The 112,365-nt window shown below is 54.6% G+C and overlaps 5 protein-coding genes, 1 long non-coding RNA gene and 2 pseudogenes across 17 annotated transcripts; 2 read left to right on the forward strand and 6 right to left on the reverse strand.

The window, feature by feature from the left end:
* Positions 1–4,137: 4,137 nt before the first annotated feature.
* On the forward strand, positions 4,138–8,756 carry PTGIR (prostaglandin I2 receptor). Its single transcript, XM_060651546.3, has 2 exons — positions 4,138–5,268; positions 6,352–8,756. Exons 1-2 carry the CDS (start codon positions 4,501–4,503, stop codon positions 6,736–6,738), a joined length of 1,155 nt encoding a protein of 384 aa, XP_060507529.3. The 5' UTR covers positions 4,138–4,500; the 3' UTR covers positions 6,739–8,756.
* A 4,448-nt stretch (positions 8,757–13,204) lies between these two features.
* Positions 13,205–22,743, reverse strand: CALM3 (calmodulin 3). The gene is made up of 6 exons (XM_060651553.3): positions 22,568–22,743; positions 18,099–18,129; positions 15,688–15,831; positions 15,432–15,538; positions 15,056–15,191; positions 13,205–14,914 (listed from the first exon to the last, which is right to left on the reverse strand). Exons 1-6 carry the CDS (start codon positions 22,568–22,570, stop codon positions 14,886–14,888), a joined length of 450 nt encoding a protein of 149 aa, XP_060507536.1. The 5' UTR covers positions 22,571–22,743; the 3' UTR covers positions 13,205–14,885.
* Positions 22,744–40,586: 17,843 nt separating this feature from the next.
* On the reverse strand, positions 40,587–48,569 carry LOC132677333 (uncharacterized). 8 transcript variants are annotated; one of them, XR_013552747.2, is made up of 5 exons: positions 48,184–48,567; positions 45,490–45,721; positions 44,651–44,909; positions 43,304–43,365; positions 40,587–40,756 (listed from the first exon to the last, which is right to left on the reverse strand). It is a non-coding gene; the product is annotated as an uncharacterized LOC132677333 (long non-coding RNA). The 8 variants fall into 8 exon arrangements; XR_013552748.2 differs by having other exon boundaries at positions 40,588–40,742; XR_013552751.2 differs by lacking the exon at positions 40,587–40,756 and adding an exon at positions 42,046–42,177 and having other exon boundaries at positions 44,644–44,909; positions 48,184–48,569.
* A 656-nt stretch (positions 48,570–49,225) lies between these two features.
* Positions 49,226–50,318, reverse strand: LOC144614683 (paraneoplastic antigen-like protein 8B; annotated as a pseudogene).
* A 3,457-nt stretch (positions 50,319–53,775) lies between these two features.
* On the reverse strand, positions 53,776–84,019 carry PNMA8C (PNMA family member 8C). Of its 4 annotated transcripts, XR_009615476.3 has the most exons (3): positions 82,859–84,019; positions 81,553–81,868; positions 80,239–80,457 (listed from the first exon to the last, which is right to left on the reverse strand). XR_009615476.3 is itself a non-coding variant. In XM_078439646.2 (2 exons), the coding sequence occupies exon 1, from the start codon at positions 83,475–83,477 to the stop codon at positions 82,860–82,862; it is 618 nt and encodes a 205-aa protein (XP_078295772.1). In that variant the 5' UTR covers positions 83,478–84,019; the 3' UTR covers positions 53,776–54,837; position 82,859. The 4 variants fall into 4 exon arrangements, 3 of the variants coding, with proteins under 3 accessions (XP_078295772.1, XP_060507533.2, XP_060507532.2); XM_078439646.2 differs by lacking the exons at positions 80,239–80,457; positions 81,553–81,868 and adding an exon at positions 53,776–54,837; XM_060651550.3 differs by lacking the exons at positions 80,239–80,457; positions 81,553–81,868 and adding an exon at positions 69,766–69,891.
* Positions 58,547–61,627, forward strand: LOC144614684 (paraneoplastic antigen-like protein 8B; annotated as a pseudogene).
* CCDC8 (coiled-coil domain containing 8 subunit of 3M complex) lies at positions 66,465–69,682 on the reverse strand. 2 transcript variants are annotated; one of them, XM_078439645.2, is made up of 2 exons: positions 67,719–69,682; positions 66,465–67,670 (listed from the first exon to the last, which is right to left on the reverse strand). In XM_078439645.2, the coding sequence occupies exons 1-2, from the start codon at positions 68,586–68,588 to the stop codon at positions 67,170–67,172; spliced, it is 1,371 nt and encodes a 456-aa protein (XP_078295771.1). In that variant the 5' UTR covers positions 68,589–69,682; the 3' UTR covers positions 66,465–67,169. The 2 variants fall into 2 exon arrangements, with proteins under 2 accessions (XP_078295771.1, XP_060507527.1); XM_060651544.3 differs by having other exon boundaries at positions 66,465–69,680.
* A 21,410-nt stretch (positions 84,020–105,429) lies between the features above and the next one.
* Positions 105,430–109,669, reverse strand: PNMA8A (PNMA family member 8A). Its single transcript, XM_060651543.3, has 2 exons — positions 109,393–109,669; positions 105,430–109,245 (listed from the first exon to the last, which is right to left on the reverse strand). The coding sequence occupies exon 2, from the start codon at positions 109,155–109,157 to the stop codon at positions 107,703–107,705; it is 1,455 nt and encodes a 484-aa protein (XP_060507526.1). The 5' UTR covers positions 109,158–109,245; positions 109,393–109,669; the 3' UTR covers positions 105,430–107,702.
* Between the last annotated feature and the right edge of the window lie 2,696 nt (positions 109,670–112,365).

The raw sequence follows: 112,365 nt of genomic DNA on the forward strand, positions 1-112,365 counted from the left end.
AGGAGGGATGCCGGGAGGGAAGTTGCCAGAGGATTCTGGAATTTCTCAGACCCGGCCTCCTTGCCTCTTAGAACCTGAAAGGCGAAGGAATCTCCAATTGCAGGACCTCAGAGGGCCGGCATGCTGGAGTCTTTCAACCCCGGGGGGCCAGAATCCTCTTCCCCTGTCCGGCTAGGATCCAGAGCTCTGCACCTCACGGATCTCTTGAGCCTAGACTGTTGGGATTTTTAGACCCTTTCAGCTTCGAAATCTTGGGGCTGTATAGCGGAGATCCCTTCTCCTGACTTCCTGACCCCGTGTGGGGAAGGGAGGGCGGGCAGGAAGGGAGGTCTACCTGGAGGAGGCGGGGGAGGCCGGATGAGCCGGACAGAGCAGGTCCCGGGCGACCAGCATCCATGCGTGCAAATCTGGATAATCTTGTTAGCGGGTATGACTCGGGAGCACCGGCTTCTGGTGACCCGCTGCTCTATCCGGCCAGCCCCAGCTGTGAGGTCAGCTCTGCGGTCAGAGCCAGGCCAGGAGGCAGAGAGGTGACCGCCTGGGGAAGTGATTGCTGTCAGCAGTCCCCTCCCTCTTCACCCCCAACCCCGAGGGCTGCCCCTGCCAGGCTGTCTTCCCTCTGTACCCCACAGGCCCTGAGCAGTGCTTGGTTCTGCTGAAGGGGTCTGGGGGCGGGGTGGCCCCGAGCCACAACTGTGACCATCACTTCCTTGGAGTCCTGTTTCTGAAGCCCCAACCTCACTTAATTGTTGGATAACCCCTTCCCCTCCCCCCCCCCCCACAGACCCGGTTTATCCCCATGTTTCAGACGTGGCATCAGGCACAGGGCGGTGACATCACCTGGCCAGTGGGGGCTGGAGGTGGGAGTGGGGGCCGACGGATGAGCTCTTCCAGAAGCGACTGGAGGTGTCGGGAGGGGGCTTGCAGGACGGAAGTGAGGGGCGCACCCCCCACCCCCCGCAAAGGCAGGGCAGGGACGACAGGGGAGAGCCCCCTGGAGCAGGGGTGAGAGGCAGAGTCTGGCGGGTAGGCAAGGGCCCATTTGCGGTGCAGGAAAGGGCGGTGGGCAGAGGAAAAGGGCCTCTGACTGAAGGTGTTGGGACCTGCCGATGAGGGACAGGTCAGGATGGGCACACAGCGGCTCCTTGCAGCAGCCCGAGGGCACAGGAGGACAGGTAGGCTTGGCAGGTGTCAGAGCTGACGCGGCTGTGCTCACTCCTGTCTGTGCGTGGGGCGGGGAGGGGTACAGGGTGGGTCCATCCTTCTCCCTTCTCCCGGGGCAAGGTCAGGAGGCTGGGAGCCAAGAGAGGGTTGGGCCCAGGGCAAGGGGGGGACGTGAGTTCAGCCGCAAGGCCAGATGCGGCCCAGGCAGGCAGCCGGAGGCCTTGGCCAACAAGCAGGGGTGGGGGAGACCTGGGGGGCGCAGATGACTCAGGGGAGGGCCTGCCGGTCCAGGCTCCAGCTCTGACCTTCCTCTCCCTCCCCCCTCCCCTTGCCGCACACTGAGGGGGGCCGTGCCTCGGAGCCCCTCTGGGGCCCTGCCCCTGGGCACACAGTTAAGCGGGCAGGAGTCTGTGGAAGGAATAACGACCGCCAGCAGCTACCTGAGGGCTGCCTGGAGGCGGGTGGGGTGGCTTCTGCCCCCACTGTCCACACCACGCCCCCAGCAAGCGCGAGGCAGCCACTCGAGGAAGGAGGACATCAGGGCTGAGCTAGACCAAGTCGTTGTCCGGAGTCACACAGCAAGTGGCCGGCGGGTGGCGGAGGGGGGGGTGCTTCCAGAACCCGTGTCTTCCCAAGACGCCGGGCAGCAAACCTTCCCTTGCAAACCGACGCGGGAGACACAGCCACGAAGAGGCCCATGGGCCCGCGGTACCCAGGCGCCGACACCCGCAGCAAGATGCGTCAGCGGACACCGATGGGCGAGTGGACCTTCGAGGAAAGGGACACCAGAGTGCACACACACACACACACACTCACAGCGCTCTTCCAAGGCTCACCCAGGTGACACTAATCCCACACAGACCCGCACGTGAGGGTCACACGTCCACCACGGTCCCTGGCACACCCCGCCCCCGGGTGCCCACCCTGCCCCCCGGTGCCCACCCCACCCCCCCCGGCCCCACCCTGCCCGGGTTCTGTGCCGGCCGGCGCCAGCTGTCCCTGGGCTGTCCTCTCCTCTGCCCCTCTGTCCGCGGTCCTTCTGGGGACGCCTGAGTCGCGTTCGACCAGTGCAAGAGGGAGGAGGCTGACTCACCCCCCCGGGGCGGCTCCTTCCCACGGTTCCCCCGCCCGTGGAAGCCGCCTGCCCCCTCATAGCACAGCTGGGGTGACCTTTCACCCCAAGGCACCTGCAGGAAGAGGAACCCTTTGTGGCCCTTGCTGCAGGCGTGGCCCCAGCTGGGCAGGATGTCAGGGTTCCCGGAAAGTAAGTGGAAGTGTGTCCAGCACTGACATTGGCCCCGGGACAACCGGCCCCCAGTGGCACAGGTGGATAAACTGAGGCCTGGAGGGGGGGCAGGGTGTGTGAGGCCTCACTGGGCATGGGAGCAGAGTGGACTTCCTGAACGCTTCACGTCCCCAGTGGGGACAGGAAGCCAGTGGGAGGGAGGCTCCAGGAACCGGAGCTACCCCCGCCCCCCCCCCCCCAACTCCCCTGATGCTTCGACAGGACAGAAGCCTGCCAGGCGTCATCTTTCATTAATATGATACAACTTCCTGAGTTCCCTCTGGTCTGTCTGGGGACCGCAGAGCATGGGGCGGTGGCAGGTTGGTGCGGGGGGGGGGGACCACATAGCTAGGAGGCCTGAGGCCCATACACACGGGAGCCCCCCCTCTCAGAGCCTCTGCTATGGCTGGAGCTGAGGCCGGAAGCTGGGATGCCAGCTGGGCACGGGCGATAAGGAGAGGGGGAGAAGGGGTGCGGGGGTTGTGGTCACTGAGGGGCCTGGGTACAGAGAGGGGAAGTCTGCAGCTAATCCCTCCTGGCCTTGGACATGAGGCAACACGGACACAGCCTCTCTCCTTGTGACAAAGGGGGGCTCTGGGATGGGCCACTGGCCGCGGTTGGCCGCCAGGCCCGTGAAGCTGGTGTTAGTGGTGGGATGGGGACAGGACAGTTAGTTAGTGGTGGGATGGGGACAGGAGCTCAGGGCAAATGGAGTTTGTCATCCCTCTAACTCAAACGGGCCTCCCCTAAGGGGTATCCGACAGGGTCTCGGGCCCTTGGGGGCGGGGAGGCTGAATGGGGAGCCGTTGACTCAGTGGGAACCAGGACCCGTTACCGGCTGTGCTGGCAGCTGGGACACGCAGGCCGACCACACTGGCCCGAGGGTGGCGGTGGCTGGGGGTGTGTTTGGGGTGTCATGTGACAGTGATGTTGGAGTCTTGGACTGCCGTCTGTGGCCAGAATTATTCCTGGAAGTCAAGGTCACCAGAGCTTGGCCTAAGGGCCTGGGATTGCTGGAGCAAGAAGCCGGAAGGTGGGAGGGCGCTCCCCTTTGGTGCTCTTGGAAGCCCTGGGTCCCCCCCAACCCCCCCACTCCCCCCCACACCCGACGGTGGGGACACCAAGTCCCAAGTCCCTCGAATCCCTCTTCCCAGACTCAGCTGGCTGGGCGAGCTTGAAAGTTGGGATGGGCTCCAGGGACTGGCATTTTTTCCTTTGGCTCGGCCACCTCCTTCTCCAGCCTTCTGGAAGGAGCGAATTGTGTCCGGGGAACAGAGATCGCAGTAATGCCTGTAAAACACTACATCGGGGAGGAATTTCCTGGTCATTTCTCAATCCCTGGGCAGTGTCCTAACCCCGGGGCCCGGAGCCCAGAATGGATCCCAGAGGCCACCCCCAGACGGCCTCTCGGACCGGTCAGCTGTGCCCCTTAGGTCTCGTCCCGGTGTGCCCCCGAGTGTGACATTCAGTGGTCCCCACGCAGGGCCACCGGGGAAGGGAGAAGAGCAGAGAGAGACCCTCCTGCGAGGAAGTGGCAGGTGGCTCAGTGAGGGCACCTGGACCGGGCAGGGGAGATGGACAGAGCCCGAGGTTGGGGAGGGGTGCCTCTAGAGCAAGCAGGGGAGGGGAAGGCGGGGCAGAGGGAGGAAATGAAAAAGCCGGGGCCAGGCGGGGAGGGAGGGAGGAGGAGGGAAGCAGGGAGAAGCTGACACACACAGACCAACACAGACAGACACAGACCTCGGCTGACAGGAGAGCGGGGGACAGAGGAGGCACTGAGAGAGAAGGCAGACAGAGGTGCGGTGAGGAGGGGAGGGAGAGGGAGAGGCAGAGGCAGAGAAGGGGTGGGCAAGGGAGAGGACAGAACCGGGAGAGGGAAGGGGGAAAGACAGGGAGAGAGAAGAGAGAGGCAGACAGACCGACCGGTGGACCTTGGGGTTGACCATGGGGAGGGCGGTGGGCATCTGAGTGGGGCTCGGGGGGGCAGACCCGGCTCCCCCTCACCCCCCCCTTGTCTCCTGGGGACCCCTCTAGTCCAGGAGGCAGGGGGGATGGCGGATTCGTGCAGGAACCTCACCTACGTGCGGGACTCGGTGGGGCCAGCCACCAGCACCCTGATGTTCGTGGCGGGCGTGGTGGGCAACGGGCTGGCACTAGGCATCTTGGGGGCGCGGCGACGGTCACGCCCCTCGGCCTTCACCGTGCTGGTCACCGGACTGGCCGTCACCGACCTGCTGGGCACTTGCTTCCTGAGCCCCGCGGTGTTCGTGACCTACGCCCGCAACAGCTCGCTGCTGGGCCTGGCCCGGGGCCGCCCCACGCTCTGCGACACCTTCGCCTTCGCCATGACCTTCTTCGGCCTGGCCTCCACGCTCATCCTCTTCGCCATGGCCGTGGAGCGCTGCCTGGCGCTCAGCCACCCCTACGTCTACGCCCAGCTGGACGGGCCGCGCTGCGCCCGCCTGGCCCTGCCTGCCGTCTACGCCTTCTGCACCTTCTTCTGTTCGCTGCCCCTGCTGGGCCTGGGCCAACATCAGCAGTACTGCCCGGGGAGCTGGTGCTTCATCCGGATGCGCGCCACGGAGCCGGGCGGCTGCGCCTTCTCGCTGGCCTACGCCAGCCTCGTGGCCCTGCTGGTGGCCGCCATCGTCCTCTGCAACAGCTCCGTCACCCTGAGCCTCTGCCGCATGTATCGCCGGCAGAGGCGCCACCAGGGCTCGCTGGTGCCCGGGCCCCGGGCGGGAGAGGACGAGGTTGACCACCTGATTCTGCTGGCTCTCATGACGGGCATCATGGCCGTGTGCTCCCTGCCTCTCACGGTGAGTCCTCTCCGCAGCTGGAGGGGGAGGGGGAGGGGGAGGGGGAGGGCGGCACCCGGCTCTGTCCTCCGGCGGTTGTGCCCGTTTCACGGATGGGGACGCTGAGACCCCCCCCCACCCCCATCCCCGACGAGGCCGGAGGCTTTGTCCGTGGCCAAGCAACTCCCAGCTTTCCGGAGAAGTCTCCCCCCCCTCCCCTCCCGTGCTTCTGCCCTCTTGGACCCCTGCTGACCCCTGGTCTCCCAGCCTTGCACATCTCCGGCACCCCTCCAAACACGCCCCAACCTTCCCCTACCCCCGCGGTGATGACAAGGTCCACGGTTCATTGTGCGCTTGCTCTGGGTCCACCCTGTGCTCTGCGGTTTACAAATTCTCTCCGGAATAATCTTCAAATGACCCGTTGCACCCATTCCACAAGCACTTAGCAAGGAACGGAACAAAGTTCCTGTCCCGTCGCTATTTTTACCGGTGGAGGGTCATGTGTCTTGCCCACATTCGCACAGAGCCAGGTCTGGACCCCAGATTCCAGGATCTGCTTCCCCACCCCCCCCCCGGCCCTTCCCACCCCAGCCCCACTCTCCCAGCCTTGCCCCTTCCCTGCAGAGCCCCTTGCCTGCTTCTCCAGGGAACTGGAACGTGGCAAGGCCACCTGGTCATCCGGCCCTGTATTCTGGGCCTCGGCTTCTCTTTCTGTAAAATGCGAGGGCTGGGCTAGATTTGGGGGCCATCCAACCTTAGGGGGCGGGGGTTACGGACAACTCAGAGGCTGGAAGGTGTGGAGACACACACACACACACACACACACACACACACACACACGCAGGGGCCACGGCCCCGGGACACACCCACACAACCCCAGCTCTGTCCCTCTAGGCTGGTACTTTCCTGGGACTTTCTCTCCCTCCGCGCCCCGGATGCATTTCTCACTTAGGTTACATCTTATCTTATTTCCTTCCTTTTCTAAAGGGCGCCCCTCCCTCATTCCTGCCAGCGACCCAAGTGGAAGGAGGGGCGTGAGGGCGGGGGTGTGGGGGAGGGTGGGGGGTTCACCGGTGCTTCTTAATGCCCTCGCCCTGTCCCCAGGTCCGAGGCTTCACCCAGGCCATCGCCCCGGACAGCAGCGAGGTGGGGGACCTCCTGGCCTTCCGGTTCAACGCCTTCAACCCCATCCTCGACCCCTGGGTCTTCATCCTCTTCCGCAAGGCTGTCTTCCAGAGGCTCAGGACCTGGTTGTGCTGCCTCTGCCCCAGGCCTGCCCACGGCGACTCGCAGACACCCCTCTCCCGGCCCGCCTCGGGGAGGAAGGACTCAAGGGCCCCCACTGCTCTTGGGGGGAAGGAGGAGAGATGGGTGCCCCTGTCAGCCTGGGGCGAGGGGCGGGGGGGACGCTTACCCCAGGCACAGCGATCCGCCAGCACCACGGGAACGTCATCCAAAGAGGGGTCGGCGGCCGCCTGCTCCCTCTGCTGACCCGGCTGCCGCGATCTCCTGCCCTATGTCCTGGAAGCAGGAACCGGACACACAGGGGCGGCACGGCCGCTGGTGGACAAGCGGGGATGGGTCTCGGGGTCCTTGTCTGCTGGAATCTCGACCCCCTGAATGCGGGGGGTGATCAGCTGCTATTCCCCTATGTCTCCTTCTTCAGGGTGGCCACGGCAGGCTCTGGGAGAAGAGGGAGGGACAGAAGGGACATTTGTCCTGGAACACAAAAAGAACAGGTCTCTCAAAATAACTGGGGGCCTGGCCGGCCCGCTCTGGTCCTCGCTTGCCCATCTATCTCACTGTCTAAATATTTAGAGGGCGGGAAAGTTCCCAGAAGCTTCTGTGCAGTCAGGTCTGCTCTGGTTCAGGTTCTGGCTCTGATCCTCATCCCTTCGGGGTGCTTGGCTGGCCCGCCCCCAAACCCCAGGGGACATCCCTGCCCTCTCCCAGGCCACTCCAAAAGCCACCCTCTCTGCTGCCTCATGAGAACCAGAGATTCTTGGACAAGCTCCCTGCCTCCCCTCACTCCTGATTTCCCATCAGACGTGGAAGAGATGGGGCGGGAGGGTGGGGGGGAACCGGAGGAAGGAGAGATTGTCATATGCTAGGTGACACTCTGGACACGTGCCTGGGAAGCTGCATGGCTTGGTGGCCTGCGAGATGTGGACTGCGGGGGCGGGAGCCCGGGTGCCGGCGGAGATGAGGGCGGCCCGAGGACAAAGGCACGGGAGTTACGGATCCCAGGGACCACCCGGGCACAGGGACGCAGACCCAAGTCCCTGTGCCTGTCCCTGAGTAAACAGCCGCCCGCTTACTTACAAAGCCTGACCTCAGCTCATGTGTCCTCGGAGCCCTCACAAAAATGTCATTGATTCATTCCACAAATAGCGGGCACTGACTCTGCAGGTATTGGAGACCCTAGACCAGTCTCTGCCCCGCCCCGGGACTCCGCTGGGGTGATCGCCAGCCTTCTGGCTTCTGGCTTCAAGGCCGTCGCCTGCCCACCGAGAGGCCCGAGATCAAGGGTGCTTGAGAGGGAGCTGACTGACAGGAAAGGAAGTGGTGTTTGGGGTGGTAGGCGGTGAACAGAGGGACAGCCGGGACAGCCTTTTCCCCCCAGCCCCTCCCAGTTCCCCTTTGTAGTTGCTCTAGGGTTAAACCATAAACATGTACCTGGGGAGGGACCGGAGAGGGAGGCATGGGCCTCCCATAGAGATAACAGCAGCTGACATCATTGAGTCCTCTGCTCTGCCGGGGGGGGGGGGGGGGGGGGATGGTGTACCCTCTCTCCAGCCTGCTCTTATTGGAGCCTTTCCACAGAAGCTGGAGTCAAGGCCCAGAGAGGACAATCGCCAGCCTTGGGTCACACAGCGAGGAGGAAGCACAGTCTAAGGGTGCAGTTGATCTTTCTATCTCCGGAACCCAGCTCGCTTGGCTAGTGGCGGTGCCTCCCTGGGCCCTGGCTTCCTTTTGTGCAGAAGGGCGATGATAACGTAGCATTCAGTTCACAGGGCTGTGCTCAGGATTGCCCCGTTCCCCCTGGAAAGCAGCGTAGCACAGTGCTTTCCTGGAATAAATACCCCAAGACGCGTTACTGTTACTGCCGTCCTTGCCGCTGCTATTGTTGTCTGTGGCTTGAAACGTGGGTTGAGGAAAAGCAACACTTTGCTTCCGTTGTTTCCCCATTTCTTTTCTTTTTTCTTCTTTTCCCCAGCCACTATGATTTGAATCACATTACCAGAGAAAGAGGGGTGTCTGGGAGAGTTAAAAAATAGGTCCAGACGATTGTCTCTAATGGCCATGGGCTTCCTTTCGGGGTGATCAAAACGTTCTGGAACTAGGTAGCATCGATGGTTGTACAACACTGAAAATATACTAAACGTCTCTGAATTGTACGCGTTAAAATGGTACATTTTATGTTATGGGCATTTACCACGATAAAAAAAAATGCTAAACAAAATGCTAACGTGATGCTAAAAAAATGCTAAAAAAAAATCGAGCGTGTGTAGAAACTTTTATGACGGTCTTGCCAGAGTGACCTCTTGGTTGAATTTAATAATCAAAAACTTGACTTGTACAAAAACCAAACGGGGGGCCAAGAGACATCAGGTGGTCTGGCCTTTGTCGCCAAACCTGGCCCAGCCTCAGTGAGAACCCACCCAAAGGGCCCTTGGAGGGCGGTGGAGAAAGGATGGGGTGGGGGGTGGAGGGATTGCAGAGGCGCATTTTGGGTTGGAGGCAAGGGAAAGGGGGCCTGCCTGTCCAGGCAAGACCCCCAGGGGGCGCCCGTCTCCTCTCTCTGTGCTGTCTAGGAAAGTGGGTCAGTTCTATCTGGCCTCTTAGGGCTCCCTCAATGGCAGCACAGGGCTGGGCAGTTGAACCCACAGCTTTCAAGCCTGAGGTGGGTGTTATTGTCATCCCCATTTTTCAGATGGCCTTTTTTTTTTTTTAATGTTCATTTTGAGGTGGGGGAGGGGCAGAGAGTGACGGAGAGAGAATCCCAAGCAGGCTCCGAGCTGGCGGTCATCGCAGAGCCCAAGGTGGGGCTCGATCCCACCAACCGTGAGATCATGATCTGAGCCGAAATCAAGAGTCGGACGGCGCCCCTTGGGGCTGGTTTTCTGCTGGTTTTTAACCACCAGGCCTGACTTCTCAAGAGTCTGTCCCCCCCTCTGCATCCCACTGTTTAATCGCCGACCCCATCACCTCATCTTCCAGGCCAGGGGTTTTCAAGCATTCCTCGCCCCAGCTCCCAGCAGCCCCTCCGGGATGATTTGGAAACTCCTCTCCTGAAGCTGGTGTCCTGACCCCTGACTGCCTGTGTATTCTCTTCCACAGTCCCCGGCCCAGCGGTCATTCCCCTGCTTGCCAAGCTCCGAGGGCTCCCTCTGGTGGCGGCCAAGGGACAGCTCCCTCCCTGTCTTCTCAGCCACAGCAGACAACCAAGTTTTCCCCGAGAGCCTGCGCAAGACCTATGTGGCCTCCACCCCTTTGTTTATTGAGCTCACCCTTCCTGGAACAGTGTTTCCCCTTTTCCAACCCTCAAAAGCACCCTGGCCCTTCAGGTCCTGCTTAAACTATTCCTTCTCCTTTTTTCTTCTTAAAAATTTTGTTTTTAAGTAATCCCTACACCCAAAGTGGGGTTTGAACTCACAACCCTGAGATCAAGAGTTGCACGTTCCACCAACCGAGCCAGCCAGGCGCCCCACTCCTCTTCGCAGAAGACTCACTCACTCCTATCTCAGCACTCTCGGCACTTTTTGGGCAGGTCGAGACTGTGGTGCTGGGGACACGGCAGTGACAGAGACGGCCCTGGCCCTGTTCTCCTGGGGCCCATAGTCCAGAGTGGGCGGGGCTGAGAGATGGGGGGTGGGGTGCAGTCTACGGGGACACCAGGGAGGGCTTCTTGGAGGAGGGGGTGGCTGAGTGGGACCTGAGGATTGCCAGAAAGTGAGCCCGGGAAAGAGGAATGTTTCTGTCGTGCTCAAGGTGCTGTCTCTGGCCTCAGCCTCCTGCTCATCATTAACTCAACAGATTCCCTGGAGCCCCCTGGGTGGGGGGAGGGGGCCCAAGGCTGCTCTGTGCCTGCTGGGGATATGGCAGTGACGGGACGCCACCTTGGCCCCATCTCACTCACTGCCCAGTTGGACGACATCACAGAACTAAGCCTCACGATAAGCAGAAAAGATACAAACTTGCAAGCTGGGATGTGCTGAGAGCACAGCACAGGCATCTGGGAGAGCAGAGCCGGGGGGCCTGCCTAGCATGGAGTGGGTGTCAGGAAGCGAAGGAGACTTTGTTCATTTATAACTTCATTTTAGTCATTTTGGACTTCCTCTGGGAAGGCACTCGGCCTAGCCCACAGATGGGACTGGTGCCCGCGTACAAACACACACACACACACACACACACACACACACACACACACACACTGGTCTCCACCAGGGGCAACTCTCGGGGGCTTTCTACAGCCATTGCCCCACCTGCTGGTCACACTGGGGATGACACTTAGTGGTCCCAGTGGCCACTACGGGGGGGGGGGGGGGGGGGGGGGGGAAGGGGGGAAGTGAGGGGGCCCTGGGTGGGCGGCGCCCCCCCCCCCCCCCCCCCCCCCCCGCTGGGTCACCTCGACTAGTCACCTTCGAAGGACAGGTTTGAGCTGGCCTGGCAGACCTGCGAGTCTGAACTGGAAATGATTCCCATTCCAAACATCTCTCTACTCGGGGCTGGAGTCAGCTCCCTCAGTGCCTGCCTTGTGTCCATTAGAAGCTCTGAGTGCCGTCTACGTGTCTTTGATTAATAAAGAATGGGAAAGCGAAGTCATGATTATTTAATAGCGCAGCCTGTCTGGGAGTAAAAGTCTTTCAAAACATAGGGCCCAAGGGGGAAAAACGATGACAGGCAGTAGAGCAGGGCAGGCAGTGCGAGGCGAGGCGGTGGTTAAAAGCATTGGGTGTTTGGGAATCCGAATGATCTGGGGTTTGGGGACCCGGTTCGGCCACGTCCAAGAGGTGTGGTGCGGGAGGCTTTACCCGCCCGGGGCCCTCCAGATTTTGATCATTATTTTAGGGCCAGGTGCCCCGGCGCAGAGCATGTGCACCCCAACTGGGTGCGGAGTCTCGTTCGGACTCAATCTCGTCCGTGCGCCAATTAAATGAGACGTGTCTAGAAAGTGGTTGGCACAGCCCTCTGAGGTCGGTGGGTTTTTTTTCTTTAAATATATTTGTTTAATGTTTACTTTTGAGAGAGAGCATGAGCAGGGGAGGGGCAGAGGGAGAAGGAGAGAGAAGTGGACTCACTCGAAGCGGGGCTCGAACTCCTGAACCGTGAGATCATGACCTGAGCTGAAGGTGGACGCTCAACTGACTGAGCCACCCGCACCCCTATTTTTTTTTAAATACCAGTTTTATTTATTTTTTTGAGAGAGAGAGGGCACAACCGAGCGGGAGGCAGAGAGAGAGAGAGAGCAAGAGGGAGAAGTGGGATTCACTCGAAGCGGGTCTCGAACTCGTGAACCATGAGATCATGACCTGAGCCGAAGTCAGATGCTTAACCGACTGAGCCACCCAGGCGCTCTGAAGTGGATGTTTTTATGATCTCCCTTTTATGGGATCATTACTATTTTCCATTTTGCAGAACGGTAAACTGAGGCCCACAGGTTATCAGGTAGGAAGTGGCACAGACGGACCGACCTTGAGGTTTGGCGAGCCCGCGGACTCTCTGTAGCGAGGGCTCACACGGCTTGGAGCCCAGTTCCGTGGGTCACCAAAACTTGTCTTCCTCTCAACTGGGAGACCAGAATTTTCCACAGGTGTCCTGGCAGCTAAGAGGGCAGCTGCCCTCTCGGGGGTAGGGGTGGGGGGGGGGGGCAGGCTCTCATCCATCACACTCCACCTTCTCCGCTGCGCCGGAAGGCAAACCACAGCCAGAGGGTAGAAAAAGGGGGCCCAGAAGCTGGGGCTCTGGAAGAACGGCCTGCTGCTTCCGACTTGCGCACCCGCGGCGCTGGGCTCCGGTGACTGGCCCACGGCGGGAAGGCCCAGCCCTGGCCTGATGTCTCTGCCACCAGGAAGGCCCCCGAGGTTGGGCCCCGCTGCTGGCCTTCTCTAACCTCCAAGGCCAGGGATGGGGCAGCGAAAAGTAGTTGTTTTAAAATTCCACTCGGTTCAGTCCCTGTTTCCCCCCTGCCAGGTGGAGGAGGTGGAGTGTGGGCGGGTCAGAAGTTAGACCCTGTCCGTTAACGGTTCATCCCCTGCACCCCCTCCCCTGCACCCCCGGGGAACGGGGAGCAGGTGGGATTTGCAGTCGGGGGCGGGGCTCATGTTTGGCGGAGAGGATGGTTCCGCGCCTCCCCTACGGAACCACCGGACCCCAGCCCTTGTTTCTTCGTACCCCTGTGTCGTTTGGGGCTCGTTTCAAATCTCGTCCCGCGCCCTCGTGCCCTCTCGCCCTCTCCCAGTGAATGTCACCTCTTCCCCAGAGCACCCTGAGAATCCCCCAGCTGGGCCTCAGCCGGCTTGCTGTTGCCAGCTTGGGTCTGCCTCCTTGCTGTTCCCTGGGACAGCCTCCCTCCCAGTGTGAGCGCTCATCCTTCGGGTCTGGGTCTCGGCTCGACGGGACGGGATGCTCTCATGGTCCGAACTGGCCTCAGGCCTTCCCTGGCCTCATCTTGGGCTCCCTCGCCGGCCGGAGACAGGGGTCGGTGCACCCCCATCACTATGGTGAGCGCGCAAAGTTGATGGGCCACGCTGCGGGATCAGTATCCCGCCCTCAACGACCCGCACCCGTGAAATCTGGCTGGGATCAGAACTCCAGCTCAGAGGTCCCCTCTCGGCAGCCAGTGACAAGGACGAGGCTCTTGAGTGAGCGTGGAGGAAAGGCTCTTCCAGGGCAGGGCTGCAGGGCCCACGCAGGGAGCAGGCCCAGAAACAGAGGCGAGAGGGGAAGACCCAAGTCAGGTAGTCACTGTATTTTATTGGAAAACATTGATATATATTTTTCTTCACAGCTTGAACTGAACACAATATTGCCCGGTTTTAAAAAAAAAAAAACAACAAAAAACAAAACAAACAAACCAAAACCTAAACCAAAACACTCCGAAAATGTCCACAGCCTCACGCCTACCTGCCCTTAACCCTCAGCTCTTGGCTGGGTCTCCCACTATGCCCCGTCCCTCCCCTCCCCTCCCCAGAGGCTGGGAGCCAGAGGGTGGGTGAGGAGATTCTCAAAGCTGGGCAGGTCCCAAGAAAAGCCACTTGAACGACCTGGGGGCGGGGTGTGTGTGGGGGGGGGGGGGGGGGGGCAAGATGAACTGAACAGAAAAAGGAAAAGAAGAATCCAGACGACCGAACTGCCCACATTGACTTACTTGTCCCAGAGGCGAAAATCAGAAGCAAGGTCACGGATCATGCTCTCCGCTGGGGGAGTGTGGGGGCAGGCAGGCGGGCGAAGGGAGAGAGGGCACAGAGACAGCACAGATGTTAAGGAGCCAACCAAGTCACCACGGAGAAGCGGGAGGGGCCGGCTGGCCAGTCCTCCGGGCAGCTAGCCGCCAACACCGTTTTATTGCAGGTATGTTCTCTCGAGAGCGTGGTGGGGCTCGCCTTCCCTCTCCCCACCTTTCGGCTAGCCCGGCAGGGTCTTTGACAGAATTAGTTTTAAGGGGCATAAAGAAAAAAAGAAAGAAAAAAGAAAACCAAACCCAAAGGATAACCTGTACATTACAAAGCAACATCCCCACATCCGTTCCAGCGAGGGGACCTCGGTGCGGGCGGGCGGGCGCCTCACGGCGGAGCGGCATGGGACGTTAGCACCAGGTATTTACAGAACAGCCGGAGATCGCTTTCGAAACACGGGTGTGGACAACCTGCAGAGCGGCCCGGCCGAGCGGCCCCCACCCAGCCCGACCTCAGGAAGTCGATCGGACGGTTTCAGAACAGCGGCCGGTGGGATCTGAGCGTGGTCCGCTCTGTCCGTCCCCTTGGGCGAGTCGGCCCCCTCGACTGGTAAAAGAACGCCGGCTTCCGGGACTCCCTTGCCCCTCGACCCCCTCCTGGGCCACAGCCAGTCAATACCACAACTCCTCAACTCCCCCCAAGTCCTTCTGGAACGCCTCTCTCGGCACCCCTGCCCCAAAAGGCTGCCGGGATGTGCACACGGAGTCACGGGGCTGGTTGCATGCAACAGTAAAAGGCATGCTCTTCTGTCCGGGTGAGGCCTCGTCCCCTCCCTAGCAGGTCCCGGGACGGGGCTGGCAGCCACCCGGCACCCAAAAGAAGATGACGCACGAAAGGAAACAAACCAAAACGGAGGAGAGCCACCCGGGCTGGAGGAGGAGGGCAGAGGCTCCCCTCAGGGGAACGGGGCTTCGTCTTACGAACGCATCAGGCCTCGGAAGATGTGAATGGAAGAGGGGAGGGAGAAAGGAAGGGACGGTGGGCACGGGAGGGAGGAGGCTCAAGGAGGGAGAAAGAGCAATCATGCAGCTTGGGACAAATCTTTTGTTGCTTTATCAGATTCTCAGTCAATCGACTGGTGTTTGCTAGAACCGGGGAACGCGGGGGAGTGTTGAAGAGAGCGCGCGCGCGAGAAGAGAGAGATCACGAGAGTGGGCATCACCAGCTGCCCGGGGGCCTTCACTTGGCCGTCATCATCTGTACAAACTCTGTGGAGTGAAACGGAGAGCGGGGGGTCAGCGGGTGAGCGCGGCCGGGCCGGTGGCCCTCCCGGGCGCCAGGGGCCTGGGGCTTGTTCCCGAAGCCGCGCCTCGCGGCCGCTCCGGAGCGAGCGCCTGGCGTCAGCTCACCTTCATAGTTGACCTGACCGTCCCCGTCGATGTCGGCCTCTCTGATCATCTCGTCCACCTCCTCGTCGGTCAGCTTCTCGCCCAGGTTCGTCATTACGTGACGGAGCTCGGCAGCGCTGATGTAGCCGTTGCCGTCCTGGGTGTGGGGACGGGGAAGGGCTCCGAACCTGAGGCTCCGATGGGGGGGTGGGCCCAGGGGGAGAGGCAGCACGGCGGGGACCGGCAGGCACCCACGCTCAGCAGGGGAAGGGGGGCCTCCCAAGGCCACGCGGCAAGCCGGCACCGGGACCCGTGCCTCGTGGAAGCGGTGACCCGGGGCCCCAGCCACCCGTCTCTCCGCCGGATCCCAGAGCCACTCCGGCAAAGGACCGCTTACCTTGTCGAAGACGCGGAAAGCCTCTCGGATCTCCTCCTCGCTGTCTGTGTCCTTCATCTTTCTGGCCATCATGGTCAGGAACTCCGGGAAGTCAATGGTCCCATTCCCTGGAAGCGGGGAGAAGGGAGTCGGGAGTGCTCTTGGCCCGGACCCTGGGAGGCCACACCAGAGCCCCGGCAGAGGCGGCACCCGCTCATCCGTCACCCCTAGGAAGGTGCCCCAGAGTGGGGCCGTCCGCCCGCGCCACGGGGCTCACCATCCGCGTCCACCTCGTTGATCATGTCCTGCAGCTCGGCTTCGGTGGGGTTCTGTCCCAGGGACCTCATCACCGTCCCCAACTCCTTGGTGGTGATAGTGCCGTCTCCATCCTTGTCGAAGAGGGAGAAGGCCTCCTTGAACTCTGGGGTACGAGAGGGAACGGAGCAGAGGTCAAGGACCACAGGGAAAACTGTCCGTGGACGAAGGCCGAGGGAGTCCGTCCTACCTGAAGAAGTCAGAGCAAGACTTCTAGTCCGAGCCCCTTGCTTCGGGGCTCAGGGCAGACCCCTTCCTTCAGTCAACATTTATTGAGCACCTACTCTGTAACCGGTGAAGCTACCCATTCCGCCAACCTGGCTCAGCGAGGACAGAGGGGGAAACACAGGCTGACGGCTGTTCTTAGAGAATTCTACAGTTCTTGTTGGTCCCTGGCTTCAGCCTCTCTCTCAGATGATGAAACGGACTAAAGTCACAGAGTGGACAAGAGCCAAGAAAACTCTCTATCTGAAGTAGGCCGGCCAAGGCCAACTGGCTGGGAAGGGAAGGGGAGGCTGCAAAATGCCTTTGCCCGGCCCCGCGTACCTCTCGACTGGTACCGCGGGCCCGGTTCCCCGGGCCGGTGCCACCGGCTCCCCGAGGAGGAGTGGCCGAGTGTGACGCGGTGAGGGGGTGGCCGGCAGCGGGGCGCGGCCGACGGACGGACGGCGTGTGGGGTGGGCGGAGGATGGAAGGAGAGGGGCCGGCTGCCAAGCGGGATGGAGAGCTAGTGGCGCTGAGTGGGAAGGCCACAGCTGGGGACGCATCAGGAGTGGGGACAGAAGCACGCGGCTGCCGCCCTCCCACCGGGCCCATTTTGGCACCTGGGGCTCCCTGGGGAACAGATGCCTGGCAGCCTATTCCCAGAGGGTGTGGGCCAGGGTGACGTGGGGGACAGTTTGCTAATGGGGACGGGGCGGAGAGCGTGCTGTCTGTGTCACACAAGGGCAGAGCCGGGGTGTGGGTGGCAGGTGCCGCGAGAGCCACACGCACAGCCGAGAGAGAAGCTGTGTCCCCCAACCTCCGGGCCACCGGGAGACGAGTCTCCCCAGGGACACCGGGGAGGCCGGTCCCAGCGCCAAGGCCTTGCCGTTGCTGTGGAGGGCAGGGGGCGGGTCGTGGGGGCTCCCTGAGCTCACGATCACCCAACAGGGCGGTTCCCCAGCTCTCCTTGCGGGTCTCCACAGCCACTGGGGGCCATTTCCAAACTGAAAGCGTGACCGACTGTGGGCTGGCTGGCGGGGGGAGGGAGGAGACGAAGGCAGGTCGACTCTGGCCTCCTCCCGCTTCCGACGTGGGGCATTCAGTACTCATCACGCGGCCCGCCGGACCTGACAGCACAGCTGGGGTCTGGGGAGCTGCAGGGGCCCGTTCCGTGAGCCCCTCCCCTGTGTCTACTTCGTGCTGGCCCGCGGTCGTGGACATGAACCAAGAGGCGCTTTCTGTCCTCGGCAGTGCAGTCTTGGGAGAGGGAGACTGAGCGACCCACTCAATCGCACAAAAGTTCCTGCAGTGGTGACCTTTCTGGGCCTTAGGGGTCAGGCAGGTGGCCACAAAAATGAAGGAGATGGGATCCCAGGATTTCTTTTGGCTTCCCGGGAGATGTACGACCATTTGCTTACTCATTTATTTGGCCAACAAAACGTACGGAGCACTGACTATGTGCTGGGCGCTGAAGATACAGAACGGACCCCCCCCAACCAAAAAAAGCCCCCCATTCAAGTTGCTCACACCTAGTGACAAGAGACACAGCAGGTGAAGATATAAAATAGTTTCAGACAGTGAGAAGAGCTACGAGGGGAGCGCCTGGAGTGACGTGCTGGGAAGCAAAGGAAGGTGATCTGAGACCGGGAGTTAGGGGAGGCCTCTCCAAGATGACATCTGAGCAGAGGCCCAAAGGATGAGGAGGGGCGAGGGGAAGCCGTTTCTGGCAGAGGAGAGTGGCTGCAAGCACGTGCAGAGGGGAGTGCGGAGCGCAGGCGAGCGCAGAGGTGGGAGTGACGAGCCATCTCCTGGGTGGCTCCTAAAGTGGGACGGGAGCTCTGCAGCCCCCGAGGGAGGCTCGCCTTCGGAGCCCAACTGGCAGGAGCTGGGACAGACGGAGGGGTTCGCCCTGCAGCCACGGGTCAACAAAGGCCCCCTGGATGACTCCAGCTCAGGAGAGGAACACAGACGTGGCATCTCAGGACCACGGGGGCCAGTGTAATCGGGGTGCGGTGTGCAAATATCCACAGTTCCCCACGCTCGAAGCACAAGGCACGGCATTAAGCGACGTAGGGAACACACGAGCACATCTGTCGGGTGCTACTCCTGGCCGGGCGCTCGAAGGCCCTCCCGGGGCAGGACGAGGGGGAGGAGGGGAGGGGAGCTCACCTGCGATCTGTTCCTCGGTCAGCTGGTCAGCCTGGAAAGGCAAGGAGGAGAAAGTCAGTCACTGGGCCAGCCCCCCTCTGGTGAGGCCAGTTCCCCACGCCAGCCCACGCACCCAGGGACCTCGGCAAAGGAGGCACGTGCCTGACGGGGCCCGAAGGAGAGCCGGGGTCTGGGAGAAAGTCTGGTGATTCAGGAAGCTGGGGCCTGAAGTGGCCTGGAAACCCAGGCTGCCCGACAAGGGCCCTGAGTAGGCTGCCCAGACCCAAGGGCTTCCGGTCTCGACCTAGCGTGCCTCGGGGCCACAGCGGCTGGGGGGCCCCAGACCAGCCGCGCTGGCACAGCACGGCCGCCGGGAGCCCCAGAGGCTGAGTGAAGGGAGCAGTTGCCCTGGAAGCCCGACCGTGCAGCTCTAGAAGGCTCCACACTGAAACAGGCCAGCCCTTGGGTAGGACAGAGGGAAGATGTCTGGGCTCTTCGTTAGTTTCTGTGTCACCTATTTGGAGGTGCCAGGTCCGAGCACAGTGGACCCAACTGGCAAAAATTCTCCTAACTGGTGGTGCTGAACGGCTCTGAGTACTTGACAGAACCCCAGGCGGGCCAGAGGCGGCAGCTGTGCGTCCCTGGCCTGTCCTGTGCTCTGTTCCGTTTCTTCTGGAGGGGCAGGAGGGGCAGGAGGGGCAAATGTTGGGGAGGGGACTGCGGCGGCTGCGGCACAGCACCACCGGCAAAGGCTGGAGGACTGAAGTCAGCTTCCCCGGCTTCAGCTTCGCTGCAGTTTTTAACCCTTTCCAGTCCCGGCCACTCTGGGAACCGGCCAGTCGGTGGCAGGCAGCCCTTGCTGCATGCGGGGTTTGGGGGTGGGGCAGAGGAGAGGCCGGGACCAGCCTCTGCACTGGTGTGCTGGGAATCAGCCAGGCCGGGGGACCTTCTGGATGAGGAGCTGGGGGCGGGGAGGCGGGGGAGCCAGAGTCCCAACATTTAGCTCCAGGCGGCCAGTACCCGAATTCTCCCTGGTTTTGGTGAATGCTGCCGACAAGGTGCCACCGGGCCTGGTGCCCAGGCGGCTGCCCCCTCCTTTGCTTCCACCATCGGGGGAAGGGGCTCCGCATCCACAGCACGGCTCTCGCCGTGAGGCTGGACGCCCTCAAAACTGATGCGAACTATCTGCATGGTGCCTCCAGAGCCTCCACCGGAAGCTAGCCACGACCCTCCCACCCCCACCCCGTCCCAAACACTAAGAACTGGTCACGTTAGAATTGGTCTAAGATGTCCCCTTTCCTTTTTTTTTTCTTTTAGATCTAAGGGAAGAGGAACTTGAGGCCAAGCCCCAAACAGGCGGAATGGGAGGGGGAAGCACAGTGATGATGAAAGAGAAAGAGATGGCTGAGGGAGGAGGGAGGAAAGAAGGTGGAGAAGGAAAAACACCACACGTGCACATTCTAGAAAAGTCCGAAGTCTAGAGGGAAGGTGAGGACGACGACCGGAGGGACGCTTCTGTACCGCCTTCCAAAAAGACTTGGGGCTGCTGGGCTCCTAAAATGCCGGCCCGGCAGCCCCAGCCCCCGAGCCCCCTGCTCGGCCCGCTTCCCTTGGCTCCCATGGGCAGAGAAGCCCGGTCCTGACACCCGAGGAAGCTGCCGGGGGGGGGAAAGTGAGAAGAGAGGATGGGCTTCTGGTTACCGAGGGCCAGGCAATGCCAGGGGAGAGGGAAGAGAGAGAGGAGGGCCGAGTAACAGTCCGGGGAGGAGGGCTGCCGTCCTACTGGCACCTGGTTCTCTCTCCCCCCTGGCCCCGGATGGGGAGAGCCGGCCCAATCCGGGGCCTTCCCACCCCTACTGCACCACTCTGCCTTCGGGCAGCACCGTCGGGGGGCTGGGACAGGTTGACCGGAATGCCCGGAAGGGGCTCCGCAGGCCTGTGTCTGCCACTCCACCCCCCCCACCCAGGCCAGCTGGACGGTCCAGATGAGGTATGCCACGCGGGGTTCTGGGGCCGCTGCAAATAGGCGCGGCTTTGCCTGTAGAGCCTGTCAGACGCTCTCCCTCCCCGCACTAGGAGATCCTCTCCCCTGCCTGGTGAAGGAAAGGTCCCAGCTCCCGAGGTCTCGATCTGAAAGCATGGTTACTGCCCAGAAGACAATCACCCAAGAAATTATCATTGCCGGGCGGGCGGAGGTGGGGGGTGGGGGGCCTCCTCGGGGTTTCTTCCCTTTCCAAAATCTGAAGATTTTAAGCTTTCACAAAAAGTGTCTCCAAGATCACCCAGCCGCTCTACTGCTTCCTTAGCCCTCATCCTAGGCTCCGGCCAGGGGCTAGACAAGAAAAACAAACAAACAAACAAAAACAACCCTTGGGGTGGGGGAGGGAAGAGGGTATTATTTCTCTGCCCTGACCCAGCCCCCAGCCAACGCCAGGGAGCAGTGTTAGATGAGATCAGAAACCAAGGCCAGGGCCCCTCACCCGGGCCAAGGTGGAGCCACGGCGCTCAGGCCGAAGTCCAAGGCCGGTTCACAGGGACTCGTCCCACCCATACCTTGCGGATTACAAACGGGAAGAGAAACTAGCCGGGGCCAAAGCTCAGGTCCCATCCGGGAGGTGGGGGGCCTCCTGGCACCTGCCGGCGCTTCTCCGGGGCCCCTCTAGCAGGTCCCGCCGGGGGAAATCGGGGTAATGGCAAGAGGAGCCACCGGGTCTGTGTCAGCAAGTATGAGATCTGATACAAGCAGCGGCTGCTTGCTGTCCCCAGCCCTGCCAGGGAGGAGGGCTGTGCACGGTTCCGCCGCTGAGCCTGGGGGGGCTGTGGGTGCTGTGGGTGGCAGGGCGCAGGAAAGAGCTCGTCTGCTGGTTTTCTCTCAGAGCCCTCGCCGTGCGAATTCACAGAAGCGCTCGGGGAGGCCCCTGGGCAGAACAAGCGGCCTTCAGGCCGACGAAGGGGTCCCTCCGGAGGTCCGCTCGGTTCCAGCTCTGCAGCCCCCACCCCGAGGCCCCAGGACCAGGCGTCCGATTGTCACCGACGCCACACTGTACTGCACTGTCATTTGGCACAAGTGAGGAGAGCAGCACAGGGAGCCGGAGACCGTAAGAAAACCAGGGCTCCGGTTTGGAAAAAGCCGCCCTTTTGGTCCGAAAAGGGCAGCGAGGGGGTGAGAATTCTCCGCTTACAAGGCTGGCTCATTTGGTGCATCCCAAACTTTGATCCCCCCACCCCCATTTCATGCGGCTTCAGTGCGCAATAAGGGGCCTGAACAACTCCGCCCACCTGCTCCCACTGCTGGGGCGCCTCCTGCCCAGCCCCATTCTTCCTGGGGAAGGGGGACCGTATGGCCACTCCCTTTGGCCTCTGCAGCCCCCTCCCCATCTACACGGAGCAGTCTTTGTCCTGGTCTTTCCCTGGAGACTTCCAGGGAGCTAGCCACATCCACCTCCAAATCTAGGCCCACCTTGGCTGTCGTTCATCTTCTCTAACAACCCCCACCCCCACCCCCAGGCCTCCTTTCACCTCACCTCCCACCACCGCAGCCAGCGTCCTCTCCCACCCCCACCTTCTGCTGGACCCAACACAACACTCAGCCCCAGCCCCCTCCCAAGAACACCAACCTCCCCAGTTCAACAGCCCCAACCCACTAGTGACCTCAGAGCCCTTTCTGGCCGCCCCCCAAAGCAACCACGAGGCCTCCTGCTCCCCCACCACTGGCAGGCACCGGCCTCGCCATTCCCTCTTAACCACCTCGCCGACCCCAATCCTTTTCAGTCCCCGCAGGCTTCCAGAGCATCTTCTAACCTCCACTGCCACCCACCGCAGGCTCTTCCTCCCCTAAGCTTGCACCTCGCCCTCCTCCCCCTTCCTCTGCAATGCCGGTCTTTGGAGAACCATCCCCGCCCCCCCCCCCCCCAGGGTCTGATCTGCAGAAGTCACCCCCATCCCTGCCCCTCTCCCCCACCCAGGTCCAGCTACACACGGCCCCCTCTCGGGAGCTCCCCGGCAGCCTGGCCTTCCTCTGATCTCCCTTCCCTGCATCCTTTTAGGACCCAAAGTCTTCATTAGGGCCCCGACACCCCCTCCTTCCCCAGCCAGTGTTTCTTACCTCGCCCCCTGTGGGGTCCCAACACCCCACCTCAGAGACCAAACGCCTCACTCTGGCTCCAAACGCCCTTTCTGGGTCCAAACGCCCCCTCTGAGGGTCCAGATGTCCCATCCCGGGTTCAAACGTCCCCTTTGAGAGCTCGGGTGCCCATTTTGGGGTCTAAACACCCCAGCTGGTATTAAAAGTCGCTTTTCAAGCCCCAACCCCCCTTCTGGGATCCAAATGTCCCGCTCTGGGTTTGAACGTCCCCCGGGCCGAAGGGGGTCCAGAGGCGCTCGCCGGGGCCCCAACACTCCCCGTTCTGGGTCCCTTCGCCCCTTCGGGAGTCCTGCCCGCCGTGCCCGCCTCAGAGCCCCAGCCTGGGCGGTCTCCCAGCCTCACTCACCATGGCGAGGCCGGGGTGTCCGGAGCGCGGGGATCAAGGTTCCTCCGGCGGCGGCAGCAGCTGCAGCAGCTCGAGCTCCGCCGCGCGTCCGCGCCTCCACACTCACTGCCCGCAGCGCGCGCCGCCGCCGCCACCTCCCGCCCCAACGGTCCTTCAACGGCCGCCGCGCGCGCGCGCCCCGCCTCGCCCGGCCCCGCCCCGCCCTGCCCGCGCGCCGCCGCACTGCGGCTCCCACGGATCCCTCCGCGCCCCGCTCCGCACCGACGGGCCCGCGGATCCCTCGCGCCCACCCCGCGCAGGGCCGGGCTTTGCCTCCAGTCGCGCGCGCGCGCGCGGGCACGCGCCTCCGCCGCGGGACTACTTTCCGTGGCCGCGCGCCCCGCCCCCTGGGTCCCTTCCACTCGCCTCCCCGGCGGAGGGGCACCGCTCGGCGGCGCGTGATGCGTCCCTGTGTGAGCCGCGCCGCTATTGGGTCCGGTCCATGGCGGAAATGAGAGCGCGGCGCCGATTGGTCCGGCCTGCCCTGCAATGCGTCAAACTGGGGCGAGCCACTGCGCGGTCGTGGTGGGGAAGCCTGAAATGTGTGGCTGCGGGCAGCCGTGAGGTGTGATGAGGCGAAGGGGGAGACTGTGTGGCTATTAGAGACGCAAGTATATTGTCCTGGTGGTCAGGGAATGGTAAAAGGGCTGGCGAAAGATGCAGAAGGCCTATCTCGGCCCTCCCCTCTAACAGGGGAAAGATGGTGCAATCCAAAATGCTGGGGTCTGGAAGCCCCGCCCCCAACTGGGCCCTGCTGGCTGGCGGGGTCTTCAAGGTTGTGCTCGCGAGGGTTCCGCCTGTCGCTGCTGGTGTCTGCGCCCTGAGACACAGCCCGCACGTGTGCGGGACCCCTGTCCCCGCGTCACGCCTGATCAGCTCAGAGCCTAGGAAACTGGGGCCGTCAGAGGACAGCCTCTGGGAACAGGACATTCATTCATTGACTTAACGAGCACGAATGGGGCGCGTGCTGTATGCAGCGACCTGTGTTGGGCTGGGCTGGGGAGACCATAGGTCCCAACCATTCTCCTTCTATCTCCTAGACCCACCCGAGTCTTGCACTTCTCCAAGGTTCCAACCATAGGAGGAAAGAGGATGCAAATATTAGCTGAGAACTGTTTACTGGAACTCCAAAACAACCTTGTTTAGGAGCTGCCAGTTTTTAATGTGTCCCGCCCCCTCATACTCCCACGATTGGCTGAGGAATGGACAAGGAAGTCAGGCTGGGCCAATCATTATGTCCCGCCTGGAACCGAGTGTAGGCGAAATCAATGAGAGTCTTTCCCTGGGTTTTTGGGTGCAGACTGGGGGGGGGGGGGGGGGGGGGGGGGGGGCAAGAAGCCTTTTCCTTATGGGGACGCCTGGCTGATTCAATTGGTAGAGCATGTGACTCATGATCTTGGGGTTGAAGTTGGATCTCCACATTGGGCATAGAGATTACTTACAAATAAAATCTAAAAAAAAAAAAAAACAACAAAAAACAAACAAAAAACCCACAACAAAAAAACCCACCTTTTCCTTATGGGTGGTGAGGCTTTGAAGGAATAGGTCCAGTGCTGGCTGTGGCCATTTTCCCACTGCTGGAGGAGAGAATACAGTTGACACCAGGGAGAAGCAAACAAGAGATGGGGTGAGAGTACTGTTGGTTTTTACTTCCCTGGTTCCAGTACTCTCGAAACCAACTGCATACCGTCATGTCGGAATTTTGATCACATGAGCTATTAAAATTTCCCTTTGTCCCAAACCAGTTAGAATTTTTGTCACTTGTAACCAAAGAATTCCTGATGGATATAATGTAGGCTAAACTCGGTCTTGGTCGTCAGCCCTGGCCCTGAAGTAGAAAGCCAAGGACCCCAGGCAACATTTACTGAGCAAATAAACAAAATGAAGACAAGTTCATGCTCTCTCCTTCCCTCTCTCTTTTTCTTAGCTCTGAGTTTCTACCAGGCAGATCTTAACTTCTGAATTACTTAGGGTTATGGAATGGCAAAATATACTACTACACTGTTCCAAGCACTCTGTGTGCTTTAGCCCATTTAGTTCTCACAGCCTCTCTAGGGGTTTGTGCCTTCCATTTCTGCATTTGATGAACCTGTTCTGTTGCCACTGGAATTAGATGAGACCAGAGAGGTCTGAAGGCTTGACCAAGAACAGAATTGAAGTACTTTGTCCCTGATCACACAGGAGAAGGTAGAGTCAGGATGCGAACCCAAGCAATTTGACTGAAAAGCTCACACTCCTTTAAAAAAAAAAAAAAAACAAAACTTATTTATTTATTTATTCATTCATTCATTCATTCGTTCATTTTGAGAGATACTTTTTTTCTCGTCATTAAAATTCCTTTTATTTTTCCTCCAGTGAAATTTGAGTATTCCCAGAGTCCTGAATCAATTATTTCTTCTCCGCTTTCCAACAGCTGTGAGTTATCTTCTCTTGGTCTGTTCAGTGGAAAGTGAACTATCTGAAGTAGGACCCTCAGTGTAGAGCCCGATGTGGGGCTCGAACCCACAAACTGTGAGATCATGACCCGAGCCGAAGTTGGACGCTCCACCGACTGTGCCACCGAAAGCCCACCCTCTGAAACACCATCTCGCCACCAGTGGGAGGGATTGTATTTGTCTTCGACTCCCCTTTCTCCCTAACTTCCTGGAGCACAGCTCATCCTTCCATCCCCGGTGCCAGACTTCTCCTGAAGATGGAAATAATCGGGACGCCTGGGTGGCTCAGTTGGTTGAGTGTCCACCTCTTGATTTGGGCTCAGGTGATGATCCCAGGGTTGTGGCTTGGTGACTGTCCTTGCTTTGGTGGAAGCTGACTCTTAAGATGCCCACAGTGTGGTTCAGACCTAAGCCAATCAGCAGGTCCGACTTCCTTGCCTTTGATTGGTTCAGAGCCCCTTGTGTGTGTGTGTGTGCGTGTGCGTGTGTGTGTGTGTGTGTGTGTGTGTGTGGTATAATTTACATTCAATGATGTGGCACAGATCTTAAGTAGTCAGTTCAGTGAGTTTTGACAATTGCATATGCCCGAGTAACCGCTACTCAAGACAAACTATAGAACATTTCCATCACCCCAGAAATTAGCTCCCCTGTGGCCCTTTCCTGTCAATTCCTGTCCCCTCCGGGCAACTACCGTTCTGGCTTCTGTCATTAGAGGTTATTTTTGCCTGTTTTAGAGTTTTATAGAAATGGACTCGTGTAGGGCGCCTGAGTGGCTCGGTGGGTTAAGCATCTGACTTTGGATCAGGTCATGATCTCATGGTTGGTGAGTTTGAGCCCCACTTTGGGTGAGCATGAGCCCCACATGGGGTGATGCGGGGTGAAGCTCTGCTTCTCTCTCTTTCTGCCCCTCATGGGATTCTCTCTCTCTCTCTCTCTCTCTCTCTACCTTGCTCACTTGTGTCCTCTGTCTCTCTCTCGAAAAACAAACAAACAAAACAAATGAACAGCGGCACCTGGGTGGCTCAGTTGGTCGGGCGTCCAACTTTGGCTCAGGTAACGATCCCCTGGTTTGTGGGTTCGAGCCCCGCGTTGAGCTCTGTGCTGACAGCTCAGAGCCTGGAGCCTGCTTCGGATTCTGTGTCTTCCTCTCTCTCTGCCCCTTCCCCGCTGATGTTCTGTCTCTGTCACTGTCTCTGTCTCTGTCTCTGTCTCTCTCAAAAATAAATAAACATTAAAAAAATAAAATGAGGTTTTCTTTTATTGACTTTTACACCAGGTCCAGTGGACCCATGCCACAATCTGGTGACCCAGTTATTTGAGGGAGACACAGAATCTGAAACAGGCTCCAGGCTGTCAGCACAGAGCCCGAAGCGGGGCTTGAACCCACTTCAAACTGTGAGATCATGACCTGAGCCGAAGCTCCGACTGAGCCACCAGGCGCCCCAGCTTCAAGTCTTTGTTCAAATGACACATTCTTGGGTCACTTGGCTGGCTCAGTTCGTAGAGCCTGAGACTACACTCTTCGTGGGAGTTTGTGTTGATAGAATCATTGTAGTGAGTGTATTAGTCAGTTTATTTATTTTTTTAATGTTTATTTATTTTTGGGAGAGGGAAAGAGAGAGAGAGAGAGAGGAGAAAGTAGGAGCAAGGGAGGGACAGAGAGAGAGGGACACTCAGAATCGGAAGCAGGCTCCAGGCTCTGAGCTGTTAACACAGAGCCCTATGTGGGGCTTGAACTCATATACTGTGAGATCATGACCTAAGCTAAAGCCAGATGTTAAAAAAATTTTTTTAAGTTTATTTATTTACTGTGAGAGAGACAATGACAGCATGAGTGGGGAGGGGAAGAGAGAGAGAGAGAGAGAGAGAGAGAGAGAGAGAAAGAGAGTAAACCCAAGCAGGTTCCACACTGTCAGTGCAGAGCTCAATGTGGGGCTCGAACCCATGAACTGTGAGATCGTGACCTGAGCCTAAACGAAACTGAGACTTGGACGCTTAACCAAATGAGCCACCCAGGTGCCGCTGGTGGATTGCATTTTAATTTTATCGAGTTCAAGGTATTTTTAAATTTCGCTTGTAATCTCTTCTTTGATCGCTAGATTGCATATTATTGTGTGTCATTTCCAAATATCTGGGGTTTCCCCATGCTTCTTGTTATTGATTTCTAAGTTAATTCCTTTGTGATCGGAGAACATACTCTTCAATCCTTTGAACTTTCTTGAGGCTTGTTTTTATGGGCCGCCAATAGGTGGCATACATTGGGCAATTGGAAAGAATGTGGTTGTTATGCGGAGTATTCTATAAATGTCTATTAGGCAAAATTGGGTAATAGTGTTGCTCAGGTCTTCTATGTCTTTACTGCTTCCCCTCCCCCCCCTCCACTTGTTCTAGCATTTACTGAGGAGGCAGTGTTAACACTTCTAACTGTGATTGCGGATTTGTCTATACCCCCCTCCCCCCAGACCTGTCAAATTTTGCTTCATGTATTTTGAAACTTTGTTATTTGGTACATCTACGTTTCTGATTGTTCCCGACAAATGGTGTCATAATTATGAAGTGACTCTCTTTATTTTTTTTTTTGGTAATGTTTCTTGTTCTGAGGTCTACTTGGTCTGATCTCAATATAAACACTCCACGTTCTTATGTTGTCTTTATATTTTTTGTTTGCATGATATATCTTTCTCTACCTTTTTGCTTAAACAATTTTTTAAAGTTTGTTTATTTTGAGGGAGAGAGAGAGAGAGAGAAAGAGAGAGAACGAGTGTGGTAGGGGCAAAGAGAGGGAGAGAGAACTCCAAGCAGGCTCTGTGCCGACAGTGCAGAGGCCGACGTGGGGCTCGAACTCATGAACTGTGAGATCATGACCTGAGCTGAGATCCAGAGTTGGATGCTTAATCAACTGAGTCACTCAGGTGTCCCTCTATTCTTTTACTTTATTTTTTATTTTTTAAATGTTTATTCATTTTTGAGACATAAGAGAGAGACATAGTGCAAGCGCGGGGGGGGGGGGGGCAGGACAGAAGGAGAGGGAGACACAGGTCCCAAAGCAGGCTCCAGGCTTTGAGCTGCCAGCACAGAGCCCAACGCGGGGCTCGAACCCACGAACTGCGAGATCATGACCTGAGTGGAAGTGGGACGCTTAACCAACTGAACCACCCAGGCGTCCCTCTACCCTTTTGTTTTTGATGTGACTCTATCTTTATATTTACAGTGTGTTTCTTGTGGACAGCATAGAGTTGGGTCTTGGGGTTTTTGTTTTGTTGTGTTGTGTTTTTTTGTTTTTTGTTTTTTTATCCAGTCTGGCAATCTCTGTATTTTAATCAGAGTGTTTGGCTCATTTATATTTAATGTGATTAATCATATGGTTTGAAGTTTGCCATTTGCTGTGCACTTTCTATTTGAAATCTGCTATTTGTTCCTATTTTCTTATCTTCTTTTAGGTTAATTGTGTATGTTTATTATTCCATTCTTTCCTCTGTACTTATAAAAACTGTATTTTAGGATAGTTTTAGATTATAGAAAAGTTGTAAAGAGTACAGAGAGTTCCATATACCCCACACCCAATTTCCCTTCTTATTGATTTTACATTTGTCACAAGTAGTGAACCAATACTGATACGTTATCATTAACCCAAATCCAGTTTTTGGTGTTTATCTAAGGTCCTTTTCCTGTTCCAGGATCACACCACTTTTACTCATCATATCATTAGCCTCCTCCAGACTATGGCAATGTCTCAGACTTTCTTTGTTTTGATTACCTTGACAGTTTTGAGGAGTACCGGTCAGGTCTTCTGCAGAATCTCCCTCTACTGTTATTTATCTGGTGTTTTTCTCATTATGGGATTGGGATTATGGTCATTCTCATCACATCATAGGAAGGGTAGATGACTTACCACTATTGACGTTAACCTTGATGAGCACCTGGCTGACATAGCTGTTCATCAGATGTTTCCACTGTAGACTTACTGTTGTTTCCCCTCCCTCCCCAGATGAGCTCTTCAGAAGGAAGTCACTGCACGGTCTACACCTAAGAAGTAGAGAGTTCTGTTCCATCTCCTTGAGACGGTAATATCTACATACATTTTTTTGAATATACAGTCCACACGAGAAATCTGTATATTCTCCCCTATTTGTTTACTTATTCAAGCACTTTATATATACCGCTATGGAGTTGTGGATATTTATTTTATGTTATAGCTTATAATACAACACTACATCGTTTATTTTGTTGCTCAAATTTTTCCAGCTTTGACTAGTGGGAGCTCTTTCAGTTGCCTCCTGTGTCTCTTTGGCTTCCCCTCACTGTGTGTGTGTGTGGGTGGGGGGGAGGGTACTTCTTTACTCTCTGGCACTATAAGATATCCCAAGCTCATTTTGTACATTTCTTGCTGCAGTCCTAGAATTAGCCATTTCTCCAAGGAACCTCCTTTTATTGGAGAATGTTAGAAACCAAGATTTTGGCTCTGAGTGTGCTCATTGCTATTGATGATTGTTTTTCTAATTCTACCTCTCTGCATTATGTTTTCGTGATTTGCTCCACGTTTCTCTCAGTGATCACAATTGGTCACTTGTCTTCCATTTTTGTATCATATTAAGTTTTCATTAAAAAAGTATCTCACTGGGAATGCAAACTGGTGCAGCCACTCTGGAAAACAGTATGGAGGTTCCTCAAAAAACTAAAAATAGAACGACCCTACAACCCAGCCATTGCACTACTAGGCATTTATCCACGGGATACAGGGGTGCTGTTTCGAAGGGACACGTGCACCCCCATGTTTATAGCAGAACTATCGACAGTAGCCAAAGTATGGAAAGAGCCCAAATGTCCATCGATGGATGAACGGATAAAGAAGATGTGGCATATATATATATATATATATATATATATATATATACACACACACACACACACACACACATTGGTATATATGTGGTATATATATATATATATATATATGTACAATGTGTATATATATATATATATATATATATGTACAATGTATATATATATACACAATGGAGTATTACTTGGTAGTCAAAAAGAATGAAATCTTGCCATTTGCAACTACATGGATGGAACTGGAGGGTATTATGCTAAGCGAAATTAGTCAGAGAAAGACACATATCCTAGGACTTCACTCATATGAGGACTTTAAGAGACAAAACAGATGAACATAAGGGAGGGGAAACAAAAATAATATAAAAACAGGGAGGGGGGACCAGACATAACAGACTCATAAATATGGAGAACAGAGGGTTATTGGAGGGGGTGTGGGAGGGGGGATGGGCTAAATGGGGAAGGGGCACTAAGGAATCTACTCCTGAAATCATTGTTGCACTATATGCTAATTTGGATGTAAATTTAAAAAAATAAAATTTAAAAAAATTAAAAAAAAAAAAAACAGGGAGTGGGACAAAACATAAGAGACTCTTAAATATGGAGAACAAACAGAGGGTTCCTGGAGGGGTTGTGGGAGAATGGGCTAAATGGGTAAGGGGCATTTAGGAATCTACTCCTGAAATCCTTGTTGCACTGTATATTAACTAACTTGGATGTAAATTAAAAAAAACAAATAAAGGGAAAAACGGAAAAAAATGTAACATCCAAATATCTTCTAAGCCATTACCAAGCTACTGTATTCACATAATTTTCTTCCTGAATGATACACACTGGCTTCATTTTATTGTATTCTTTTTTAAATACTGTTTTATTAAGCTTAATATATTTATCCAACAAGGGGAGGAAGAATGAAACTAGGAGGTTTCCGGAAACATCTGAAATACTGTCTCCTATATATTGAGAGATAATTCACATTTTCTCATCAAGACCAATGGATTTTTATAGTATTCCGACTTGAGGAAATAGAGATTTCTGATGAATAATAGCAAATAAAACAACAACATTGAACAACAACAACAACAACAACAACAAAAAATAATCCACAAATAATCCAGACATGACTTCCCAAGGCAGCAATCCAAGTCACGATGAAAAGGAGTAGGGCTCTTCTGGTTTTTTTTATCAGAGACATTAAACCTCGCCCCAAATCCCTTCAAGTTTCACTGGCCTCTAACGGGTCACATGATCACCCCTCAACCAATCACTAGCAAACAGGAACAAGGCTCAGGCCAATCACGGTTCGCCTTTTGGGGCAAGGCTCACCTCCCTGGAGCACATTGTTACTTAGCACCTGGACAAAACCGAGGTTGGCTTAGCAAGAGAGAGGGGTGTGGTGGGGGAAAGTCCTGCCACGTGGAAACGTCTAGATCTTTTCTTTGAACATCCTGGGGGCAAAAGAGGAGAGTTAAGTTGTCCGTCACGTGGAAACACATTCTTAATCCCCTTCTTTGCACATTTCTATTCTTTCTCCCAAAGCAGTGTCCTCAGTCAAACCTCAGCTTTCTTGTGTAATGCCTTCTAGTCATTTCCAGAAGCTCGCCCATCTCTAGCATTGCTACTGACGTCATCCGGGGCTGGTGGCTTGGCCCTGCCATCCCCCCCCATGTGGCTTCCCTGTCTGCATCCAAATGGCTGCTATGGCTCTTATGGCTTCCCCGCTGGCAGAAAGGAGAAAATGAGGAAGAAGGGCGCTTACTGTTGTCACTAAGATGCACCTGTTACAGTAAGCGATGTGAGCTATTCTAAGAAATAAGTCCCCCAAATCTCAGTGGCTTTAACACCGTGAAAGTGTGTAAACCTTACTAATGTGGCACTGTCTAATGGGGCAGTTCCTTTTTAAAAACAAAAACATTTTTAATGTTTTTATTTATTTTTGAGACAGAGAGAGACAGAGCATGAGCAGGGGAGGGGCAGAGAGAGAGGGAGACACAGAATCTGAAACAGGCTCCAGGCTCTGAGCTGTCAGCACAGAGCTCAACACAGGGCTCGAACTCACGGACTGTGAGATCATGACCTGAGCCGAAGTCGGACGATTAACTGAGCCACCCGGCTGCCCCACGTGGAACGTTTTCTGAATCAGTTGAGAATAAGTGGCAGACCTCATGCCGCTTTACCTCTAGATGCTTAAATGTGAATTTCCTAAGAACAAGGACACTCACCCACAAAACCACAGTACAATAATCAAAATCAGAAAATCTTACACTGATAACAATTATCAGGCCTATTCAAAGTTTACCGATTGTCTCAATCCGTCCTTATAGCAAAAACAAAAACAAACCAAGAAACCCACAAAAAACACAAAAACAAAAAACCTTTCCCCTCCCTCCCTCCCTCCCTCCCTCCCTTCCTCCCCCCTTCCTTCCTTCCTTTCTCTCTTTCTCTCTCTCTTTCTTTCTTCCTTCCTTCCCTCCTCTCTTCCTTTCTTTCTTTCTTTCTTTCTTTCTTTCTTTCTTTCTCTCTCCCTTCCTTCCTTCCTTTCTTTCTCTCTTCCTTCCTTCCTTTCTTTCTTCCTTCCTTCCTTCCTTCCTCTCTTTCTTTCTTTCTTTCTTTCTTTCTTTCTTTCTTTCTCTTCCTTCCTTCCTTCCTTCCTTCCTTCCTTCCTTCCTTCCTCTCTTCCTTCCTTCCTTCCTTCCTTCCTTCCTTCCTTTTCTTTCTTTCTTTCTCTCTCTCTCTTCCTTCCTTCCTTCCTTCCTTCCTTCCTTCCTTCCTCTCTTTTTCTTTCTTTCTTTCTTTCTTTCTTTCTTTCTTTCTTTCTTTCTCTTCCTTTCTCCAGCCAGGATCACATATTCCAGTTAACTGTCATATTGCTTTAGTTTGGAACAGTTCCTCGATCTTTCTTTGTGTTTTTTTTTAAAGAAATTGACATTTTTGAAAATTTTATGTCAGTTACTTTATAGAATGTCCATCAGTTTGGGTTTGTCTGACATTTTCTCATGACTAGATTCAGGTTATACATTTTAAAAAATGATTATCATAGAAATAACTCTGTGTCCTTCGTGTGTCTTATCAGGAGGCAGATGATGTCCAGTTTGTCCTATTACTGGCGATGGTGAGGTTTGTCACTGTAAAGTTACTCTTTTCTCCTTTTGTAATTAATGAGCAATTTGTGGGGAGATACTCCAACACCGTCTAAATATCAGTTCTCACCAAACCTCTAACGACTAACTTAAAATTAAAAAAAATATTTTTTAACGTTTATTTATTTCTGAGACAGAGAGAGACGGAGCATGAGTGGGGGAGGGGCAGAGAGAGAGGGAGACACAGAATCAGAAGCAGGCTCCAGGCTCTGAGCCATCAGCCCAGAGCCCGACACAGGGCTCGAACTCACGGACCACAAGATCGTGACCCGAGCTGAAGTCGGACGCTTAAACCGACTAAGCCACCCAGGCGCCCCTAAAATTTTTTTAAAATATTTATTTCTTTTTGGGAGACAGAGAGACAGAGTGCAAGCAGGGGAGGGGCAGAGAGAGAGGGAGACAGAATCCGAAGAGGGCTCCAGGCTCTGAGCTGTCAGCACAGAGCCCGACGCGGGACTTGAACTCACAAACGGTGAGATCGTGACCTGAGCCAAAGTCGAACACTTAACGGACTGAACCACCCAGGCGCCCCATCCAGCTACTGACTTCAGATGACTTCGTTTTTCGCACAGATTGCTACCCCAGAACCATCCAGTGTGAGCCCCAGGGCGCTCAGATGTAGAGAGCTCTTCAAAGTCAAGGCCGTCATTAGCGCCTTTCTATCTTTAAGTAAATTGTAACCCTCACCATATACTTCTCACCCAGAAACGTAGGACAACCTAATCTCAATCCCGTCATGACGCCAGTGGCAGAGGCTACGTTCACCAAAGATGTCTCCAGGGTCCCCCGTGCACGTCTGCAACCATCAGACTGCAGCGCATGAGACCATTTGCCTAGATTTCTGCTCCCTGCCATTCCTTTCTAGAAAGGCTGTCCCAGACACCAGCTCTCTGCAGCGCCTGGCTTTGGACTCCGCGAGCTCATCGCGGGTTCCACCTTGGGGCGTGTGCTGTTCTGGGTCGCAGGTCGTTTCATCCGTTCGCACTGCGCCAGCTCCAGCTTGTGGGCAGTTCTGACGGGGACAGGGACCGTGAGCCTGGGTGACCCAGTTGTGGCAGCCCGTGTGCCCACAGGGGCGGGGAGCGACTCTGGCGCTGATGGAAATAGACGCCAGCCACAGCGGGGCCCCAGGCCGGCTTCGGCAATGCCAATCCTGCTCTGGTCCACGTCTGGCCCAGCTGGCTTCACCTGACCCCAAAGGCTGGGATCCAAAGGCTTTGGCCCCAAAGGCTGGGATCTCGGGCTGATGTTATTTGGTCTCCAGAACTACCCACTGCGTGATCCAGAGGTGTGTGGTAAGCCACCCAATAAAAAGGGGGTGCAGCCCGGGGACCCTCCCCGGAGAGATAAGCTCTCACCAAACGACACTTCCTGTCCTCAAAACAATTCTTAGATCCTTGTATTCTTAGAGCTCCAAGGCCAAGGCAACGCGGGATATTCAGCCTCCCATCTTTCCTCCCAGAAAGCGGGTAAGGAGAGACTGAGTGAGAGGTTTCACTCTACCCAACACTGCCTTTATTTACTTTTATTTTGTTGAGATTTTATTTATTTAAAAAGTTTTTCGTGTTCATTGATTTATTTTTAATGCTTATTTATTTTTGAGAGACAGCGAGAGAGAGCACGAGCAGGGGAGGGCCAGAGAGAGGGGGAGACACGGAATCCGAAGCAGGCCCCAAGGCTCCGAGCTGTCAGCACAGAGCCCGACGCGGGGCTCGAACTCGCAAACTGCGAGATCGTCACCTGAGCAGAGGTCTGATGCTTAACCGACTGAGCCACGCAGGTGCCCCGTATATCGTATTATTTAAAAAGAATTTTTTTAAACACGTATTTATTTTTTTGAGAGACAGAGACAGAGCATGAGCAGGGGAGGGGCAGAGAGAGAGAGGGAGACACAGAATCCAAAGCAGGCTCCGGGCTCTGAGCTGTCAGCACGGAACCTGACGTGGGGCTCGAACCCATGAACCATGAGATCATGACCTGAGCCGAAATCAAGAGTCAGATGCTTAACCGACTGACCCACCCAGGCAACTCTAACATTTTATTGTTCCGTAACCTCTACACCGAACGTGGGGCTCGAACCTACAACCCTGAGATCAAGAGTCACACGCTCCACTCCTGACTGTGTCCATCAGGAGCCCCTAACCAAGGCTATCTTTAAAAGTGTGGTAGATTTTATTTTCCAAAGATGCTCACAACAATGTCCACATCCCACATCGTCTTCTAGAGCCCTGTCTCTCTGGCATTTAGAGGTGGATTCTGGGGCATGCCTGGGTGGCTCAGTCAGTTGAGCGCCCAACTTTGGCTCAGGTCATGATCTCGCGGTTCAGGGATTCGAGCCCCGTGTCGGGCTCTGTGCTGACAGCCCAGAGCCTGGGGCCTGCTCCGGATTCTGTGTCTCCCTCTCTCTCTCTCTCTCTGCCTCTCCCCTGCTTGTCTCTGTCTCTCAAAAATAAATGCACGTTTAAAAAATTAAAATATATTTCTCCTTAAGTTTGTTCCGAGGATTTGGTGAGATTATACACCTAAAGTGCCTGGCCAAGAACATGGGCCAGAGTAAGAGCTCATTCACTATTGGTCATGATTTACCGTGACTGGTGGACAGCTGGATGTTGACAGCCTCTTGCTGACAAGCCCAGTTGGTACTGGGTAGTCTCTCTTGAGCGATTAGGAACCTTCTTCTTGTTCTCTCATCGCCCACCAGTGGGCGCTCTGGTGACGTTAAGCTCACAGCCCCTTGTGTGCAGATCCGACTGTTCTGGGGACTGAGGGCTTGCGTGTCTTTATTTGAAGGGCACAGGACTCTCCACGCCTTTGTCAAAAACAAGAAATCGAGCAGAACCACAGGCTTTTATTCCCCTTGTGTTGGTGGGAGAAACGTGCAACGATCTTCTTCCGATTGAGAGAGGGAGGAGGCAAACCCTGGGCGCAGTTACTCCTTTTAATAATAGAAAGATGATGTTATCACCATGGCAACAAATGATCAAAGAAGACGACCAATCGGAATCACAGTCTTCTCCGGGAGGTTATTTTTCTCAAGAGAGAGCGACAATTTCTAGGCGACTCTCACAAGACCGTCTTGTTCACACGATCCTTCCAAGGACAGTCTTAAACGAACAGACCAGGTCGGTTCCAGGAACGCAAGCCTGGGGACGGCACCAGAAGAGATGGGTGTTCCTGGGAATGGTCACAGTCCGTCACCTTAGGGGGCAGGTTTTTTTCGATGGGCTTGATTATGCAAAAGAGTATCTGTGTGTGCACCTGCAGGGACGAGAGAACCTCCTCACCTCTTTGTTTACATTAAAAAAAAATGATTTTTTTATTAAAAAGACCTTTTAATCCGGGCCCCTGGGTGGCCCGGTCGGTTAAGCGCCACACGTCAGCTCCGGTCATGATCTCCAGGTTCTGCGGGTTCCAGCCCCGCATGGGACTCTGTGCTGACGGCTCAGAGCCCGGAGCCTGCTTCGGATTCCTTGTCCCCCCCCCCCCCCCCCCGCCCCTCCCCCACCCACACTCTGTCTCTCTCAAAAATAAAGAAACATGAAAAATGTCTTTCCAATTTTATTAATTTATATTTAAGACGAAGAGAGAGTGCAGGGGAGGGGGAGAGAGAGAGAACCCCAAGCAGGAGTTCACACTGAGAGCACAGAGCCCCACACGGGCCCTGAACTCATGAACCTCGAGATCATGACCTGAACCAAAGTCACGAGTTGGTTGCTTAACCGACTGAGCCACCCAGGTGCCCCTTGCTGCTGCCATTTTGAAGCACTTAGTCTTGGGAGGGTTTGTCACACAGCAAGGGATACGTGACACACGTTTTGGGATCACGATCGGTGAGATCATATATATTAACCGTCTGATACGCTGAAAAATAGGAATTACCTTTATTATCACTTTCTACCTGCTGTGTCCCACCTCCACAGCCAACCCCTCCCAGATTCATATGTTGAAACCCTAACTCCCAACATCATGGTATTTGGAGGTGGGGCCTTTGGGAGGTAATTCGGTTTCAATGAGGTCATGCGGGCAGGGACCCCAGGATGGGATTGGTGTCCTTATAAGAAGAGAAAGAGATCCCAGGGCTTTCTCTGTTCCTCTCTCTCTCTCTCTCTCTCTCTGCCATACAAGCACACGATAAGAAGGCAGCCGTCTGCAAGCCAAGAAGCGGGGCTTCACCAGGAATCAAATCTGCTAGCATTTTGATCTTGGACTTCCCGGCCTCCAGAAAATAAATGCCTGTTGTTTAAGCTCCCCCCAGCCTGTGGTATTTTATTAATGAAGCCTGAACAGACTAATACACCGAGTCCCCTTTTCTGCCCAGAGGCTCAGCAGCCCTTGGGGTAACACGCCTCTCTCGTCCACCGCCATCCTTTACATGCCCCGGAACAAGGCCGTGCCCCAGATCAGCCTGAGTGGGCAGGGTCGAGAAAACGTTCTGTTTTCCTAGAATCCTTCCTTGGTTGTGGCAGGTGTAACAACCGCCCTTCCTCTCGCTCCTTTTCCAGCCGGGCTCGGCCCAGAACAGAGATCCTCACATAGAAGCTGAGGGCGATGTAACAGAAGCCACTCTAGGTATTTCCAACCGAGGGAATTGAATGCCGGGGATTTATGACAACAGCATTGGAGAGGCCAGCAGAGCAAGAGCGAGACAAGGACGGTGGGGAGACCGAAAAGGAGGCGTGAATTCCAGAGGCCAGGAGCCGCGGAAACAATTTTGCTTTAACGGTGACACCGTGTCCCCTTTATGGATACTCCAGTTCAGTCCTTGCACCTGTGAGGTTGCAGGTCTTCCTGTTTTAGGGGCATCTCCCAATTTTGAAATTAAAAAAAAAAAATTAGAGGGACGCCTGGGTGGCTCAGTCGGTTAAGCGCCCGATTTTGGCTCAGGTCACGATCTCACGGCTCATGAGTTCGAGCCCTGCATCGGGCTCTGTGCTGATGGCTCAGAGCCTGGCGCCTGCTTCGGATTCTGGGTCTCTCTCTCTCTGTCTGCCCCTCCCCTGCGCGGACTCTGTCTCTCTCTTTCTCTCTCTCAAAAATAAGTAAACATTAAAAAAAGAAGACCATGCTGATGAAAATGTTCTAAAATTGATTGTGATGGTTGCACAAGTTGGTAAATATACCCCAAACCATTGAGTAAGTAGATGTTCAAAGGGTGGGTTTTATGGTATGTGAGTCATATCTCAATAAAGCTCGACAAAGCTCAACAATGAAACTGCAATTGCTTTAACTTAAGTTTGCGTTTCCTTACATAAACTGACGAGAGGGGACATAGCATGCGGGTGCTTTCTGTAACTCCAGAAGCTTCTCTGTCATTTGTGCTCAAGGCGAATTAATTATTATTTTTTTAAGTTTATTTATTTTGAGAGAGAGAGAGAGAGAGAGCACGCATGAGCAGGGGAGGGGCAGAGAGAGTGGGAGAGAGAGAACCCCAAGCAGGTTCCACTATCATCACAGAGCCTGACTTGGGACTCGATCCCACCAACCATGAGATCATGATTTGAGCCAAAATCAAGAGTCAGACGCCTAACCTGATTGAGCCCCCCAGGCACCCCTGTTATTCCACTGTGTGTGGAGCCCAACGTGGGGCTTGAACTCTCAACGCAGAGATCGGGACCCCAGCCAAGATCAAGAGTTGGACATTTATTAAAAAAAAAAAAAATTTTTTATGTTTATTTATTTTTGAGACAGAGAGAGACAGAGCATGAATGGGGGAGGGTCAGAGAGAGGGAGACACAGAATCGGAAACAGGCTCCAGGCTCTGAGCGGTCAGCACAGAGCCTGACGCGGGGCTCGAACTCACAGACCGCGAGATCATGACCTGAGCCGAAGTCGGACGCTCAACCGACAGAGCCACCCAGGCGCCCCAAGAGTTGGACATTTAATCTACTGAGCCACCCAGGCGCCCCAAGACGAGTCAATTATAACTGGATTAGTGATGATATCATCGGGGTTAAATTTTACAAGCTTGAGGAATAAGTTCTAGCTCCTGTCAAAACCACTGAGTAATTAAACACACCTCCCTGTAGCAAACATGTCAGCCAAGTTTTGTGGTCTCCTCGGCCTCAAGGTCAAAGATGAAATGCCAGCTGGGATGAACAGAGATGCTTATAGGTAAAGACACCTCTTATTGGCTGGCCGTTGGCTAAGAAGCCAGCCGGGAGACACTATTTAGTCACGAAAATGAAATCATCTGTACAGATCCAGCTTTCAATCATTCATGCCTTTAAGAATGTTTAAAATTCTTCCTAATGTTTATTTATTTATGAGAGACAGAGTGCAAGTTGGGGAGGGGCAGAGAGAGAGGGAGACACAGAATCCGAAGCAGGCGCCAGGCTCTGAGCCATCAGCACAGAGCCCGACGCAGGGCTCGAACTCACGAGCCGTGAGACCATGACCTGAGCTGAAGTCGGACACTTAACCGACAGAGCCACCCAGGCGCCCCTGTTACGGTGTTAAAGATCAGAAGTGCAAGATGGACCTTTCACAAGCTAAGATCAAGACGTCGGCAGGGCTTTAGCGGAGAATCTGTTCTCTCTCTCCTTGTCTTTTCCAGTTTCTAGAAGCCACATGCTTTCCTTGGCCCGTGGCCCCTTTCTGCAATCCTCAAAGCTGCAGGACAGGCTTTTCCCATGCGGCCACTCGTCAGGTTCTCCCTGTCTCACCTCCACTGTTAAGGGTCCTTACACTGGCCACACTTGGGTAACCCAGGATAACTTTCGTATTTTTAGGGAACTTGAGTTCACAGCTTGCATTCATAGGTTCCGAGGAATAGGACTCGGACATCTGCGGGGTCTCTTGTTCTGCCCTGCATGGGGCAGGGTTATTCTTTGGCGTGCGTGTGGACCCTAAGCATCATCCCTGGCCTCTACCCCCTAGATGACGGTAACCCTGCCCTTGAACCCAGCTGTGACATCCAGGAAATTCTCATTGCCAAATGTCTCTCAGTGTCAGCGCCCAGTTGAGACTCGCGGTTCCAGGCCCCGGGGACCCAGAGGTGAGCGACACAGGCCAGTTCTTGCTCTCATGGGTTTTATGTTTCCCCAGTCGACCCAGCACATGTATCACACGTCACTGGGAGACGCTGTGTCCCCAGTCGCTCCATGCCAGTCTCCCGTTTATACCTTTGGAACGTGCAACCTATGGGTTGCACGTAATTACAGCCAAGGCCGGATGGAACCTGGGCTCTGGTGACGGGGCTGGGCAGGAGAGCCACACAGGAAGCCATCAGCACAGAGGGGGACATCGGGACCTTCCCTGAGCCATGGAACTCCATGCTGCCTCATGAGTGACAGGTGTCAGCCTCTGACTTTTGTCCTTAGTGCCTCTGCTCTCTCTCTGATGGCTTCCTGTCTGCCTCCCTGGGGTCTCCTCGTCCATGGTCTGCGCCCCTCTCGCGGCTGCCCTGCCGAGGCCAGACCCTGACGCTGCTAATCCCATGCTTTTCTCTCTCCTCCCTCCCCTCCCCACCTGCACCTTTGTCCTTAGCCCGCTGCGTTCATTTCCTGGGGCTGCTGTGACGATCACCCCACACCGAGCAGCTTAAAACAACATGTATGAATTCTCTTACCGTTCTGGGGCACAGAAGTCTGACGCGGGTCACAGGGGGTTTATTTTAGCTGTTGGCCTGGCCGTGTTCCTTCTGGAGGCCCCAGGGGAGAACGCACCTCCAGACCTCTTCCAGCCTCCAGAGGCTCGCCTGCCTTCCTGGGCCGGCGGTCCCTCCACCTGCAGGGAAGCATCTTCCTCTCCTGTCCCACCTCTGCTTCCCTCCTTCCCCCCACCTTGCACCCCTCTTCCCTTGTATTAGTCTTCTAGGACCGCTGTAACCGAGCGTCCCAAACAGGGTGGCTTGAGACAGCAGAAGGGTATTGTCTCATGGTTCTGGAGGCTAGAGGTTCAAAACTGAGCCCTTCCTTGCCTCTTCCAGCTTCTGGGGGTGGCCTTGGCGGTCCCTGGCTCGTGGCTCCCGTTGTGTTGCAAGTGGAACCACCCACCCAGATAACCCAGAAGATTCTCCCCGTCTCCACAACTTTTACCGATCTTACCTTTTTATTTAAAAATGTTTAATGTTAATTTTTGTGAGAGAGATAGAGAGACAGAGTGCGGGCAGGGGAGGGGCAGAGAGAGAGGGAGACACAGAATCTAAAGCAGGCTGTCCAGACTCTGAGCTGTCAGCACAGAGTCTGACGTGGAGCTCGAACTCACAAACAGTGAGAGCATGACCTGAGCCAAAGTCGGATGCTTAACCCACTGAGCCACCCAGGCGCTTCTTTTCTTATCTTATCTTATCTTATCTTATCTTATCTTATCTTATCTTATCTCAACTCATCTTATCTTATCTCATCTCATCTCATCTCATCCTGAGATCAAGACCTGAGCTGAGATCAAGAGTTGGACGCTTAAGCCACTGAGCCACCCAGGCGCCCCCACAACCTTAATTTAAACATAGCCACACATTCCTTTTTGCCATGGAGGGTAACATTCATGGGTCCCAGGGATTAGGATGTAGGTATTTTTCGGGGGTCAGGATTCTGCGTACCACACAGCCGTCTCTCCGAGCTCTAGGCTTGGGTGGCCGAAGGCCTCCTGGATGCCCCCTCCCTGGATGCTCAATGCGTTATTTTTAGTATAAGTATATCCCAAGGGTTGCATGGGATATACTTATACTTTATACCAAAAGAAATTTTTGTTTTTCAAAATTCAAATTTAGCTAGTCATCCTGTGTTTTTTCTGGCAACGCAACTACGAAGTTAAAATTGTTATGGGGCGCCTGGGTGGCTCAGTCGGTCAAGCGCCCAGCTCCCGATTTCGGCTCGGGTCACGATCTCACGGCGGTGAGATCGAGCCCCCGGTCGGGTTCCGCGCTGAGCGTGGCGCCTGCTTGGGATTCTCTCTCCCTCCCTCCCTGCCACTGCTCCTGTGTGCATGCTCTCTCTCTCTCTCTCTCTCAAAAAAAAAAATTTGTTAGAAATAAAACTTCCCGTCTTGTCACGTCCCCTGCCGTTCGCCATCCCTTCCCACCAGATGGAGCCCTGGTCACATTGATTATCACCTTAGCCTGTCTCCTTAGGAGAGGCGACCTCTAGCATGGCCTCCTGGTATTCGCACGATCCTGGGGTCTATGCCCCTGTGAGTGTAGGCTGGTCCTGGTGACAGGCTTCTAACAAATAAATGGCGAAAGGGACGGGATGTCCCTTCAGGGATTAGGTTACAAAAAGACTGACTTCTGTCCTGGCCACACTCCCTGTCTTGCGGGGCCTGGCTGTCATATTGGAAGCTGCCGGATGGACAGGCCCTCGGGCGGGGACTCATGTCTGTCCCCAACAGCCTGGGAGCCCCTGAGGCCTGCCCACGGCCAGGTGAGTGAGTTTGGAAGCAGTCTTCCCCCTCGAGATGACAGCAGCCTTTAAAAAAAATTTTTTTTTAAATGTTTATTTATTTTTAGAAGGGGGGCGGGTAGGGGCACAGAGAGAGGGAGACACAGAATCGGAAGCAGGCTTCAGCACAGAGCCCGACGCGGGCCTCGAACCCACGGACCGCGAGATCACGACCCGAGCCGAAGTCGGACGCTTCACCAGCCCAGCCACCGGGCACCCCAGCCAAGTCCTCAGCTCCGTCCCTCCTACATGAACGCCCTTGACATTGGACACATCAGGATGAGTGGGAGAAACACTGTTCCGTAGAAACTTCGCTTCTGACGGAAGGAACGATCAGAGGAAGGGTGGCTATTTTGGGGTCCAGAAACAACAAATCTAGACGAGCCTTGGGCTCTTATTTCAACGTGCTCGTGGAAGGGAAGTGATCCTTTCCTGATGTGATGGAGAAGACCCACGACGATTTATTCTCACCTTCTTGAAGCCGATTCTTCCCCCCACCCCCCCCCCCCCGGAAGCTGAGTCTGTAGATGGATTTTATGATGCAAAATAGTATCTCTCCCACTGCCACTGCGGGAGAGAAAGAATATCTCCATCTCTCTCTCTCTTTCTCTCTCAATGTTTAAAAATTATTTTTGCAGTGGGCATGAGGTCACGTCAGTCACCGATAGTGTTGATTGGCTGATCTAACAGCCACTAATAACTCCTCTCCCATTTACCACCTCATACTAAAGTGGTGAAAAAAGCCAGCTCTCCTTTTTCCTAGACTCCTTTGTAGGGGCAGGTAGGCAGTGACCCAGTTCTGGCCAATGAGTGCGCTGGCCGCTTTTGGGAAATAGGTTTGTGACTGGATAAAAGAGGAGATGCAGGATAGGAGAGGGCTGTCACCACCCCACCTATCCATTTTTTTACCTGTTGTGGGAGAAGGTGATGTCCGGAGCTCAGCAGCCATGTTGTGACCGTGAGGCAATAAACTGGAAAGCAAAGAGCAACAATTGGAAGAATAGAACAATTCTGGGTTCTCAATAGCATACTTGACCTGCTAATTAAACCCAGAAGCCTCTTTCCTCCAAAGCTGTAATTGAGAAACTAAGAAATATCTTTATATCTTTGTGCCTGCTATCAGTTTGGTTTTCTCTGATTTGTAACCAAAACATCCCTAGCTGACCCGTGCTCACACTCGAGCAGGGCTCCCAAACTCAGATATCCATAGAGAGACCAGGCAGCTGATGTGAGGGAGAGAAGTGGGCCGAACAGGGACTCTAGGCGCCTCTAGATTTTGTTCAAGTAGAAGACAGAACTTTGGGGGTGCCTGGGTGGCTCAGTCGGTTAAGCGTCTGACTTTAGCTCAGGTCACGATCTCCCTGTTTGTGAGTTTGAGCCCTACTTTGGCCTGTGCACTGTCAGCACAGAGCCCACTTTGGATCCTTGGTCTTCCTCTCTCTCTGTTCCTCCCCACTTGTGCGCATTCTCTCTCTCTCTCTAAAAAATAAACATTGAAAGAAAGAAGGAAAGAAAGAAAGAAGGGAAGAAGGAAAGAAAGAAGGAAAGGAGAGAAAGAAAGAAAGAAGGAAAGAAGGAGAGGAAGAAAGAAAGAAAGAAAGAAAGAAAGAAAGAAGAAAGAAAGAAAGAAAGAAAAAAGGAAAGGAAAGGAAAGAAAGAAAGAAAGAAAGAAAGAAAGAAAGAAAGCAAGCAAGCAAGCTTTTTTGACCTTAATCAGCCTCACCCTGGTCAGGGGGTAGTCAAGCGACTCAGTACTGGCCAAAGGTATATAAAAGGAGGTCTGCTGAGGAATTCTGGGAGAAGGTGTTCCCACCCTTAACAAAGAGAAATTTCCTGCTTTCTGCGGTCCCCTGCGTCCTGTCTTTGAACATGGTGTGTGATGTGATGTCTGGAGCTGCGGCAGCTATCTTGTGACTCTCCTCTTGTGAGGAGAGGCCAGGAGAATCACAGACTCTGAAACTGACATTGTTGGGCTGCTAATTCAAACCCCAGCAACTTCCACTGCTTGACTTTCTTGCCTGTGTGTGAGCCACTATATGCTGAAGATTCTGTGGCTTGTCCCAGAAAATCTCTTTAATGGTGCACTGGGCTCCCTTTTTTGCCCTGTAATGATTCTCTGCTGTAATTTCACTGCCTGTCTCACTGTTCCCTAGATCTAGACAGGGCAGAAACTGCAGATTCCTGCACAGGCAGAAGGTGCTTTCCAGAAAAGAAGGAATTTGCCCGTGAGGCCATTACAGACCTTTTACCTCTTACCCCCAAGCCAAATCCTAATGCAGGAGCCCGCGCTGGGATGGAGAATTGGAGAAAATCAGCTAGCCCGTTGCTTTCGCAGGAACTTCTGAGGGAGCCACGTGTCCCCCGCTGCATGTGTGGTTTTCATTTTCATGAGTTAGGCAGAAGATGAACCAGGAATGGTCAGGATCTCCGTGCTGCTTTTATACTCTGCCCGGACACTCTCGGATGCTCTTCCCTTCCAGAGGTGGAGCTTACGTCTACTCCCGGTGAGTGAGGTCTGGACACAGAGGCTCACTTTCAACAAACGGAAAATGGCAGGAGTGGCTGCGTGTGGCTTCTGAGGCATTGTATGAGAAGGCATCGAGGCCTCCGTATGCTCTCCCTCTGCCAACGCTCGTTCTGGGGGAAGCCGACTGCCGCGTCAGTCCCACGGGGAGGCCTACGTGAGGAGAGGCACTGGCTGTCCAGCCAACAGCCACGGGAGTGAGCCACCTGGGAAGCACGCCCTCCGGCCCCGTACGAGCCTTCGGATGACAGCGGCCCCAAGCCGACATCCTGATTGCACATTCAGGACAGACCTCGAGCCAGAAGCACCCAGAGGCAGCTCCCAGATTCCTGACCCTCAGAAAATGTGAGATAGGAACCCACATTGTTGTTTTACGGTGCTAGGCTTGGGGACAATTTCCAACCCAGCAATAGGTGACCCGTACAGACTCTTCGTGGTTCCCCGTCCTGGTTCCGGGGAATATGCTGTTAATTTCTTCGGAGCAGTATCACTTAGGGGGATAGAGAATCTGTCATCCTCCTTGTTTTATGATTTTTCCCTTCATCCCTAATCATGTCCAAAGATTCCATACCTGTGGTTCATGAATGCTGCAGCAACAGAACTCGGAATCGGAGTCAGTAGTGGCTGAAGAAGCCATAAAGCCCACCGAGGAACCTTGGCATTGATAGGACGGATCCGAGACACGTGACTCCCTGCGTGGCCTTCACCCACAGTGAATACAGTGGGGGCCCAGACCCCAGAAGAGGGGGCCGGGGAGGAGATGAGGAGGTGCCCCGCCCCCACTGCAAGTCCTGGGACCACAGCTGGAGAAAGAGAGAGAAGGAGGATGGAGTTTGAAACAGAATTGGATGGGGGCGCCTGGGAGGCTCAGTCAGTCGAGCGGCCGACTTCGGCTCAGGTCACGATCTCGCGGTTCGGGAGTTCGAGCCCCGCCTGGGGCTCTGTGCCGACGGCTCGGAGCCTGGAGCCTGCTTCGGATTCTGTGTCTCCCTCTCTCTCTACCCCTCCCCCGCTTACACACACACACACACACACACACACACACACACACTCTCTCTCTCTCTCTCTCCCTCTCTTGAAAATTAAATGAATGTCAAAAAAAATTTTTTTTCATTTTAAAAAATAAACAGGATTGGAGGGACTTTTCTCCCACCAAATGTGATTGGGCTGGGCCCAAGAAGCCATTGAGGGATGGGAAAGGAAGACTGCAGGTGGTCCATACAAGTGCGGACACAAAATGAAAAGGTTTCATGTCTCCCCACTCTGCACCCACTCGATTTCAGAGCTCTCAGTGACATCAGTGTGTACATCCTGGAGCTGGGGAAGCCCATTTCCAACCCGCTTCCTCGGCCGGTCCCTGTTGGGGAGGGGACCAGGTCTTTCTGCTCTCTCTCCTTCGTCCAGAGAAGACGGCTGCAGGCAGAAATGACACAAAAATACTTAAAACCCATATGGCCAGCACCCAGAGGGTCGCTGGCTAGAATCCCTGCTAGAGCACAGACCAAGGACCAGGGGGCCAAGTGGGTTATCAGCCTTGAACGTGGGGCCCTCTTATCTCCAAATTACAAACGCGTCCCTGCTCTGGGCCTGAGAAGCCTGGGTGTGGACAAGGCTTGTACTGGGTGAGGCGACCCGGGGCGGGGAGTGGTGGGTGTGTGTGGGGGAAACAGGCTGCAGATCGGTGACGGGGCAGTCCCAGGGTGGTGGCCCAACCTCAGACACTCCCCTCCCCCTTCATCCAGAGCACATTGAGGCCAGACCAGAAGGCTCCATTCCCTTTCCTGAGGGGCCCCAGGGGACAGGGGCTCCAGGAGAGGAGCCCAGAGATGCTCCGCCCTCCTGCCCCGCCCCCAGGCGGCTGCAGAGGCCACTCAGACCAGGGCCATCGCCCCCAGGGAGGACGGGCTTCCTCCCCAGCCCCCAGGGCATCCTGACTGCTGCCAGGTGATCTCAGTCACTGTCCCTTGGAGGTCCCTGCAGCCCTGAGGGAGACTCCTTCCCGTGCAACTGAAGCATTCTGGTGTCCCGAGGTGGGGGTAGGACAGTGCAGTCCGGCCGTGGGGACACCCCCAGGCCCCTGTGCCTTCCTGGAGACGTGGAGGGAGGGCCTTCCTGGCACGATGGGCCCGTCACCGCCTGGGGACGGGAACTCTGGCCCAGGCACACACGCAGCCCCAGGACGAGGGGACGAGAAACAGCGGCCAGCCCAGAACCAGGGTCCACTTCCCCACCCAGACACCGCCGGGCACCGAAGCAGCTACGCGGGGACAGCAGGTGCTGACTGGACAGCACGGAGCCAAGAGCCTGGGGGATCAGGGCTGGGCTGCAGCTCCCTCCTGGGGACATTCCGTCCTCCCAACACAAGACCCTGGGCGGCTCCTGCGCTGGCTGGACTGGCCCTGCCCCCTCAGGTGCCCCCTCAGGGTCCTTCCCCGTGTTTAATTCACTCAGAGAGAAACGGGGACCCTTCATCTTCTTAAGCCGGGGCTGCAAAGCCAGCGCCTAGGGGTCGGTCAGCCCACGGGACCCGAGGAAGGGGACAGCTGTAGGGACAATGGGGATGGGGTGTGAGGGGACCCCAGGCCTGTTGGAAGTGCGCTGCCCTCACTGCCACGGACACAAGCCAGAAATCTGGATTTTATGTGATCTACCCAGAGGTGCAAATTTTGGCCAATAATTGAGATGTCTGGGGATCCCTGGGCGGCCTGAGTGGCAGATTCAGCCCGGGACGGTGGCAGGTGGCCGGCCTTGGCCTTGAGGAGCTGGGTCCCTTGCCTCAGCTGTGGCTGAGGGGGGCAGGGCTGGTGCTCTTTCCCTTTCTTCCTCCTCCTCCTCCTCCTCCCCTGCCCCCACCCTTCCCACCTCTCCTCTCTTCTCTTCTCCCATGGGACCTCTCCCCTCCCCTAGGGGCTGCCCCCTGTGTGCCTCACATTCCTCTCTCTGGAATCATCTCCTCCCCCAAGCAGGGAGGATCAGCCTTCAGGCCTCGGCTACACGTGGGGAGAGTGGGTGTCAACCCACTGCCCAGCTGGGTGGGGGGGGCTCCATCCCAGATCCCAGGCCCCGTGACACTGGCTGGAGTCGGGGGACAGTGGCCCACAGACGCTGGCCAGAAGCAGGTCTCCGGAACCATGAGGGCCTCACGGAGAGCCAGAAGGAACTCTCTGGCATGGCTGGCCTCCCCACTGCCCCATGTCCCCCCACTGTCAACCCCCCCCATGCTAGCCGGGTGCCACCTGGGTGGCCCGAGACACCGGCCCATCACCTGGGGCTGCTGCCTTCCGGAGGGGCCGAATCTCTCCCCTTCTTCCCTGGGGATCCGGCCACCTGCAAAGGAGGGACAGAGAAGGACCCGGGAGGCCGGCGGCGGGTGGCTCAGCAGAGCGCGGGTCCCAGGGTGAAGCCAGGAGGCCGCCTCTGTCGCAGGGCGTCGGGGGAGGGGGTTGCCGGGATGGGGGGGTGAGGCCGCGCGTCTCCGGGTTCCCCTAGCGGCACTGGGGGGCAACCTCTGGCCGCCACGACCCTTCTCACTACCGGCCGACTTGGAGGCGGGGGTGGGGGAGGGTGAGCAGCTGACCCCTGGCCTCGCCGGCCTCCGCAAGGCCCCCGGCGCCCCTTCTTTTCCCGGTTCACCGCCTTCCCCCCGCGAGCGACGCCAGCCCCACCCCACCCCCACCCTGCCGCGGCCTCCGCCTCCGCCTCCCCTGCCCCCACCCCGGCTCCTGCCCGAGCCCGACGGGGCGGCGCCCGCTTGGCCCGCGGCCTCCTGGACGCCCCGGCCTCGGGCCCCGACTCCCCGCTCCCCGCGGCCTCCGGCGCCGCCTCCGAGCCCGCGCCCCGCTCGCCTCCCGCGCGCCCGCACCTCCCGCCTTCCCAGGCGCCTTCCTTGGCGTCGCTCGTCAGCCCCGCCGGGTCCCCGCGCCCGTGGAGGGGGGCTCGGGCTCGGCCAGGCTGGAAATGCGCTCCCGGCGGCTCCCGCGGCCCGCGGCCTTCCGCAGGACCACGGCGTCCACCCGGCGGCCCGCCTCGTCCACCTTCTCGCGGGCTCCGCGAGTGTCCCGGCGCGGGACGGGCAAGACCGCGGGGAGGGCCTCTGTCTGGCCTCGCTTGTCGCTCCAGCCCAGTGACTCCATCACCCAAGCGACTTTCAGCATCTCCCCTCCCCGCCACGGGCCCACGGGGCCCACGGGTCCGCACAGACCGCGATGGCCACAAACTCGGGACTGTCCACCCTCTCGTCTCCTGGCTCCCCACGTCGCTGTCCCTGGGCCCCTGCTGCCACGTGTCTCTCACCGCCAGCAGGGCCACTAAAGCCGGGCCGCGCCCCCCTGGGCGCCGGGCTTCTCTCCTGTGGAGGCTGAGGGCCTCGCCCCCCGGGGCTCTGCCTCCGCCCGCTCCTGCTTGGCTTTGTCCGTCCCGTCACCAGGACCAAGAACTCGCGGGGACCCGCTCCTCCGCCCGCGTCGCTCTGCAGGGTCCACTCCTTCTTCCCGAGCTCCTTGGCGGCCTCCTGGAGCGGGCGTGGAGTCCTGGATCACCAGCCCCAGAGAGTCGTCGGACTCCCGCCTGGCTCTCTCTCCTGGCCCTGCTGGGCCCACCTGTTGCCTCTGGCTGTGTTTCTGCGAGGCCGGCGGCCCTTCCCTGGGGGGGAGCTGGCCTTCCCGGGGGCGGGCCCTGAGCCCTGGGCCTGGGTCTCCGAAGCGAAGCGGGAGAGGGGGGCGTGCCCCCGGGGCCTCCAGCGCCTGCGGCCCGCCTCCGAGGGCCCCTCCTCCAGCAGCAGGCCTTTCATCTGCCTCAGGACCCTTGTGTCCTCGGCGCGGTCGTGACACAGAACCCTCCGGACGCCGCCCTTGCCCGGGATCTGTCTGGGCACGGAGATGTGATTTATGGCCTCGGCAAACTCCACCGGGCGGCCTCGGCCTTCTGGTCCCTCGCGGCCCTAGTGTTACACAGCCTGCACGTGCCGGGGCGGGGGTGGGGGGGGGCAGGAAGGCCGGCTGCAAGACGGCTTCGACGGCCGCCTCCTCCAGGCCCTCCGGGATGCCGGTGACCAGTAGGGCCCCGTGCATGTCCGCGCGCAGCCTCCTGCCCCAGTGGCGCAAAGCCTGGTGGCCATGGTGCCTCCTGCCCACGGGCACAGATCGCGGGCGGGGGGAAGCCCGCAGCGGACTCGGGCTGGGGCGCCCTGTGCAAATCCGGCCCTGGAAGAGCGCTGCAGGCCTTGGGGTTCAAGTTCCAGCGAATGTGGCAAGGGTGAGAGCTGGGGGTCTCGGGGCTCCCTCTGCCTCTAGCCGGCTGATGCGGCGGCCTTTCTGACGCCCCCTCTCCTGGGCTCTTGGAGGATCCCGGGGTGGGGGGGGAAGCTTACATGTCTTTGCTGGTTTGACCAGGCTCCCTGCAGGCTTGGCCTTGAGACTAGCCTGGGTGAGGTGTCTGGGAGCAGCCCCATCCCCCCCACCCCCTCCCCCCAACTGCTGGCCCCTCCTGGGTTGGATCCCTGGTCTCCCGCTCCAGCCAAGTGTGAAACAGGCACCGCCTTCTTCTTCTTCATTCTGGCAGTTTCTCTCTGCCAAGCCTGGTGCTGGCATCCGTCTCTCTCCGAGGTGGCTGTTGCCATCTCCATGGCAACCACTTTTAGGCTGTTGCCAGGGGCTGAGCATTTGTGTTAAAGAGCTCACTGGGCCCTTTCATGATTCAGGACCGTGCATCTCACCCAGAGAACTGGGTCTCACTGACCCCGGGCCAATCTCCTGGAACCGGGCTTTTAATTGTGTGGGGGGGGTTACTCTGCATCTGGGGTGAGTTTAATGTTCAGGGCCGGAGGGCAGGGTCTGAATTGAAGCTAAACCTGGGTGTGACAGGGCAAGAGAAGCCTTGCTCAGGCAGGGCTGCATGCCCAGAGGTGGCCGGATGAGACCCAGGCTGAGCGGGCGGGGCTTTGGGCTTCCGGGGAGAGCCCCTGGGACACCACTAATAATCATATCATAGGGACCCCTAGGAGCTCACTTTAATAATATCTCAATAACTGTCCCCATGGACACTCAAAGCGCTGCCCCAGTGTGTTTCAGGGCTGCCGCACCCCACGATGCTTCCAGAACGGTCTCCTCAAGCCCCGGGCCTTGCCCCTCCTCTCCCCGGCCCACCCCTCCTCTCTGGGCACACTGTGGTGGTGAGCCAGTCCCAGACCACAGGAGGAACGCCCCTCCTTCTATCTGGGCAAGATATGAGATGTGAAACCAGTGATTTTCTGTTTCTTTTTTAGGTTTATGTATTTTTGAAAGAGACAATGTTTGAGTGGGGGAGGGGCAGAGAGAGAGAGAGAGAGGGGATACAGAATCTGAAGCAGGCTCTGTGCTGTGCTGTCATCACAGACCCGACGTGGGGCTCGAACTCACGAACCATGAGATCATGACCTGAGCTGAAGTTGGACACTTATCTGACTAAGCCACCTGGGCGTCCCTCTTTTTTTTTTGGGGGGGGGGGAAGGAGCACGTGAGTGAAGGGCAGAGAGAGAGAGAGAATCCCATGAGGATCAGAGAGAGAGAAAGAGAGAGAGAGAGAGAGAGAGAAGCGGGTCTTGCCCGAAGCAGGGCTCGAACTCCCGAACCGTGAGATCATGACCTGAGCCCAAGTCAGATGCTTACCTGACTGAGCCACCCGGGCGCCCTCAGTGATGTCTTTCTCCTCAGCCTACCTGTGGCCGAGATGCCAGTCTGCCCAAGCATGGGTCTGTCTTGCAAACACCGTGTCTGACAAATTGCTCGCTGATGGTCTGCTCCAGCGGGGGCAGTGAGTGAGACTGCCTTCACTGGTCCCCTGTTGGTATGAGACCTGGGGTCCCTGGAGGGAAGCGAGAAGCCCCAAGAACGTATGGCAAGTGGTGGTGCTGGGTCTGAGAAACCGGGAAGACCCTTTTCTTTATCCCTCCAAGCCCTGTCCCAGCCCTTGGAGCCAGAGGTGTTATCTGCCAGGCACGGAGAGCCCCACTGCGCACCTTCTCTTGGGGCAGGGCTTGCAGAATGTTTTAGGGGGCACATTACACAGCACTCGTTGGGTCCCAAGTGCAGAAACCCAAATTATCCTGGATTAAGCAGAAAAGGGAATTCATCGGCTCGTGTTACTATAAATGTTCGGGTTGATTGGCTTCAGGCATGGCTGGTTCCAGGGCCCTTTCATTCATTTTTATTCAGCCAGAGACTGAGGACCGACTCCCATTGGACCAGTTGGGTCACGTGCCTGCAATCACAGGGATGGGGAAGGGGAATGAGTTCTCTGATTGGCCAGGCTTGGGGGTGTGAGGGTTAGTGGTCCCCACAGGAACCACCTGGTCCGTGGTGGGGGAGGGGGTTCCCACAATCACATAGAGACGTGAGCATTAGCAGGGAAAGGCCTGGATTCTCGGGGGGGGGGGGGGGGGGGGAAATGGGCCGGAAGAGCTGAAGCCGGTTCTGGGTCAGGGAACAGCGGCTCCCTCCCCAGAACGGCTGCGCATCTCCTGGGTGAGGGTCACTGCTCTCCCTCCCGCGGGAGGTGACACTGAGCTGAGCCTGGAGGGAGGAGGTGGCCCTCTAAGGGAAGAAGTGCCTTCCAGGTGGCTGGTTTACAAGGGCCCCAGTGGCCAGATCGAACGGTTGGTGGGGGGGCGGAGTGTGGCTAAGGGGGGGAGTGCCAGGGCCAGGCCCGTGGGGACTGGTGGATGTGACCAAGGAGCACAACTTTGTTGGGTCGCCAAGGTCAGAGCTGGAAGCTTCTTTTCAGTTTAGCTGCTGGGTGACCCTGGGACAGTTAAACAACGCCTCTGAGCCTCGCTTTCCTCCTTCGTAAGTTACTCTGAGCTGCCGCGTGGGGTTAGGCGCCTGGCGGCTGCAGCGCACTCCTAGGACGCAGTAGGGCTTTGGGTAGAAGGGCTCCGCGGCAATCCTCTCCGTTACGATCCATTTTTGTCTGTCGGGGAGCCTGAGGCCCCTGCAGGAGGGATGTGCTGGCTCAGCGCGCCCTCTGGTGGGCGCTGGGGGACACGGCTCAGAAAAGAAAGAAGCCAGAGCGTTACAGATCCTTCCTCCCTCTCTTCTTCCTCCTCTCCCCTCCTTCCTCCTGGCTTTCTTTGCTTATCTTCCTTCCCCACACGCTCTCACAGAGCCTGCTCCCGCCCAGCGGGAGACCCAGCCACGACTGAGACAGCCCAGGCCCTGCCCTCCTGGGGTTCACAGTCCCTTGGGCGGTGGGGTGGGGGGACACAGGGATCCCTCCCGAGGGGAGCTTCACGCGCGACCCCTGTGCTCCAGGCTGGACAGACCCCCGGGGAGGAGGGCAGGACTGCAGTGTGCAGGGGCCTCAAGGGTCGCCGCGAGGAGGGCACTGGAGCCATAGAAAGGGGTCAAGTTTGTGACGCCTCGTGGAGGACGGGTGCGAGCTCCCTGCCCCCCCCCCCCCCCCGGGGCGAGATAGATCCGATCCTTGAACCTGAGACCGCGGTGTCCTGCCTGGGACCCCCTCCCCCAACTCTGTCCCCCGTCTTGGGCAAATGGCAGGTCCTACAACGGCGGGAAGGGAACAAGGAAGGAGCCATCACCTTGCACTCATTAGACAGACAAATCTTCGAAGGCTGGATAACGTCCCGCGTTGGGAGAGGGGGTCGGGGCCCGGGAATCCTCAAGCGCTAACGGTGGGGGCGTGAACGGGGACAGTCCTTGCACTGGGTGGCTTGGGGGACTTGGGAGAGGGAGCAGTCCACAGACCCTACCTCCCGGCAATCTGCATCTGGGACGCGTGCCAGGGACTGTCCCACTCGGCCCAAGAGGATGGGGCGAGGGTGTGGATCGTCACGTCTTTAGCAGCGTGCCATAAAACCACTTCGTGCCATAAAACCACAACTTTTGCCTACGCTCACGGATTCTGCGGTCAACAGCGCTGAAAGGGCGCCGTTGGGAACAGCTTCTCTCAGCCCTACGAGGTCTGGGGCCTTGGTCGAGGTGACACCAACGTCAAAGGCCTGGGAGCCCTTGGAAGCTTCGCCTCTCCTGTGTCCAGGGCCTGGTGTGGGGTGGCCTGACCGGAGGACTGGCGTGCCTCCAAGTGGTCTATCCGTGTGAATCAGGCGTCCTCGCAGCCCGGCAGCTGAGTTGCACACAAAAGCCTTCCGTTGCTGGCCTTGGAAGCCCCAGGACATCCTTCCCGCCACACGTTATCACTAGGGGCAGCCGCAAAGCTCGCCCAGGTTCAGGTTCAAGGAAGGGGGATGCGGACGCCCACCTCTGGGGATGACCCGGAACGCGCAGCCGTGTCTTAAAACCGTGATTGGTGTCTCGCCTGGGAGGAGGGGACGATAAAGAGGTAAAATGGGCTGAGTTCTCGTTGTGCAATTCCACCCGGCGGGCAGAATTACAGACGAGACGTATTAACGACGGTCCCTCTGAGACACGTTACCCACAAGGGCTCTAAGCAAAGGACGCTTTGAGTAACCAAAGCGGGGAACAGCTCTCAGACAAGTTATCCAGGGGCGCCTGGCTGGCTCAGCCGGTGAAGCGTCCGACTTCGGCTCAGGTCACGATCTCGCGGTCCGTGGGTTCGAGCCCCGCGTCGGGCTCTGTGCTGATGGCTCAGAGCCCGGAGCCTGCTTCCGATTCTGTGTCTCCCTCTCTCTCTGCCCCTCCCCTGCTCGCGCTCGGTCTCTCTCTTTCTCTCAAAGATGCATGAAAACATCAAAAAAACTAAATACATTAATTAATTAAATAGCTATTATTTTCCCAAATCAACCAATTCAAGAGGAGAATGGCGTTGTGTTACGTTCTCGCAACTCTCCTTCGCGTCTGATTCAACAGAGGTTACTGGATCGTCCTACCCGCTTCTGCGTTCAGCCAGTTGCAACATCGCCACGCCGCGTAGCCTCTGGAGAATCCCACCGAACACTGGTGAGAGACTGAGAGTGAAAAAGGCAAATAACGCGTTAGTCCTCTCGTGACCACAGGTTTGATCCCACGGACCCCCTGAAATGCCTCTGGGAACCCCTAAGGGTTCCTGGAGCACACTATGAGAACCCCTGTCCCTATGGTTGCTTTTACCACTTCACAAGCAGGCTCGGGTTTTTTGTTTTGTCCTGTTTTCCTTCCCCTCAGACACAGGGAGGTGGGAGAAGAATTGTGCCAAGCGTTTGATATGCCCTTCTCTTCCAGCTGTTTCTATGGGAACCGTGGAGGCAATAGCCAGGGCTGGGCAGGACCCTCGGGCTTCCTACCGCCCTGCCTGGCTGGTGCCCGTGTGATCGTTCGCTCACAGGGCTCAGGGTTCAAGGCCTACTCCGATCCTGTGCCCTGGCGCTTCTGCAATGTTTCCGTTTCTTGGGTGCCGCAGTCTTCTTCCGGAAGTTTCTGAGACTCTCTAATTCTCTACTTGGCTTCTGGGACCATGTCCCCACCCACTCTGCCCCACTTCCCGCGCCCCCCCCCCCCCCGCCTCCCGGGAGAGAAATGAATGGGGCCAGCTTCTGGGGGGACACAGCAGCCAGAAAGTGGGGTGAAGAGGACAGATGATCGCACCTGCCGTTCATGACCAAGTGTGGATGTAGAGGTAAGGGGAGGGGAGGCCAGATGGAATTACTTGGAACTGGGGCACAGACACTAGAATAAAAGCGGGCATGGTCAGTGGCAATGAAAACCGTGTTTGGAAAGACGTGTCGTGGGGGCGCCTGGGTGGTTCAGTCGGTTAAGCGTCCAACTTCAGCTCATGTTGTTGGACAAGTGAATAAAATACGCCAAAGGTGGCCCATGGGGCTAAAACAAACTCTGGTCTCTAGCTCAGAGACCCCTCGTCTGGATTCTTCTTCCTTTGTTTGTTGCGTGCACAAACCCTCCCCCCCCCCCGAAATATGGAGGCTTACAACTGTAAATTACCCTTCCCGCTCGCACTCGGGGCTCAGATCTTTGGAGAAACGGTCTCCTCTGAGCCCGCCGGTGTTAAATGAATCTCCGATCCACCAAGATCTCTGAGTGCCGCTTGGTTTTTCCGCCAGCGTTCCAGCCTGGTTCCGTAACAAGTTCAGGATCTCACGGTTTGTGGGTTCGAGCCCCGCGTCGGGCTCTGTGCTGACAGCTCGAAGCCTGGAGCCTGCTTCGGATTCTGTGTCTCCCTCTCTCTCTGCCCCTCCCCTGCTTGCGCTCTGTCTCTCTCTCTCTCTGTGTCTCAAAAATGAAAAAAAAACTTTTTAAAAAATTAAAAAAAAAAATGCATCGTGTTTATGTATAAAGCAGAGTTGGATTCTGGGCTCAGATCCTTGTAAATCGATTCTGCACAGACGTGAATGCCTGGTGGTACATCTGAGGGGCATGGAAGATATGAAACAAGTCAGGGCTGTTCATGGGCGTCCCAGCAAGGAACCTGCTTGGGATTCCTTCTCTCCCCCTCTCTCTCTCCCTCAAGAATAATAAATTAAAAAAAATAATTGTTTCAAATTGATGATACGTAAATGGTCGTATTGTGTACATTTCAGGATACATGAAATCCATTCTTTTTAAAAAAAAATGATTTTATTTTATTGTTAAGATAGGGCTGGCAGGGGAGGGGCAGAGAGAGAGAGAGAGGAGGACAGAGGATCCAAAGCAGGCTCAGCGCTCACGCGGGTCTCGAACTCAGGAACTGAGCCGTGAGGTCGTGACCTGAGCTGAAGTCGGTTGCTTACCCGACTGAGCCGCCCAGGCACCCCATGAAGTCTGTTCTTAGAACGAAATGAAACCCCCCTGCTTCCTTGTATTTACTGAAGGCGGCCAGAACAAATTCAACATTACACATGTGGCTTGCATTTGGGGCTCCAATTAGATTTCTGTTGGACCACTTTGCTCTGGAGACCAGGGTCCCATCCACTGGGGGATCAGGAAGGTAAGAGAAGGGAAAAGCAGGGAAAATAGGAAGGGCTTCAGGGGGGTTGGTAGGGAAGTGAGTAAGCAGTTTGGTCCCCCCCCCCCGTTGCCATGGTAACATTGCTATAAACTCTCTTCCTACATCAAAGAGAAAGAAAAAAGAACAAAAAAAGCCCAAGGTGTTTGGATGCCTCGTTTTATTTAACAGATGCTTATATAATGCTAAGTTCTCAATAAATGATTTCCACGGCGGTGACCTTCTAGGGAACAGCCACTCTGGGTCAGCATCTGTTCCAAAGGGTTTTCATGGATCGTCCACTTTAACCCCCATCAGAGTCCTAGGAGGTAGGGTTCATGGTTATTGCCGTATAACAGAGGAGCGGAACCCAGGCCTGGGGGCAGTTCAGAAACCTTCCCGGGATTGGGGGAGGCGGGGGGACTGGAGAAGGAGAACCAGGATAGACATGGGACGGCTGGACCACAGAGCCTGATTTACATAGAGTGGGCAGATAAACGACGTGAAAGAAACGTGTTTAGAGTACTGTGATATTCACACCCGTGAATGGCCCCCGGCCAGGGGCAAATGCTTTCTCTGGGAACCGGAATTCAGGTCTGATCTCACTGAAGATCATACACATACAAAATTATATATATATATATACACATACAAAATTATATATATATATATATGTATATATATATATACATATATATATATATATATATACATATACACACACACACACACACACACACACACACACACGACTGATTGTAGGTGCCATTTCCGACCCAGGAATACGAGCAAGAATGAAGCGTGGTCTCCGGGAATGAGGTCTGTATACCCTCAGTGATATATACACCTCACATGTGAAGCCCGCGGACCCTTACTGATGCCTGGGTGACACCCGTCACGCTGAACAAGGCTCCTTCCCCGAGCATGAGTCCTGGTACCACTGTGTGAGGCCAAGTCCTCCTAGACTTCGGCGTCACATCCTGACTTCCACCTGTACACAGGGGACGGGATTACATCCGGCTGAAACCTGGACTGTCCCGAAGGGGACCGTGGAGGTCCGGTCCTGACGTCTCGCTGTCCCCTGTGGATTTGGCCTTTTTGGGCTCATCAGTGCAGGTGGGACCGCCCGTCTCCACGTCCTTTCCTCCTGTCCTTTGGAGCAGCACTTGGGACCCCAGCCACGCTGACTCCCGCTCCAGCCCGCAGCGTTACCACGGAGACCCGGCCCAGCTGGGGGAGGGGCGCGCCCATCCGCGCAGGCGTAGGACCTAGAAGTCGGGTCACCTCGCCACTGCTTGGATTGGATTGGAGAGCAGGTGAGCGCCCAGACTCGGCCGGGCCCCGCTCCCCTCCCCTCGCCGCTAAGGTGGCCACGGCGCCGCCCTCCGGGACACCTGAGCAGGAGCCGCGTCACTCAGGCCGCTGTCAGGGAAAAAGGGCATCGCAGCGGGCTGGCGGCATCCCTGAACGTGACACGTAGCCCCCCCCCCCCTTCCCCCGCGGATCCTCCAACAGCCCAGGAGAGGGGGCATCAGAAAGGCCGCCGCATCAGCCGGCTAGAGGCAGAGGGAGCCCCGAGACCCCCAGCTCTCAGCCTTGCCACATTCGCTGGAACCTGCACCCCAAGGCCTGCGGCGCTGTTCCAGGGCTGGATTTGCACAGGGCGCCCCAGCCCGAGTCCGCTGCGATCTGTGGCCGTGGGCAGGAGGCACCATGGCCACCAGGCTTTGCGCCACTGGGGCAGGAGGCTGCGCGCGGACATGCACGGGGCCCTACTGGTCACCGGCATCCCGGAGGGCCTGGAGGAGGCGGCCGTCGAAGCCGTCTTGCAGCCGGCCTTCCTGCCCCCCCCCCCACCCCCGCCCCGGCACGTGCAGGCTGTGTAACACTAGGGCCGCGAGGGACCAGAAGGCCGAGGCCGCCCGGTGGAGTTTGCCGAGGCCATAAATCACATCTCCGTGCCCAGACAGATCCCGGGCAAGGGCGGCGTCCGGAGGGTTCTGTGTCACGACCGCGCCGAGGACACAAGGGTCCTGAGGCAGATGAAAGGCCTGCTGCTGGAGGAGGGGCCCTCGGAGGCGGGCCGCAGGCGCTGGAGGCCCCGGGGGCACGCCCCCCTCTCCCGCTTCGCTTCGGAGACCCAGGCCCAGGGCTCAGGGCCCGCCCCCAGGCAGGCCGGCTCCCCCCCAGGGAAGGGCCGCCGGCCTCGCAGAAACACAGCCAGAGGCAACAGGTGGGCCCAGCAGGGCCAGGAGAGAGAGCCAGGCGGGAGTCCGACGACTCTCTGGGGCTGGTGATCCAGGACTCCACGCCCGCTCCAGGAGGCCGCCAAGGAGCTCGGGAAGAAGGAGTGGACCCTGCAGAGCGACGCGGGCGGAGGAGCGGGTCCCCGCGAGTTCTTGGCCCTGGTGACGGGACGGACAAAGCCAAGCAGGAGCGGGCGGAGGCAGAGCCCCGGGGGGGGGGGGGGGGGGGCGCGAGGCCCTCAGCCTCCACAGGGGAGAAGCCCGGCGCCCAGGGGGGCGCGGCCCGGCTTTAGTGGCCCTGCTGGCGGTGAGAGACACGTGGCAGCAGGAGCCCAGGGACAGCGACGTGGGGAGCCAGGAGACGAGAGGGTGGACAGTCCCGAGTTTGTGGCCATCGCGGCCTGTGCGGACCCGTGGGCCCCGTGGGCCCGTGGCGGGGAGGGGAGATGCTGAAAGTCGCTTGGGTGATGGAGTCACTGGGCTGGAGCGACAAGCGAGGCCAGACAGAGGCCCTCCCCGCGGTCTTGCCCGTCCCGCGCCGGGACACTCGCGGAGCCCGCGAGAAGGTGGACGAGGCGGGCCGCCGGGTGGACGCCGTGGTCCTGCGGAAGGCCGCGGGCCGCGGGAGCCGCCGGGAGCGCATTTCCAGCCTGGCCGAGCCCGAGCCCCCCTCCACGGGCGCGGGGACCCGGCGGGGCTGACGAGCGACGCCAAGGAAGGCGCCTGGGAAGGCGGGAGGTGCGGGCGCGCGGGAGGCGAGCGGGGCGCGGGCTCGGAGGCGGCGCCGGAGGCCGCGGGGAGCGGGGAGTCGGGGCCCGAGGCCGGGGCGTCCAGGAGGCCGCGGGCCAAGCGGGCGCCGCCCCGTCGGGCTCGGGCAGGAGCCGGGGTGGGGGCAGGGGAGGCGGAGGCGGAGGCCGCGGCAGGGTGGGGGTGGGGTGGGGCTGGCGTCGCTCGCGGGGGGAAGGCGGTGAACCGGGAAAAGAAGGGGCGCCGGGGGCCTTGCGGAGGCCGGCGAGGCCAGGGGTCAGCTGCTCACCCTCCCCCACCCCCGCCTCCAAGTCGGCCGGTAGTGAGAAGGGTCGTGGCGGCCAGAGGTTGCCCCCCAGTGCCGCTAGGGGAACCCGGAGACGCGCGGCCTCACCCCCCCATCCCGGCAACCCCCTCCCCCGACGCCCTGCCACAGAGGTGGCCTCCCGGCTTCACCCTGGGACCCGCGCTCTGCTGAGCCACCCGCCACCGGCCTCCCGGGTCCCTCTCTGTCCCTCCTTTGCAGGTGGCCGGATCCCCAGGGAAGAAGGGGAGAGATTCGGCCCCTCCGGAAGGCAGCAGCCCCAGGTGATGGGCCGGTGTCTCGGGCCACCCAGGTGGCACCCGGCTAGCATGGGGGGGGTTGACAGTGGGGGGACATGGGGCAGTGGGGAGGCCAGCCATGCCAGAGAGTTCCTTCTGGCTCTCCGTGAGGCCCCCATGGTTCCGGAGACCTGCTTCTGGCCAGCGTCTGTGGGCCACTGTCCCCCCACTCCAGCCAGTGTCACGGGGCCTGGGATCTGGGATGGAGCCCCCCCCACCCAGCTGGGCAGTGGGTTGACACCCACTCTCCCCACGTGTAGCCGAGGCCTGAAGGCTGATCCTCCCTGCTTGGGGGAGGAGATGATTCCAGAGAGAGGAATGTGAGGCACACAGGGGGCAGCCCCTAGGGGAGGGGAGAGGTCCCATGGGAGAAGAGAAGAGAGGAGAGGTGGGAAGGGTGGGGGCAGGGGAGGAGGAGGAGGAGGAGGAAGAAAGGGAAAGAGCACCAGCCCTGCCCCCCTCAGCCACAGCTGAGGCAAGGGACCCAGCTCCTCAAGGCCAAGGCCGGCCACCTGCCACCGTCCCAGGCTGAATCTGCCACTCAGGCCGCCCAGGGATCCCCAGACATCTCAATTATTGGCCAAAATTTGCACCTCTGGGTAGATCACATAAAATCCAGATTTCTGGCTTGTGTCCGTGGCAGTGAGGGCAGCGCACTTCCAACAGGCCTGGGGTCCCCTCACCCCCATCCCCGTTGTCCCTACAGCTGTCCCCCTCCTCGGGTCCCGTGGGCTGACCGACCCCTAGGCGCTGGCTTTGCAGCCCCGGCTTAAGAAGATGAAGGGTCCCCTTTTCTCTCTCTGAGTGAATTAAACACGGGAAGGACCCTGAGGGGGCGCCTGAGGGGGCAGGGCCAGTCCAGCCAGTGCAGGAGCCGCCCAGGGTCTTGTGTTGAGAGGACGGAATGTCCCCAGGAGGGAGCTGCAGCCCAGCCCTGATCCCCCAGGCTCTTGGCTCTGCGCTGTCCGGTCAGCACCTGCTGTCCCCGCGTAGCTGCTTCGGTGCCCGGCGGTGTCTGGGTGGGGAAGTGGACCCTGGTTCTGGGCTGGCTGCTGTTTCTCGTCCTCTCGTCCTGGGGCTGCGTGTGTGCCTGGGCCAGAGTTCCCGTCCCCAGGCGGTGACGGGCCCATCGTGCCAGGAGGGCCCTCCCTCCATGTCTCCAGGAAGGCACAGGGGCCTGGGGGTGTCCCCACGGCCGGACTGCACTGTCCTACCCCCACCTCGGGACACCAGAATGCTTCAGTTGTGCCAGGAGTCTCCCTCAGGGCTGCAGGGACCTCCAAGGGACGGTGACTGAGATCACCTGGCAGCAGTCAGGATGCCCTGGGGCTGGGGAGGAAGCCCGTCCTCCCTGGGGGCGATGGCCCTGGTCTGAGTGGCCTCTGCAGCCACCTGGGGGCGGGGCAGGAGGGCGGAGCATCTCTGGGCTCCTCTCCTGGAGCCCCTGTCCCCTGGGGCCCCTCAGGAAAGCGAATGGAGCCTTCTGGTCTGGCCTCAATGTTCTCTGGATGAAGGGGGAGGGGAGTGTCTGAGGTTGGGCCACCACCCTGGGACTGCCCTGTCACTGCTTTGCCCCCAGTGTCCTTCCGTGGCCGTACCCCCACCCAGGCCCCTGGCCTAACTGCAGCCGTATAAATCCTGCCATGCTTCGACTTTTCTCTGCCCCCACTCCTGGCCTCCTTCTCCACCTCCCACCTCAGGGTGGATGCTTCACCCTGCTCTGTGGACTGTTGCTGTCTATGCCCAGCACCCAACTCCCACGCTTCAGCTCAAGGCCTGTCCCCTGGCCCTTGTGCCATAGATCTGCCATGGACCCAGACTGAGGGGAACTATCTCCACTCCTCCCTGGGGGTCCTGCCTCCCTTCGGAGTCCTCATCCATACATGGCTACGGGCCACAGAGGGGCCCTTTTAGATCAGTCTGATGTGTGATTCGGTGTCTCCCTTCCCCAAACCCTTTAGAGTTTTTCTTTGTCCCCACAGATTAACATTTGGGGTCTATTCCTGCCTCAGGGCCTTTGCACCTGCTGCCCACCCCCACCCCCCACCCCTTCTGCGGCCTGGAATGCTTCTCCCCAGGATGTTTGCACGGCTCTATCCTTCACTTCATTCCAGCCTTTGTCCAACTGTCCCAGTCCCAGGGAGGGCTTCCCCGACCACCCCGCGAAAAATGTAACCCTCCCCTCACATGCCCCCTTTTTCAGAGCTCTGACAGCCACCTGCCACACCCACGTGTTTCCAGATGACCCACTGACTGTATCTGTCGGGGAGGGGGGGGGGTCGTGGAGGGAATGGGTGACGCGGCCATCGCAGGCCAAAGTGCAGAAGGACAGGGCAGGTGGCCCAGGAGCCCCCGGGGGAGGTACCGCCGCAGCCCGGAGCCCAGGTCGCCGCGCTGAAGGGTTCCACCAAGCAGCAGACTTCCCCGAGGAGGGACCCGGGAGCCCCGGGCCCGCGTCCCTGCCGCCCACGCCGCAGCGCGAGCGGCTCCCGGACACCGTCCCCCGCCCCCCGCCTTCCCGCTGTCCCCCGCGCCCGAGGGCCCGCGGCCCCGAGGACACCTCTCGGTGGCGGCCGGGAGGAGGCGGGAGGGACGGCGCGGGCCGCGCGGGACCCGGAGCCAGGCCCGGGGCTCGGCGCTGGCGCGGCGGCAGGACGCACGCCAAGTGCAGACCCTTGCGGAGCGTCGTGGGCCCGGGGACGGACAAGAGACGCTGCCGGAGAAGTGCACGCGGATGCACGACACCGGGAGGCCGCGGGGCGAGCATGCGCGGCGCAGGGTTTGCGATCGGCGCCTAGTTCGGGGGCCGGGGGGCCAGGCAGCCCTCGCTGACAAGGCGACCTTTGAGACAAGACCCGAAGAGGTGAGGGCTGGGGCGGGCGGGCGCCCGAGGGAGGCTCCTTCGGGAGGCGCGAGCCCAGGGGCCGCTCACGTGGGATCACGGACCCCACCGGGGCCGGCCTCCCGCGCTGTTTGTGTCCCCGCGGGGTCAGTCGGTGGGGGACAGATTCGGGCCGTCGTGTGCGTCCTTATTGGATTCTGCGCACAGACTAGGCGCGGGGGAATTGGAGGAAGGCAGGTTTTCACTGCCATTTCCCAGACGAGGAAAGTGAGGCTCCGGGGCGGGGCAAGGGAACTCGAACCCGGATTCGTCCTCCTCCGGGGCTCCCTCGCGGAACGACGGAACCGTTCCAGCCCACGTGGCCGCGGTGTCCCTTTACCCCGTCCCCGACCCCACCTCGGCCCGCACGCTCGGGCCGGACCCGTCCGCCCCGTCGGCCAGCTCGGGTCCCGGCACTGCTGGGAACGGGGTGGGCTCCCACATCTTCCGGAGGGGAGGTCGAGGGCTCCAGGGCCGGCCGGCGCCGCCCCCTGCCCACGTCCCACCGCTCGCGAGAGGGGACAGCGCCCGCACGACCTGCGGCTCCCGCGCCTCCCGCCAGGGGGCGCCCCAGGACCGCTGGTGAAAGGCGCGCGGCGCGGGCTCCCTCGGAGAGCGCCGGAGGCTGCGGCCACTGGCCCAGGACCTTAAAGGGCCAAAGCTCCACGTGGCCTTTGAACGTCGGGCAGCGGCCCGTCAAGGGAGGTCCCGAGATCAGCAGCATCAGCCTCCGCTGGAGCTGGAGATGCATATCCTTGAGCCCACCCCAGACGGAAGGAATGACTTGGGGTTGGGATCCTGCAGTCTGTGTCTTAGAAGGCCTTCCAGATGATTCTGATGCACGCCCAGCTTGAGACGGGTCTGCTGTGGGGTCTGATTATCTCCCGGAGCCCTGGGGGGATCCGTTCGCAGTCCCGGGTGCACAGTGGAATCATCTGGAAGCCTTAGGGCTCTGGATGCCCCAGCCACACCTGCGCCAGTTCGGTGAGCGTCTCTGAGCGTGCGGGCCGGGCGGGGGGTGTTTGAAAGCTCCCGGGTCATTCCACACCAGCCAGGATGGGGAAAGCACCGTCCCCGGGGCCCCAATCAGGGCTGAGATGTCTCGTGAGGAACTGACCGCCTCTGATGTATAACGGGAATAGGACAGATGATGTCCGTTGGGGGCGGATTTGAATTCCAACACATTATATCTCCTTCAGTCCTTCACCAGCCCTGGGAGGAAAGCTTCGTATCTATAAAGATCCCCCTTTCAGATGAGTAAGTAGGGGCACAAAGAGGTTAAGTAACCAGCCAAGTTTGCACAGCTTGTAAAGGTTGGTGCTAGGGGTGACCCAGGCTCCAAATCCCTCCTTACTCTGTCCCCCCATGACAGGTTTCTCCTGTCATATCACACCACCGTGTTGCAGGGTGGAGGTGTTCCATTATTTTTCCCTTTGGGGACGTCTAGGGGTGGCTGGGCACATCCAGACAAAGCCTGGTCTGGAGACGACAGTCTAGTTTTCTGGGGCTTCTCTCCAGGAAAATCCTGGTATGTGTGAAACCACAGCCCTGGAGGCATCAGGTGGGTTGCATTTGGGGACTGGGCCCTTCAAGCCGTAAATGAAATCCCCTTGGATTATAAATAGTATTGGGGCACCTGGGTGGCTCTGACGGTCAAGCGTGGGAATCTTGATTCCGGCTCAGGTCGTGATCTCACGGTTTGTGAGTCTGAGCCTCTTGTTGGGCTCAGCCCTGACGTCGTGGAGCCTGCTTGGGATTCTCTGCCTCCCTCCCTCTGCCCCTCCCCTTTGTGCGTGCTCTCTCTCTCAAAATACATAAGCTTAAAAAAAAATAGTATAAAAACTCTGGTAGAATTTCAGGTAACCCCAGGGACCTCTGCTTTCAGGGCCTTGATGTATGCTCGTGCCTGTAACGCTGGGGTGCGAGCGACAAACCGAGAATCGGCGGGTGTTTGGCTTTGCCCCAGACCCCTGAGCCTCTCCTGGTGTCTCTGGCAATCTCTGCTCCCACCTTCTGTCACCTTCCGGCAACCCAAGCTGGCTAGGCCCCCCGTGGTCACATGGCTGCTGTTCTCCCAGACGGGCAGCAGTCACAGACCCCAGGCCACCACCACCTGGATGCCGGAAGGCTGGGCACTCCAGGAATGGCTGGGTCCAGCCTGGTTATTCCCTCGCCCGCAGCCAAGTCCATCCCTCCCGGTGGGGTCCACACCCTGTCTTTCTTCCAAACCCCACAGGTGCAAAGGGCCTCTTAGCAGCGACTACTTCCGGGGAGGGAGCAGGTGACAGCATGTCATTCTTTAGTTCCAAAACAAAACTGAGAAGCTCAGGCCAGGAGTGCAGGCACAGGACAGGGCTGGCCTTCAGGCCTCCCTGCTCCACGACCTCCCTTTCCTCCGGCCTTCAGCTAGGCTGGGGTGTGGCCGTTTGCTGGTTTTCCCTGGTGGAGCTGGGGTTGGGGGACACAGAGAGATGCCCGCCAGTGCCCACGGGGCCTTAGCAACCCAATCTCTCCCTGATTATAAGCGCCAGTCACAGCCTACCACATGCTACGCCGCAATCCTGCTTTTTGGACTGTTTCTATTGCAAAGAGTTTTTTTTTAACGTGTATTCATTTTGAGAGACAGAGCGCGAGCGGGGGAGGGGCGGAGAGCGAGGGAGACACAGAATCCGAAGCAGGCTCCGGGTTCCGAGCTGTCAGCACAGAGCCCAACGTGAGGCTCGAACCCGCGAACCATAGTGATCATGACCGGAGCTGAAGTCAAGGACGCTCGACGGACTGAGCCACCCAGGCGCCCTGCAAAGCGTTTCCGATGTGGCCTGTGGCCAGTCTGCCCCTGGGGATGTTGGTGGGGCTTAATGGAAACAGATTCCTGGGCCGCACAGCCACCTTCAGCGAATCCGCAGCTCTGGTGTGAAGGGCCCCGGAATCTGAATTGTGGACAGGGTCCCCTTCTTCTCCACCTTGTAACCAGGGTCAGGTGAAATGTGTAAATTGCAGGCCCTGGGCCCGAACCCAGGGGGCACAGCCGGGGACGGGGGGGGGGGGGGGGGGGGGGGGCGGGGAAGGGAGGGAATGGCCCGCAAAGCGACATAAACACAGGTCACCATCTTAGAGGGTGGGACTGGAGGGGACACAAGGGAGTGACAAGATCACCCTGGCGCATTCCTCAGTGGCCAGGTCCAAAGCCAGGAAAAGATCGCTTTGTAAACATTTTTATTTGCATGTTGGCTTGCGCCCATTTTTTAAGTTCAAGGAGGCCGTCAATGCTAAGTGCGCAGGCAGAAAGGAGAGGGGGAAGGCGGAGGGGAGGGAATTTCTCCCCAGCCTTTCCCCCCCTCCCTTTTTTTTTTTCAAGCGAAGCACCTAAAGCTGCATATGAGCAAGTTCAGATCATAGGTGATGCAACTCTTCCCCATGGGTCTCTTTCTTTACATTCTTTGGGTGTCCAGAAAGAGTCTGTATTTAAAAACGCTCAATGCATGAACGAATTTTAGCAAGAAAGAGGGATGTGGGGTAGAGGGGGGAGGTCCATGGCCTGGCCCTTGCTTCACCTTCATTTTCTTTCTTTCTTTTTTTTAAATTTTTTTTAACGTTTATTTATTATTGAGAGACAGAGCGCAAGCAGGGGAGGGGCAGAGAGAGAGGGAGACACAGAATCCGAAGCAGGCTCCGAGCTGTCAGCACAGAGCCCGACGCGGGGCTCGAACTCACAAACCGCGAGATCATGACCTGAGCCGAAGTCAGATGCCCCACCGACTGAGCCACCCAGGCGCCCCAACCTCCATCTTCAAGTACGGAGGCAGGAAGAGCGTCTCCATCCAAGTGCGGGAGAGGAGGACCGTGCCTTGCGTGGCCGAGAGCGTGGCCGGTGGCGGTGTGGTCCGGGGCACCCCTGCCCTCACCTCACAGCTGGTCTTCTCGTTCTCCCTGCTCCGCTTCTGCTCTGGCCTCTGCCCTCAACACCCTAAGGCTCCTGGCCTCGCCTGCCCTGCGGACTCTCTCCGGCAGGGTTGGCAACCGAGGAGTGTGCCAGAAGGCTCTCCGCCGCTTGCGAAACCATGAGAAACGTCCAGGAGTCTGGAACCTCACTGTCTTGACCTGTTTCCGGGCCCTAGCTCCCTGGGTTGCCCCTGTGGCCACCCGGGCAGCTGAGGCTTCAGCTTCCTGGACAACTGGGGCCTCTGCCCTCTGATTATCTGCAGCCCCTTCCCTCTGATTATTTGCAACCTCTGCCCTCTGGACAGCTATGGCTTCTGCCCCGGGATTATCCTCAGCCTCTGCCCCCTGGACGGGTATGGCTTCTGCCCTCTGATTAGCTATAGCCTCCACCCTCTGATCGTCTGCAGCCTCTGCCCCCTGATCGTCTGCAGCCTCTGCCCCCTGATCGTCTGCAGCCTCTGCCCCCTGATCGTCTGCAGCCTCTGCCCTCTGATCATCTGCAGCCTCTGCCACCTGAACTGTGGATGCTGCTGCCTCCTCCCTCCTACGACGGCGGAAAGAGGCCCAGTTGATTCTGGGCCTCCATCGTCTTGGGGCAGTCTCGGGCACCTGGCCGCCTCCTGCGTTGCCCACATTATCCCCCAGGCTGGCCCTGCCTGGCGCCCATGCCCCGTCCCTCTCCACCCTGGGAGAGGCCTGCCGGGCCTCGCCCACCTCGGGGCTGGACCTCGGCGCCCAGCCCTTCACCCTCCGCTTCAGCTTCCCCCAGGACACCTGGCTGACGTACTCTCGCCACCTGTCCGCCTTGGACAGCTGCGGCCTGGGGTTGTCCTCAAACATGGGCACCGGCAGGTTCACGCGGCGGCGGGCAGGTGGCGCGCTGGGCTTCTTCTCCCCTCGCTGCAGGAAGGCCTCCACCAGTTCCTCGTCATCCCCGCTTTCCAGGTCGCTCCCCAGAAATTTGCTGCCCAGGTAACTGACAGGCATCTTGCGCACCCTCCTGCCACGCCCCGGGCCGTTGTGACCCTTGTCACCCTTGCGTCTGGAGGTCTCGAAGTCACTGAACTCGCTGTCGCTGGCGTTGCTGCTGTCATAGGTGCCCACGACCAGCCGCGGGGGAGGGGTCACCATTTGCGGGACCCTCCTCCTCACTCGGGGCTCCTTGGGCTTTTTGGGGGGCTGGGGCGGGTGTGGGGTGCTCTTCTCGATGATGCGGGCCACGTCCTCCAGCGTGCGGCCTTCTTCCTCCAGAAACTGGGTCAGCCGCTCCCGAAATTCGGCCTCCTTGGTGGCCGGCTTGGAGATGACCCTCCACACGCCCCCGGCCAGCCTGACCTCCCGGGGGATGAGCAAATAGTCGACGTCCTCGCCGATCTGCAGCATCCCCACCGTGGAGTCCTCCTCCCTGCGGAACACCTTGCCAATCTTCTTAAAGGTCCCCACGGGTTTCAAGGCTTCCACGAGGACATCCAGGTCCACGTCTTTGCAGACATCTGGGACGCTCCACAGGATCAGGCAGTCGGGGGATGGGAGGAAGCCCCAGGGGAACCAGCCCCCCACGTGGCTTTTCTCGAGGGTCTTTAAGATCTCCAGGGTGAAAGCTGGGGTGGGGGCAACGACCCCAAACTACAAGTAGGCCTGGGTCTTCGGGGTGGGGGGTCCCGGCCGAACTGCCCGGAGGGTCTCACCTCTCCAGCCAAGGAGGAGCCAGCCCCTCCTAACTTCTCTGCCCGCGACCGAGTCCAGTCTTGGTCAAGGCCGGCTCCCCACCAAGGACTGGCGGGAATCAACCCCGGGGATGCTTACGTGGGCCGGGGGTGAGATGGGTCCTGAGGCTCGAAGCCCACCGGCCAGCTGCGAACGCGGTGTCCGGGCTCCGAGTTGGGGCGCACGGGCTGCCCCGTGGCTCTTCCTGCCTCGGGGACTCGCCTGCAGCTTGGGAGAGGACTTCGCAGACAAAGACGACTCAGCCGTGGCTGTTCAATATGGCCGAGGCGCTCGGAGGCCGCAGCCCAGCCCCCCGGGAGGGTCTCCCGCCCCCAGGCAGGCAGCCACCCCCGTCCAGGCTGACCTTGACGCGCCTACAGCCTCCCAGCCCGTGCGCTCGGCACCGAGGAGCGCGCGCGCGGGCAGGAAGTTCCTCCTCGCTCTCTCCCCGAGGGTGAGGCCCACCTTCCCCCTTCTCATCTTACACTCCCCGACTCGGGAAGACTGACAGGGGGGCTGTCCACTCCCTTCGGGGCGCCCTCGCTCCCCTCCCGCACAGGGGTGTGGCCGCGCTGCGGGCCTCGCTGGGGCCGTCGCTTCCCAGCCGATCGCCCGCCGAGGCCCACGTCAGCACCTTTCCCCAGAAAGGCGGCAGTTCCCCAACCTGCCATTCTAAACGTGCGGGTTCCAGCCAAGCCCTGGAAGGTGGGTGCGCTAACGGGGCAGTCCTTTTGAAGGCCACTGGCGGTGTCCGTTACCCTTTCGCACCATGGGACTTTGGGTACCTGCCATGCGTCTTGGCGCAGAAATTGGTACCAGGGCCTTCTTGTGCCAGCCTCCAGCGTGGGACTCCGCACACAGTAGGGGCTCAGTAAAGATGTTCGGGCGAATGAATGGACCTCAGTGTTCATCAGGAGGGACTGGCCCGGTTGACTGGTTCTCCCAGTGAAATACTATGCAGCCACGTAAAAAGAAGTACCTAGTGGAAAGAAGGGTGGTCAGGTTTCGTATGTCCTAGGTACGGTTGTAGGTGTTTTCTACGAATCAACTCATGACATCCTCGCTGTAACACTATGATGCAGGTAGAGTGGTGATGACTCTGATTTTGTAGCTGAGAATGTAAGATCCCTGCCTCAAGGTCCCACTACTGGAAACGATGGGACCTGGCTTTGAATCTGAAACAGTATGATGTGTGTGTGTGTGTGTGTGTGTGTGTGTGTGTGTGTGTGTGTGAGTGGGGGGGGGGGCAAAGGACCTAGGTGTGTGCATGTACTCCTCACAGGGACAAACACTGACAGGGGCTCCTGGGTGGCCCAGTCGGTTGGGCGTCCAACTTTGGCTCAGGTCATGATCTCACAGTTGGTGAGTTCAAGCCCTGTGTCGGGCTCTGTGCTGGCCGTGTGCAGAGCCGGGAGCCTGCTTCCAGTTCGGTGTCTCCCTCTCTCTCTCTGCCCCTCCCCTGCCCCTGCTCACTCTGTCTCTCTCTCTCTCTCTCAAAAATAAACATTAAAAAAAAAAAAAAACACTACCAACAGTGACTGTTTCTGGGAAGGGAGACCGGGGATCCCCAGAGGTGGCAGAGACCTGCATTTTTTACTCTTTATCTTCTTGCTTGAATTATTGCTTGGATTTTTAGCTGTCAGAAATGTTCAAAAAAAAAAATGTTCACTAAGTTAAATTAACCCAAAGGTCCTCAGACTCAGACGGACATAGTAGGTCGGGATCCCTGGAATGTGGGGCCCAGGATGTGCCCCACACAGGGGGCCCCACTCAGAGAACTCTGAGGCAGGTAGCCGAGCACGAGTACGCATCACGGTGGCATTGGTAATAGTAACATTTAACTTGCGTGGAGAGTTTCCTTGGAAGCAGGCACCCTGCTGAATGGGCCCAGAATGAATTCTCAGAGCTACAAGGTCACCGGACCCTTGCAAACAGCTCCTTGCTTCCCTCTCACCGCCTGCAATCCTTCCCAACCCGGCAGCTGGAGGGATCTTTTAACAACTTAAGTCAGCGCCGTCTCTATTCTTTCAAAAATCATCCAGTTTACTCAGTAAAATCGAAGTCCTCAACACCGTCCACAAAGCCCTAGCACACCTCCTCCGCTTTCCTTCTCTCCTCCTCGCCGGCTCCATCACCTCCAGACACACCTGCCTCTTCGCTGTTCATCAGAGACACCAGCCTCAGGGCCTTTGCACTTGCTGCTCCCAATGCCCAGAATGTTATGGGCCCACCTTCTCTTGGCAATTTCCCTCTGCTCAAGGTCATTCTACACTCCCCTACACCTGCCAAATATAGGGTGGCCTCTACCCTCTCCAAGGTCCTTCATCTCAGGAATCCTTAACCCTTTCTTTGAAAAGAAATGTTTTTCAATGTTTATTTCTGAGACACAGCATGAGCGGGGGAGGGGCAGAGAGAGAGGGAGGCACAGAACCCAAAGCAGGCTCCAGGCTCTGAGCTGTCAGCACAGGGCCGGACTCAGGGCTTGAACTCACAGACCGCGAGATCATGACCTGAGCTGGTCAGTAGTAGCGCAACGGACTGAGACACCCAGGCGCCCAACCCTTCCTAAGTGCTACGGGTCGCATTTCAAGATAAAGTTTTTCAGTGCATAGAATTGCGTCCACTGGGTCTCCTGGGTGACTCGGTTAAGGTTCCACTTCCGCTCAGGTCATGATCTTGCGGTTGGTGACACTGAGCCCCGCATCCGGCTCCGTCCTGACAGCTCAGAGCCTGGAGCCTGCTTCCGATTCTGTGTCTCCCTCTCTCTCTACCCCTCCCCCGCTCGCATTCTGTCTCTCTCCCCAAAATAAATAAACATTAAAAAAAAAAAAAAAAAGGAATTACATTCACTGGATTACAAAGGAAACCAATTATAATTAAATATACAATCTGTTTAAAAAGAAAAATTTCAGCAATAGTTAAAAAAAAAAACCTGTGAAATAATGACATAAATACAAAGTGTAAAAATGAACACATGTAATTAAAAAAATTTTTTTTAACATTTTTTTTTTGAGAGAGAGCGAAGGGGGGCGGAACAAGTGGGGAAGGGGCAGAGAGCAGGAGACACAGGATCCGAAGAAGGCTGGGAGCTGTGAGCACAGAACCCAATGTGGGGCTGGAACCCACAAACCGTGAGATCACGATCAGAGCCGAAATCAAGCGTCGGCTGCCTAACCGATCTGAGCCACCCAAGCGCCCCATGAATACGTGTGATTGTATTTAACTCACGACGTGGGATTTTGTTTAATTCTTGAAGGAACCAGGCAGATGTGTAGAGAGAGAGGGAAGGGAAGGGAGATGCTCGGCGGGCGGGGGTTGGTGAAGATCTCCGCGAGGCCTGTGCACAAGTATCGGCTCGTTCGGGTTGTTTTCGCCTTTGCAGAGCCAGGCCGTTGGGCTTTGCCGGATTTTCTCGCTCACACCAGCTCCTTCCCGGCGGGCGCGCTCAGGCCCCGCCCAGCCTCCCACCGCCCCGCCCCTCCCTGGTGCGAGGTTTGGAGACTCGCGAGCGGTCTCCCCGGCAACGAGGAGACGCGCTCCGCAGCGCGAGTGTGCCCACGGAAGGGAGGGGAGGGCTGGGGCGGCGGGGGCGGGGCAGAGCCTTTTCTAGGCTTCATCTCCTTTCTCTAGGCCCGATTCCCCCAATCAGCCTCCCTGAAAAGCCACCCGAAACTAAGAATCCCGAGGCCCCCCGTTTGAGAAATACTGGTTTAAGAATCCAAGTCGGAAAAGTCAAGACTTGCGAGCGGAATGACCTCTCGCAGATGAGACATTTGATTTCTGTAATTGGTAAAAAGCTTGAGGGCGGGGGTGGGGGGGGAAGGGGGGAGGGGGGAGGAGGGAAGGGAACGTTATCTTCGAAATGAAAACCGCAAACGGTCAAGGCTCTTACAAAAATTGTCAACCCTGGGGCGCCTGGGTGGCTCAGTCGGTTGAGTGTCTGACTCTTGATTTTGGCTCAGGTCATGATCTGGGTTCGAGCCCAGTGCAGAGACTGCTTGGGATTCTCTCTCTCTCTCTCTCTCTCTCTCTCCCTCTCTCTCTGTTCCTCCCCCGATTGTTCTCCCTCTCTCTGTCTCTCTAAAACAAACTAAAAAAAAAAAAAAAAAAGAGAGAGAAAATGAAGTTAGAGAAAGGTATAAAATGAAAAACAAGTCTCCCTCTGCCAGCCTCAGGCCTCCCCCTGCCCCAAAGTAACCACAGTGAAATACCTCTGTACTTTTCCAAAAAAAATATAATTATTATAAATAAATAATAATAAATAAAATATAATAAAATATAATATATAAAATATAAAATATAATAAAATATAATAAATAAATAAATAAATAAATAAAGATTACATGTGTAATTTTAGAATTTCCCCCGGGGGAGAGTGGATTTTCCACATCATTCTGAATTATTTTTATCATAGTACTTACCACTTCCTAGTATTTTCTTATTTATATGTTGCCTCACACTATTAGAATACATGCCCCATGAGGGGTGGGCTATTTTTCTAGTTTGTTCGCTGTTAAATTCTCAGAACCTGGAACAGTACTGACAGGTGCTCTAAATATTAAAAAAATTTTTTTTAAACGTTTATTTATTTTTGAGTCAGAGAGAGACAGAGAGAGAGAGACAGAGCACAGTGAGGAGGTGGGCAGGGAATAAGAGAGAGGGAGACACAGAATCCGAAGCAGGCTCCAGGCTCTGAGCCGTCAGCACAGAGCCCAACGGGGGGGGCGGGGCTCCAACTCATGGTCCACGAGATCATGACCTGAGCCGAAGTCGGACACTCAACCGACTGAGCCTCCCAGGCACCCCAGGCGCTCAAAATGTTTGTTGAGTGAATGAACGAGAGGATTGCACCAGATCTATTAACTATAAATTTTGCTTTTTTCACTTCATAGCCTGTCTTGAAGCCTTTCCGTATCTGTGTATGCAGATCAATCTTGATTTTCTTTTTTTGTGACAACTCCCCCCTTCGTCGGTGTGCCCAAAAGCAGGGAACATGATGATACGGATAATTATTCACTTTGGACACCTACGTTGTCTCTGTCCCTATGCAATTTTTTTCTTTTCCTCCTTAGAACCCCTCTTAAAGTATTTATTCCCATTTTTCTGATGAGAAAAGATGAGGCCAAAGAAGGCCACACAGCTAGTAAGTGACAGAGCCTTGAAACACTCAGGTTCCTTACGTTCCACCCCCTGTACCTTTAACGGCTCCTTTATTTTTTCAGTTGCCTGTGGTAGGTGGGGGATGGGGAACAAGGTTGGTGGGCAATCCGTGAAGACTTCCTCCCCCACCGCCCCGGCCGCCCCAGGTGACATTTGTAACCTTGGCACAGTCACTAGACTTGTCCTGCGTCTCAAATGCCCAGAAATCAGATCCCTGTCTGGGGTGAACAGGATGTTAATTACCTACAGTTTTTAATCAATGGGTTAATTGACAAGACGTAGTAGGTGCTCAACAAACAAGGCAGGAAGCAGCCTTGTGATCCCTGTTCTGACCACCAGAACCAGCCACATATCGGGCCACCCCTGGCTCTCCCCTCTTCAACCCAGAATCTGGAGCTTGTTTGGCAAGTGTAGAAGCAAAGCCAGCAGTTAGAATAGCTGTACTTTTGAAAAATCATTCATTCATTCATTCATTCATCCATTCACGCGACATGTTTCTCTAAGGCAGTGATTCGCAAATCTGGTTTGCACATTAGAATCACTGGGGAGAGTTTTAGAAATCACTCAATTTCCTGAGTTCACCCTTTTGGATCAGAATATCTCAGGGTGGGGAGCGGGGTACTGTGTTAAAAAAAATAATCTCCCTGGGGCGCCTGGCTGGCTTAATCGCGTAAGCGTCCAACTTCAGGTCATGATCTCAGGGTTCGTGAGTTTGAGCCCCTCATCAGGCTCTCTGCTGTCAGCGTGGAGCCTGCTTCGGATGCTCTCCTTCCCTCTCTGCCCCTCCCCCACTCACAATCTCCCTCTCTCTCTCTCAAAAATAAATGAATAAACATTTAAAAAAATCTCTCCAAGTGACTCTGACAGAGGTGATGGTTGGTGGGGCTGGGCAGAAACAGGAGAGGAACTTGGAAATACCACACAGCACCTGCAAAGAGCCACGTTGGACATTAGGCTTTCCCCCATTTGAGCAACATAGAGGGACCCTTAAAAGAGGGGTGGGAGTTGCAGAGATCTTGTAATAGTTTGAATAGTGGCTACCGACAGATTTCCAGTCCAAATCCCTGGAATTTGAAATTGTTACTTTATTTGGAAAAGGATCTTTGCAGATGTAATGAAGGATTTTGAGATGAGATTACCCTAGATTATCTGGGTGGGGCATCAGGAGTATCCTTTTTCTTTTTTTTTTTAAGTTTATTTATTTTGAGAGAGAGAATGTGAGCAGGGGAGGGACAGAGAGAGAGGGAGAGAGGGAGAGAGAATCCCCAGCAGGCCCCGCGCTCCCTACAGAGCCCAATGCAGGGCTCGAACTCATGAACAGTGAGCTCATGACATGAGCCGAAACCGAGAGTCCGTCGCTTAACCAGCTGAGCCACCCAGGCGCCCCAGAAAACGCCAGGAGCCACCAGAAGCTGGAAGAAGGAAGGAAGGATCCTCTCCTAGAGGCTTCACAGGGAGCTCAGCCTCGCCGACACCTTGGTGTTGCACTTCTGGTCCCCAGGACCACGAGGGAATAAACTGCTGCTCTTCTGAGCTGTCCGGTTTGTGGTAATTTGTTACCACAGGCGCAAGGAACAAATCTAGACCCCGGCGGTGTGGCGGGTAATTCCCCAGCCTCGGATGAGGCAAATTCCAAATGAAAACATCCACGTTTTCTTCTGTGACCTTTTCTTTCAAGAACCATCATCCCCGAAGTGAAGATGTTACCGTTGTAGTCTCCTGACCCCCAGAATCAGGTACAGGTAAGGTTACCTGCTTGTATGACTCTCTCAAGAATAAAGAAACATTAAAAAAAGAAAAAAGAAAAGATATAGAAGACTCAATCACCCCCCAGAAAGTTCCTTAGTGTCTTCCATGGCATCCCCCTTCTGCCTACTCCCAACCACGGATCTGATTTCTGTCCCTAGAGGGTTCCTTTTTCAGGAGTTTTCTTTTTTCTTCTTCTTTTTTTTTTTTAATTAAAAAACTTTATTCTTTTTTTTTTTTTTTTTTTGAGAGAGAGAGAGAGGGTGGGGAGGGGCAGAGAGAGAGGGAGACACAGAATCCAAAGCAGGCTCCGGGCTCTGAGCTGTCAGCACAGAGCCCCACACGGGGCTCAAACGGACGAACCGTGAGATCATGACCTGAGCTGAAGTCGGACATTTAACTGACTGAGCCCCCCCCCCCCCACCCGCCGCCAGGCACCCCCAGAGCCTGTGTTGTTTTCTTTTTTAATTTTTTTTAACATTTATTTATTTTTGAGACAGAGAGAGACAGAGCATGAATGGGGGAGGGGCAGAGAGAGAGAGGGAGACACAGAATCGGAAGCAGGCTCCAGGCTCCGAGCCATCAGCCCAGAGCCCGACGCGGGGCTCGAACTCACGGACCGCGAGATCGTGACCTGAGCTGAAGTCGGAGGCTTAACCGACTGAGCCACCCAGGCCCCCCAGAGCCTGTGGGTCTGTATTCTCTCTGCTGCAAAGAAACTGTGGCATGGGTCATATTAGCCCCACTTTACCGATGAGGAGACCGAGGCCCAGAGAGGTGAAGTCACCTCCCTGAAGGCACACAGCTAGTCGGTGGCAGAGTCAGGATTTGAACCCAGCTCTGTCTGCACAGCTCTGAAGCCTTGGACACTCTCTCCGTCATGTGTCCCGTTGATGCTGGAGGCGCGGGTCGGGTACTGTCTCCCGAGGGGTATTACTTCGGTGTATTCGCTACTCTGTTCGGGTTCCAAAGCAGCCGCTTGTCATTACCCAGAGACCAGATTGTCTTCTGAGGAAGCTGGGGACACATTTAGTTCAGGAGTCGGAGATGTAAAACCAGGCTAATGCGTTCTTTGTCCGTGCGGAACACAACAGTCACCAGACCCAGGATCCCAGTGGCCAACGCTCAACAGCTTTCTCCCTCTTAGTCGCTGTGCTAAGTCGTTTACAGGTCTGCACGGGTACACTCCTCCCCACCCTTGGGGAACTAAGTTACCACTACCCCCATTTTATAAGTAAGCAACCTGAGACACAGGAGGTCAAGTGGCTTGCCCAGGCCCATGCTCTGGGAAGCAGAGGAATCGGGACTTGAACCCAGGCCATAAGTCCAACTCTGTTCTTCACCGTACATGGGACAGATGCATCTGCTTCCTGAACTGGCAGGTTGCCTAGTGAGCCAATGCAAGGAATTTCAGATTCAGTTCCACTATTGACGTGCATAGATATTTGTCTGTGTTCTATGTGTGTTATCGTAACAACTGTCTTTTATTTTCCGTATTCTTTTTTAATGTTTATTTATTTCAAGAGATGGAGAAGGGGCAGAGAGAGAGAGAGAGAGAGAGAGAGAGAACCCCAAGCAGGCTCTTCGCTGTAGGTGCCGAGCCCGACGTGGGGCTCGATCCCACTACCGTGAGACCATGACCTGAGCCGAAATCAAGAGGCAGATGCCTAACCGACTGCGCCACTGAGGTGCCCCTGTTTTCCATATTCTGCAGCTCTGATGTCTGGGGCCTTGCTGACTCTTGAGGGGCTGCCCCGCCGGGGTTAGGAAATTTCTAGAGAAAGTAAGCAGTGCCGGCCTTGGAGCATGTTCCTTAAATGCAAACCGACCAGCCCAGAGCCCACACCCCCACCTATGTCCTTTATCAGGCCCTCACACTCTGGCACCACCCACCTGCTCTGTTCACCCTAGGGCCAGGTCCCGGACAAGAAGGGACAGCCCCCACACCCCAGAATCTGCTGAAATTATTCAACCTAACCAATCATAAAACTGCTTACCCTGCCTCACTCATTCCTTCCCGCAGAAACCACAATAAAAGCTCTTGCCCACGGTTTCCCCTGCTCTTCCCTCTGCCTCCTGACCAATGCTGGTGTTTCGTCATATGGCACCCCATGGTGTGACATGTCCCATCCTCTTGATAGAATATGGAATGTAACAAACTATCTTTTCTTTCTTTCTTTCAAAAAAAATTTTTAATGCTTTTCATTTTTGAGAGACAGAGTACAAGTGGGGGTGGGGCAGAGAGAAAGAGAGACAGAGAATCCAAAGCAGGTTCCGGGCTCTGAGCAGTCAGCACAGAGCCCGACGTGGGGCTCGAACTCACAAACCAGGAGATCATCACCCGAGCCGAAGTTGGACGCTCAACCGACTGAGCCACCCAGGTGCCCCTAACTATCTTTTCAATGACAGCCATCTCCTTATCTCATGGCTTTACCGTTTCTGAATGAAAATACAACCTATATGAAAACAGTCACACCTGTATATGCATTTCTTGAGTACCTACTATGTGCCAGATACAGTGCTGGGCCCAGAGGATATAGTGGGCAACGAGATAGACCCAGCTCTGCCTTCTGGGAGCTCATAGTCTTACAAGGAAGACTGGCATTCAACAGATCTATACAAATAAATTAATCACCATCGGGAGACATACCAAGCCAGAAAAATACAGGGGAGCTATAAGGAGATACACTAAGGGGAACAATCCATCCTGGGTGTGGCCTGGAAGGCTTCCTGGAAAAAGGGACCTAAGGGGTAAGAGTCAGTGGGAGTCATACAAGAGTGTCCCAGGCAGAGGCAATAACACGGGGCAAAAGTTCTGAGGTGGCTAGGAGCATGTCTGGGGAAGGCTAGTGTCATCAGATGGTGTGCTGAGGTGGGCGGGTTATGAAGATGTCGAGCTTCTTTCTGAAGGGGGATGGAAGTCAAGGAGGAGTGTGGGCAGAGGAGTGACCACACAGACAGATGTATCACCTTAGAAGGATATGACAATTTCCAGAAAACAGAGGGAGCCCAGCAGCGAGAGAGCGGGGAAGAAACACCCTGACCTCTCTCTCTCCTCCCGCCCCCCCTGCCTCCGCTGCTGCCTCCCATTGGCTGATCCCATCCGGAAGTCATGGGCAAAGGAGCTTGGGTAATGTAGTGCAGGGTGGTCGGTCTCCCAGGGCGCAGAGCAGGGTGCAGAAGCACAGAGAGGCAATCTGGGGAACCCATGGGGAATCACCAGTGCCAGTCCCATGGGAATCGGATACAGCTTGGCCTCTCCAAGGTTCAGAGCCCTCCTTCAGGATCCGTGGTCCTCAGGGAGCACTGTTGGAGGAGCCGCAGAGAGACCCAGCCCTGCGTCAGGAGCACAGACTGTCCACAGAAAGACCCGGGCTTTGGTCCTTCTTGAGCTTTCCTGTGTGGTTCTGGCAGGTCACCTAACCTGAGCTTCGTTTTCCTTATCCGTAGTGTGAGTAGTACAACTCATCATCCCTAACCTTCTGAGGTCCAAAAAATTCCGAGAGCTTTGCATCACCCCTTCCCCCACCCCCCAAGAAGGAGGAAAACATTTAGAGACAAGATCTAGGAGGACACGGGGCTAGTTATAGTCTTAATTTATTTCCGTTAATGTCAAAATCCTACATTTCCCTGCAGAACACTAATATAATAGGCTTGATTATGGGAGGTGCCCAAACCTGTCCATGGGGTGAATTACACAGCATAAAACGTGGACACTGTCTCACTTTTCTGAAATTCCTGAATTCCAACTCTCTGAATCCTGAAGTACCTCTGGCCCAAGGGTTTTGGATAAGGGATTGTGGATCCATAGTGCCATACCATGGGGGTTGGGAAGATACAGTGAATTAATGAGTACTGAAAACTAGGCACAGTCCCTGGAACACAGGCTGGATCTTGTTTTTATCCCAGATGAACCATTTCACCTTTTCCCTCAGCCCCTGGGAGCCACTGGGAGAGAAGAGCGTTGCGTGTTTTGTGTTCCGTTGGCCATGAGATAGGATGACGCCCCTTACAAAAAATCATCCAGCCCTGGAAAACTTCAGGCAACTCATGGACGCAGTTTTCAAAATGCTTTTTTTAGGGGCATGTGGCTGGCTCAGTCGGTTAAGCGTCTGACTCTTGATTTTAGCTCAGGTCACGATCTCTCGGTGGTGAGATCGAGCCCTGCATCAGGCTCTGCGCCCACAGCCTGCTTGGGGTTGGTTTTCTCTCTCTCAGCCTCTCTCCACGTGCGCGCTCTCTCTCAAAATAAATAAACTTTAAAAAAAAAAAGCCCCAAATGTTGTTTTGGCAGCTAGATTGTTTTTCCAAGTGAGATCTCCCATGGATTCCCCCCACATATCAAAGAGCATACTGTGTGTGCATCCGAATACGTTTATTTTACACGTTCATATTTGTACAATAGGGCCTGAGCCGCAAAGAACGATGAAGCGTTTTAACTGAACCCGCTTTCGAAAATGGGGGTTTACAGAGGCCAGCCGCAGGCTTCTCTCAGCCAGCGTGTCCCATCGCCTGGGGAATTTTCGCTCAGGATTTGCTGTGTGCCAGCCATGCCTCGAGTCACAGATAACTGGCTTCAAACCGTAACAGTTCTGCACAACCGCTTGCTTCGCTCTGTCCGGAAATTCTTCCAGAAAACCTTGAGAAGCGGTAGATTCGGTTTCAGGGGCAACGTTGAACGACCACTCAACGTCGTGGATCACAAATATGAACGGTGGAGAGGAAACACGTGAAACTCACAATCCGCACAAAGAAGAGCCCTGACACTGCGATAAGACGGTAAGAAATGTCACACTGTCCCTTGTTACGATGCAATGATTGTGCCATGACGGGAGACCAGCATGCAACAAACAAACGTGCCTGAGGTCTGTGTAGCATTTGTTCCAGTTGGGGCTCAGAGGAAAAAGGAAACGGTGAACACAGTAGAAGGATACACTGTGAGTGGCTTTGCCCAGGCTGGAAACTTACAAGGGCGGAAAAGATCAATAGAAAACTACAAACTTCTAGACCCTGGATGCACTTGGCAAGAAGATCAAATACACACGTGGGGAGGGCAGGGAAATCTTTACACCAAAAAGGGATGTGGAGGCTGCTGGTGCAGAGTCAGCTTGGGGAGTTTACAGAAATCAGAGTCTTTCGGGTTTTGGGTTGTCACTGCAAGCGAACTCTAGAAACTCCTTCGGTCTTGACACTTGCTGGGAATGCAAGGACCTGAGAGGAATTTCTGACCGCCTGAGGGTGGGTCCTGCACCCTGCACCTTGGCTGCCAAGGTGAAGGGGTGGGTAGAGAGAGAATCTCCACCTCTGGGCTCTGCTAAGGGGGCCACAGGGGGCAGCCCCATAGAAATGAGAACAGAGGTTGGATGCTGGAATTCAAGGACATGACTGATGCCCACCATAGTAATACATTGGGGGGCTGGCTCCACTATTACAATTCGGTAGGTAAGAATCTGAGCCTCTGTGTGTATGTGTGTGTGTGCGTGTGTGTGTGTGTGTGTAGATTGCATTAAAAAAAAAAAAAAAAAAGAAATTATGCTCAAACCCTTGCAAATCCCTGAACCAATGGAAGTTTACAGACTCAAAGGTCAGACGTCCCCGAATGAGAGCTCTGTCTCCCCATGGACATTTGGATGTCACCTGACTAATTTTGTTGTTGTTCTTCACCGTCACGGGGGGACTCAAGGTTCATGTTGTTAATCGATAACCCTTGAAGGTGACCTCTTTAATTATTTACCTCCTTTTGGACTCTTTCCTGGGAGTCTTGCCTTTTGCTCTGTAGAGCCGAGCGCCCCCTCTGCGCAAGTCAGAGCTTCTGGAGGTGGATCTGGGGAGACCCACGTCCCAAGCCCAGGCGCCAATCAGAGCAGAAGAGTCCCCCGTCTGACCATCCCTGTAAGGGACACCGAGCGAGTACAGAACAGCGACAGCTTTTGAGAGTCAAGCGCCAGAGCACGGAGCTCCTCAGGTGTGGCGAGCAGGCATCTCACTTTGTCAGGCATGGTTTCTGCTTGCCGTGTGTAAAACAGGGGTGGTCCACCCTGGACGACTTTCTGCCAGAGGCACATTCAAGGTACATCCTTTTAAAAGACAAAACAACAACAACAACAACAACAACAACACCAAAAACAACCCCCCCAGCAAACCAACCAAAACCCAAAAACCAAACGAAACCGCTGAAAAACCAAAATGGGTCTAGACTTTGCAATGGTGGGATTTCCAGCAGGGCTGAAAGCCAGAAGGTTCTGGGTGTCTTCCTGGCAACACATGCTTCGCTGTCCCCCAACCTCAGCCCACAGAGAGGGGACGGCGGTGCTGAAGGGGACAGTGGCCTTTCCCCAGAGCAGGGAGCTCCCTGACACGTTCCTCCTTCTTGGCTTTTCCTCAATTCTGGCGCGAGACCTCTTGCACAACCTTGGACTCCCGGGCCCTGTTTCTCCTCTTCCGTTTCCTGTAAACACCTGCTCACGCGAGGTGGGGGAGGGGGAGGACGGCCCTCGGTCTCCAGGGAGAGAGGCGCTTCTGGGCTCGGCCTGCGACCTCGCGGCCGCTCCCTTGGGGTCTCCAGGTTGTCAGACGTTGTTGGAGGGTCTCTGAGACCCTTCTTCACCCAGAAGTTACCCTCGCCCCCTCAAATGATACTCCCGCACATCCCCAGGTGTTCCCCCCACACTTACATGTTGCCCCCCGCTACGCCCACATCCCGTTCATACTCAGATGCCACCCACCCATCCAAATGGTACCTGGGTCACTCGTATGGTCAAGCGACTCAGGTGTTCCCCGCACCTACTCGGATACTGAACTGGGAGTGTCGCCGGGCAAGGCGTGGGTCCGTTTGTTCCCGGCTGTATGGCCAGTGCCCGAAGCTGTGCCTCGGACCCCGTGGGTGCCCAGAAAACATTGGTTGAGTGAGTGAGTTTGCGCAAGCAAATATTACCTACATCCGCTCAAACGGCACCCGCACCCACTCAGATGACACCCACCTCCCGCTCTGCCGCGCCCCCCCCCCCCCCCCCCCCGGCCCCGCGCCCTCCCCATGTCACCTCACAGCTTGTCAGATGCATGGTGCCTTCGCCGGTTTTTCTTATGCTTCCTCTTGCCTCTCTTGTCATCTCCAGGCTTGCTCGGCTTCTCCGTGGAGTCCAGAGGCGGCGCCGCATCCGCCCCGGCGGTGGCCCCAGCCCCGGGCTGCTTCTCCCCGGCCCCGGGGGGCGCGCGGCACTTTCTGGCAGGTGGCTCTCTGGGGCCCGTCACTGCGGGGCACAATTCCTGCCTCAGGACCCGGGCCACGTCCTCCACCGTCCTGCCCTCGCTCTGCAGGAAGAGGTTCAGCTTGGTCAGGAATTCAATGTCCTGCTTCCGGGGCATGTAGACCACCCTCCACAGGCCGCCCTTGCCCTTGATCTCCCTGGGGATGACGGCATAATTGAGGTCCTCCGCCAGCCTGATGATGGCTGCCTTGGACCTCTCTTCTTCCAGAAAGGCCTTCCCAGCCACTTCGAACTTGCCCAGAGGTCTCAGGGGGGCCCGTATGATGTCTTCGAATTCCTCGTGGTCGCAGTCTTCCGGGATATCCAGGATCATCAGGGACTTGTAACTGTCCACCTCCAGAGCCTTGCACCCGTGCTCCAACAGGGCGATGTCCTTCACCCCGAACAGCATCCTGCCCAGCTCGCGGAGGCAGCAGTATGCCCGCTGGGGCACCCCCGAGCTGCCTCGGGGATCCGGAAGGCGATCCAGGATGCCACGATCCCCTCGCAAAGGCTGAGCCGGAGACAGGCCGCAAGGGGCCCGGTCGGTCCCTCTAGTCGACGAGGCCCCTGGCCCTGCCCACAGGGCCCCGGCGTCCAGGTTTCTCGTAAACCTTCCCCTGAGGGGGCTCTCGGGAGATCCCGGGGACTGAGGCCGAGTGAAATGGAGGTGCCGCCTGCCAGCCGGCTGGGGGCTCCCCCCCCGCCTGGGCAAGGCCGCACCGAGGAGGGCCCGGAGATGCGCTGTCCTTTCTTGGGGATGGTCTCCAAAGGTCTCGCCGGCCCTGGCGGTCTCAGCGGATCTGGGAGGCCGGATCTCCCCGGGGTTGCTGCCACCGGGGTGTCGTGGGTGGGGGGCCCAGAAGGTAGGCTGGCTGGCCCAGAGGCCGCCCTCAGTGCCCCGTGGCCCGGAGAAGACAAGGATGTGGCTGTGGCCGCGGCACTTGTTCCCGCAGTGACGTCACCGGCTCGGGCGCCCCAGAAGTCTCCATGGCAACCGCTAGAGCATCGCCTCTGCCATTGGCCGGGGCCAGCCGCATTGAAATCGGAGTCGGAGGGGGTCATTCAGGGGTGAGGGGTCAGCCCCCTGCCTTCAATAGCACCCTCCCTTCTCCTTGGAGAGAATGGCTGATTCCAGGGAGAGGGGACAGAGGAGATACAAGGTTATCCCGGAGCATCTTTTGGGGGGGGGGGGGGGGTCGAGAAAGTCAGGAAATGGCCAAAGAATGAGGAGAACAGGTGGAAGGACCGAGAGCCAGCTCGGAGGGCTCCCGCTGGCCCTGTCTGGGACAATTTGAGCACCGAGGTGACAAATGAGACCATAACCCCCTGATAAAATCAGAATCCAGGAGTCTGTGTAGACACAAACACGTGAGTAAATGGGAAGTGTGGTGGAGGACCGTGGGCTGTACGTTGGCTCATATAAAACTTAGGGACCAGGGGAGGATTCTGTTTCGGATTCTGTGTCTCCCTCTCTCTCTGCCCCTCCCCCGTTCATGCTCTGTCTCTCTCTGTCTCAAAAATAAATAAACGTTAAAAAAATTTTTTTTTAAAAACTTAGGGACCAAAAAGAACATAAGTCTCTTTACCTCGGAATGTCTTTGAAGGACACACCCACTGCAACATTCAGGGCACCGCACTGGCCATTTTCTCTCAAAATGGTTCAGGAGGGAAACAGAATGCTTTGTGCCCCACTTGCAACTTTCCTGTAAGTCTGTGATTGTTTCAAAATATATACATTCTTTGAAACAGGCTCCAGGCTCCGAGCTGTCAGCGCAGAGCCTGAGGCGGGGCTCGAACCCACCAACCGTGAGATCATGACCTGAGCCAAAGCTGGATGCTTAACAGACCGAGCCACCCAGGAGCCCCTCAACTGTATTTTTAAAAAAGAAAACAAGAGGGGCCCCTGAGTGGCTCAGTCCATTAAGTGTCCGACTGGGGCTCAGGTCACGATCTCCCCCCCACCCCACCCCACCCCGTTCCTGAGTTTGAGCCCCTGCATCAGGCTCTGCGCTGACAGTGAGCCTGCTTGGGATTCCTTCTCTCTCCCTCTCTCTCTCTCTCCCCCTCCTCCACTTGCTCTCTCTCTCTCTCAAAATAAATAAATTAATTAAAAAAAAAAAAAGAAAAAGAAATGGCTTGCACATACGATCACCTTCACAATGTCCATTCGCCCCCCTCCCCAGCCCAGTAATAAAAGCCATAAAGTTTGAGTTGGATTGACTTCCTCCGAACCCCCAGGTCCAGACTGGGCCAATAAGCTTGGACTAATCATCATAATCCCACCCCCCTGCCACAGTGATTGGTTCAGAAACGGTCGCCCAGGTAACCCAGGCCTAAGCCAATCAGCGTGTTTCATCCCCCAGCTCACAGAGATTGGTTAGGGGCTGGATGCCTCAACCCGGTCCGATCAGAATGAAGTTTAGGATTAAAACAATTATTTTTATGTTTATTCCGTTTTTTGAGAGGGGCAGAGCGTGAGCAGGGGAAGGGCAGAGAGAGAGGGAGACATGGAATCTGAAGCAGGTTCCAGGCTTCGAGCTGTCAGCCTAGAGCATAGAGCCCAGGAGAGGCGGCTCGAACCCACGAACTATGAGATTATGATCAGATACACTCCGCCAGGGGCCCTCAGGTTCTTTCACGTCCTCGCCAACACTAGCTACTGTCAGAACTTTCCACGTGGGCAACCTGGGTCTGGGGAGTGGAGTCTCGTTGTGTTTTTAACTTGAATATTCCTGATGGCCAGTGACGTTGACGATATTTGAGAGAGAGATAGAGAGCGAGCGGAAGAGGGGCGAGAGACAGAGAGAGAGAGAGAGAGAGAGAGAGAGAGAGAGAGAGAGAAAGGCTCCACACTGTCAGCACAGAGCCCAGTGCAGGGCTCGAACTCATGAACCGTGAGATCATGACCTGAGCCGAAGTCAAGAGTCGGTCGCCCAACGGACTGAACCACCCAGTCGCCCCTTGTTTGTTTGTTTTTTTAAATTAGATTGTCATCTTTTCCTTATCGATTTGTAGTTCTTTATGTAATCTGCATATTGTCTTGATTGTTTGAAGCTGACCGGACCTGGACCTTCTGTAACTCGCATCCAAAATGCAGCTTTATTAACACAGAAAGAGTCACGAGTATTTACTGCATACAACCTTTTGCTTTGTCTTTTTCACACCTTGGAGTTGTCGTGGCCACGGTTATATTGTAATATATGACGTGGGCACAATATTGGGCTGGCGTGTATTGTGCGATTTCTCTCTCTCTCGCTTAAGTTTCAAAGACACTTCTCCAGCTCTCAAAGTATTTCCCCCCCTTGGTCACCCTGGGAGCAGACTGGACAAGTAGAATGTGTGAACTTGAGGGCAGGACTGGCGGGCACCCCGGGGGTGACCCGGGATGTGAAAAGTCCTTTCACTGGAAATCAACCTGAACTCCAAATGTGGCCCCTCCGTGAGACTTTAGACCCAGCACCTCACAACGGCACCCTTGTCCACCCGTGAGTGTCCACACTGAATGATGGGAGTGTGACGTCAGAGAGAACGCGGGGCGGCACCTGGTGATAGGATGACCTTGGACAACGTCTTGGCAAAGGTCCATTGTTAGTTGGAGGGAATCGTTCAGGTCCGTGGCCACCGACGGCAAGCCTCAGCCTGGGAAATGGGATTTCAGGCCGGTTTTAATTTGGCTCCGCCTACTTCTCAAAAATTTGAATCGATAGCTAACTTTTCAATTCCCAATTCAGACGAAAAGACAGATTTCTGGCTTTCCTTCAAAATAAGAGAATCTGGGGGTTCCTGGGTGGCTCCATCGGTTAGGCGTCAGGCTCTCGCTTTCGGCTCAGGTCATGATCCCGGGGTCAGGGGAGCCCCAGACGCCGTGCCTGGCCCCATGCTGGCCATGGAAACTGCTTAAGATTCTCTCTCTCTTGAGGTGTCTGGGTGGCTCCGTCGGTTAAGTGTCTGGCTCCTGATTGCAGCTCAGGTCGTGATCTCACAGTTCGTGAGATCGAGCCCCGTGTCAGGCTCTGTGCTGACTGCCCAAGCCTGCTTGGGATTCTCTCTCCTCCCCTTTCTATGCCCCTCCCCAGCTCACACACACTCTCTCTCTCAAAGTAAATAAATAAAACTTTAAAAAAAAGAGAGAGAGAGAGAGTCTCTCTCCCTCTGCCCCTCTTCCCTACTCGCATGCGCTCTCTCTGTCTCTAAAATAAAAAAACAAATGCCATCACAAATACTATGACTAAATTACTAAAACAGTTTCTAGTACTTTTAACATTCACTGGTTAACTTCTGTATCAGTCAGGATAAATTAGGTTCTGCGGCTAGTAATAGCTAAGCCCCCACATCCCGGTGGTTTGACATAAGAAAGCTTTATTTTTTTCTCACCGGCAAAGTGCAAAGTCGGCTGTGGGTCCAGGTGCCTCTCGGGACAACCTCCTTCGTGCCGTGGTTTAGTGACCCAGGCTGCTTTGATCTCCATGTCACGTGTGTTCCCATGGTCACCACAGCAAGGGGAGAGAGAGCACGGGGGACGCACTCGCAGGAGCATCCGGGCGTTTCCACTGGGAGGGGACACAGGTGACTGTTGCTCTCCTTTCATTGGTCAAAGCAAATCACAGGACCACACGGAAACTTCAAGGGCGGGTGGGGGAGGGAAGGTGCCATCACCCATGGACCCGGAAGTGCAGGGCACTTGGAAATAACAGTAACACAGGAATGCCCCCCCATCCCCCAAAACTCTCATAATGTGCCCGGCACCAGGCTAAGCTTGGCACATGTATCTCATTTTGCAACAGCCCGATGACATGGATACTATTAATGTCCCCAATTTTATAGTCAGGAAAACTGGGGACCAGAGAAGTTAATTCAGTTACCTAAGGCCACACAGCTAATGAATGGCAAAGCCAAGGGCTTCCTTCTTCAGCGCCCTGACTCCTGGGCCCAAACATCCGACCTCATACAACATCACGCCGTCCCCTGAGAAAAGGGGGTCTGGGGGGTGTCACCTGGCTTAGTTCCTGCTCTTTTCAGGCAGTTGCTGTGTGATGTTGGGCAGGCGGCTTTCCTTCTCTGGACCATGTGATTTTGCTCTCATTTAGCCAAGCTGGGTTTGCGCATCTCAGAATTCCTTTCCCCCAAGTGCCTCTGGCTTAGAGTTATCTGCAAGAGAGATTTGCATGGGATTTAGGTGGCAAGATGGGCCTTAGGGAGGGAAGGTCTGCGCAGGCCCCAGGCCCCGCAGAGGTTCCTGCACGCTGTCACTGACCTGCCGGCTCACCTTGCTGGCCTGGGCCACCCTCAGACCTCAGCTCCACCTACTCCCGCTGGCTTTTCCTTTCCTTTCTGTGAATTTGGCGCCAGCCACCGCCCCCCCCCCCCCCCCCCCGCCCCCCGCAGCTCCGTGGGGGGCAGGGCACCAGCTCTTCCCATAGATCATGCAGAGAATTGAAGCTGGCGGTGGGGCTTTCGGTTCATTCTCATGGGTTCCAGGTTGTCCTTGTGGGCTGCAGTTTCCCAACTCCCGGAGTCCCCTCTTCTCGGCGGGGGATCCGCTGCGTGGGTGCCTGAAACCGTGGATGGGACCGAACCCTCGGATACTATGTGTCTTCCTATCCACACGCGCCTACGGTAAAATTTAACTTGTCAGTTTCGCACGGGACGAGGTCAACAACAAGGACAGTAACATAGGACAATTAGAGCAATCCACTGTAATAAAAGTTATGTGGATGTGGTCTCTCTCTCAAAATGTCTTATTATTATACCGCGCTGGCCCTTTTTCTTCCTTCCGCGGGGGGTTGAAGCGAGAGGAATGGTACAGGTGTGGTGAGGCTTGGGCACCACGAAGGAGGACCGGTTGCTTCCCCATCGCGGTTGATTGTGGGTAACTAAACCCGCAGACGGTGGGCCCGCAATTAAGGGGCGACTGCTGTATCCATCTGACTGACCCACGGACACTTAAAAACCCACTTACGATACCCGGGCGCCTGGGTGGCTCAGTTGGTTAAGCCTTTGCCTCTTGGTTTCAGCGCACGTCGTGATCTCACAGTCCGTGAGTTCGAGCCCCGCGGCAGGCTCTGCGCAGGCTCTGGGTGCCGGCGGCTCGGAGCCTGCTTGGGATTCTCTCTCTCTCTTTCCCTCTCTCTCTCTCTCTCTCTCTCTCTCTCTGCCCCTCCCCCACTCGCGCTGTCTCTGTCTCTCAAAATAAAAATATAAATTAAAAAAAAAAGCTTCCACCTCATTAAAAACAACAACCCCCAAGCCCAATACTAGCTAAAGAGGAACAGACCTCGCATATAGATATTTTTTTTAGCATCCCCCCAGCTCCCTACTTAGTAACTTTTTAAAAAAAGTTTCTTTTCTTTATTTTGAGAGAGAGAGAAAGCGCCAGTGAGGGAGGGGCAGAGAGAGTGGGAGTGAGAGAGAATCCCAAGCAGGCTCCGCACTGTCGGGGGAGGGGGGAAGGGGGAGGGGGGAGGGGAAAGGGAAGGGGGAGGGGGGAAGGGGGGGCCTCAAACTCACCAACTTGAGATCATGACCCAAGCCAAAGTGAGAAGCTTAACAGGCTGAACCACCCAGCTCCCCCCTCCCACCCTCATATTTAGTAACTTGTGATGTTCCCACCTCTCCTTTCTGGGTCTGCCCTCCCCCCAGCTTCCTCCACGTGGACGATTGCCCCAGTCCCGCGGGTCCCCAGAACGAGGGCCTCACCCTGGGTCACTCACAGTGCACCTGCCTCGCCTGAGCACTGACTGATCATAAACAACCAGGACTCTTCCTTTGTGAAATGGCACGTTTGGACGAATGCATGCCCTTTCAAGTTTTCCAGGAAAGAAGGAAAATGTGCCCACTCATCTAGGGGTGAAAGGAACCAGCTGTTCCATAGGCCTTTCTTCGGCGTCTCGGATTTTGGCATCGAAAATTCACGTTTGGCTGCCTAACACAACGGTTCATTTTAACACAAAGATGAGTTTTCCCTCAAAGTATGAAGTACAATCAGCAACCAAAACTATCTGCCCCCCCCCCCCCCCCCCCGGGAATGGAAATCGGTGCATCCGCTATGGAAGGTCTTCAAAAAACAAACCACCGTGGGGGAAAAAAAGGGCGGGGGGTGGGGTTGGGGGAGCCTGGGTGGCTCCGTCGGTTAACCTGCTGACTCTTGATTTCCGCCCAGGTCATGGTCTCCTGGTTGCAAGATCGAGCCCCGCAAGGGGCTCTGTGCTGGACGTGCAGCCTGCGTAAGATTCTCTCTCTCCCTCTCCCTCTGTCCCTTCTCCAGGAAAGGAAGGAAGGAGGGAGGGAGGGAGAGAGAGAAAGGAAGAAAGAAAGAAAGAAAGAAAGAAAGAAAGAAAGAAAGAAAAGAAAGAAAAGGAAAGAAAGGAAAACTACCATAGGATCCAACAATTCTACTGCTGGGTATTTATCCAAAGAAAATGCAAGCACTTAACTAGAAAAGGTGTCTGTACCCCCAAGTTCATTGTGTATTGTGAAATACACAATAGCCAGGCTGGAAACAACCTAAGTGTCCATCTAGTCATTCATATGTATGTTAATATATATGAATATTCATATGCAAATGAATATTCATATACGAATGAATATTATACATAGGACTATAACTCAGCCATTAAAAAGAAGGAAATCCTGGGGCGCCTGGGTGGCTCAGTCGGTTAAGCGTCCGACTTGGGCTCGGATCATGATCTCGCGGTCCGTGAGTTCGAGCCCGGCGTCGGGCTCTGTGCCGACAGCTCAGAGCCTGGAGCCTGTTTCAGATTCTGTGTCTCCCTCTCTCTCTGCCCCTCCCCTGTTCATGCTCTGTCTCTCTCTGTCTCAAAAATAAATAAATGTTAAAAAAAAAATTTAAAAAGAAGGAAATCCTGCCCTTTGCCACAACAAGGATAGATCTGGAGGGCATTATGCTGAGTGAAATAGGCAGAGAGAGAGAGAGAGAGAGAGAGAGAGAGGGAATACCTTATGATCTCGCTTATATGTGGAATCTTAAAAACACAAAAACAAACAAAAAAGAAACACCAAAACTGAGAACAGTCTAGTGGTTTCCACGGATGGGGATTGGCTAAGGTAGTCAAAAGGTACACACCCTTCCTCTTACAACATAAACGAGTCCTGGGAATGCGAGGTCCAGCATGGTAACTGTCGTTAAGAACACTGGACCGTATATCTGAAAGTTGCTAAGAGGAGATCTGAAAAATTCTCATCACAAGAAAAAAAAATTGTCGTTAACTATGTGCTGTGAGGGATGTCAAGGAAAATCTGCCGTAGATTCGTGAGTCCTTGGGGTGCCATTGCCATCGCCACATCCCTGGGCTTAGGCACATTCCAAATTGAGAAGCAGGAGGCAGAATGGTCCATTGATTCGATCCCCCGACATCGACTGAGAAGTTTCCCTGTCCCAGGCTCTGGGCAACGTGCTGGGCATACTTGAGTGAGTGAGACAAGCTCTGCTTTTAGGAGCTTGGTCTGGTGGTTGGGACAGGCTGGGTCAGCCTGTTGACAGTCAGACAGAGGAGCCCTGTAATTATCATGAAGATGTGTTCTGATCCCCGGTGTGGGGCGTAAAATACAGAATTCGCTAAGCGGGGCATGTTTTGCCACAGTTTAAAGTTCCGCGGGGGCTTGGAGCCACGAATCTTGCCTAGGCTCATCCAGGAAAGCTTCCTGGTAGAGGTGGGATCTTGAAGGATGCATATAACCACAACAGATATATTAGTTTTTATTTTTTATTTATTTAAAAAAAAAATTTTTTTAACATTTATTTATTTTTGAGACAGAGAGAGACAGAGCATGGACGGGGGAGGGTCAGAGAGAGAGAGAGGGAGACACAGAATCGGAAACAGGCTCCAGGCTCTGAGCTGTCAGCACAGAGCCCGACGCAGGGCTCGAACTCATGAACCGCGAGATCGTGACCTGAGCCGAAACGATTCCACTTGGATTAAATACCCAACATAGATGGATCCGGAGTTTGAAGGTGGATCAGCGGCTGCCAGGGACTGAGCAGGGGGAGAAGGGGGACCCTCTGCTTCACGGTGTCGAGATTTCTTTGTGGGGGATGACAGTTCTTGCAACTAGACGGAGGGGACGGTTGCACAAGATTGTGAATGCACTAAAGGCCACTTCACGTGCAACTTCAAAGGGTTCGTTTTCTAGTATGTGACTTTCACCCCGGTTAAAAAAAATTTTTTTACTGACTTCGTTTTTGGCTTACGTGGTGGTGGGTTCATTCACCACGATGGGGAAGCTGTAGGGAGAAACGAGCTGTGGGAGATCAGGAGTCCCATTTTTAGAGGTCTTAAATTTGATATGCCCAGCAGACAGCCAAGCAGAGTTGGGCACGCGAGCCAGGAGTTCAGGGGAGACATAGGGTGGGGTATAAATTTAGAAGCCATGGGGACATGGGAGGAATTTTAAGCCACAGAGCTGGATGAGATCATCTAGACGGAGGGTGTTCAGAGGGGAGAGAAAATGGTCGAGGCCCAACCCCCCAGGCCCCACTAGGGGTCAATGTCAGGCAGAAGAGGAGGAATCATGGAAAGGGATTGTACAAGAGGAGGGGCAGGAGAACCCAAAGAGTGTGAGTTTGAAAAGCAAAGACAGCATTAGCCCAAGATTGCAGTTAGACCAAATATCCATTCATAGAGGACAGTTTAGCATCCATAGTATGGAACAAATTGCTGTGTTAAGAAAAAAAGAAAAAAATATATATCTCAGGAAGAGCGTCTCTCTATGCTGACATGGAAAGATTCCTTTTCTGTGAAATGATATGCTGAAATCCTCAAGAGGTATTGCTTACATAATAAAGCAAGGTGTATGATGCCATGGTTTTAAATTTTTTATTAAAATTTTTTTAATGTTTATTTATTTTTGACAGAGAGAGAGAGAGAGCACAAGCCAGGGGAGGGACAGAGAGAGAGAGGGAGACACAGAATCCGAAGCGGGTTCCAGGCCCTGAGCTGTCAGCACAGAGCCTGACATGGGGCTTGAATCCACAATCCGTGAGATCATGACCTGAGCCGAAGTCGGACATTTAACCCGCTGAGCCGCCCAGGTGCCTCTCTCTTCAATTCACCTAAAGATTCAATGCAACTTCCCTGAAGTTCTCCCAATTACAGTTTAGTAATGCCTGTGATGTTTCCTTTGGACATGTTAATGCTCCTTGAGCACGGTAAGAAAATGCATTTAGTACACCACTCAAGGGAAAGATATGAATACTTAATGTGAGAGAGAGAGAGAGAGAGAGGGGAAGAAATCTGAAGGCTGACAGCTCAGAGCTGCTATGTGGCTCCACAATCGTGAGAGACCCAAGCTCCCTTTAACTTGTGGCTCTGCCATTCTCTGTCAGGTAGCTTCCACCTCATGGCCCAACATGGCTGCTCAAGCTCCAGTCATCACATCTGAATTCCAATCATTCAGAAAGAGGACCAGACAAAGAGTCCCTTCCTTCTCATGTACAATACTTTCCAGAATAGGAATTTAATAGTTGATGTTTCCACACAGCAACAGGGACAGAGCTCAGAGACAAAACACCTATGGGAAAGGGTAGGGAACAATGAGATGTACGGCAGGATCAGCATGGCCTATTTCAGAAAGATGTGACACTTTGGCCTCCCCCCCCCAGCCTTCGGGTTGAGTGTTTGGAGAGCCAAGCAGCCATCTCTGCCCCCACCTTGAGCCCAGCAGCATCAGCGATGCTCTGGTTGCCTGGGTGACCATCCGTCTAATCCCATCCGTGGTGGGGACCCAGCCACTACCGTCATTTCCATCGACTGTCGTTATCTGAACACACGGTGTCCCATTTAGAATTCAGCTCTTGGTGTAACAAGGAACAAAACTCTCCTCATGTTGTTTATATGTTGAAATTCTTTCAGTTGAAATATAAAAGAATAATTTGTGGTTTAAGAGCCAAATGCTAGGGGCGCCTGGGTGGCTCAGTCGGTTGAGGGTCCGACTTCGGCTCAGGTCGTGATCTCGCGGTTCGTGAGTTCGAGCCCTTCGTCGGGCTCTGGGCTGACAGCTCGGAGCCTGGAACCTGCTTCGGATTCTGTGTCTCCCTCTCGCTCTGCCCCTCCCCCACTCACGCTCTGTCTCTCTCTCTCTGTCAAAAATAAGTAAACATTAAAAAAATTTTTTTTAAGAGTAAAACGCTAAAAGGATAGATGATTATTATAAAAGCAGCTGATTTTGTGACAAAGCCAACTTTGAAAGGCTTACACGTATTTAAAAAGAGTAGTAAACGCAAATATTAGAGAATGGGGTCGCACACATTCGAGAAGGACAGACCGCCAACCAAATCTGAAATTAATTTTTAAAGTAACGAAAGAACAAACGATAAAGACTGGATAAAATAACCACTGTATTTAAGGGGCACCTGGGTGGCCGTTAAGTGTCTTACTCCTGATTTGGGCCCAGGTCGTGATCTCAGAGTTCGTGGGTTCGAGCCCCGCGTAGGGCTCTGTGCTGACAGCCTAGAGCCTACTTCAGACTCTGGCTCCCTCTCTCTCTGCCCTTCCCCCACTCACGCTCTTTGTCTCTTTCAAAAAATAAATAAGCGTTAGCAAAACTTGTTCAAAAGTTGGAGGAGATGCTCCAAAATCCACGGGAACATCCATGATGAATCGTCTTTGATCTGGATATATGAAGTGTGAACGAGAAATAGAGAATTTTGTTTTTAATTCTGGACCTCCATGCGGAGAATTCAGTTACTCCTAAACCCCTTTCTGTTTTCGCTGGCACTCTTTAGTTTCTGCTTTATGTATGCACCCATCTGTTTGTTCCGTTTAGGATAAACACTCTTGAATCCGCTACTCAACGGGTAAAGCACCGAAAATGCGGTACAATAATTAACTGTGCTGGATTGTGAAAATAATGGCCCCGGAGGAAGCCCGCCTCCTTGGGCCACACCCCTTTGCTGTGTGCCTTTGCCATTGACCGGGCTAGTCCGCTTCCTGCCTCCTGGATCCGGGCGGGTCTTGCGACTGCTTTGACCCCTAGCAGGGGGCAGAGGTGAGGGGGTTGTAAGTTCCAAGGCGAGGTCCTGAGACGCCTTGCTGTTGTCACACAATCATATACACGAAAACATACATGCGCACACACTCACATATATATACAGACGTTTATACACACACACACATAAATGCAAACATTTCCACACGTATAGACACAAACAGAGGCACATATAAATACACATACATTCACACAAATGCATGCACCGACGCAGAGACGTGCTAGTATAAACACAAGCATTTTTTCCCTTTGGAAGGGAAAGCGAGGACGTGTTACGAGCGTTGGTTTTGGGGGGCGGCAGAGGAGCGCGATGGTGGAGTGGCCCCTCTTTTCAATTCTGCACAGTTTGGAGGTCTAACACTGTGCATATTTTGTTTTCAAATGTCCACGGGGGGCTATTTTGGCAGTGGGGTTGCGGGTCACTTCTTGTTTCCTTCTTTATACGCACACGGATTAAATAAAAACCAAACGGCCACAAGCTAAAAATAAAATGTGCTAGAAGCCAAGACCACGTTACTGGCTTCAGCAACAGTGTTTCTTTTTTTCTTTCTTTTCTTTCTTTCACTTTCTTTCTCTTTCTTTTTCTTTTCTCTTTCTTTCTTTCTCTTTTTCTTTTCTCTTCCTTCCTTTCTTTCTTTCTTTCTTCCTTTCTTTCTTTTCTTTTTCTTTTTTTTCTTTCTTTCTTTTCTTTCTTTCTTTCTTTCTTTCTTTCTTTCTTTCTTCTTTCTCTTTTCTCTTCCTTCCTTTCTTTCTTTCTCTTTCTTCCTTCCTTTCTTTCTTTTCTTTTTCTTTTCTTTCTTTCTTTTCTTTCTTTCTTTTTTGTTCCTTTTTTCTTTTTCTGCAGGCGTGATCCCTTCTTGCAAATCTGCTGCCCGAATAAGACACAGAGCCCTATCTGAATATCCCGGCCCAAACACGTCCGCACATGTGAGACTGTCCCGGCCGGCAGCTGCCACCCTGCTCACATTCCTCAGGCTCCGAGAAATGACAGGAGCATCTGTCCAGGATTTATTCAGCCATGGTGACATAAGAACTCTATAGCAACAAGTGGCTGTGGAAAGAGCTCGAACACAAGGGTTTTGCTGTCCTAAATGGCCCCATCCTGGCAAAGTCAGGGTATCTCCCTCATGACTTTTTCATCTGTGATAACAAATGACAAGAGTGTTGCAATTCTGGTCAGAAATTAAATAAATTAAATAAACAAACAAACAAAACATTCCCCCACTGTCACACTTTGAATCCTTCTGGATCTGTGCAACTGAGATTAGAAGAGGCAGCTGTTTAAAACCAGGGGCACGAGGGGCACCTGGGTGGCTCAGTCGGTTAAGCGTCCGACTTCGGCTCAGGTCATGATCTCGCAGTCCATGAGTTCGAGCCCCGCGTCGGGCTCTGTGCTGGCAGCTCAGAGCTTGGAGCCTGTTTCAGATTCTGTGTCTCCCTCTCTCTCTGCCCCTCCCCCGTTCATGCTCTTTCTCTGTCTCAAAAATAAATAAACGTTAAAAAAAAAAAATTTAAAACCAGGGGCACGAGACAGGACATTGTTGAAAAGAAAATGGGACCCGCTCGTTTAACAACCATTTAAACATTCAAGAAAAAGACAATTAAAAAAAATACAATAAATGAACGTTTTGGGGGCGCCTGGCTGGCTGGGTCAGTAAAGCGAGTGACTCCTGATCTCGGGGTTGTGAGTTCGAGCCCCACATTGGGTGCAGAAATTAGTTAAAATAAAGAGATACTTCTTTAGAAAAAAAAAAAAAGGTTTTGAGGAGCGCCTGGGTGGCTCAGTCAGTTAAGTGTCCCACATCGGCTCAGGTCACGATCTCGGGGTTCACGAGTTCAAGCCCTGCGTCGGGCTCTGCTCTGACAGCTCAGAGCCTGGAGCCTGCTTCTGATTGTGTGTCCCCCTCTCTGCTCCTCCCCCACTCGTGCTCTGTCTCTCTCTCTCTCTCTCTCAAAAATAAATAAACATTAGAAAAACAAAGTTTTGAAAATAGAGGGGGAAAAACACATCAGCGGGAGTATTTTAAATACAGCATTCACAGCTTGTTAGTTTTTAAAACGTTCTTTATGAGGGGCGCCTGGGTGGCTCAGTCAGTTACGCTTCCGGACTCTTGGGTTTGGCTCGGGTCATGATCTCAAGGTTTGTGGGTGCGAGCCCCGCATCTGCCTTTCTGCTGTCAGCGTGGAGCCCGCTTTGGATCCTCTGTCTCCCTCTCTCTGCCTCTCCCCCCACTCGCACTCTCTCTCAAAAATGAAAAAAAAAAAAATTTTAAATAAATAAATAATAAATAAATAAATAAATAAATAAATAAATCTTCCTTTAGAATTCTTTGGTCACGTACAAGCTTTAGACTATAAATGTATCAAGCTTGCTTCTAATACCTTCTGAGTTTTGTTTTTCTGCCTAGGAAAATATTTCCTCCACTTCTAAGAGCGCCTATTAATTCATATTTATTTTGCTTTACTTTTATTATTTTATCATTTTATTTTATTTTATTTTATTTTATTTTATTTTATTTTATTTCCAGTATAGTTAACACAATTCACTGTTTTGTTTTGCTTTGGTTTTGAGCCTCCTTGAAGCCTCCATGGTTTGCATTTAAGTTTTTGACCCCTTTGGAATTTGTTTCCATGGAAGGAACACAGGAATCCGGTTTTCATTTCTCTATTCTCCAAAGGTTTGGCCCCTGGGTTCTGATCTCTCCTGCTGACTTGCAATACTGCCTTCATCCACCCCGAAAATCTCGTATGTGGGGGCACCAAACTGTTAGGAATCCCATACATTTATAATGCATCTTACTGTCCGATGGGGCTTACTCTGCACCCCAGCCAAGCCCCCTCCCTTCGCCATTACACTTCTTTCCAAAAATTCTCCGTTACTCTCATATGGCAACAAGTTTTCATCTCGCACTCCTACGTTGGCTTCCAGGAGCTGGAAGAGGTAGTGGAGACCTTTTGGATTTTGGTTATGTTCTCAAGACCACTGACAGCCGTTCGCATTGCTTAGCCTGAATGTCAAAGTCAGGGGGAGGCCCCTAGCCCATGCAGCCGCCCCCCCCCCCCCGTGGCACATGAGCTCTCACTCAGTTCTTATACATCCATTTGCTTTTATGGACTAATCACGCTCACGGCAGCTGTCCCCGCGGCTTACTTGTCATTGAATTAAGCGTGACAAGGCATGTGTTTTGCAGAAATAGCTGCTGGAGTTTTTCAGGCACGGCATGGCCGGACCCCAAACCTAATCTAAAACCCGGTGTCCACAGGGATACACTTTCCAAGACAAAGACGCTTTATAAGGAGTGCAAATATTTGTTCAGAAACGGCAGCAGACACGTCTAAGAACTGTAGAAAAAAACTGGTTAACTTAGCAATATCCGTGAATGTGGCTTGGGGGTAATTTAACTTTTTTTTTTTAAAGTGTTTTTATTTTTATTTTATCTTTTATTTTATTTTTACTTGTTATTTTATTAAAAATTTTTTAATGTTTTATTTTTGAGAGAGAGAGAGAGAGAGAGCATGAGCAGAGGAAGGGCAGAGAGAGAGAATCCGAAGCAAGCTCCAGGCTCTGAGCTGTCAGCACAGAGCCCGACGTGCGGCCCGAATTCACGAGCTATGAGATCATGACCTGAGTCGAAGTCAGACGCTTAACCGACTGAGCCACCCAGGCGCCCCTATTTTATTTTTTTAATGTTTATTTTTGACAGAGAGAAAGAGAGACACAGGTGGGTGGGGGAGGGCCAGAGAGAGAGGGAGACACAGAATCTGAAACAGGCTCCAGGCTCTGAGCTGTCAGCACTGAGCCTAACATGGGGCTCGAACTCACGCGCTGTGAGACCATGACCTGAGCCAAAGTCAGATGCTTAACCAACTGAGCCACCCGGCGCCCCTCTCTGTTACTTTTAATTAGTTAATTCATTCATTGTATAATTAGTTATTGTGTGTGTGTGTGTGTGTGTGTGTGTGTGATTGTGATATTCAAAGAGTATTTAAAAGCATAATGTGAAAAGTAAGACTCTCCATATCGCTATTCCTCCCATGGTCCCTCTCCCCAAAATGTAACAGTGACCGTTTCTTATTACTGCTTATTTACTTATCACTTCCGGAGAATAAATTACCCACAGATCAGCATTCACATACAAATCTTTCACCTTTAAACAAACGCAGTCTTAATATGCATTCTTGTGAATTTCTCCTTAAACGATGGCCTGGAAAGCTTTTCCCCTCAGCACATGGTAATTCATCCCAAGAATGCCCAATGATTGATTTCATCAGCCCTGAAATCACAGGCATCTAGACTACCTCCAGCGTGGACAAATCCACCTTCCCACCAAGAGTGGGTGAGACTGCCCATTTCTCCACAGCTTCACCAGCAGTGGGTTTTTACCCAACTTTTAAATTTCTGATTGGTGAACAACTGTGTAATTCATTGCTTTAAAAAACACTTTTTTTAAGATTTTACTTTTAAGTAATCTCTAAACCCAACATGGAGCTCGAACTTACAACCCTGAGATCAAGAGTTCCATGCTCTACTGACTGGGCCGGCCAGGCACCCCCATATAATTCATCGCTTTTGATTTTAATTCTTAAATAAGAATGGTGTTGAACATTGTGTTTTCACACACTTATTAGCTATCTTGATTTATTTTCTGTAAACTCTCTGTTCATGTCCTTTGCCTATTCTTCTGCCAGGTTGTCGAATTATTCCACGATTAGCTTTTGGTAAACGAATTAGCCTGTGTCTGTTACATGTGCTGTGAGTATTTTTCCCAATTTGTGGTTTATCTCTTTTCTTTTCCCCTACTGTCTTTCCAGCGACCAAAAGCACAGACTCTACACTTCTAAATGAATTACACTACGTAAAATAAGTTTGCACGTTTATGTGTTCTGTACGTATTTTTGGATTATAGGGTAGCTCCTCCCCAGTACATTCTTTCCCAGAAATTTCCGTATCTTCTCATATGAGGACAATCTTTCAACAGCTCGTGTTGTCAACCCAGGATATGGCTCTGGTTAAACAGAGCCAGCAGCTTGAAAGTGGAAATCCCAGGAAACGTGGTATCATAACGGAAGCACTAAGCCTCCGACAGCTCCTTATCTTCCTCGAAATTGCAAAAGTCGCAGGAGAAATGCCCATCTCACACGAAGCACTAAGATAATCCCTAAGACCATGCTGCTTGGCAGAGACCTGCCCCACATTCTCTTGCTAGTACGTGGCCATTAGGCCTGGACACGAGCCAGGACCGGATCTGTGAGAGCTGCACCTGGCATTTCATTGAGCGGGACACATGCGCTGGGTAGAGCCAGGACTCCCGGGGGGCAACATTACAGGCCCCGACATGGCCTGTGGTGAGCTTTAGCACAGATCAGCACGGCTCTCTGGTCTTCCCTAGCACCCCTTCCATCACAAAAACTGCAAATCGATAAGCAGTGGTAGATAGAATTACTGTGTAATCTATAGGGGAACGAGTTAATCCGACCACACTAGCTCATGTCGTTTGGAGTAAATAATGTATTCATGTATTCGTTTGGGTGCTTTTTACATGTCCGTGACATGGTATTTTTTTCATATGGGGAAATATATATATATATATATATATATATATATATATATATAAAGGAAATATAAGACATATGTGACTCATAATCCCATCAACCAATGGAGCACCATCAAATTGATATTTTGTAAAAGCAACACAGGTTTACCAGTGTTCTTTGGAAGTATTAGTTGTAATTGTCAGAAATCAATAAAAACTCCAGAAATTTGGCCTCAACTTAAGCAAACGAATATGCTCTATGAGACTTCTCCCTGATACTTTTGCAGCAGGGAATACGTACAGTGTAAAACCTTTTGCCCATCAGGTGGCAAAATGCTACCCTGTTTTGATTGTGTTGATCGCAACATGAGTGCGGTGAGGCAATTTCTCAGTCATTAGTGGATTGCCTGTTCAGACGCTTTGCCCGTTTTTCTATTAGGTTGTCTGTCTTTTGCTTATTAATTTGAATTAGTTGTCAATAAAGTTTAAAAAGTAGATCTTTGCTGTGATATATAGTGGAAATATTTTCCATGTGAGCCACTTGTCTTTTTGTTTATAGTAACATTTGCCGTGAGGTGGGTTAAAAATTTTTATGTTGACAATTGATTTTCTTCCTTTCATGGCCCTGAGGTTTTATATCCTGCTCAGAAACGGCTTTCTCACACCAGAATGATGGATGAACTCACCTATATTTTCTTCTACCACTTTTGTAATGTCATTTTAAGTATTTTATTCTTCCATGTGTCAGTTTCTTTTTCTTTTAAGTTTCTTTCTTTATTTTGAGAGAGACGGAGACGGCGTGAGTCGGGGAGGGGCACAGAGAGAGGGAGAGAGAGATTCCCAAGAAGGCTCCACACTGCCAGCACAGAACCCGATGCGGGGCTCTAACCCATGAAGCCGTGAGATCATGACCTAAGAGTCAGACACTTAACCGACTGAGCCACCCAGGTATCCCTCAAATTTATTTTTTTTTTTAGGGAAACTAGCCCCTTTCCCCGCTGCTGGCACAACACCACTCTTTATCTCTCTTTTCCCTCTGATCTGCAAAACCACCCAATGAAATGCCCCAAATCTATGTGTTTCTTCCTGGATTTGCTCTCCTGTGCTACTGGTTCATCTGTGACTCTGGATTCATAACATATGTGTATAATATCTTTTAATAACCCACAAGCCCATCCTCTTGCCTTGTCTGTTCTAGAATTTTCTTGGCTACCCCAGCTGTAAAAATGTTAAGCCATTCGTCCTGCAATCACAGGACATACAGGAAATGCCCAAGTTAAACCCGATCCAGAGGCTTGGAGGAATAACGGTAGTTTTGCTTTGTTTTGTTTTCAGTGTTGAATCTTTAACCCGGACAACTGCTTCCATTCCTTCCCACAAAGCGGTATCGGGAGAACACCTCAACTGACAACTGGCACAGAGTCAGCTGTAATGGCAGACCGTGCCAGTAAAATTGGTTCCAGGTTCGCTCATAATCCCTGCAGTGAAACTGAAGCAGTTGGTAGATGGGCCAGAGAAGTTTCTGCCACGTGGCTGAGCTCCCTTGCTTCTATAATTGCATTGTAGAGGGCATGCTTGGGCTGGGATTTTAAAATCAAGGCAGCCCAATGAGAACCAACATGGCGTTTCTTCAAAATATGACAAGTCGAACGACCATATGATCCAGCAGATACATCTGGGCACGTACCCCAAAGAATGGAAAGCAGGGACTCAAAAACGTATTTGTACGCCCACGTTCTTGGGAGCTCTGTTTGCAACAGCCCAAAGGTGGAAGCCACCCAAATGCCCATCAGTGGATGAAGGGATGAATGAAAAATGCACTGCATACTCGCAATGCATCTTATTCAACCGTGAGAAAGAAGGGAATTCTGACACGGGCTACAACAGAGATGAACCTTGAGGATGTTATCCTAAGAAGCAAGCCAGTCACAAAGAGACCAATACTGTGTGATGCCACTTACAGGAAGTACCCAGGCTTGTCAGAGTGGAGAGATTGAAAGGAGAATGGCGCTGGGACACGCGATTCTTGATCTGGGGGTCACGAGTTCGAGCCCCATGGTGGGCAGAGAACTCAAGAAAGAAAGAAAGAAAGAAAGAAAGAAAGAAAGAAAGAGAAAGAAAGAAAGAAAGAAAGAAAGAAAGAAAGAAAGAAAAAGGAAGGAAGGAAGGAAGGAAGGAAGGAAGGAAGGGAGGGAGGGAGGGAGGAAGGAAGGAAGGAAGGGAAAGAAAGAAAGAAAGAAAGAAAGAAAGAAAGAAAGAAAAGAGGAAGGAAGGAAGGAAGGAAGGAAGACAAAGAAAGAAAGAAAGAAAGAAAGAAAGAAAGAAAGAAAGAAGAAAAGAAAAGAAAAGAAAAGAAAAGAAAAGAAAAAAAAGAGAAAGAAAAGAGAGTAGAATGGTGGCTGCTGGGGCTGGAGGTGGGACAACAAGGGGTCACTGTTATTGTTTCTAAAGTTTTCATTTTACAAGGTGAAGAGAGTTCAGTGGATGGTGGTGATGACAGGTGCACAGAAATGTGAACGTACTCGCCAGCACTGAATTGCACCCTTAAAAAACGGTGAAGGTGGGGGGCGCCTGGGTGGCTCAGTCGGTTAAGCGTCCGACTTCGGTGCAGGTCATGATCGCGAAGTTTGTGGGTTCGAGTCCTGCATCGGGCTCTGTGCTGACAGCTCGGAGCCTGGAGCCTGCTTCCGATTCTGTGATTCTCTCTCTTCCCCTCTCCCGCTCATGCTCTCTCCCTCTCCCTCTCTCTCTCCCTCTCTCTCAAAAATAAACATTAAAAAAATAAAAAATAAAGATGAAAATGGTGAAGATGGTAAATTTTATGTCAAAACTCACCACTGAGTTCGCTTAAGATTATGCATTTCACTGTATATGCAGCATTTTACCTAAAAATGAAAAAAAAAAAAGGATAAATGGATCATGGGTAAGTTGACATCTTTATTCTTGACCTGTAAGTACATAACTGGCAGCTCTTTCTAGAGCCTCCGTGGTTCCCCAGCAGGGCCACCAGCACTCTTGCAGTCACATCCCCGCTGGGTTTCCAGCTCTCCCCTCACCCCCACCACCCCCCAACCCCATAGCCCCATTCCCCACTAGCAGCCAAAGGCAGCCTGTGAACACCTAAGTCTGATCCTGACCCTCTGCTCAGAACCTCCATGGCTCCGGACTCACGCAGACTGAGGCCAAAATCTAACCCTTTCTGAAGCCCACAATCCCTGAGAGATCAGCCTCCTAACGGCCCTGACCTCACCTCCTCCTGTCCTCCTCACCACCCCCTCTGGCCACACCTACCTCCTCCTTGTTTTTTCTCAAACACACCAGGCATTCTCCTGCCCCCCTTCATGCGGACTCTCCCTCTGTCTGGGATGCTGTTGCACCAGCCAGCCGTCTCTCCGGCTCCCTCACCTCCTTCGGGTATTGCCTCCCCAGAGACGCCCTCCCTGACCGCTGCGTTGAAACGGCAACACTCTGTCTCACATACACACTCATTCACCTGGACCCCCCTCCCGCTTTGTTTCAGTGTCATACCCACCACCCCTTACCTGTCAGCGTCTCTGGATGCGCGGTCTACCTCCCACCAGAACGCCAGCCCGGGAGGGCGGGTGTCTTTGTCTTGTTCCTGGCTGTCACACAGTCGACGCCCAGCACATCTGGGCTGACAGCACGGATGAGGGAAGACACTGCCTGCAGGGCCTCGGCCTGTGTATGCAGAGGCTCTTGGGGATCACTCCGGTCCCCCACAGTGGCTCCCAGGCACGACCCTGAACAGGATGCTGCCCCCGCGTGTGAGATGGGCTGAGGGGCTTCCTTGCAGGTGGCGGACTTCCCCTGCATCTCACGGGGGGGGGGGGGGGGGGGAGGGGGCATCCCTGGCTGTCCCCTCAACTTCCGGCCGTGTCAGCCTTTCAGCCTCTGCTGCGGGGCTGGGTGAACTAGAGGGAGTAACGGACTGCATCTCGGGAGGTAAAGCTGTTGGCCAGATACGGCTTTTGCACCGAGGGAGGACGGTGCACCCAGTCAATACCAGTCAATACCAGATCAATTGCACCCAGTCAATACCAGATCAATTACCGGGTCTCCATGTGCCTCCTCCCTGGCGCCTCATCCCCCTCCCCTCTCCCCAAAGGCCGGCTTCCCCTTCGGTCTCCTGTGCATCTTCCCTCCCTGACCCTTCCCTTCACCTTTCAGAAACCCCCAACCTTGCCCCTGAAGGATCCTTCCCTTTCCTCAAGCGCAAACTTCTCCGTCCAGAGCTCTCCACCAGCCGCTCCTCTGGGTGTGCATGAGAATTCTCAGGAGAAGTTGCTGAGGATACAGGTTCCCAGCACAAATGCCACCTCCAAGCGACCCCGGATCAGCAGGTGGGGCCCAGGAATGGTACTTTTCACAGAGACCCCAGGTGACTGATGCCGCCACCCTGGTTCAGGAAGCCCTGGCAGGGGAGGGCGTTGGGCAGGAGAAAACTGAATTTTTAAGCTGAACACCTGCCTCTGTGTGAAGGGAGGGGAGGGAAGGGTTTTCATCTTCTGGCCGCTTTTCAAAACACACTAACATGTTCACACAAATTCATGTCACCAGTTACCTGTTTTCGAAACTTCTAGAAACCCCCAAGATCTGCGGGACATCCTTTCATGTCGGTGGAAGGGTATAGCGCAGAAAGGACACCTCGGTGGCATCTTCTGTCATGGAAAACTGACAACCCTCGCAGGACTGACGACAGCTCGTGCCAGGCTGGGCCGCTGTGTGTAGTTCACTGGTGATGGGGGTGGGGGGGAACCCTGTTCTCAAATAAGCCAGGACATAGCCTACAAGAGAGCCAACAGCTACTTAATTTGCTAAACTTTATTTTGTACCATACATGTTTACATTTACCCATCATGGTGTCGATCTGTTAACACAATGAAGCCCTTAATGGACCTGCCCTTGAAACTGGGTCCTGGAGAGTCACAGGCTTTCCCACCTTGAGAGCAAGTGCACTCCTGTGCTCGGTTTTGCACAAACCCAAGGAAAGCCTCGAGGCACATGGCGGAAGGGCCGCAAATAGAAGCCGAGTTTTTTTTTTTTTCTTCCCCCTGCACCTTCAGTTAGACTCCTCCAGGATTTTGAAATTAACTGTTACGAAGAAATTTATTTTCAAAGCAGAATTACTAACAACGTCTAACGAGTGCTCACATTCTCCATCACAAAAACAGAAGGGAGGCCCCTGAACACAGAAAGGGCTAAAACCGCGTGACAATATTAGGCGAATACACGGACGAGCTATCACACAACTAAAATAACAGGAGTGTGTGATTTACAAAGGGAAACTTCTTCCGGAGGGTTACGTCGTCACAGGGCATGCACGTGACTGAATCTCTCCCACCTCCGACCTTTCTCGTCCGCCACGTTTACAAGTTCAATTATACGCAAACAGACGGGAGAAACAACTCATGGGAGATCTGTACAAAGTCAAGTTCACTTATGAACACAAAGTAATATTCTGATAGTCTCCTATGTGACTGGTTTGGCTCACGACTGTTTAAGTTTCACTTTTTTTTTTTTAGTATATGTGCTGCCGAAGCAAGAACCTTTTTTTTTTCTTTCTTTTCCAACACATGGGGGAGCTGGATGGCTTAGTTGGTTGGGCATCTGACGACTTGATTTCAGCTCAGGTCATGATCTCACGGTTGTGAGACAGGGCTCTGTGCCGGGCGTGGAGCCTGCTTAAGAATCTCTCTGCCTCTGTCCCTCCCCCTCCCCCGCATGGGTACACACTCTCAAAAAAAAAAATAAATTAAATAAATAAATTAAATACATGAAAAAAAAAAAGGTTTGGATTACATCTTCGAGCATGCTTTGGGCCTCCCAGGACACTATTTGAAAACCAATGGTGTCAGGTACCCTACCCCCTCCCCCTACACACACACACACACACACACACACGGGAGACAAGGAATGTTGGTCTATTCGGATGACAGAAATTAACAGCCAAATTTTTAAGAATTTTTTCCCTCTCTGATTACAACGTGAGAAGGGTCTTTAGCCCCAAAGACACAGAGTTTGGTGGTGCTGGATGGAATTAGGGGCTGGGAAGCCAGAATCACCTGAGTCCTTCCCTACCGATCACCCCCTCTCCCCATGGGCGTCCTGAGACGGCCAGACGCTAAACGGGAATCCAAATACCACTTTTATTAACAGAATCTAAAGCTCAAGTACGTCAAGGCCTAAGTCCCCTAAACCTAACTCTTGGGACCTTCTCACCCTCTGGCCAGTTAACTGGAGGATGGAAGCTGAAAACCAGCAGGAGCAAGGCAGGCAGGTCCGCTTGGACGATCTCAGCTTAACTTACCCATGATGGAAACACAGAGAAGGTGGGAGAATATGCCAGACCCTGCCTGCAGAGGTTGGCTGGCCATCCAGAAAGCAGGGAATGAGGAAGAAAGGCAGAACACGGATGGACGTTAACAGGGATCCCGCCTGTGTATGTAAAGGTAAATGTTCTAGAATTTTCCCAATCTGCTTAGTGACCCTCTAACCTCTGAAGGTGAGTCAAGGGGAGGTGCAAAAGCAGGCGTGGCAGAGAAAAGAGCAGAGCGATGTACCTCCCTCCCTTAATCTCTCTCACCTAAGAGCCCACGGATACTTCCCCTCTGAGAGCCACATCTTTACAAACGGGGTCCTTTAAGAGTCAAAAGTTCACTCAGTAAGAAAGAACTTTTGTTCCCAATGTGATACTTCTTCCTTGGACGTCTTTCAACTAACCAGCTATGGGTGGTCCTCCAAATCAAAGCTTTCTGGGTTCTGTGGATTAGAAGAGCTCAAAAGGGGAAGTGGGTGTCCTGGGGAACTTTTTTTTTTCTCACTTCCTTGGTCCTTTTCAGTGCTTGAACATTCCTATCCCCCAACCAGGCCTCCAGAAAACTGCACCTTCAAAGCCATCTACCTTGACGACCCATTGATCATTATCACTCCAAACCACTGGATTTTTATTAAGGGAGCTGGGTCAGACGGAGTGGCAGAATGACCGGAAACTCTACCACAGCGACAGTCACCAACAAAGGGGAGGTGGAGGATCTTCGTGGCCACCTCCCGCCCACCGGTGTCCCCCATGTTGGCCTTCAGGGGCTCCTAGGAGGGAGGTCAGGGCTCTCGCCCTCTAAAACCTCATCTGCCTCTTCCGCTGCACTGGGGTCCTCCTCATGCACCCCCTGACCTGCCCCCACCCGGCGCTCCGGCCCTTCCCCACCCATCCACTTGTCGGCACACCCCAAGTGACTTCTGTGGTCGTTCTCACCACTGGAGGCACGAGGGGAGCCTTCTGGGTCGGCCTCTGGGCCCTGTGAGGTCGAGGCTGGCAACTCCGCGGGCTGTGGGCCTCGGAGGGCCTTCTGAACTGATGCCTCTCTTGCGGCTGGCCCTTTCTTTGCCATCATCGGTTTTTTCTTGGCATCTTCCGAATCGACAAGGACGTAAGAGACAGGGCCCAAGCTTACCTTCTTTTTCTTTCTCATGGGGGCAGGGCTCTTTGCCAAGGCCCAGCCCACGGCCTTCTTCTTCGGTGGGCCTTCCTGACCGCCATCTTGGTCTGACTCCGAAGCAACCCCAGGACTCACAGCTTCTGACTGGGCATCACAGGATGGCTTGCTGGGAGCCTTCCAGGCACATTTTCCCGCAGGCTTCTTCAAAGCCGACTCCTCCTGCTTCACACAGGGCTTTCTGTTGCTCCTGACAGCTTCTGAGACCTCCATAGTTTCCGCGCCATTGGCCTCAGGATCCTCCAAGGCGGCTGAGCTCTTGGAATGGTGGCCTTTGGGTTTCTTCCAGGCCACTGACTCTTGCTTGGGGTTTTTTTTCTGCTTCTTTCTCCTGGAGCGACTTTTAGCTCCAGCTCTGCGAACCAGAGGTTTGGGGGGGTCACCTTCGTCTTCCATGTCATGCCAGCTGTCGGGATTCTCCGTCTTCAAAGCAGACCCCACTTCTGCAGCCCATCCTGGCTCCTTCTTGACCTTCCTCCGTGATGCTGAAGCTGAAGCTGCTACGGCCTGGGCATCAGTCACCCCTTGCGCCCTCACTTCCTCGCGGCAGCGGATCTCAGCATCCATGTAGAAGACGATTTGCACCACTGCCCCCAGGAGCACCCCCAAAGCTTCTGCCCAGTTCTCCGGGCGCTGATTCTGGGGCCGTGGGGGGTGGCTGAGCTGGAGCAGGCGGACCACATCCTCCCACGTGCGCCCCTCGGCATCTAAGAACCCATTCAGATTTTTTAAAAACTCAGCATCCTGGGTGGGGTCTCTACAAACCACTCTCCAGACGCCCCCCCTTGCTGGGAACTCCCGGGGTACGGCCCTGAGACTCACACCCTCTCCCACCTCAATTAGGGCAGCTTTGGCGTTCTCTTCCCTCAGAAAAATCTTATTGAGCACGAAGTACGGGCCCAGCGGGGAGAGGACCCCATGCAAGGTCTCCTCAATTTCTGCTTGACCACAGTCCTCTGGGATGCCCGTGACCAACAGGGACCTGTGGATGTCCACTTCCATACCCCGGCACCAGTCCTCCAGAAGGTTCATGGCCATGGTGGCGGGCACCTGGCGGCTCTAATCCCACGTGCACCGAACCGTCTATAAGGTGGACGAGGGCTGCAGCGGGCCCCAAATACTGATCCTGTAAAGTGACAGGAGAGGGAGGTCAGATTCCCCGGAAGACGGCCGGGCTCAGGGATCTCTGCTGCCCCCACAGCGCGGCGGGCCTCCCGGCGGGCCTCGCGCCTTCCCAGGTCCCTCCTCCCCAAACCGGGCCCCGGGTGCTCACACGTGTTCCGCGACCGGCCGAAAACCTCGCCCCGCCCCGCGGGTGGCGGCCGCCCGGCAGGGATCCTTGCAGCCTCGCGTCCCGGCCTCCCGGGTCGGGTCGGGCTGAGGACAGGCCGCCGGGGAGGCAGCCGCTCGCCAGGCGCCAGCTCGGGCCACCCAGGCCGGCTGTTCCCGGCGAAAAGGGCCGACGAGCCGGCGTCCGCTCCGGCCCCGGACGGGTCACGCGGCGCCTCGAGCCCTGCTGCTGCGCGGAGCCCAGGCCGGCGTCGCAGCGCGCGCTTGCGCACTTGCGTCCGCGCCGCCCGGCCTCGCGGCTCCCGCGGTCGCCATGGCAACCGGCCGCCGCTGGCAGGGGCGCTGGGGACGTGCCCCTGGGGCCCCGGGAGCCACGCTGGAGAGCGGATGGTCAGCTCGCCGACCCTGGGGTCTGCGCATTCTCCGATTTTCCCTCCAGACGCACTCTTTCCATCCTTTTCGATTCAACGATGTTGTGAGGAAGCTCAAGCCAGCTGGAGAAGCCACATGTGTGTGCCCCAGTCAACAATTCCCAGCTTAGCCCCTCCTGCAACTGATCGCAGCCCAGGCACCAGACATGGGAGTAAGGAAACTTCTAGGTGACTCCAGCTCCCAAACGTTTGACTTACTCCCCAACCATTGACATTTTCCTGGTGGAGACCCAGACACCATGTAGCAGAAACAAGCCATCACTGCTGTACCCTGTGTGAATTCCTGACCCAGAGAGTCAATGAGTGTAAGCAAACAGTTGTTTGACATCACTACGTCTTAGGATTGCTTATTAGGCAGCAATCAATAACTCGAAGATACTGCAGAGGTGGAATGTAGCGAGAATCAATGACAATTGACAAAGCATTACTATAAAAGAAAACATGGGGCGCCTGGGTGGCTCAGTTGGTTACGCGTCCAATTTCCACTCAGGTCATGATCTCGCGGCTCGTGAGTTTGAGCTTCTCATCGAGATCTGTGCTGACAGCTCAGAGCCTGGAGCCTGCTTCGGATTCTGTCTTCCTTTCCCTTTGCCCCTCTCCCACTCTTGCTCTCTCTCTCTCCCCCTCTCTCTCAAAAATAAATAAACGTTAAAAAAGAAAAGAAAAGAAAACAGAGCAACAATCTTAAAATAGGGGCATTTGGGTGGCTCAGCTGGTTAAGCATCTGACTTCGGCTCAGGTCATGACCTCACTGCTCTTGAGTTTGAGCCCCGCGTTGGGCTCTGTGTTGACAGCTCGGAGCCTGGAGCCTGCTTCGGATTCTGTGTCTCCCTCGCTCTCTGCCCCTCCCCTGCTCACCCTCTGTCTCTCTCTCTCCTTCAAAAATAAATAAACATTTAAAATTTTTTAATTAAAAAATAAAATTGTGATACAAATTTAAAAGTTTTGATACAATTTCAGATTTATTCCTATATTCCCTGAAGTTTATTCTATAATGGCGATCTTTGCCTATGACCAAATAAATACTCAGCCATTCGATATTTTGTTAAAATGTGTATTGGTCCTAACACAGAGCGAGCTGTTATTATTGTAACGGCAAGAGTTTCCAGGGGCCTCCCCAGTGTTGAGCAAACTTCTTTTAGACTCTTTCCAGCGACCCAGAGTTTGTTCTGGGATGGTTGAACCAGTGGGTGCAACACTCTTCCTAATAGGTAGAATCTAGAAGCTACCCAAATGCCCACAACAGAGGAATAGATAATTGCGATGTGTTCACACAATAGAATACTAAGTGATTAGAAAACTGATCTACAACTACGCACAACATTATAGACGAATCTCGCAACTATGATTTGTCTTTAGTTTATTTATTTATTTTGGTGGGTGGAGGGGCAGAGAGAGAGAGGGGGAGAGAGAATCCCGAGCAGGCTCCGCTCTGTCAGTGCAGAGTCCGATGCGGGGCTCGACCCCACGAACCTGTGAGATCAAGACCTGAGCTGAAATCAAGAATTGGACAACAGGTGACCGACTGAGCCACCCAGGCGCCCCAAGAGCCAGTCATTTCTTTGGGATGTGCAGGTTTGCACAACCCAGGCCTGCCGAGTTAATCCTTTACTGCACAGATGCCTAGGCGGTATCCATCAGGAATCAATCAGAGAAGCAGATTGCTATGGGTTAATTAGGCATTCCAAAATAGTAAAAGATAAATATTGAAGAGATAAGAATTTTAAGCTTGTTTATACATACCAAAAGGGAAGTAGAAATATATATTTGTAAATGTACAATGATGTGTATACATACATGTGTATATATATGTGTGTGTATATATACGTGTGTGCGTGTGTGTACGTAGGTGGGTGAGCGTGTGTGTCTGTGTGTGTGTGTATTAAGTAGAGCCAGCCACCTGATTTCTCTCCAAGCAAGGAGCCACCCTGATTACCAGCAGATCTAAAAATAGTTTTGAAGGGCTCTTGACGGAAGCCGGTGCTGTGGTTTCCATGAAAACACATCCCCGCAGCCCAAATCCTTCTACCCATCTCTGCACTTCCGGTCCGGGGTCACCTTTCCATCGTCTTCCTCTCTGTTTCACCTTTGGGTTTTTATTTGGTGTCCGGGCCCTTGGTTTTATGTATTCACTTAATTATCTTTTTTATTTATTTTATTTATTTATTTTATCTTTTATTTATTTATTTATTTAATTTATTATTTTTATTTTATTTATTTTATTTATTTATTTACTTATTTATTTATTTTATTTATTTATTTATTTATTATTTATTTATTTTGAGGGAGACAGAGACAGCATGAGTGGGGGCGGGGCCGAGAGAGCGAGGGAGAGAGAGAGAGAGAGAGAGACCGTGCTGTCAGCGCAGAGCCCAATGTGGGGCTCGAACCCGTGAACCAGGAGATCATAACCTGAGTGGCAGGCAGGCAGACGCTCAACCGACTGAGCCGCCCAGATGCCCGATGGTCCTAGGTTTAAAAATAAATAGATTTAAAGATAAATAGCCATAATCTCTCTCTTAAAA

This window comes from Panthera onca, chromosome E2, assembly GCF_046562875.1.
Source record: "Panthera onca isolate mPanOnc1 chromosome E2, mPanOnc1 haplotype 2, whole genome shotgun sequence".
NCBI lineage: Eukaryota > Metazoa > Chordata > Mammalia > Carnivora > Felidae > Panthera > Panthera onca.

Coding starts and splice junctions, on each gene's coding strand:
- CALM3 (XM_060651553.3), bottom strand. Junction 15,832..18,098: donor GACCGAGGAACAGATCGCAG/GTGAGCTCCCCT, acceptor CTCGTACCCCAG/AGTTCAAGGAGGCCTTCTCC. Junction 15,539..15,687: donor CAACGAGGTGGACGCGGATG/GTGAGCCCCGTG, acceptor CCCCGCTTCCAG/GGAATGGGACCATTGACTTC.
- CCDC8 (XM_060651544.3), bottom strand. CDS start 68,588: ATGCTGCAGATCGGCGAGGACGTCGACTATTTGCTCATCCCCCGGGAG.
- PTGIR (XM_060651546.3), top strand. CDS start 4,501: ATGGCGGATTCGTGCAGGAACCTCACCTACGTGCGGGACTCGGTGGGG. Junction 5,269..6,351: donor TGTGCTCCCTGCCTCTCACG/GTGAGTCCTCTC, acceptor CCCTGTCCCCAG/GTCCGAGGCTTCACCCAGGC.
- PNMA8A (XM_060651543.3), bottom strand. CDS start 109,157: ATGGCCATGAACCTTCTGGAGGACTGGTGCCGGGGTATGGAAGTGGAC.
- PNMA8C (XM_078439646.2), bottom strand. CDS start 83,477: ATGCTGTTCGGGGTGAAGGACATCGCCCTGTTGGAGCACGGGTGCAAG.